At 34.4% G+C, this 144,179-nt stretch overlaps 6 protein-coding genes and 1 long non-coding RNA gene across 16 annotated transcripts; 2 read left to right on the plus strand and 5 right to left on the minus strand.

Moving 5' to 3' along the window:
- Positions 1 to 1,901: 1,901 nt before the first annotated feature.
- On the minus strand, positions 1,902 to 4,290 carry LOC109612895 (uncharacterized). Of its 3 annotated transcripts, XR_009342591.1 has the most exons (4): positions 3,772 to 3,820; positions 3,620 to 3,711; positions 2,159 to 2,401; positions 1,902 to 2,086 (listed from the first exon to the last, which is right to left on the minus strand). It is a non-coding gene; the product is annotated as an uncharacterized LOC109612895 (long non-coding RNA). The 3 variants fall into 3 exon arrangements; XR_009342592.1 differs by lacking the exons at positions 3,620 to 3,711; positions 3,772 to 3,820 and adding an exon at positions 3,872 to 4,290; XR_009342590.1 differs by having other exon boundaries at positions 3,620 to 3,840.
- Positions 4,291 to 25,513: 21,223 nt separating this feature from the next.
- On the plus strand, positions 25,514 to 32,750 carry LOC101895148 (uncharacterized). The gene is made up of 4 exons (XM_005185186.4): positions 25,514 to 25,636; positions 30,518 to 30,596; positions 31,064 to 32,008; positions 32,074 to 32,750. Exons 2-4 carry the CDS (start codon positions 30,550 to 30,552, stop codon positions 32,423 to 32,425), a joined length of 1,344 nt encoding a protein of 447 aa, XP_005185243.1. The 5' UTR covers positions 25,514 to 25,636; positions 30,518 to 30,549; the 3' UTR covers positions 32,426 to 32,750.
- Positions 32,751 to 34,690: 1,940 nt separating this feature from the next.
- On the minus strand, positions 34,691 to 35,780 carry LOC101896711 (large ribosomal subunit protein uL10m). The gene is made up of 2 exons (XM_005185196.4): positions 35,595 to 35,780; positions 34,691 to 35,501 (listed from the first exon to the last, which is right to left on the minus strand). Exons 1-2 carry the CDS (start codon positions 35,614 to 35,616, stop codon positions 34,744 to 34,746), a joined length of 780 nt encoding a protein of 259 aa, XP_005185253.1. The 5' UTR covers positions 35,617 to 35,780; the 3' UTR covers positions 34,691 to 34,743.
- An 821-nt stretch (positions 35,781 to 36,601) lies between these two features.
- On the plus strand, positions 36,602 to 57,617 carry LOC101896885 (uncharacterized). Its single transcript, XM_020037354.2, has 19 exons — positions 36,602 to 36,719; positions 36,781 to 36,908; positions 36,969 to 37,318; positions 37,379 to 37,512; positions 38,856 to 39,395; positions 39,450 to 39,654; positions 40,774 to 41,198; positions 43,647 to 44,218; positions 44,277 to 44,407; positions 46,153 to 46,333; positions 46,398 to 46,547; positions 46,603 to 47,104; positions 50,459 to 50,697; positions 50,779 to 50,958; positions 51,020 to 51,707; positions 51,765 to 51,892; positions 54,356 to 55,329; positions 57,067 to 57,463; positions 57,527 to 57,617. The coding sequence occupies exons 1-19, from the start codon at positions 36,644 to 36,646 to the stop codon at positions 57,590 to 57,592; spliced, it is 6,066 nt and encodes a 2,021-aa protein (XP_019892913.1). The 5' UTR covers positions 36,602 to 36,643; the 3' UTR covers positions 57,593 to 57,617.
- LOC101895320 (peptidyl-prolyl cis-trans isomerase, rhodopsin-specific isozyme) lies at positions 57,587 to 60,434 on the minus strand. The gene is made up of 3 exons (XM_005185187.4): positions 59,829 to 60,434; positions 57,827 to 57,927; positions 57,587 to 57,764 (listed from the first exon to the last, which is right to left on the minus strand). The coding sequence occupies exons 1-3, from the start codon at positions 60,327 to 60,329 to the stop codon at positions 57,662 to 57,664; spliced, it is 705 nt and encodes a 234-aa protein (XP_005185244.1). The 5' UTR covers positions 60,330 to 60,434; the 3' UTR covers positions 57,587 to 57,661.
- A 3,776-nt stretch (positions 60,435 to 64,210) lies between these two features.
- On the minus strand, positions 64,211 to 81,994 carry LOC101895490 (serine/threonine-protein phosphatase 1 regulatory subunit 10). 5 transcript variants are annotated; one of them, XM_020037350.2, is made up of 6 exons: positions 81,945 to 81,994; positions 78,366 to 78,682; positions 78,124 to 78,221; positions 77,629 to 77,903; positions 73,301 to 75,154; positions 64,211 to 66,573 (listed from the first exon to the last, which is right to left on the minus strand). In XM_020037350.2, the coding sequence occupies exons 2-6, from the start codon at positions 78,366 to 78,368 to the stop codon at positions 64,592 to 64,594; spliced, it is 4,212 nt and encodes a 1,403-aa protein (XP_019892909.1). In that variant the 5' UTR covers positions 78,369 to 78,682; positions 81,945 to 81,994; the 3' UTR covers positions 64,211 to 64,591. The 5 variants fall into 5 exon arrangements, with proteins under 5 accessions (XP_019892909.1, XP_019892907.1, XP_019892908.1 ...); XM_020037348.2 differs by lacking the exon at positions 81,945 to 81,994 and adding an exon at positions 81,546 to 81,934; XM_020037349.2 differs by lacking the exon at positions 81,945 to 81,994 and adding an exon at positions 78,930 to 79,172.
- A 2,621-nt stretch (positions 81,995 to 84,615) lies between these two features.
- On the minus strand, positions 84,616 to 100,050 carry LOC101895783 (ring canal kelch protein). 4 transcript variants are annotated; one of them, XM_059124516.1, is made up of 9 exons: positions 99,741 to 100,050; positions 99,020 to 99,285; positions 96,536 to 96,685; positions 92,726 to 93,127; positions 92,197 to 92,661; positions 91,358 to 92,131; positions 90,710 to 91,281; positions 89,935 to 90,645; positions 84,616 to 88,754 (listed from the first exon to the last, which is right to left on the minus strand). In XM_059124516.1, the coding sequence occupies exons 2-9, from the start codon at positions 99,244 to 99,246 to the stop codon at positions 87,358 to 87,360; spliced, it is 4,698 nt and encodes a 1,565-aa protein (XP_058980499.1). In that variant the 5' UTR covers positions 99,247 to 99,285; positions 99,741 to 100,050; the 3' UTR covers positions 84,616 to 87,357. The 4 variants fall into 4 exon arrangements, with proteins under 4 accessions (XP_058980499.1, XP_019892910.1, XP_058980500.1 ...); XM_020037351.2 differs by having other exon boundaries at positions 99,020 to 99,681; XM_059124517.1 differs by having other exon boundaries at positions 99,915 to 100,048.
- Between the last annotated feature and the right edge of the window lie 44,129 nt (positions 100,051 to 144,179).

Here is a 144,179-nt window from a genome sequence, read left to right on the forward strand (position 1 = left end):
CGACGGTTGGTCAGTAAAACAGTGTGTAGTGTAGTGGCTCAATTGACAGTTGGCATGACAACAACAACAACAACGCTACATCCCATGCAACACTTATTCCAGTAAGGCTGGCTATCAAATTACATTGGTGGCTTATTAAATGGAGACACAGTGGTTACAGCAAGAAGACATTTGTGTGCGTGTAGCTTTATAAATGAATATTCGAAATTGATTTATAAGCTTTATCAGACCATATGTTTTTTTTCACATATGTGGTGTCAAATTTACAATATTTAGTATTTGCACACATCGTGTGATACATGGGCGACATTTCAGTTGTAAGATACATGAGTAAAGTACATGTGTACTTTTTCGATCACAGCGAGCCCTATTTTCATCGAAAAAATATAATTTGACAAGAAAAATACAGGTAGATGCATCAACTCTTGGGAGCATTGATATGTCAAAAATTTTTAAATGTATTTTCAAAAGTAAGTAGATTTTTATATGTTTCCTTATACGACGGCATTCGGACTTTGATATAAAACGCCTTTTTCAACAATTTTTTCAAACTTAAAAAAAAAATTCATTCAACATTTTCAATTCCAAAATTGGTTTGACAGTTCATTGTCCCAGCAGCTGCGTCGATGCGTCTACCTATATTCTTCTACCATGGATATATCAAAAAAAATATCACAAATATATCGGTAGACATCCATAAAGTATTATATATTTTTATAGACTCCATCATAGTATGGAGGGTATATTAACTTTGTCATTCCGTTTGTAACACCTCGAAATATACATTTTAGACCCCACAAAGTATATATATTCTTGATCAGCAAATTCTATGTCGATTTAGCGATGTCCGTCCGTCTGTGGAAATCACTCTAGCTTCCGAACGAAATGAAGTAGATTGAAAAAAAAAATTACTCAAATGTATATCATGTCTGCAGGACTTATGGTATTAAAAATGGGCCATGTAGGTCCACGTCTTCGTGTAGCCCCCATATAACGTTACCACCCGATGTTAGGTATTTTGACGATTTTAGGACATTATTTATCGGAATGGTTTCCAATTTGGTATTTGAAGTTCGAAATGTATACTACAGCCTAAGACAGAAAATTGTGTGTGTATGTCCATGTCTTCTTATAGCCCTCATATAACGGTACCCTCCGATATTCGGTATTTTGATGATTTTAGGGACATTATTTACCGGAATGGTTTCAAATTTAGTATTTGAAGTTCGTAATGGATACTACAGCCTAAGACAGAAAATTATGTGTGTAGGTCCACGTCTTCTTATAGCCCTCATGTAACGGTACCTCCCATTATTCGGTATTTTGATGATTTTAGGAACATTATTCACCGGAATGGTTTCAAAGTTAGTATTTCAAGTTCATAATGAATACTACAGCCTAAGACTGAAAATTGTGTGTGTAGGTCCACGTTTTCGTGTAGCCCCCATATAACGGTACCTCCCGGTATTTTGATGATTTAAGCTACAATATTCATTGATTTTTATATAACAGCTACATTTGGTATTTAATTTTTAACGGATTCAATTGTTTTTGAGAATTGCTCATTTTGTTCCAAATGGTAGAGGTTATTAAAAATTCGTCCCGGCCTAACTTACTGCTTTTTTACTTGTTTTAATGTTAAGGCATGGTGTATAATTTTCTTACAGCAATAGTTGTGTTCCAGTACTTTTTTAGTAGTAAAACTAGCAGAAGAGAAAACAGTACGAAATGTCATTCTCATTTAGGTGTGCTCAAAAAAAAAGGAACGGAAAATGAGCAGAAATGCGATAAAATGTCAACATTCAAAATTCCAAAAGAAAACAGTCTAAATCGGACTGGTGAAACCTTACAGAAATGGACGCCAAAATTTAAAAAAAATGAGTATTGAAAATAAGTTTAAATTAATAATTATTTTTGAATGCTGTTTATTTAGAAAGTTTTGTTTTCAGAATGCGTTGAAGAGTATTTAGAGGTGGAGTTTTCTCAAATCCCAACCCCGGAGAAGCTGACATGGTTGGAGGCGCCGGTTAAATTAATGTTAAGTCTGCTAGAAGACTTAATGCTACAAGTTGGGAAGACAGCCAACCTAAAAATAAAAAGAAAATGTTCGCAGTAATAAGCGAACATCTTTGATTTTAAACTTTATTTTTCAATTTACCTTTCACTAATTTTGCACTGTTTTCCAATACGTTTTCTTCGTCTCATTCCTCATTCAGCCAGTCCTCTTCACTCCTGGAATCATTCAAAAGTGAATACATCAGTTGCTCCATATTTTCTCTTTTTGTTTTTTGCACGACAAATATTAGTTTTTCTTTAGTTTTTAAGTTTATCTTTTTTCTTTACATTTGTTGTGACGCGCGAACATTGAAATGTATCAATACATTTTTCAACCTTGTTAGCCCTACCAATTAAATGTCAAATTTACAATTTGCACATTTCTCCTCGGCCAAATTCATGTAGCTAAAACAAGCAGAAATGTGCACCACTCAGCGCCTTTTTTCTCGAGAGAGCGCAAGTTTTGCTAGTTTTTGGAGTACGGGAACGCGTTGTAGCAGAATTAGCACTAATTTGTAGGTTCTGGAACACAACTAATGTTATAATGTTCTTACATTTGAAAATAACTTCCAATGAAATAATGGGATGAAGCCTGACCATTTTGCAACAAGAAAGTGATATGATATTAAAAAATCAGTCTATTTAAAGATCGTAGAAATTAGTTTCTTGTGTATCAATCCCTTGTCACTGATAGGGTGAACAAATATAAAGTAGGCGTCCAAATTGAACTAATGGCGAGAATATAGAAAACACTTTTTTGAATGGCAATCATGTTTCAAAGCGGACAATTTGTTTTACCCTTCAAAAACTATCACTGCCTTTACACGGTGACATTTTTTAACCATGCCTTTTTTTTGATGGTAAAAGGTGTAGAGAAACAAGGATAGAAGAAAAAAATTGGCACGATAAGCCACCGCACAGGGTTACATGCCATTTTCTTTGCATTTCTCTTTTTGCTTCTTCCGAATTTTTTATGATTTTGACATTTCATATCGTTTCTTTATTGTAATATTTGATGCGTTTCTTTAATTGTGATGTGTTTAGTGATTGAATTGTATAGTGAATTATATGAAAATTAATTGGAAGTTTTAAAAAGTAAAAAAAAGGAAATTAAAATAAAAGTTAATAATTTTAATAAATATGTGGACCAGATCGACAATAGAGCTCATGTTGGTGCTGTATGGGCAGCATGCCCCAAATAGCCCCAAAACAATGCCGACATCAAGCTCATTAATGAAATCTGAGCTTTGCACTGCAATATTTAACACCTCAATAACTTTTTCCATCATATCTTCTTTAGATTCACACATTTAATTTGAAATCACTTCTTTATAAATATCCGTTACAAACAATTAGCACAACAATACAGCTCTATACGAAATACTGAATAAAATAAAATGTCAGAAAAAATGCCAAGCACTAATATCGTAAAATGCCACCGTGTAAAGGCGCGAAGATTTACGCAGAAATTTTAAAAGAGAATTGATAAAAATGCCACCGTGTAAAGGCAGTGTATGTCGGAATATTTTGCAAACACTGTTCAGGGCCCGTATATTTGATGTACCATGGAGAAGACATGATTTGCACGTTAGACAACCAACCACCCATTCCATTCATCCGCATCATGATCTGATTGAGTATGACTGGCTGTCTAGGCTAAAAAGTTAACAAAAATCAGTCACTGATTGTTGAGCCCTATTATTTTCAATTACAAACCCCCCCAACTCTTATCATTTTGCTGCTGAACAGAACACAACCACCACCACTGACACTACTGCCAACAACTATCCGTTAAAATTAATCGTATATTTTATACCATCCATCCAGCCATTCATTCCCCCTCAAAGAAAATGACATGGTTTGCTGACTGCTGCTGCTTCTGATTCACATCCAACCAAAATACAACGAACGACTCGACGCCTCACCTCGCTTCACACACAAAATAAACAAAACAGCAGAACACATTGTGACTCGCTCAATAACCAGCCCGTAGCGCTGTAGCACAAGCAAATAAAAACCCCCCTTCGACACAAGTGCTAACAAACCAGTCAGCAGCTGAAGAGGTTCTGTGTACGTGTTTGTTGTTTTTGCCCAGCCATACGTACGAGGAGCCAGCAATCAATAGTGAACTACAAACCGAAGCCGAAAAATGCAACAGCAGACAGCCAATAAGAGCATTCATCCAACTGTAACAATGCGGCCACTGCCAGTGCGTTTTGTGCGCCTGGTATACGAATTGTACCATTCGACCAACACAAAATTTTCGAAATTCATTTCTTTGTTGGGCTACAGAGTCAGCGGCCAAACGACCAATCGACTATAACTGTAGCATATTTTGTTGTTATTTTAGAGGATTGTAGTGTGCTGGCTCTGCAATAACAGCACCCGTACGCTACTCGTCGCCGGCAAGTAATTGACGAGTTATCATCGAGTTGGCTGCTGAGTCGAACGGCGACAGGCATAGAGTTCCACAATCCAATCATGAATACAGCCAACCACAAAAGACCATTGCGAGAACCGGTAACAGGCGTTAAGTTGAGCTACAACAGTTGGGTAGACGGTCGACGAGCCCGCCAAAATGGTGGCAGACAAATGGCATAAAAATGTATATTGGTTGGGGTTTCTTATTTTCAACTGTAGGTCGGAATGGTGGTGTGTTTGTGTGCTCGTGTACGTAATATGAATAGGGTTGACTAGTTCATAAAAATATTGAAATGGAAGTGTGCAATGAAATGAAATAAATAAAATGATTTTCAAGACGGAATTAATTAATTAAAATTACATAATTTTTTGGAAGATGCAAATTGCAGAGAGCGTATTATAGAATTATTTTGCCCTACTTTAAGTGGCAAGATCAGGTCTGTATTACATTTTTTTAGGTTTTCGACAGTAAACGTCGAAAAGGTATAAGACTGTATAAAATGTATTGGGCGCCATAATCTTAAAAAATTGTGTTGCAATTATAATTATTGTCTCAAGTTTTTATTTGTTATTAAGTTTTTGATATTTTTTTACTTCATTAAAAATGTGGGACCGTTATATGGGGCCATACCAAAACGGGAACCTCTATAGAAAATTTTTTCCCTCAAGGATTGCTATGTATCAAATCTTCTAAAATACCAAAAATGAAACAATTATGTGGGTAATAGTGACTAGGATTATTAAAATATCGAATATCGGTGGGTATCGTCATATGTGCGCTATAGGAAAACGTGGAACTAAATATTCAACGTTCTGCCACTGGGCTACAACCCATTATGAACTACAAATACCAATTTTTATAAAAATATCGAATATCAAGCGGTACCAACACGTTGACCTATACAAACAATGTTTTGCCACCGGAGCTAGAACCCATTATGACCAACAAATACCAATTTTTAGATAAATCCGTCGAAAAATGTTTGCGAAAATCATCGAAATACCGAATATTGGGAGGTACCGTTATGTGAGGGGTATACCAAAACGTGGACCTATAAATACAAGGTTTCGCCACACGAGCTAGAACCCATTTTACCCTAAAAATACCAATTTTTAGACAAATCCGTGGAAAAATGTGGCAACAAAATAATGAAAATACCGAATATCGGAGGTACCGTTATATGGGGACTATACCAAAACGTAGACCGATATATCTCATTTTCAATACCAGCCATCCTAGACACAATGCAAATTGTTTTGCTAAATTTTGAACTTTTAATACCCTCCACCATTTGAAAGGAACTTCAAAAAATTTAAAAAAAAAATCTTCCGGAAACTACCACTTAAATGAAAACTTTCATATGGAGACTATATGAAGACGTGGACCTGCATACGAAGTTTTTTTCCATAGGTTGTAGTAACCATTAAGATCTCCCAATACGAAATTTCGATTCCGATGAATAATGTCGCTGATATAATGAAAATACCGAATATCGGGAGGTACCGTTATATGGAGGGCTAGACGAAGGCGTGGACCTGCATACAAACATTTTTGTCTCAGGCTGTAGTACCTATTTCGAACTTTAAATATGAAATTTGAAATAATTTCGGTTTCGGTTTGTCGTAGGCTGTAATACCTATTATGAACTTCAAATAGGAAAATTTAAATAAGGTACCGTTATATGAGGGCTATACGAAAACGTGGACCGACATGGCTCATTTATGAACTTAACCTGCCTACTGGTAAATTAAGCATGTATGCAAAATTTTAGCCTAATCTCAATTAGTTCGAAAGGTAGCGTGATTACAGCAGAAAGACGGACATCGATAAATAGATTTAAAATTTTACGCTGATCCAGAATATATATACTTAATAAACCCTCCATGGTATGGTGGAGGGTATAAGAATAAATAGCATGCAATCCACCAAATATCTCGTATACTAATTGATGGGTGTTTAAGAGATTTTGCGATCATATTTATTTGAGATCTTACTCCTTTTCATACCTGAGGGAAATTTTAGAAAACCTCACTGAAATGGGGAAAAGCTTCAACTGGAGGCTAGTTTGGTTACATGTTCATATCAATTAGAGAAAGAGATTAGACTCAGAACTGGTTTTTAAAATGGTCTATATGGGTCCACTCCAAACTTGACAATTGGTGTTCTCGGTAAGTCTGTTCTTTCCTTAAATAAATTGTGCGATTCAGGTTCAATAATTGGTACAGCACCCAAAAATACAGATTTTCGGTATTTTCAAGGTGTCTGCCAAAATGCCAACCAAATAAGCTGAAACTATACATTTGGAGTTCTTGGTAGGTCAGTTCTCTCCTTGCAAAAATTATACTTCCAAATAGTCGGTATTTAGATGATTTTAGCGACATAATTCGCCCGAATTGTTTCCTATGCCTAAAAATTTCATATGCAGGTCCACGCCTTCGTATAGTTTCCCCAAATTTAAGAAGTCTCTGAAAAATTGTAAAATAAACATAAGAAATTTTTTCTTGTTTTAAAAGTACTTGACACAATTAAGATATCATTTTGTGTATTAAACAATTTTCAAAAATATTGGCAACCCTGCAAGCAGTTTCAATCTGTTACTCTATTAACAAATCTTCCGCCCCGCCCCGTTGCTGTATATTTTATACGGGCGAGTTTCCGAATAAACGAAACTGTATACATCAAGAACAACAACGCCAACAACCCGCTACAGATAAACAATTTCCCTCGCTTTTTTCGGTTACTCAATTTGCTATTGAATAAATTAAAATATCTTAGCTTTAATTGCTGATTGCCTGATAGAAATATCGGTAAGGCTGTGCAGCCAACGTCGTCATGTGTCTTCCGAAACGACTATGATGAACAACGAACGACTCGTCTAAAACAGAACAAAGCAGGAGCGAGCGACTACGCGTTCCGTTGCCGACGGCATCTGGGAGAAGACGGGTGTTTGTCGGACAAACGAACGACTTTGAAGTTTTTGTTGCGTTCTTTCCGTTTGCCATCCATCCAACTTCTTCTCCTCTTCCAGAGTGTAAGCAACATCCTCGAGTGGAAGAAAGGCAATGCCATTTTACGATGACCTCATTCAATGTCATGACCCATTTATCTCAATGCCATTCTCAAATAGAACCTTGAGATGTTCTCTTTTGCCCTTAGGAAATTGGAGCAAAGCCTTGAGAGGTTGTTTGAAGGTTTCGTTTCGTTCGCTTTTCAATGACAATGAAAAACAAAAAGGTCGCGGCCATGAGATATACGGCGACAGTAGGTCAATGTCTAAGGCCACGAACTAGTTGGTACAGTACATTGGCAGTGTACGGTGTCATTGAAAACAAGGTTACATACATCCATATACTTTTATTTACACTTAGAATAAAATGGAATTACGTTCAGTCAAATTGTATACCTATGTGTATTTAAAAACGTCATTAACGTATAAGATTATCGTTTTGTGATTAGAATTTAATGAAGTGATATGTTTTTTTTGTTTTTTGATACTTTATAAATGGTTAAAAATTCATATACAGTGTGGAACAAATGTGTGTATATAGCTTCATGGATGTGTGCTCAGAAATCCAACAAAAGAAAGTTTTAGCGAGTTTAGATACAACATTTTATCCGGATTAAATCATAACCCAGTGGGTTAATTTTAAATAGTTTCAATGCGCTATTAAAATAAATCCGGTCGTGTAAAGCTCTATTTTTGTATGACGATGACCCATTTAACATAGACTAGAATTGTTAAGACTAGATTAAAATGATAAAAAATGTCAGCTGATATACGCACTTTTTTATTTATTCAAGAACATGATCCAAGTATAATGCCATGTTTACGTTAGAACTTTTTGTAGGGTTAACCTACTTTGAGAGGATTTATTTGAAGTAAAAGTAATGGATATGACAATTTAAATCCAAATCCAGTGGGTTAACCCTCATATATATAAACGTACTGTAAGGTCCCCCTTCCAGCTCAGCTGATTACCACACGATCTGTCAATTAAATTTGAATTCGCTGCAACCAAAACTATAGTAGAAGAATACAGGTAGTCGCATCGCATAGCTGCTGGGACAATGAACTGTCAAACCAATTTTTAAATCGAACATTTTAAATGAAAATTCTAATTTCCAAAAATTGTTGAAAAATACATATCAACAACCTACGATTGGTGTCGTATAAGAAAATTTATAAAATGTACTTATTTTTGAAAAAAAAAAAATAAAAATTTTTACATATCTACAATGCAGTAGAGCTTTTATACCATGGTAGAAGAATATAGGTAGATGCATCAACGCTTGGGAACATTGATATGTCAAAATTGTTAAAATGTTTTTTTTTTTTTAATAAGTACATTTTATAAGTTTTCTTATACGACAGCAATCGGAGGTTGTTATGATATGCATTTTTCAAAAATTATTACAAACATCAAAAATTTTTCATTCAGAGCCGCACTAAAATCCAGCCGTCGTTTTCCATTATAATTTGACATTAATATGCCTAGTCATGACTTCAAGCTTCTTATGTACTTAGCCCTTAAGCGTTTTATGTGTTCTCACCTTAATTGTTTGAAAATTAAAAATTGTAAGAATTGATATTTTAATTTAAGTTTTTTTTTTTCAATGTTTTTTTTTATCGACAGGAGAGTCAACAAATGATGCTAAACAATATATAAAATATATTATTAGAAGGATATATTGATTAATATGTTTAGTTTAAGAAAAAAAAGAACAATTTATAATCACGAGTAGTCTGCGAATTTTGGAAGCATTCTGCAACAATATTTGCATAAACTTGGGAATTTTGTCTCGCTCCTCGAAGCTTAGCCATATTCTTTTCCCAAAGTTAAAGTAGAATCTTTTCTCCAGATGGTGACCAGTGTTTATGAGAAACACGTAGACAAATTATTATCAAAATCATTTGCTTTGTTCCAGAACCTGCAATAATCTACTAGTTCTTCATTTTTTACAGTTCTGGAATACTGATCTTTCTTTAGTGCATCCATTCTATTTATTTCTTTTAATTTATTTTTTATATTTGTGTGTTTTTATTTACACTTATTTTAAAGTGAAGTAAACGATACACGAACACTGCTGCCAATTTTGGCACAGACGACAACAGTTGCATTTTTAGGAACAAACACAGTGTTGTATTCCAAAATATTTCGATTTAACATTGGATCAAAAACAAATCCTAGTTTTGAGTTGATTTAATATTTAAATTTGGAAGAATTAAGAACACAAATCGATATAATGCCTTTAATCATAGTATAAGAGTATATTCTATATGGACTTGAAATCTGGCTGAATAAATGCGGATCATGGTAGAAAAATATAGGTAGACGCGTCGACACAGCTGCTGGGACAATGAACTGTCAAACCAATTTTGAAATTCAAAATATTGAATGAAACATTATTTAAATTTGTAAAAAAAAATTGAAAAACGCGAATTATAATAGCCGATTGACGAAGTATAAGAAAACATATAAAAAACTACTTATATTTGAAAAAACATTTAAATTTTTTTGACATATCAATGCTCCCAAGCGTTGATGCATCTACCTGTATTCTTCACAAAGGGATTACATGAATCCGGATTAAGCATTGTAACGAGTTTAGATACACGACAAACGGATGCACATAATTTTGAAACTACTGATTGATAGATATCTCTGAATAGCTAAGAAATATTTTCACATCGTTCGCATGCATCAACATTTTAGTAACATTTAGAAGTACTCGTCAATATGGCATTTAAAAACATAATTTTTTTGCTTTATTTTTAGATATGATAAAATCAATTTGCAGATTCTGTTTGTAAATCCAATGTTCTTAAGCTTTGCAATGTTCGTGATAGTTTATGATTAACTTTATCGAATGCCTTCACTGAAAACTGTATTTCAAATACTCGATTGACTATTGAAAAGAATTGAAGAGGGTTTGCTGTTTTTGAACACTTTTTCTGAAATCAGTGCTGATAGGGAGATACAATAGAACTGAATTAATAGTTAAACAGTGACCTCAATATCAAACTTCAGAATTTCTGCCATCACCCAATACCAAATTTAGTAACATTCAGTACACATATCTACAACAATCTACATCTCTCCAACCTAGGCGCCAAAAGTTAGTACTTTTCGAACAGTAATGGTACGCATTTGCAAATCACCACTAGATCTTAACACTAGATAACAACAAAAACCTCAAAATCAAATTACGGGATTTCAGCTCTATATATTCACTCAATACCAAATTTATTAACATTTTGTACTTTTTGTATAATTTAGGTACTCATTTGCAAAACCGTTACATATCTCAATCCCAGACACCAACATATATTGCAATGTAAATTTCACAATTTAAGCTCTATACCTTCATCCGATACCAGAGAAGCATTTAGTACTTTTCGCAGCTATAGTACATACTCGTATTTCAGAACCACCTCCATATTTCAATCTCAGATATAAACCGAAACCTCAATATCAAATTTCTGGATTCCAGTTCTATCCCTTCTCCTAATACCCAATTTAGTACAACTTAGTACTTTTCAATCAATTACAGTACACATTTCGAAAACCACCTTCATATGTTAACTACATACATTAACATCAAATTTTAGGATTCCATCAAATTTCAGGATTCCAGCTCTCTTCCTTCAAACAATACTAAATTGAGTACTATTTAGAACATTTCGTGCAATTAAAGCACACATTTCGGAAACTACCTCCATTCACATGAACACCGACCCTAATACCAAATTCCAGATTTAAAGCACTATCTGTTCCCCTAATACAAAATTGTACCAAATATATTACTATTTAGTACTTTTCGTGCACCATCTCTTTCTCACATACCTACCACCAACCAGGACCCCAATACAAAATGTTTGCTTCATCCGTTCACCCTAAACGAACTGTTCGAAATGTAGTACCGTTCAGTACAATTCGCACACTTAGTAAACTTACTTTCCAATCTTGATTCTCATACCAAATTTCAAGTTTTTAATTCTATCTGTTATGGTACGATTTTAGAAGTTTAGTAATATTTTAGGACTTTTTCTAATATAAAAGCTGGAATTTCTAAAAACTCTTTGGTACATCTATTCTGCATTCTATCTGTGACTACCATTCCAATATTCAGAAGTCTAGCTCATTCTGTTTGTCCAATACAAAGTATTAAATTGTTATTACATTGTAGTACTTTTCGTACCCTTTTAGCACAAATTTCCACATATTGATTATCAGTCAGTTATTTTTTTCCTATTAGAACCAGCCTGATCGTTCCCTCCTGGCTTAATATTAGTCTTCTCTTGAAGCCGATATAATAGCAACCTTACCTTGCGGCTCATCAGCCATTGGTAGCTAAAGAACACCTCTTTAAACAATTCAATCTTTTACACAGAATATACGATTCTCTCCAACCACATACTTTTCGCTAAAATAAAGGTCATGATATCAGCTTGGTAACATGGCATGGTATATTTGGCGATGTCAAGCCGCATTCAAATTCGGCCGTTGTTTTCCTAATAATTTCACAATAATATGCTATACCATGATACCAAGCTGCTTATGTATTTTTACCTTAATATTTAACAGCTTTTCCATTTTTCCTTTTATTATTACAATGTCTTACCGAACTGGCATCTCTAATCGCCAAGAACTAGTTGTCTCGTTCTAACGCATTGTGAATTTCTTTTTCTCAAATCTCGCTCACTCTAAGCAGAACAATAACAAACAATATCAAACACACTTCTTGTTGTACTGGCAGTTATGGCATCAGAAAATGTATCTACCACCAGCTGAAAGTTCTGCTCTCCTTGTAATGCGGTCAGACATTTGTGTTTCACTTTTCGTAAAGCGGCAAGAAATTATTTGCGCAAATTCACACGTATTTAGCACACACACACGTTGCAAACGTTTGCACAAATTTCATTCGAAGTAAGTACTCAGCGAGTGAAGTCATTCGGAAAAATGTTTGAGAACGCAGCTATTGTCGTCGCTTTGGCACTCGCCATAAAAAAGAAGCGCGAAGAAGAAAACAAAATTAAACGCAAACGCTTGTGGGCAAAAGAGTGGCTAAGGAAACGGCCAATTTTTACTCATGAAAATCTTTTGGATGAATTGAGAAACTCATCCGCAGACGATTTTAGAAATTTTCTTAGGATGGATGAACAATGTTTTGATGATTTGTTGGGACTGGTGACTCCTTTCATAAAAAGAAACAGGACACTATTATGAGGGACGCTATTCCGCCTAGCCAACGTTTATCAATCACCCTCCGTTTTTTGGCAACTGGAAACTCTTTCGAGGACCTAAAATTTGTCAGTGCAATTTCACCGCAAGCCATTGGACACATCGTGATGGAAACATGCGAGACAATTATTAATTGCTTAAAAAATTGGATTGAGGTAAATTTTTGTTTTTTTATTTTTATTTTAAAATTTAAGTTAACATTTTTATAAAACGTAAAAAATTACATACAGTGTAGTAAAAAAAAAATTCTATTTAAGCTTTAAAAATAAATAAAATAAGCTAAATATTAAGAGTTAAATATTAAGACACCGAAAAGTTCATGAAGTATGCCGCAGCTGTTTCTTGGTTGTTGTTTTCTATACCACCCATATGCTGCTCCTGTCTTTTTTGTACCGGCAAATACACGAATCGCTTCCCGGATGATTGTACGGAGTTACCAATCCCTGACCATATTTAAGAATTCTTCGTGGATACGCCCCATTAGACCCTCGTACAGAATGTCGTTAATAAAACGATCAGCAAAGAGTTGCTGCTCTGGGGTCATTTTTCTCAATTTTACCGCGTACACCTCAGCCATTTTTGCTTGGTCATCCGAAGGTGTTTTTCCCAAATTGGCTTTCCCAAATTGGCTTAAGCTCGGAGAAAAGAATTTTTAATTACCGTTTAAGCAGAGCTCGTAGAGTTGTGAAAAATGTGTTTGGGATTCTGGTTTCTCGATTTGGAGTTCTGCAACGAGCGATTCAACTGTCACCAGAAAAGGCGGAAACAGTAGTGTTGGCCTGCTGTTATTTACATAACTTTTTGCGAAGGCAATGCGGGGATAAGTACATTTCTGGGTTACTGGAAACAGAGAACACAGGAACGGGGAGTATAAATCACGGTTCATGAATAAATACTGAAAATTATCGCGAAAATATTCTGAAGGGTGTTTTAAAGCCTTGGGCACGCAAAACATTTTGGCCGCAGACCTTGGACATTCCAACAGGATTCAGCACCATCGCACTCAGCACGCGCCACTCAAGAATGGTTACAAAATGAGGTGCCTCGCTTCATTTCCAGCGCACGATGACCACCAAAATCTCCGGATACCAATCCATTGGACTATTGTGTCTGGAGTATTTTGGAAAGCAAGGTTGGCCCTACAAAAATACTGAAGTGTCGATCGCCTCAAGCGAGCGCTTCGCCGGAAATGGGCCGAAATACCGGCCCAGTGTGTGTGACGGTTTCATTGGCCGTTTGAAGACCGTAATACGTGCCGAAGGTGACCAATTCGAACAAATCTAAGCTTATTATAAAATTTGATGCTATTTCCGACATTTTTTGCATTCATTCAATAAATTTAAAAAAAAAATGTATAAATAATGGCATTTGACTTTGTTGCAGTTTTTTCATCTCACCCTGTATGGGGGCTATACGAAATCGTGGACCTACATGAACCAATTTCAATAACAAAAGTTCTGCAGACATTTAATATATATCATTTCGTTCGGAAGCTAGAGTGATTTCCAAAGACGGATAGACGAACGGACATCGCTATATCGACATAGAATTTTATGCTGATCAAGAATATATACTTTGTGGGGTCTAAAATTTAAATTTCGAGGTGTAACAAACGGAATGACAAACATAATATACCTTTCATACTATGGTGGAGGGTATACAAATTACTGCGATAGGTTATCCCTTTATGATATCGAAAAAATTACGAAACTGGTTTATTCTTCTTAGTTCTGTAACAGAGAAATTGTAAACGAAGGTATAAAAAGGATAGTAAAGACCACTTGTAGGCCATAAAACACTGCCTTCGAACATTTAGGGAAGAGTGTCTATGTTGGATAACTCTAATGGTAACTTTGAAATCAAACTCCTTTTCGATTGGAGACTATTTAGTCACATAGAAATCAGAACTTTCTTTTCTTCAACTTCGCCCAGGACTGTTATTTTGGTATTTCGTGGTGTCCTGTCCACCGACACCGGCAACTTGGCTGCTACCCTCCTCTCCTCTGATATTAAAAAGTGCAACCGTTTTATTATTTTTCGTCTGAATTTTAACAAATGTCTGCAACACCTCGCCGCGACACCAAACAAAAGACGTACAAAAAAACATTTAATTCCAATTAGGCTATAAATTTATGTTTCACCTTTTTGGAAGATCATTATTTTTATTTTTACATTATTTTTTTTAAAAAGCAAATTAAAAATTCAACTTTTCCCAACTTAGTTCCATCACCCTCGTTCCACTCGAAACAGTATTAAAAAGCGAACAGCTGATTGCATCCTCTTGTCTTTGTTGTTGTTTTCCCACTCACAAATAGATGAGTATATAATTTTATGCCAGCGACTTGTTGTTGTCCAACAGCCAACGAATATTTCTGCTCGCCTAATCAATGTAAACTCGGTAGTGCGGTAGAAAACTCGTTCGAGTTGTGTGCGCTCACTTTGTCTAGTGGGAAAAAATGCAACAACAACAGTATACCCCTCCAAACGAAAACAACACACAGCAGCAAACAAGTCCACTCGAACTCAATCTGTATTTGCTAGAGGAGTAAGTACAACCAACCTATTGCACTTAATACGACGACGAAGAAGAAGAAGGAAGCTAGTACTATTGGACTTGTTTTCACTTCCATGTGCTAGGTATTATTTGGGTACGACAAACGAGTCGAGGACATATGAACTTAAAAGTATCCGCGTCTCTTTCACTTTACGCTATTCACTCATGATGAGGATGGGATGACGGGGAAAAAATAACAATCGGTTGGATTTCATTTCGCTACCTCTCGTTCTTTTTTTTTTTTTTTTGTTCATGACAACCAACACACCATCAACGCTTCGCGGCGGACTGTATTATATTTTGCGCGGTATTGTTTGCTCGCTGTGCTGTGCTTCTTTCGTACTGTATTACCATTAGCCCAGTGCCCGAGTATACATGAGTTCATCCGACCCACAAAAGCTGCTCTCCTGGTAGTAATAAGGTTCCTTTTTCTTGAAAATACAGTTTAAAAAACTACTTTTTACGAAATTTGTTTTGTGTGCACTGGCCAGCCAGCCAGGCACAGCCAGTTTCGGACTCGCCGACACCGTTCTTCATTGTTCGGTAGGTACAAACCAAAAAAACACGCTGTGTTTTCTTTACTTTTCGGCCAGTTGGTTGCTGTGTGCGGGTTTCCGTTAAAGATTTGAATTGTGAAAACATATTCCGTTAAATTTGAAAGAAAATTTTTTTCTCTTCTATTGTGTGCTTTGGTGGAAGGCACTAGGTGTGTTTGGCAAATTATTGAGGGTCAAATATTTTTTAAATATTTGGTAAAGTCACGATACATACCTCAAACCGGAATCATTGGAATTTGTTCATTTGTAAAAAAATTATTTTTTGTTAACATTTCTACAAATTGGATCTACTCGAGAGAAATTTTGATAGTTCCTTTCACTGAGAATTTGAAAATTCTTGCTTGTTTATGAATTTAGTCTTGCGATCACTTGCAACACTTCTTTCTCTCCTTCCCGGGTTTCATGTTTGGGCAAGCAGTTAAAAAATAAGTTAAAAAGTATCAGTCGGTTTTGACGACAGATTCATAACCTCAGACTATGTCATTTTATTAAAATATATTTTGACATCTGTTATGATTATTCAAAATGTTGACCCTTTTTGGACGAGATACCGAAGGAGCAGACTAATATTCACTTCTCATCTGAAATAACCCTGATATAAATGTTACAACGTGCCCAATCTGGCCATACTGATAAGAATATTAGTATGTCCAAAATGTAAAGAAAGTGAGGCATCTATTATCAATTTATGGGAATAATTGTCAATAAAAAATTTAAACTTTTGTGGGGGAGGTACGAAAAGGAGAGAGCCGATAAACTCCATATCTCTCGTTGAGAGAAATATTTAGATGCACAAAGTTTAAATAGAATCGCTGATTTTTTCGCAAGTTATTAGAGATATAAGCATTTAAAATTGTGACCCTTTGGGGGGAGGTTCCAGAAGGTCTAGGCAGATATATATCATCTTCTTCATTATAAAATTTATGTATTAATTTTATTTATTTATAATTAAAACGTGTCAGTCAATGTTGCCGCAGATGTATACCATCAGCAATATGGCTAGATAAGGTATATATATACGGCCAAAAGTGCCTCATCGAAATAACGGGTTTAGACCCTAGGTCTCTTTGGACCAAATCCGTTTCAGGACATTTGGAGTCGATTTACCGATCCGTTCGTCCGTCTGCCTGGCAGCCAGCCACGATAACTCTCGAAGAGAGTATCGGATTTAGTTCCAAACTTCGTACATCGTAATATCATTATCAAACTTAGGTCCAGTTCGGAGATGGGCAATATCGGTCCACTCCTTCTGGTACCTCCCCCAAAAAATATCATAATTTTGAAAAAAAAAAATCTGCGTATAAAGAGAGGGAAAAATCCAATTTTGCTCCAACTTTGCAAATCCTAATATTTGCATCAGCGCCAGGTCAGGTGCGAAAATGGACAATATCGAAACACTCCATTATGTACCCCCAACAAAGGGTCAACATTTAAAATAAATATAACTCTTATAAGATGTGAAATAAGAGTCCGACTGTCTCCAAATTACACAGATCACAATATTTTTATTATTCCAAGGTCTGGTGTGAAGATGGAATATATCGTTCCACTCCTTCTTGTACCTGCCCCACAAGGGGTCAACATTTTCAATATCCATGAAGCTCATAAAACGCGAATTTAACATCCGATTCCATTCAGACTTGGCACATCTTAATATTGCTATCAACACAAGATCTCTTATAAATATGGTGGATATTGGGCCATTTCTTCTGATACCTCCCCCACAGTTTTGAAACCAAAACGATCAAGAATCCAGTTCTCTTCATATTTCACATATCCCTTCTGGTACCTTCCCCACAAAGGCTGAAAATTGTGATGGTCCATGAAACTCATAAAAAGCGAATTTTAATATCCGATTCCATTCAGAGTTGGTACATCTCAATATTTCCAACGCAAGATCTGTTATAAAGATGGTACAAATAGGACTTTTTCTTCTAGTACCGTCCCCACATAGGGTTCAAGATTGTGAAAAACAAAACTCTCAAAGAAAGTGAAATAATCATCCAACTCTCTTAAAATTTCACACGATCTTCTGGTACCTCCCCCACAGAGAGATCAAATGTTTAACAACAAAACGCCCTAAAAATGGGGAATAAGCGTAGGATTATTTTCAAAATTCCAACATCTCAATATTTCTTCTGACACAAGATTTGGCGTGAAGATGGAATATATCGGACCACACCTTCTGATACTTCCCCCACAACGGGTCAAAATTTTGAATGATTATATCTCTCATAATTAGATCGGCTCCTTTCGAGCTTTTTTTAATTTTTAATACCTTGGACCACTGTAAAACATGAGTTTTTGAGTATATTCATCCAACTACATATATTAACATGTATACAAACGAATACATGCATATAAGCGCATATATTGTGTATTGAGATCCTCATAAATACTTGTCTAAAAATAAAGACGTCACCTACATTCACATTTTTTAAATGATTTCGTGTTGGTTGGTTTATTTCTGTTTTTGGCTGATCACCCCAAAAGCGTTGAAAACGAAAAAAAAAGAACGACATCATTTGTTGATGATATGTTCTCCGTGTGTCAAATATTTGACATCTACGATAGCCCACATTTAAGTGCCACCAAACATGCCCTTCTCTAAGAAGAAAACGTATTCTATTTGATGTAAATATCGGAAACGAATTAACACTGCAACTGGGAGTGTTGATGTTTCCACCGAAGGTATTTTAAATAAAAAAAAAAAAAACAGAAATGACCAAACTATGGATATATTATTCTGATGAATTATATGGTTAAAAAATCACTCCTTAAGAAGTTAAAAACTTAGAACCAGCTTTCATTGAAATAGTTTATGAAGCTCAATTGGAGATTTAAATCAGCTGATGACGTCGGGCGCCACTTTCGACTATATTTGTGATTTGCCAAATATTGCATTAATATATTTTCAAGAATCTCTCTAGCAATGCTTATGGTCCTGATAATGCAATTTAGGTCGATTTTATATTAAATAAAGCACTTTTAGAAAACTGCTACAGCGACAACTACAGATGTACTTTTAAATACATGTAGCCCATTATATGGTTTATGCACAAATACACACTCATTACAGTTTCTCCTATCCACATTTCGAGGAATTACAAACAAAATTGTCAAATCCAACAAAAACACACTCTTCCATTTCACAGTTAAGAGTAAAAACATCGCCCTCATTCCTGCACACACAGAACTCTATTCTACAATGATTGTGTGCGTCTGATTCTTGTTGAAAATATTCATCACCTCCATTTTCCCACCCACAATGTCACCACCAATCATGTCGTTGCTTTTCTTCCAATTGAGCATTGGACACCTATGAACATTTCTCGGATTCGGTTGTGTTGAAAATCGTTGACGTTAGAAAACAAATTCAAAGTTCGAATGTGTGACCAAAAGAAAAAAAAAACTATTAAACAGTTTTATGTTTTTTTCATTTGTTGTTTTTAAAAATATCACCAAAAGACCACTACTGTTTGTTGTTTTATAAAATGTCATCGTTTTACGATCCAGAAAAAAACATGAATTCTGAAAATTCTTTAGATGAGTATAAGCAGGCACTGTGTCATGTCAATAACGACTTAGTGTCTAGCTACATGACAAAATCAACGTAATTATGAATATCAGAGCGGAATTCTGTTCCCACTGAAAGCATATAGTACATTTCCCGGATTTACTAAACTCAGTAGACTTTGATTGCCAATACCATTTCATATTCGTCAAATAAATCCTCATGAAGTTAACCCGACAAAAAGCTCTAATGTGAATTGATATTAAATAAATAAGTGTAAAAAATTAGGATTAGGATCGGTACATCGTAATATTATTATCAAACTTAGATCGAGTTCGGGGATGGACAGTGTCGGTTCACTCCTTCTGGTACCACACCCAATAAAGGTCAACATTAAAAAAAAAATATTTTACTGCACATAAAGAGAAAGGGTAATCCAATTTTGCTCCAACTTTGCAAAGCCTAATATTCGCATCAGTGCTAGGTCAGGTACGAAAATGGACAATATCGGCCCACCCTATCAAGTACCTCCCCCACAAAGGACCAAAATTTTGAATAATTAAAACTCTTATGAAATGTGATGTAAGAGGCCGATTGTCTTCAAATTATGCATATCACAGTATTTTTTATCAACCCAAGGTCTGGTGTGAAGATAGAATATATGGATCCACTCCTTCTGTTCCTCCCCCACAAAGCGTCAATTTTGAACATTCATGAAGCTCATAAAACGCGAATTGACATCCGATTCCATTCAGACTTGGCACATCTCAATATTTCTATAAGCACAAGATTTGTTAAAGAAGATGATATAGATCGGACCATTCCTTCTGGTACTATTATAAAATCATAAATACGCATCCGATTCTCTTCATATTACACATATCCCATTGCTTCTACTAACTCAAGATCTGCTATGAAGATGGGTGTACTTCTTCTGGTACCTCCCCCTCCCTCCTAAAACGCGAAATTAACATTTGATTCCATTCAGACTTGGTACATCTCAATATTTTCATCAACACAAGATCTATTATAAAGATGGTAGAGATCGATCCACACCTTCTGGTACCTCCCCCACAACGGGTCAAAATTTTGAATAATTATATCTCTCATAAAATGTGAAATAAGCAATAAGCATTCACATATCTCAATATTTCTACTAACATCAGATCTGGTGTGAAGATGGAATATGTCGGTCCACACCTTTTGATACCTCCCCCACAAAGGGTCAATATTGTGAATAATTATATCTCTCATAAAATGTGAAATAAGCATCCGACTCTCTTAAAACTTCACATATCCCAATATTTCTACTAACACAAGATATGATGTGAAGATGATAGATATCGGCCTACTTGTGGTCTAGCACCCACAAACAATCACAATTTTTAAATACTTAAATCTTTAATTACTTACGAAATATGTCAACGATTCCATTAAAATCTTCAACAAGAGATCTATTATTTTTTAAAAAATTCAACTAAGTAGATAACTTAATGGATAACTTATAGCATCCCTAAGTGAAATGTAGGGGATTGGTATTTATGTATCAATAGGTGACGAAAAATAGATATAAGATTCTGCGCACAACATTTTTTTGGTTAACAAGTTTTGGCACGATATTCATGTTTTTTCCTAAATAAAATTAGTATTTTTTATGTTTTATTTCAATTAAGTGCAAAGCCACAAAAGAACGTTTAACGTAGGTGTCATGTAATTGATAAATGTTTTTGAGAAAGATAAAACAATTACACATATATTTATAAAACTAAACAAACCTATAGAATTTCATGAATGACTGTCATCCTCTCTCAAGTGGTTGCCGAGATTAATTGCACGTCTTTACATAATTTTCTTTTTGTTGCTGTTGTCATGTTGTTTTTCATGTTATTCCGTCATACATATGTACACAGTTGGCTTATACCACCACCACCTACCTATCTATCTATACATTTAGATCGTTCTATTTTCTTGTTTTGTTTTCTTTGTTCTGATTGAAATTGTCCTCGTCTTGTTGCTGTTATTGCTATTTCTTCTATTGTAATTTCCTCTGCGAATTTTCTTCTTCATCGAATTTTTTTGATCTATTTTTATTTTCGTGGGGTTAAAGCAACAAGTTTTCACGAAAAACAAATAAATGTATTTTCTTTGCACTTTTTTCAATCTGAAATATGAAAAACGAAATATTTAACTGTACTCTCTCATGCTCGGCAACAGGTAGCACTAGAATAATGCATTGGAAATATTAATTAGGTGTTGGTATATAACATTTAATATACGCTTAAATTCGCAGTAAAATTAAACATTCGATATCTTAAGGCTAGTTTACACATCATATTAGTGTTATGAGTTGTACACATTTATATCAAGCATTTAATAGTACAATTTTTGAAGGTCTTGCTTTTAAAAATAATGCCAGATAAAATAATATTGTGGAATAAAACAATATTTTCCTTCTATCTTGTATTCAATTTTGTGAAAAAAAAGTAAAATAAACAAAACCAAGTATTGCATGTTTAAAAGTCTATGGCCCGTTCTTATATCTTTCCACTTTTGTTATCCCTTACTTTAGGAAATGGAAGTATAAAGTTCACAGTATCGGGTTCTCATTATTACGTCTTTCCTTTAAAATATATGATTTTTTTTGCAGAGATATGGTAAGCTTTTTTAAAAGTAACTGGTATTCACTGCATTTTTTTACAATGACATCTTCATTTTAGTTTAAAAACAATATACATAATCCGAATTTGTAATTAATTTCGTGAAATAAATTTATAATTCAGTTCTTCAATATAAAATAAACGATTGTCATATTATCAATAAAAACCAGTAAATAAGTCGTAAATTATGATACCCTACACCACTTTGCTAATTTAGTAGAGCTGCGCATAACAATTAAAAGTTTTTATGGGAGAATTCAATCATACACGCTATGATTATAATTATAATTTAAAGTTCAACAGCCTAAATATGCCGAAGAATTTGTATCTTTTAAATTCGGACTTGTATTGCCCATTTTGTGCACAATTAATTTGAAATCGGATAAAAATATTAATGGGAGCTATATCCAAATCGGAACCGATCTCGATAAAATTTGGCAAATATATTGCTGAGCTGTATTTGATATATTTCCCTGAATATCATTGTTACGGAGTGCATATTACGGCTGTGGGTAACAAATATGACAAATCGGATGAACATTACTTATGGGAGCTATAGCTATATCTGAACCGATCTTCACCAAATCTGACATACTAGCTTCTAGACTCAATTCGGTCGTAAGTGCCAAATTCCATCCCATTTGGGCAAATATTAGACGTTTGGGGCACAATAAAAGGTAAATCGGACGAAGTTATATATGGGAGCTATATCCAAATCTGAACCGATCTCGATAAAATTTAGCAAATGTATTTCTGAGCTGTATTTGATATATTTCCCCAAATATTGTTGTTACAGAGTGCATATTACGGCTGGACAAAAATAACAAAAATAACAAATCGGATGAACAATATATATGGGAGCTATAGCCATATCTGAACCGATTTCGATCAAATTTGGCATACTTATTTTCAGGTGCAATCTGATGGTACGTGAAAAAATCCATACTATTCGGACTGATATTACACGTTTGGTGCACAATAAAAGGCAAATCGGACGAAGATATATATGGGAGCTATATCTAAATTTTGACCGATTATTTCAATAGGGTTCGTCCTTGGGCCAAACAAATGATTTGTGCAAAATTTCATCTGGATAGGGCAATAAATGCGAACTGTACTTTGTTTACAAAAATACATGGACAGACGGACGGATGTGTGTACTTTGAAGATAATCGGACTCTTACATCACATTTTATAAGAGTTGTAATTATTCAAAATTTTGACCCTTTGTGGAGAGGTACTTGATGGAGTGGACCAATATTGTCTCACCTGACCTAGCACAGATGCAAGTATTGGGATTTGCATAGAGAGTTGGAGGGTTAAAATTTTTAATCAAAATAATTGTTCTAATAATTTACCTCTCCATCATTTCTTCGTTGATTCTACTGTTCGTATTTATTGAGGATTAACTGTTTAGTTACCATTTCTCCAAGTTGTTTTTATTGTTTAAATAGAAGACATAGATTAACACATCTTAGTTTATTTTTGTTGTTTCTGCATGTGATGTTTGTGACAAATACGAAATATACAACAAAAATCACATTTTAAATTATATCATGGTCAAAATCATCAACAAATGTAGTAAATGAGGGTAAGTGTGTGTGTGAGAGAGAGAAAGTGGTCATTACTGAAAGAAAAATTATTTTATCACCCAAAGTTTATATCCTACACTAATACGTGGGGTCTAATGTTAATCATACTTTGTATGAAATTTAAAAAATCGGTTATTGAAAAGTCAAGATTTCATTCCAAACACACACATACAAATGGTAGCACACACACACTTATAATGGAAATCATTACCAAAATTGCAGTTTGGTTCATTATTTCGCTGACCTATTTCAGATTTTTCTTATTGATAATTGTTTAGTTTTCTTTTACGAACAAGATCTTGTAGGTGTGTACATTAGGCGCACACAAAAAAAAATAATACTACAGATTACACACAATGTTAGAGTATTATGTTAAGTGCACTTTTCCACAAATGTCTTAAGCACTTTTATGTCACGATCTAAAAATATTTTATATATTTTCTAGATATTCTTTGAGTAAATGTATAGATCTTCTATGAGAAAATCTACATATCTTTCATAACACAAGTAAAAAAGTAGCTAAGGGAGGTACCATTATATGGGGGCTATACCAAAACGTGGACAGGCACAAACAATTTTCTGTCATAGGCTGTAGCATGGTACAATGAATAGAAGGTAGGCCAACTTTGAAAAAATTGCAAGTATAGAGGTCTACCTGTTTGGCTTGTAATGTCAGAATTAGTATCAAAACAATAAAAAATCAAACAACTTGTTGCATTTATTTTGAATAAATAATTGAAAACCGAGATAACTGAATGAAAGGTCAACAGTTCTTTTCAAAACCATGTTCTATATATCTCTAAAGGATTATTTCGCTACAAAAACTCTAGATTTTGTTGATGCATACGATGAAATAAACATTTTGAAAACACCCGAATTTGAATATTTTCTAAACAATTTTTTTGTTATTGAAAATAAAACACATACATAAACAAATAAAGATGACATATTAAGTCAAGAAAATAAAAAATTAAAATCATATGGTATCATAGCCCTACCTTGATATCATTGTATCATGGGCTGTAGTATCCATTACGAACTTCAAATACGAAATCTGAAACAATTCCAGTGAATAATTTAGCTAAAATAATCAAAATACCGAATATAGGGAGGTACCGCTATATTGCGGCTATACGCAGACATGGTCCTGCACAGAAAATTTTTTGTCATAGGCGTGAAATTGTTTTCCTGTAGTATAAATTACGGACTTCAAATACGAAATCTAAAACAATTCCAGTGAATAATTTAGCTTTAATAATCAAACTACCGAATATTGTGAGGTACCGCGATATTGCGGCTATACGAAGACGTGGACCTGCACAGACAATTATCTGTCATAGGCTTTATTATAAATTATTAAATTATAAATTACTGATCAAGAATATCTATATATACTTTGTGGGGTCTAAATTTATTATTTCGATGAGTTATAAACGGAATGACGAACTTTATATACCCCTGGGAATACCTATAGATATGAGGACCTTCTTATTGCAAGAATTTTGTCCGATTTCTTAGGGATCTCCAAATTTAAATAATTTTCTTCAATTTTAAATTAATCCTCAAAATTGTACACCTAATGTACATGTGCACATACCCACCCACATATGTATGTGTGCATGTGCTTGACTATCTGATTGCTAAATACACGGGAGAAGATCTATCATTAAAAAATCTATTCGAATATCTTTAAAAAAAAAAAGAAAAACTGATATTGAAAAAAAACACAACGTGAAATTGTTTTCCTCTTGATCACCACGGAGAGTGTTTTTCTTTTGTGTGTTTTCATTGTTGTTGTACGAATTTTTGAAAAGAAACCAAAAAAATGGACAAAAGAAAATATTTTGAAAATACAAGAAAATCTTGGTGGCGAGTAGTCTGATTGTGATTGTCGAACCAAACGGTTGCTTTCTTGGGAATTGAAAATTTTCAAAAAAAAAAAAAAAACATAAAAATATAAAAGAAAATAAATTTGTAAGAAAAAAAAACATAATTTATATGACGGGTGAAAAGTTTTAAGTGAAACGATAAAATCCAATAAGGTGTGTGTTACAAAAGATTTTTTATGGAGGAAAAATACTGAAATTTGAATAAAAAATATTAAACAAAAACACCATGACAAGTATGAGTTTTTTATGTACATACATGTCCATTATATAATAAACAGGAAAAAAACATGACTATCCTAAGTGACTGGTCAATGTCATTTTATTGAAAAGAAATTTCAGAATAAAAATCATATTGAAAACCAAAAGAAAGGAAATCAAACAAAAAAAAATCACCTTCGTCTTACTGAAAACACTTCCTCAAATACGAAACGAAATGCAGCTGATTTAATTGAATATATGTATTTTTTATTTCAAAATATATTTTAATAATTGTTTCTTTTGTTTGTTTAAATAAGAATAGTGCAATAAATATGTAACTCATGGGCTATAAACTTTCAGGTGGGAAATGTGAATTCCAGCACACTTTTCATTAGTGTGTGAGTTATTGTTCGAAAAGCAATTTTACACAAAAGATATTTCCAATTTATTTCAAAAAAAAAAAAAAAGTGTGAATATATATAACAAAAATATAATACCATCGAAAAAGCAAAGATGCACGCTCCCGGTAGGCTCAGAGCCCAAAACTCATTAATTAAAAAACATTTGCATTATTAGCAACTATCGTTAAAATATAAAAAAACGTTTAAAAAAAGGATTCGTCTCTGTCGGAAAAAATAAAACATGAATAAACAAAGTATTTGCATTATTTTCATAAATAAAAAAATAGTTGCATTATTTGCCGATATCCTAAAGATATATAAAACAAGTAAAAAAGCTGTAAGATCGGCCGGGTCAAACTTTGAATACCCTCCATCATTTGGAACGAATTTGGCAATTCTCAAAAACAATGAAATCCGATAAAAAAAATCTGTTAAAATCTTAAAAATACCGAATGTAGCTGTTATATGAGGGTCTATACGACAACATGGACGTGCATAGGCAACTTTTGTCATAAGCGATAACAATATTCAAATGCGAAACTTGAAAAAGAAAATTCCGGTGAATAATGTCGCTAAAATCATCAAAATACGGAATACAGGGAGGTACCGTTATATGGGGGCTATACGAAGACGTGGACCTGCACAGACAATTTTCTATCATAGGCTGTAGTATCCATTACGAACTTCAAATACCAAATTTTCTGTCTTAGGCTGTAGTATCCATTAGGAACTTCAAATACCGAATTTGAAACATTCCGGTGAATTGGGGCTATAACAAGATGTGGTCCTGCACAGACAATTTTCTGTCATAGGCTGTAGTACCCATTACGAACTTCAAATACCAAATTTTAAATATTTCCGGTGAATAATGTCGCTTAAATCACCAAAATACCGAAAAAGGGAGGTACCATTATCAATACCAAAAGTCCTGCAGACATAATACACATTTGAGTAAAATTTCATCAACCTACTCCATTTAGTTCGGAAGCTAGAGTGGTTTCCACAGACGGACGGACATTGATAAATCGACATAGAATTTTATGCTGATCAAGAGGTGTTACAAACGGAATGACAAACATAATTTACCTTCCATACTATGGTGGAGGGTATAAAAAGGGTTTTCACAATTTCCCCTAGATATCATTAAAATAACATGTTCCAAATACATATGTATGTATGTATATACGTTTTAGGCCCTGAACTTATCAGCTCATGTATTTTTTTTCTGTTCATCATTATGTCGCTTTTCATTCTGAAAGAAGGCCATCAAACGAATTAATAGAACGATCGTTAAACAAAAACACAACGACGACACTAAAACAAATGTCATCAAAAACGATACGAAACAAAAAAATCAGATCTAAAATAGTTTTTAAAATTATTCTCAGCGTAAGGTGGTTTTCCTCACATTTTCACATTCTCTCATTATCTTTTCATGTTTTTTGTTTCGCTACTCTTTTCTTTTGCCATTTGAATTTAGATCACAAAATACATGTTTTCTTCTTAAACTTTTTTTCTTAAACATTTGTCTTCTTCTTTGTTTATATTGAAAAACATGAAAATCGTTAGTAAACATTTGCCATTCTCTTCTGCTCTTTGTATTGCGGAAAGAGTCTAAATATTTTCGAGATTTGTATTTTTTGTTTAAATTTAACATTCAATATTTGGAATAGAAATTTGTGTTACCACTATAAACACCTCATTCTCAGACACAGTGCTACAAAATGGGGGAGGGAACAAAAGAAAAAAATTAAAAAAGTAAAAGGGCCACTGCTTCATTAACTTGAGGTCTAATGAATCCATGATACATCCTATATTTTCTTCAACATATAAATCAGTTCCTTGAATCCTAAACACACTTTCAAAAATAGTATTTTTTGGGGTTTTATTTATAAACATATTTAAGTTAACAAAAAGTCCAGTAACCGAGCAAACGTTTGGTGAGGATACCATGCGAAATGTTCCTACCACTCTTTTGCAAAAAGAAAGATTACAAGTGCTAACAAGGAAAAAACTCGTCAAGAAAACGGGGGGTCGATTTTTTGTTTTCCTAAACATGAGGGAATGAAACAATTAAAAAAAAAATAAGTAAAAATGCAATAAGTTTGGCCGGGATTTAAATACCCTCCACCATTTAGAAGGAACTTGGAAATTAAAGAAAATAAAAATACCGAGTACAGGGAGGTACCATATGGAGGCTCTATGAAGATGTAGACCTGCGTACGTAGTTTTATGTCACAGGCTGTAGTACCCATTACGAACTTCAAATACGAAATTTGAAATAATGCCGGTGAATAATTTTACTAAAATTATCAAAATATCAAATAGGTATAGAACAGCCCCATGTACGAACACCTAAAAACCTAAATGGACAATTTACCGTAACATGCTGTAGTATCCGTTGCGACCTGCAAATACGAAATTTGTAACAATTCCGGTAATTAATGTCGCTAAAATCATCGAAATACTAAATATAGGGAGGTATTGTTATATAGGGGTTATATACACCTGAATCTGAATAGAACATTTTCCTTCACAGTCTACATTCGAATTTTGAATTCGAAATTTGAAACAATTCCTGTAAATAATGCTATGTATGGGGGCCATACGAAGGCGTGGACCTGCATCCTCAGTTTTCTGTCACAGGCTGTTGGACGAATTTCAAATACGAAATTTGAAACTACTCCGACGAAAAATGCCGTTAAAATCGTATAAATACCGAATTTAGGAAGGTACCATTCATTATATGGGGACTATGCGAAGGCGTGGACTTGAATAGCCAAATTTCTGTTATAGGTTGAAGTACCCATTAGGAACTTTAAATACGACATTTTAAACAACTCCAGTGAATAATATCGCTAAAATCATGAAAATACCGAATATGGGAGGTACAGTTATATGGACATGAGTCTGCATACGCAATATTTTGTTACAAATTCTAAATACAAAATTTGAAACTACTCCGGTGAATAATGTCCTTAAAATCGTCAAAATATCGAATATCGGGGGATACCGCTGTATGTGGGCTATACGATATCATGGACCTATATAGATATTTCTCTTCCATGAAGTATAGTGCTAAGAAAGTACTTCTAGTATGAATTTCAAGTAAATTCCATTGAAAAATATAGCTAAAATTATCAAAATACCGAATATAGCGATTTACCTTAATATGGGGGATAAACGATATCATCGACCTATCTAGACAATATTCTTTCAGGGGGTAAAGTACTCGGATCGAACTCCTTTTGTGAATTTTCAGACAATTTCATCGAAAAATTGGCTACAATCATCAAAATACCAAATATCGGGAGGTACCGTTATATGGGGTCTATACGATATCGTGGACCGACAAAAGACTGATCTGTGCAAAATTTTAGCGTCTTATCTTTATTCGTTTTGACTCTAACGTGATTACAACAGACGGTCTGACGGACGGGCAAAATTGTCTTAGAATGTTACGCTGATCGAGCTTATATATTTTGTTAAGTCTAAAATTCCTATTTCGATGAGTTACAAACGGAATGATGAACTTAATATGTCCTCCATACTATGTGTGGTGGAGGGTATAAAAATCAACGATTGTAGCGTACATGGTGGTGAAAAATATGGTAGCGTTCCAGCAATTATGGAACGAAAAAGGAATTATTCTTTAAACTTCCCGATTTTAGCTCATTTGTTGACACTTGGGTAAATATGCTTACATTTTCACGATTTCAGTTCCTAAGGTTTTCTAAAAGATATTCCTTAAAAGTGAACCATTTGATTTTTTTTGGTTCCTTGTAAAGTATTCTTCTAAAATCTACGAATAAAGCTCTGATGATCCTCAAAGTCCTTAAAAATTCACAATAATGTTTCTGTTCCATGTTCTATTCTATGAAATAAAAAAAGTCCAATGTATCAATCTTGATGGTCCGGATAATCTTAAAGTTGATTAAGAAAGTTTTTAAAAATCCCAATGACTTTTAAAAACACCATAATTTTAAAATTTCACAATATTAGCTGTAGATTTGGTTAAATTTTCCCTGTAGACCAGTGTAGTCTTAATTACAACTGGTGGCTGCCTTATTCACATGACTGTTAGGGGGTGCTGTGGAAGTTTTTTTTCTTTTTCCGTTGTTTGGAGAGCAGCATGAGAGATAAGTGCCCTCATTTGAGCACATACACATAGTCGCATTGATGAAAATCAAAATAAAACCACCTACGCGAAGTTTTGAAATCTTTTTATGGTGATTCCTTTTTTCTTTTATTGTTCAAATATTTTCTAAAGTGTTAAATGTTTTTTTTTTTGGTCTAGAAAGAAAATGAAAAAATGATTCAGTGAAAATTTTATAATTTTTTCTAACACCTAGGGGAAATAGCTTTAATGTTTTTGTCATAAATTATGAAAATTAATAATAAAAAAATAATTGTTTTTTTTTTTAATTTTTTAAAGTTCGCCAAATAAGAAACTTTCCAAAGATTGCAATGATGGAGAAACCAAATCGACCACAACGCAATCGTCGTCACAGTAGGTGGGTCACGAGACATTGATCATATTTTGGATTTTTTTTTTTGTTTATAATAATGTTTTGTTATTGTTGCTGTTGCATTTGAAAATAATTTGTGCTGTTTTTTGCTTTAAAATTAATGCTCTGTTCCAGAACTTACAAGAATCTACTAATTTTTCAATTTTTTCGATATCATTAGGGGAAAATCGGTTATCATACTAAAAAGTTTCACATTCTTGCAGTTCTGGAACAGATCAAAAGTATTGTTATGCTTACTAGAAGGATCTTTTATATTTAAAGTTTCTGTGTCTTAATCCTTGCTAGACATTGCTTTAACAGGATCAACTAATAGACCCTTTCGTTTGAGAAGTTGTATTTCATTCTCCGTGATCGAACTAATATGCCTGAACCATTTTAAGCTTTTTTGTGTTGTTTGTTTCTAAATCTTTCCCTACAACAATTATAATCCTTGGTTTCCTTTTCCATTTCAGACGTGCCTGGCCACCAGAAGATGATCTTCATTATCCACGGGCAGCCAAACGTCTGTTTACCCCAGAAATCAAACGTATGCTCAAAGAATGGTTAGTTCGAAGACGTGAAAATCCCTACCCCAGTAGAGATGAGAAAAAACGCTTGGCCATTGATACTGGCCTGACGTACACACAGATCTGCAATTGGTTTGCCAATTGGCGTCGAAAACTTAAAAATGCCGAAAGAGAAAAATCAAAAAAATCCTGGGGTCATCTGATAAAAAACTACAATACAAATGCCAAAGGTAATGTCGAACAATTTAGTATATCATCTGAGGATAGTATATGGGAGGAGGAAGAACAGCAGTATAGACGTCATCATCATCATCGTAGTGATAATGAGAATGAAGATGATGATTTAGATTCAATGTGTGATATAGATGGATCGAGTGGAGGTTCCACAGACACCACCGAGCGTAATGGTACGGGGAGCAGTACAATAAGTAGTGGTTTTGGAGGCGAGGAAGGAGGCATTCACATGACGGGAGTTAATCATAAAACGAATATCTATAACATAAATAATGCAATGGCTCTACACAAGGATCCCAGTGAATTATTTATAGGACGGGAGGTTGATGTCCTTACAACCAATGCCAGTTGTCAAATAACACAGAGTGCAGCCAATGTGGGAACCAAAACAAAATACAAACAAAAAATGATGGAAAAATATTTAAGAGATACCTATGATACCAATAGTACACCCATTAATTCCACCATGGTCCATATTGGGTTTAATGACCAACAAACATCGACAGACAATCCTCAACATGCCACCGCCACTGTATATTGTAATGGGTCGAATACAACAATTATCAAATCGGGGGCCGAGTTATCCAAGTGGTTGGAAAGTGCAGCGAAATTTACACCAAATAAAAATAACTATTTCATAGAGTGGAATAGTAAAAGGTAAACTAATCTGCTTTCCCTTTTATTAATTAAAAAAATTAATCTTCCATTTGATTTAATTATAGAAATAAAAATGACAAAAAACCTCTATTGGTGACAACGACAACAAAATCATTTCCAGTATCAAATCCAAACAATGGCGACGCGCAACAGACCTCGGTTACAGTTGTTCCAATTTTATATTCCACAACACCAGCCACAGTACAAATAACAAATTCACCAAATACAACAAATTCTCATCTTCAGCAGCAGCAGCTGGAAAACGAACATATTTACAATTCCATACATCACAAAGATGAACTGGATGCTGCTGAGGCATTAGCAAATTTGGCCTTTAATTGTCGACAACGTATGTTGGATGCAAATGTTACGGCGGGTTGTACATTTCAACGACCCCTAAATGCAATAAGTTCCTAAACATGCACACAGACACACACACACACACACTTGTTCAATCAAAAAGTCACCCAAAAAAGCATTTAGATTTAATGGAAATGAAATGGATACAAAACCAAAAGTACTTCTATTGTAACAATTACCAAACAAACTACTTCGATTACAAGACAAAAGCATTCCAGCACTGTGGTTTCTTTTTGAATAAAGTGCGGAAGACATACTTACATACATACTACTTATACAAAATCTCACTCTCTGTATATTTAAAGTGCAGTTTTAAAGAAAACAAAAAAAAAATTCTATTTTAATTGTTGAATAAATTTTTAAGACAAATGTTTAAATCAAATATATATTTAGATGATATTAACAGCAAATTGTAGTGTTAATCCGGAGAGGATATTAAAAACAAGTTAATACCCTACACCATTTGGAACGAATTTGGCAATTTTCAAAAAAATGAAATCCGTTAAAAATTTTGTTAAAATCTTAAAAATACCGAATGTAGCCGTTATATTAGAGTCTATGCGAAGTCGTGGACATGCATAGGTAACCTTTGTCATAAGCTATTAAAATATTCAAATGCGAAACTTGAAAAAAAAAAATTCGGTGAATAATAATAATAATATAGGGAGGTACAATTATATGGGGGCTATACCAAAATGTGGATCTGCTCAGACAATTTTCTGTCATAGGCTAGTATCCATTATGAATTTCAAATACCAAATTTGAAACAATTCCGGTGAATAATGTCGCTAAAATCATCAAAATACCGAGTATCGGGAGGTATCGTTATATGGAGCTATACGAAGGCATGGATTTTGTCATAGTCTATAGTATCCATTACGAACTTCTAATACCAAATTTGAAACATTTCCGGTGAATAATATAGTTTAAATCATGTATAGGGGCTATGCTTAAACGTGCACCTACATGGTCCATTTTTAATACAAAAAGACCTGCAGACATAAATACATTTCAGTAAAATTTTATCAACCTACTTCATTTCGTTCGGAAGATAGAGTGATTTCCACAGACGGACGGACATCGCCAAATTGGCATTGAATTATAAGCTGATCAAGAATATATATACTTTGTGGGGTCTAAAATGTATATTTCGAGGAATGGCAAACTTAATATACCCTCCATACTATGGTGGAGGGTAGAAAAAAAACAGGTAAGGAAAATTGAAAAGAAACAACCAAAATAAAGCTAAGCAAATATTTGGGACATCATGGTCTAGAATTTGAATAGGTTCTGGTTGAGGGCTTTATTGAAGGATTTAAATTTTACCGATCAGTGTTTCAAAACATACAAGAATCCACTAATTTTACCATTCGTACAATATTGTGTTAGATACCTAATAAAACTTAAACAAATATAAAAGAGATAATTTGCGAGGATATGTCCTAAATTTTTTGATTTTGTCTTAGTTCCTAATTCAAAATAAAGCTACTTGTATAGGTTGGGCCCTTAGTGATGCAGGAGTTAGGTGTGTAGGATGCGAATTGATTCGGCTGCACCATCCGGACCTCCATTGTACTAAAACTACTCAGGTTTGTCGAGGCAGCTCTCGTTCTTCAGCTGCGATAGAAGGGGGTTGATTCCCGACTACGGTATTCACTCTTCATTCCTCCATGACTTCTGTGACCGCATTAGAGTGAATACCACTCAGTCCTCCTTGATAGTCCTTTCGATTTAGATGACCTTTTTTAATATCTCTAGATAATGAAGGTCTTACCTTGCATGTCTGGCCGGTGTATTTCTATCTAATAAAAATTGTTGACTTTTTCCACGTAAGAATTTTTACCAGACTATATTGATAAAAATCCTATGGGACGATATTAACAGAATGTTTAAGTCTTCCGAGCAAGCCACAACTATGTGTTACAATTTAAGTTTATGGACTGTGCTCGAATCATTATAACACACCATGCTTATCAAAATGCCTATCAAACAAGTGGTGGTATGAAAAAATCAGTATTTTAATCGGATCTTTAAAAAAGCTATAATATGGGGATACAAACTATGTAAAAAATTATAGCCGGTCTCTTGTCGGTAATAAGCACATTTTTTAAGCTCCGTATATTCATTTATGTTCTCACAAATTTGGGAATTAACCTGCAAATGTTGTCTTGCGAATGCGTCTAAATACCTTTTCTTTGTAATGGATGGCTGTAAAATTTACTTTCTACGGGTCACTTTTCTACATGTTTACATACTCACTATTATCGGATTTCTGGTCCTTGCTGTTATTCACACAATCAGCATATTGAATCCATTTAATCATTTGTAATTTCTTTATGATTTTATTTTGTAACAATTTAACACATTAGAAATAATTAATTTTTACTCTCTTCACTATTTGTTGTCGATGTTGCTGCTGGTTTGCTAGCGGCGTCGCTACTTTCACTATCACTCTTAGCATAAACATCCAAAATATTTACAAAATTCTTTTGATGTGCCTCCAGATTTTGTACCAACGTTGTGCCGGCCATATTTAGTGTCTGTACAAGCTCAGCTTGAGCCGATTGCAGGCCAGGCATTTGAGCATATTGCATAAATTCATTGCGGCTAAGTAATGTATCATCAACAATGCCAGCTAAGAGAAGCATTTGTGGAATTTTTCGGGTAATTTTTAGCAATTGTGATACCCTGGGTTCGGGAGAAAACAACAGACATGTTTGGGCATCGAATAGCGGCAATATAGCCTCGAAACGGTTGCCTTCCACAGCTTTACGTATGATTTTCTGACCATATTGTTTCAATTGCATGTTTTGTTTGTGCAGCAAGACACGAGCATCAAAGTAATCATCCGATTTGATGGAGTTTATGTGGAAGATACCAACCATCTTGGAGTTGTTTAGCCAATTGTAGACCTCACGGGCAATGATGTCATTGTAGGGATTTTCTTGTACCGTTCGTGATTTCTTTTCAAAACAATTCGTGGTTTTTGGTGGTTCTGGATAGCGGGGTGTTGTGACGGCTATTACTCGGGCCCTTTCATAATGAGGTTGGCGGGGTCGTTGGATATTGATTTTTGCCCGAAAACGTTGGAATTGCAAAAGAGGATTACTGCGTTTCAGCTGGTGGAAGAGTTCTGTGTGGTTATGGACCGGCAATAACATAAAAAAGAAACGTTATGGTTATACAACAAATCACTTGGAAATGCAGGAACTTTTAGTTGTCTTACCAGGTTTAATTAGTTGAGACATTTTTATTACTCACTGGTTTTAACAAAGGAACATTTGTTTTGTAAGAATAAAGTTAATATAATTGATTTTTTGGTAAAATTCCTTTGGAATAAACAAAAATAGTGAAGAAAATCCCACAGCTCGTGCTGCTCCAACAGAATTCCAGCAATCGTTTGTAGATTAATCGATTTAATTTCGATAACATACAATGTGCAATACTTCATGGCAACACATCAAACTGATTGGATTGAGAACCGTTTACATATAGTTGATTAATCGCACTTTATGCGATTTGTGTTTTCAATAGTAGATGCATCAACGCTTGGGAGTATTGATATGTCAAAAAATTTTAAATGTTTTTAAAATATAAGTAGATTTTTATATGTTTTCTTATACGACGTCATTCGGAGGTTATTATAATTCGTGTTTTTTTAACAATTTTTAAACATTTAAATAATTTTTCATTTAATATTTCCAATTCAAAATTGGTTTGACAGTGCATTGTCTCAGCAGCTGTGTCGATACGTCTACCTATATTCTTCTGCCATGTTCAATAGTCTTATTTATATCGATTGGTTAGTAGTGATTTTTGGAAACACAATGCTTCTTCTGCAACATATAACTTATTTGTACTATTTTTTGAATATTATAAAGGTAATATCGGTTATCATAATAAACATATATAGTCATTTCAAGTTCTGTAGTGGGAATCTGACTTTTTTGAGTTACCATCGAATATCGGTAACATTAAGACGCAAAATTTTGAATGACAAGTCGAAATTAACGGTAACAGCACCGTTACTATCGGTAGAACTTTTAGACTTCTATGATTTAGTCGCTAACCTGTCGAAAATTTTTCGTTCAAATTATGAGTATTTTAATTTTAAAGATGTTTGTCGGTAACTCAAAAAATGACTTATAGAATCGTACTACTACTGGAACAAAGCAAATGTAATGAAAACGACAATTCACAATAGAAACGAAAAGGAATTTTGATTTTGTTGTCTGTTATCACTGCTATTTTTGAAAACATTTTTTTATTTTAAACATGTCACACATTGAAACAAAAGAAGACGTAGCGCTAACAAAACGCCTTGAAACTTATTGTTGTGCACAGAAACAATGTAAGTTTATGATCCGCTAGCAAAATCAATTAATAATTAACTATTTTTGGCAAACTTTCAGATTACATCAATAGCAAATGTACTCTTGTCAATACATTAAAAATTTTACCAAGGGTTGTAATATACAAAAACTCGCTAAAAATTGGAAGCTGTTATGAAAGTTTGATAACAATTAAAAATGAGGGATTGGTAAGATTGCTAAAAAGGATATACTTCTATTAAACTAACATTTTATTTTTATTTTATTAGCACAACCGTCGTTTGCTATACACCACCGATTCTGAGGATATTTCCATTAGTACTAATCCTGAAAATCTAATGGACAACTTTCTGGAATCTGAACAAACCGTACAATTATCAATATGCCTGAAACCAACGAAAAAGTTAAATATTAATCGTAGACGTCACATTTTCATTGAAGCAGAACATCCGAATTTGAAATTCGAATTGCCCATCATTATATTGGGTGCACATAAAATAGAGGTGCCGAGTATACCAGAACTGCTTGTATTTCCTTCAACCTCTGTGGGTAGTTTTACATTTTATGAACTTGTTTTGTATAATGGAAATTCGGAGAAGACGTCTTTCAATGTGAAAGGGTAAGTTTCGATATTTCAATAGATTTTGGTAATGTTTTCATCAACATTTTTTATTCGCAGAACTAACTCTCATCTGACTCTTTTTGTGCCTAATTTAACTATTCCTAAACGTGATTATTGCACAATATTGTTAAAACTGGCCTGTAAAGCTTTTACTGAAGTTAGCGATGTTATCAAATACAAATTTGGTTCGGGTAAGTTGTGTTTACGGAAATTATTACGCAAGATTCCTGTCCTCAGCTTTCAAATGTATGCTTAAAATTGTAAATTATCTTTGAGTTTAATAGTTTAGCTTTAAATTAAAATTTAAAATATTTTTTTCAAATTTATGTTTGTTACATTTTACAAATTCTTGTAAAGATTTCTATACATCCAGACTAACCTAAATTAAGATCCTTTTTATACCTTGAACCACATAGTGGTAGGGGTATTATGTCTTTGTGCATTTGTTTGTAGCAGGGACAAGGAAGTGAGATAGACCCATAGTTACTTTTGACGATCATAGAAACACTTTCTGAGTCGTAGTATGTCAGTCCGTCCGTCCGCCCATGTATTATTGTGAACAAAATGCAGATCGCATTTATTATCCGATTGAGATGAAATTTTCCAAACATTATTTGTTTGGCCCAAGGGCGAACCCTATTGAAATTGGTGATAATCGGATCAGATTTAGTTATAGCTCCCATATATCTTCAACCGATTTCGGGTTAATTGTGCACCAAATGGCTAATATAAGTCCAAATGACCTGTATTTTGGTACATCCCACCGAATTCAGTCTAGAAGCAAGTAAATAAAATTTAATGAAAATAGGTTCAGATATAGCTATAGCTCCCATATATATGTTTCATCCGATTTGGGGTTTTAAGTTTTTGAGATAGCTCCCATATATATCTTCAACCGATTTCGTGTTAATTGTGCACCAAATGGCCAATACCAGTCCAAATGTCCTAAATTTTGGTACATTCGACCGAATTCAATCTAGAAGCAAGTACATCGAATTTGGAGAAAATCGGTTCAGATATAGCTATAGCTCCCATATATATGTTTCATCTGATTTGGGGTTTTAAGTCCTTCACATGCGTAATATGCAGTCCACAAGAATGATATTTGGTACCAGATATCTTATAGACCTCGGAAATACCTTTGCCAAATTTTATCGACATCGGATAAGATTTGGATACAGCTCCTAAATATCCTTAATCCTTCTCGAAGTCATAATATGCACTCTATAGCAATGTTATTTGGTATAAAAGATAAATATGTCACCGTCAAATTTGTTGAAAATCGATTCCGAATTGAATATGCCTCCCATATATTAGTTCCCTCTAAAACCAAACTATAACTGCTCTAAAGCCAAATGTCGATAGGTGGTATGATATACTTCAAATAAATTATTTTGTTACGGAAGCTCTACTAAATATGCATAGTGGTGTAGGGTAACATGTAGTCGGCCCCGCCCGACTTTTGACTTTTCCTTCGCATGCACTTTCATATTGTCATAATGGAACAGATTCTAATTGTGTTTTTCTATTTCAGAAACATTTGAAGTTGCATTTGTCCACCAGCCTATGCAGTGGAGTCTTTTTCCAGACACCATACATATTCAATTCGATGCCATTAAATTCGATAGAAATACGTCCAAGTCATTTCGCATATGTAATGATTCGAATAAAACCATCAAATTTCAGGCACTTTTTCTCGAAAATACTGAAGACAACTGCTATGAAATTATGTCCAAAGAAAATAATAAAATTATTGATAAATATCCATGGAGACACTTTCAACTTCATCCCAACTGTGGGACTCTCTCGCCGAATTTATCGCAGTTGATTAACATCACCTTTCGTCCCATAATGCATGAAAACTTTTGTTCCCAACTAGAAATCCCTCCATTTTCAGTTGAAACAAATTTGTCCATTAAAGCCCAAGATGGGATGAGAGCTGAATACAAGTCAATAAAAGTGAAAGGTTTTATAAATGGTCCTGATATTGAAATTATTCCGAAATGTATTGATTTTCGCAATGTCTATTTCGGTGAGGAACAATGCGCCAGCATTAAGGTTCTCAATGTTGATGGTGAGTGAGAAAATCCCTCTAGGTAAATAATTGCTCATTTTGCTGATTTCATAGGTCTCTCTGAATGTCATGTAGATTATTATGACTTTATTAGTCATGATGAAGCAAGCGTTGTGATTACACCTGCAGGTGGCTATGATTTGAAACCCTGTCAGAGTGCCATATTCAATTTGCAATTTTTTGCTAAAGTTGTGGGCAAATTTTTGATCACCTTGCAATTTAAAGTGAGAAATGGAAATTTCTTTACCACTTTAATAAGGTAATGTTATAGATGTATTTGTTAACATTTCTTCTTCAGAAAAAAAGTTTCAAGATATGGGCCGCCTCGAATGAAAAAGTAGAAACAAAGCACACATATTCTCTCGAAATTTTCATTAATTTAGCAGGACGAGAGTGTCTCTTACGACTACATTTTATATATTTTGTGTACAAGGCTGGTTTAAACAGGGGTGCTCAAGAAGAAATATCTCTTTTCAGTCTTTGCTTATTTAAATCAAGAACAAAACAGTGTTAAGTCATTATTTATACAAATATTTTTTATCCATTTGCTTTATAAATTATTTTGGCAAACATTCGTGTTTAAAAACAATTAAATAGAACCGTAAAATATAAAGAAAAACAGAATTTTAATTTTCTCTTAAATTATCTCTTTTTTCTCTTCATGTTCTAGAACACGGTTTTGAGCACCGCTGGTTTAAATTACTAAATTACTGTCACTTTGACTGGAAAAAATAACTTAAGTCGATGGTCCATTTAAAAGTTGTCGAATTCTCCATTTCTAGAAGGGCAGCTCTCATGGTAGAAGAATACAGGTAGATACATTAACGCTTGGAAACATTGATATGTCAAAAAAAAATTAATGTTTTTCAAATATAAGTAGATTTGTATTTTTTTTTTAATTTCATTCAACATTTTCAATTCTAAAATTTGTTTGACAGTTCATTGTCCTAGCAGCTGTGTCGACCCGTCTACCTATATTTTTCTACCATGGCAGCCCTTGACCATCTCAACATTTATATTTATTGTGATTGGTCAATTATTGAATTTAACCACTAAACCTAATGGTATATTGGTTAATTATTGGATTTGATCCAATTGAAACAAACGTCAGTTGAACGTAATTGGAACTATCCCAATCCCCAGATCTATTAAACCAAGTGGATTTACCTTATATATATACATACACCATAAGGAGAATACAAATGCCTCTCAGCTGATGTTTGTTTACGTGACCAATCACAATATATATAATTCGATAAAAAAATCTGGGGTTGGTCAGTACTGTAAATGTACTTTATCGTTAAGACGCCAAGCATCAACTTATCAAGTTTTCGGTATTTTCAAAATTACTTGCTTAATCTTTTAACTTTTATTGCAGAGGTGTCTCCCAGCAAGTCCGTGTCAAATGTTTTCCCGACATCATCGATTTGGACATTGTACCAGTTTGTGTGCCACAAAAACGTTTGGTACTTCTAATGAACCCGCTGTCTGTACCAATTACTGTACAATGCTGTGTTCCCAATGATGGTATAGAAACTCCATTGGTTTTAAATATAAACGATACCAACCAACATTTGCCAATAAATGTCAAAGATCCCATCATTCATATGCTGGAATGTCAAGAAAATGAAGAAATAATATCACGTTTAGATGATGACGATTCGAGGGTGGAAGTTAATTGTGGAAATATGATTGTAGAAATGAAAAATTCAGAAATGTCACTACAAACATATCGATCAATGATAAATTATGATAGTTCATCAATTACATCGTATAGCACGGAATTTCAAGAAGAAGCATTGGGTAAGTTTTGAGTGAGACCATTGAAACAGTCCACAATATGCTCTGTTCCAGAACTGCAAGAATATGAAACTTTTCACAAAGATAACTGGTTTTTCCTTTATGATATCGAAAATAAATTGCAAAACTAGTAGATTCTTGCAGGTTCTGAAACAAAGCAATAATAATAATCAAACTATCAGTCAAGGGCCTTGAATAAGGTAGTGTAAGAAAAACGAAAAACTACTATTGTGATCACAGTGTTAGCATTTTTGTTTATGTTTTTAAAAGTTAATTTATCAAATGCATGTATTTTGATAAAATATCTGAAATCAGTTGGTTTTATTAGATGACCTAATAAGCGAGTCATGCTCTCAGTAAATTACAAAATGTGTGGTCGTTTTGTTTACAGTTTCTTTGTCCTTCTCACAGCGATTTTAATCACGATAAGCATTTTCAATCACAATAATGCATTCTGACATTTATAGAACGTTTACACACAGTTTTTTGCAGCATTTAACCATGAGTATACTTTTAGCATGCTGTATTCTGAAGGGTAAAATTTCACGGTTCCTCTTGGTTAAACTTTGTATTTAAACATACTTTTTATATGAAAATCAGCTTACAAAGACCTAAAATGGTAAAGACTAGACAAAATGCATTTTGAGCAAATGGTTTGTGTCTACAATACACGGAGTAACAGCTCATGTCAGAGACATGTTAATATAAAAGCCGCAATTACAGAAACGAATAACAATAAAAATTTGAAAAATTTTACAAAGACATAGAAGTGTAAAGATAGGACAAGACAGAGTCAAAATATGGCAACCCTGTCAAAATACCTCTGTTGTTACGATATCATAACAACATAGCTACTAATGTTAACTGATTTAGACCGCTAAGACAGCGTGCAAATTTTTGGAAAGGTCTATGGAATAAAATTTTAAAACCAAAATTTTCTGTTTTTCAAATTTTTATTGTTATTCGTTTCTGTAATTGCGGCTTTTATATTAACATGTCTCTGACATGAGCTGTTACTCCGTGTATTGTAGACACAAACCATTTGCTCAAAATGCATTTTGTCTAGTCTTTACCATTTTAGGTCTTTGCAGCTTACCTTGGTAGGGACCTAATGATTAGATCATGAACAAATCATAATACTACAGGATCGTTATACGAATGCTGTCATTTCTAATCCACTCGTCTGACAGCTGTTAAAGTTATTCTTATATATTGATTACAAGCGTACAAAAGCATTTTGGTGAGAATTTTCCAGAACAAAAGTTATTCGTGGCGGAATTTAAGGGTGATCGTGTGATTTCTTTATATTTGGCTGGAAAACCACAAGTGGCTATCGTTAGAGCACTCCAGCATTTAAATGTGAATAAATCTTTTGTGTCTCGTACCATCGCTCGTTACCCTAATACTGGTAGCGTAGCCCGACGTCAAGGAAGTGGACGGAAGAAAACAGCAACATCAGCAGAAATGGTTCGGAAAGTAAAGAAGCGACTTGATCGAAACCCGCGTCACAGAGGCCGAAAAATTGCTCGTGAGCTAAACATGTCGCAATATTCCTTTCGGCAAACATTGAAATATGAGCTCGGGGTAAAGCCATTGAAATTCAAAAAAGTGCAAGAACTTACACCGCAACAGAAAGAAAATAGACTCAAAAGAGCTAAAGAGTCGCTTGGCTTGGCCGAAAGTGGTGAACTGCCGAATTTGGTTTTCTCCGATGAGAAAACATTCGTTGTCCACCAGTTTGTAAAAAAAGAAACTGATCGTGTTTACTTGCCAAAGAGGTCAGCTGAAAATGTGCACCTTCGGTTGGCGCCCAGAACTGAAGCGACGACCATGGTGATGGTGTGGGCCGCCATAACAGCTGATGGTCGCTCTCCGCTCGTATAAATCGACCGTGCCATCAGAATAAATGCCGAATATTATCGCGAAAATTTTCTGGAGGGTGTATTAACGTTTTGGGCACGCAAACATTTTGGCCGCAGACCTTGGTCATTCCAACAGGACTCAGTACGCGCCACCAAAGAATGGGGTATCCTCCGGATACCAATCCGTTGGACTATTGTGTCTGGAGTATTTTTGAAAGCTAGGTTGGCACTAAAAAATACTAAAGTGTCGATCACCTGAAGCAAGTGCTTCGCCGGGAATGGACCGTCTGAAGGCCATAATTCGTGTCAAAGGTGACCAATTCGAACAAATCTAAACATATTCTAATATTTGATGCTATTTCCAACATTTTTTGCTCTCATTCAATAAAATTAAAAAAAAAATGTAAAAATTATGGCTTTTGACTTTGTTTCAGTTTTGTTTTATCTCGCCCCTTATTATGATTTAACTCTCTTTAAATTTTAAACCACAATTATATCTTTGACAGCTATCTTAGTTGTCAGATGTGCTTTATATATAGGTCATGAATATGCCTTAAAGTTTGTAAATACCTATATTCCTATATTATAGATTCCATACCCACAATTGCTTCCAATTTAATTTATCATTTGAAAAAACTGAAAATATTCGACAAACCAGATATGGAACAAAAAGTCATCGAAGAGGCATTATCCGCCTTATTACAAACCTCATATTTTTATGATATGGATAAATATAAAAACTATTGTAACATGGATTGGAATTCCCTATCTTCTGATCCAAAAGAAATCTATTGTAATAATGAAATAATCTATCTTAATCCGAATACGGGAAAAGTTATAAGTGTTGTCGTAATACCGAATGTCATTGGTCATCAACAGAAATATATTGAATTGCGGGTTTGTCCAATATTGCCACCTTCCAGTAATCCTGATGATGATAATAATGTTGCTGACAGTATAGAGTCGAATTTGCAACAAATAGTACGTTCCAATAATTTATTGAGTAAACTATGGGTTGAATATAATTGTTCGGTGCCAGAAATTGTATGGGATAATGTTATCAATATGCAAGATCCTCTGTATGCTGGAGAACTATATGAATTTGAAATGATTTTTGAGAATTGCAGTAAAATTGGTGGATTTTTCTATTTCGATGTAATTGTGAGTATATATATTTGGAAATTATAAAACATTTTGCCATAATTGTGTATTTTTGTAGCCTGACAATGAATATGGTACAATGAAATTTTTAAATTACCGTTGGAAATATTTCGTTGAACCAGAATCAATCATCAAAGTTCCATGTGCTGTGGAATATAAGAAACCTGGATTTATTTCGCTTTTGGGACTGTAAGTTAATATAGGGTTATTGGTTTTCTAAATATCTATCGAGCTCAATTAATTATTACAAATGAGGCCTTCCAGAGAAATTCAATCGGAATTTCTAAAATCTCATTCCCGGATTAGATCCGGTACTAAGTATCGACGGCGTAACCGTAATACGACTATTAATGTTTGTCTGGGATTCGGTGTTTATAGGTGGAGGCTGAGTGGTAGTTGGAGGAACTTGATATAGTCAAACTGGCGATAACATCATTCAGGTGCTGCATGGTCGAATGTACCTTTCCCCACCAAAATTTCCGGTGCGGACGGGCAATTTTATATCCTTTTTTTCAGGACCTGCATATGAGACGTTCTCGCGTGGCAAACATTTGCGATTGGGAGTCACTTTTATATGGTTTAACAGAGAGGTTCAAGGATTTCTCGCAATGGCTCGTAGGGTTCCGAGGGTTCGCACAGAAATGTATTTCTTTTGAGACAGAAAGAGAGATAGTTGATTTCGTTCGATATTACGTTTTATTGTTAAATTAACTTATAATATTCTTATTCTATGGTAAGTATACTCGTTTTCAACCCAGAACTGGAAATGGTTCTTCGACTCGAGACCCGGATAAGTACTCGAGACACGTGGCAGGATTTAGTATTTAGGATTGGGGATGGCTTGTTCAAGTCTACGGAATGAATTTTATGCGAGATACCTTGATAAGTCCTCATGCAGGACCTATTAGGGAGTGCTTAATAAGTTCTCAGGCAAACTAAAAGGATATTAAGAGATACGATTGCAAGCGACCTTAATAAGTACTCAAGCTGATTACAAGGATATTAAAAGTTACAGTTGCAAGGCCTTAATAAGTACTCAAGCAGACTACAGGAAATGATACGGTTGCGAGAGATCTTAATAAGTACACAAACAGTCTACAAGGATATTCAAAGCCAAGGTTGGCAGATACCTTAATAAGTACTCAAGCAGACTGCAGGGATATTAAATGATGCGGTTGCGAGAGACCTCAATAATTACTGAAGTAGACTACAAGGATACTAGAAGATACTTTTGGGAGAGTGCTGACTAACCCGATTCTGCCATAATCCACCCTTTTATACCTGATTCCAACACGTGTAACGGGAACTTCTTTACTCAAAATTATCAAGAAAGAGAATAACGAGCAACGAAACTAAGACAATATTAAACGGAGAACCGAATGAGAACAAGTAAAATAGCTGTAAGTTTGGCCCGGCCGAATTCTGTCATAGGCTGTTGTATCTTTTTCATCAAAATACCGAAAATAGGGTGGTACCAATATATGGCAGATGTAGGCAAACGTGGACTTAAATATTAAATATTTAATGTTCTGCCACCGGAGCTAAAAATACCAATTTTTAGATAAATCCGTGAAAAAATGTGGCAAAAATCGTCAAAAATACCAAATATCGGAAGGTGCCGTCGTATGGCGGCAATACCAAAACGTGGACCGATACATTTGATTTTCAATACCAACCATCCTAGACACAATACGATCCAATTGTGCGATTTCACTAGACTAAAGATCCTAGGCCATATGTTGAAGACACTGAGCAAACCCCCGCTGGTTTAGCTAAATCTTCCCCACAGTGCCACATAAGGCGGTATCATAATAAAGGACATAAAAAGTTATTTGGCTTAAAAGAAATTGGCAAATTTGAAATTATTTTTTAAAGTAGTCTTCTACCTAAATTAAGTCTTAAATTTCTTATCTTTCGCGATTTTTCTTCAACAGCATAAAGTTTATTGGCGTCAATACTGGATTTCCATTTCACATCAAATCTGAAGTTCTTCTACCTCAAATTAACATCAATCCCCAACAAATTGTCAAAAGAGTAACGGTATTGGAGAGGACAAACTTCTACATATACATTGACAATATAACACCGACAACTACTTGGTTTAGTATGAAATTGGTAATATAATGACATTTATTAGGGATATTTTACGATAATTTTCATTTAAATTAAATTTCTACAGAAAGACGAAATTCACTTTAGAATTTATCCGGAGGGCGGACAACTGGCGCCAACTGGACAAGGCATGGTTGTCTTAATGGAAATGTATTTTACTGATCCCGGATTATATAGGAATACTTGGAACATCATCATGCAATATGAAACAGTTAAGGTACATAGAAATAAAATTGAGCTTTTCAAATTGAAATAACCTTAAATTTAAATAGAAAATCCCCATTACCATACATGTCGAAGGAATGCCGATATTTTTTGAACCAGATATTCAACTGCAAGATTTTAATATTGGCACGATTTTATGCACAACCGAAAATGAATACTACTCTGAAATCTCAAACTATACAAAACTAATACGAGTTGTAAATCGTGGTAAACATTCATATCGGATTGCGATAACAAAAACGAAAAGTTCGTCCAAACCAATTTGCCATATAACACAAATAAAAGCGAAGCTGCTAATAAAACCCAATAATTTGGTGATGGATCCAATGTCACAAGATCAATTTTTTATAGTGGCCAATGCCTGTGAACCTGTTAGCATTCATAATGAATTTCGCATCGATATTATTGATCTAGCAGAACCGACGAGGAAGCAATCCTCACGTTTTGTTATTAGAGGTCAGTTTTCACAACCGGAGTTAATGTGGAATTGTCGGGAAATTAAAATGGATTATTGTCGCACACACAAGTATAAGGAACATCCACAGTGGGGTAAATAAAATAATATTTTTTAAATATACTGATCTTCACAAAACAGATAATTTAATTCTCTAACATAATTTTACAAAAACTTTTTAAAGGTACCAAATATGGTACCACTTGAATTTGAGGAAACAGTAGAGATAGAATTTTTAAATTTGGAATGAGGGTCATTGATAGATAGATAGATAGATAGATAGATAGATAGATAGATAGATAGATAGATATATAGATAGATAGATAGATAGATAGATAGATAGATAGATAGATAGATAGATAGATAGATAGATAGATAGATAGATAGATAGATAGATAGAGTGTAGGATTGGGATATAAGTGTTCAAAATTTGTACTTATGTGCACGATAAGTACTAAATGGTACTAAGTTTGGTACAATTTCGATTTAGTTGAACCGATAGAGCTGGAATTCGGAACTTTAGAAATAAGATTACTATTGCATTCTTAGACTGAAGAATGTAGGTAGTTTTGGAAATTCGTGCTTATGTCACTAAATTTTGTACAACTGAACATTTGGGCGAACCTGTAGGATTTGAATCCCGAAATTTCAAAATAAGATTTCTATTTGACGGTATGATGTAGGTAGTAATGAAAATTTGTACTTAAGTGTACTCAATGGTTCTAAGTTTGGTACCATTTGGATTTGTGTAAACCAATAGAGCTGGTATACTGAAAATTGGAAATAAGATTACTGTCGGAGTAAAGGATTGGGATATATATGTAGTTTTTTAAATTTGTACTTATATGCATTAAAATGTACTAAATAATGTACAATTTGTATTTGCACGATCCAACAGGGATGGAATACCAGAATTTGTGAGAGTGTATGATTGGGGTGTGTAGGAAGCTTTGGACATTCGTACTTATGTGTACCAAATGATTTTGAATGTTACTAAATTTGTAAGATGGTACATTTTGAAATTTTTTATGAGAATTAAGGTTGGAAAGTAAGCCTGATACATGAAGGTGGTGTCGGAAATGCTTACTAAGTAAGGGAACTGTACTAAATGGTACTAAATTTGGAACAGTTTGGTTTAGTGTGAACAAATAAAGCGGAAATTTGAAAATTTTGTATTGGGGTATTGTTGATAGGTTCGTATTAAAGAGGTGATTTTATAAATGTGTACTGCAAGTGCAGGAAAAGTACTAAATAGTTCCACATTTCGTACAATTAGGCTTTGGGTGAACAGTGGTGCTTGAAATCTGAAATTTTGCATTAGTGTCTATGTTCCTGTGTAGCCTGGGAATATGGAAGTAATTGCGGAATTGTGAACTGAATGTTTTTACATTTGGTATTGGGTGAAGTGATAGAGATAAAATTCTGAAGTTTGATATTTAGATTACTGATGGTGTCTGTATCTGAGTATCCACCGTCAAGGTGGTTTTGAAAATGTATATAAATAATTGTACGAAAAGTACTAAATGGCACTATATTTGATATATGATACATAGCTTACTGGTGGCATTGTCTTTGAAATTTTGCGGTGGCTTAGAAATTCCTACTAAATTCGTACGAAAAATACTAAATAGTATAAAATTTTGCATTCGGTGAAGGGGCAGGGCTGAAATTTCGAAATTTGATATTTAGGTCTGTGTTGGTATCTGGGAGTGGTATATGATCTTGATTTTGGAAATGTGTAGTGTAATTGTACGAAAAGTTCTAAGTTTGGTACTGGGTGAAGGAATAGAGCTGAAATCCGAAAATTAGAAAAGGGTGTACTAAATGGTACTAAATTTTGTATTAAATGTATTGTTTCCTATTCAAGCGGCATCAAAAAATGAGTTTATTCGATTTATTTCCCAGGAGCGCTCCAACTCGAATTCATGGGAGTTTCACTCTTTCAATAAACTCGAAAGAGTTTTTCGTATGTCTGAGGGATATGAAAATATCCGCCACGAAATCGACGGCCCCACTTTTCACCACATGGACAGCCGATGTCAGGATATCAGTGAATGTGCAGGTCGATGCTGTTTTAATTGGAACCACCAAAAAGTCGTCCGAGCATACCAAAGGTATCTGCGACAAGATTAGAAGTAGGAACACGGTTCTCAAGTCCATGGAGAACTGACATAGAAACCTTGTTGTACAAAACGATATTCCGGTCTATGGTAGACTATGCGGCTCCGTTGTGAAATGAAAACACATTCAATCCTGACAGAATGGCGCCCCAAAAACCGCAACAGGATGCCTCCTTATGACCTCCGTTAACCCTCTACATGAGCAAGCAAAGGTCTTACCGATGCTGCAACATAATAAAATTCAATACTTGCTTGGGTGTTATAAACACAACCATCCCAATAACCATCTGGTGGATAGGCAACCTCCATCCAGGCAAGTAAGGAAAGTTCTGCATTCTATATGTATAAAGAGAGAGAGGTACAGATGTGTAAGAGGGAGTCTCTAGATCCACAGGCTATAAGGTACTTAAATTGAATCTACTGTTTTTTTTTGTCAAACGGATAGAGACGGTCTTCTGGAATTTGGAATAAAGTCGCTGATGGGATATAGGATAGATGTGCTAAAGTTTTTTTTTTGGAATTCGATCTAAAAGTACTAAAAACACTATATTGGGTACTATGTAAACGGATAGAGCTTAAATGAACACATTTTATACAAGAATTAAACCGGGGAACTAGGTTTGATATAAGGTGGTGGTTTTTAAAATGTGAACTCTGACTGTACTTCATGGTGCCGAAATAGGTACATTTTGAATTTGGGTCAATGTGTGGAGCTGGAAATTTGAAATCTTGATATGGGGATAGAGTTGGAAATCTGAAATTTCGTATTAGGGTAATTTTTTGTGAGGTAGGATTGATATATGGAGTTGGATTTTTAAAAAAGTACCAAAAAGTACGAAAAGTATTAAATGATACTAAATTTGGTATTTTAGCAAGAAATTAGTCTGGAAACCGGATAGTTGGAATTATGGACTTTGATGTTGTGTGGGATTGACGAATCAAATGCTCTATGGGAAATCGAATAATAAGAGTAGCAAAAGTACTAAAATACACTAAATGAGTGTAAGCACTGTACTGTATTAAATGCATGAACCGTACAATTTGATTTTGATGGAATTTTTGTTTAGGAGGAATGTTAATTAAAGTTTAGTATAGAAAAGGACTTTCTAGAAAGTGTACGAAAAGTACAGAATGGTACTAAATGGTTTAGGAGGAATGTTAATTAAAGTTTAGTATAGAAAAGGACTTTCTAGAAAGTGTACGAAAAGTACTGAATGGTACTAAATTAATTTGAAAAAATCTACGATAATTGTTGTGATTATCCCCGAGAAAATTATATAAAAATCAACGATTATAGCTCTGATAACTGTTCATAATGTTCCCTTTCAGAACTATTAAAGCTTACCAACACCACAAATAATTTCATTGAAATGGTCTGTTTGAAGGTCTTCAGTCCATTTATGCTTAAAGAACACTTCGAATGTCCTTCGCTTAAGGAACTGGAATTTGCAATGTGTCCAGCAGAAACTAAGGAGATTTTCTTAATTTTGGATAAGAAATCAGTGAAAGAACACAACAATTCTACTGTTGATGGTCGTATAAACTGTTCGGCGAATTCACATAAACAGGTAAATTAGTTGATTAGGGACATTTAGACGATAAAATAGTACTTTTATTGACTGTTTTTCTATTTCTTATTTTTGGTTAAGAAATCTGTCAACATCAAACTCAACATATTTACTCCTTCGTTAAATATCCAACATAACAATGTTACACTCTTTGTAAAAAATGCAGAAGGTGGAACCTTTATACCAGTTAGGAATTCGGGAAATGTGCCAGCCATGTACAAATGGTCTAAACTTCAAGAGAACTGGCATTATATCAGTGAAGTAAGTCTTCAAAATAAATATTTGTTTTTATCTAATATTAAAAACTATTTTTGGCTTTTAGGAGGATGATAGTCAACAAGTAGCCGATATAATTATATCGGATATCATTGCATCCCTTAATTTGGAAACTATTATTTTTGAAAATGATCCCGAGCCTAATATGACAAAACGTTATCAGAAATTACGTTGTGTTCTGCCCAAATTGGAAGATCCCATTGGCGTACGAAAAATATTGGATGATATTATAAATGAGCTTGATTTAACCCACAAACGTTATAAATTGGAGTTATTGGAACCATTGCCACCTGCTGAGCCCAGACTATCTTCTTCTAAAATGGAAATATTGGAAAAGCAATTGTGTTTACATGAATTATCGCCAGATATTTTGGAAAATATTATTAACGAACCCGAAAAATCTGGCATAGCTCATCACGACCAGGAACATATTGCCGAACCAATTTCGAATAAGAAAAATGACACGAATTCAAAAACATTATATTATAATAAGAATTTTTGTAAAGTGCCCTCATCTTCAAATCTGCTAGAGCAAACATCATCCACGGCATATGTCTACCACACGTTGGATGAAATTTTGCAACATATTAAAATTGAAGATAGCTATACAATCTCCGAACCCAGTTCTGAAACCTGCGACGTCAAAGGCAGAGTATACTTTTTTGAAAAAAGTGGCATCGTGCAAGGACGCGAAACAATAATGTGTGCTTTACACATTCCTCCAATAAGAAGAGGTGAAGCTATTTCTTATTTTTCATGAAAGAAATTAAATGCATTTAAATATTTTTAAGGTTTTGAGGTTTGTGCAACATTCCAACTGCAGATTATTGGTGGAGAAAGCCAAGAATTCCGAATTAATTTAGTAAATCTGGATCGAACATTAAAACTCAGCAAGGATAGTGTTTATTTGGGGGTAAAGGTAAGTATGTGTGTAAACAAAGCAAAGTAACCTAAATTGAGTTTGCAACTTTCGAATTAAGATTCCTTAGAAACCTTTGATGTTAGGTATATAGTGTCTTCGTCAATATTGCAGATAAAAACACGAATATCATTTTGTAATCCCCAAGGGAGTCAACATGTGGGTCTATTTTTGAAAATATGGTAAAAAATCTTTTTAAACGGGAATATTCCCCAAATACAAAATTATTTCTCATAAAATAGGTCCTAGAAGGCGTCAAAATTCTACCTAAAAGTCAGCATTTCATATATATGTAAAAAAACATTCTACAGTATATCGAAAAAATATTTGCACCAAAGTTCCCACAAAAATTCGAGAATATTTCCTAATTGTTTTATCTATTTATTCTCGGTATTTTTTCGAATTGACGCCTGAACTAAAGTGTACTCCTACAATCATTTACAAAGGGACGTTTATAGTTTAAGATTAGCAAGTGCCGCGCATTCATCAAGGAAAAGTCAACCTTTAAAATTTCAGACTTACTTATACCCTACACAAAGGGTATTTTTTTTTGTGCAATTGTTTGTAAAATGGAGAGGGAAAAGAGATAGACCCATAGTTACTTTTGAGGATCTTCATAGAGTCGTTCACTTTCTGAGTCGATTTATGCATGTCAGTCCGGCTGTCCGTCCGTCTGTACATGTATTTTTGTGAACATAATGCAGGTCGCATTTATTATACGATCGCATTTATTATAGGTCGCATTTATTATCCGAATTTTTCAAACAATACCTGTTTGGCATAAGGACGAACCATGTTGAAATTGGTGAGAATCGGTTCAAATTTAGGTATAGCTCCCATATACAGAGTGAGATGAAAAAACTGCAACCAACTTCAGACTGCTGTCATTTCTAAGCCACTCGTCCGACAGCTGTTAAAATTATTCCAGTGACAGCTCATTATATTGTTTACAGGCGTGAGAGATTTTGTGAGATTTTTCCAGAAATCAAGTTATTCGTGATGGAATTCAAGCGTGAAAGTGTGATTTGTTTATATTTGACTGAAAAAACACAAGTGGCTATCGTTAGAGCACTCCAGCATTTAAATGTGAATAAATATTTTGTGTGTCTTACCATCGCTCGTTACCATAATACTGGTAGCGTAGCCTGATGTCAAGAAAGTTGACGGAAGAAAACAGCAACATTAGCAGAAATGGTTCGAAAAGTAAAGAAACGACTTGATCGAAACCCACGTCGCAGTGGCTCGTACGCTGAAAAAGGAGCTCGGGATAAAGCCATTGAAATTCCAAAAAGTGCAAGAACTTACACCGCAACAGAAAGAAAATAGACTCAAAAAAACTAAAGAGTTACTCCGCTTGGCCGAAAGTGGTGAACTGCCGAATTTTGATTTCTCCGATGAGAAAACATTCGTTGTCCAGCAGTTTGTAAACAAACAAAATGATCGTGTTTACTTGCCAAAGAGGTCAGTTGAAAATGTGCACCTTCGGTTGGCCACCAGAACTCAAGCGCCGGCCCTGGTGATGGTGTGGGCCGCCATAACAGCCGAAGGTCACTCTCCGCTCGTATTAATCCACCGTGGCATCAGAATAAATGTAGGGTGTATTAAAGTCTTGGGCACGCAAACATTTTGGCCGCAGACCTTGGACATTCCAACAGGACTCAGCACGCGCCACCCAAGAATGGTTACAAAATGAGGTTCCTCGCTTCATTTCCAGCGCACAATGGCCACCAAAATCTCCGGATGCTAATACGTTGGACTATTATGTCTGGAGTATTTTGGAAACCAAGGTTGGCACTAAAAAAATACCAAAGTGTCGATCACCTCAAGCACGCGCTTCGCCGGGAATGGGCCAAAATACCGCAGAGCAACATTCGGGAAGCATGTGACGAATTCATTGGCCGTTTGAAGGCCATAATTCGAGCCAAAGGTGACCAATTCGAACAAATCTAAACTTATTCTAAAATTTGATGCTAATTCCTACATTTTTTGCTTTCATTCAATAAAATTTAAAAAAAAAATAATGTAAAAATTATGGCATTTGACTTTCTATGCACAGGGTGAGATAAAGTACCCTGGGCATAGTATTACTTTTTTAGTACTTTCGTACCCTTTTTTAGTGCGAATTTCCAAAAACCCAGATTCTACCTTCAGATGTTTCATTTGGGGGTTGATTCTCACTCAATATATAAAAGTTTTAAATTTTTAATAAGAAATCGCAAACAAAATTTAAACATTAAAAAAATTCTGAATTAAAAAAAATGAAATTTTTGAAAAAGTTCTCGATTTTTTTTTAATTTTTAAAAATTTCAAAAATTTAGAGATTGTCATTTGTTTCCCAGAAACTGTATAAGATTATCCAAATTCAAATATCAGCATACAAGGTTTCTTTCCCTTATGTCGATCAAAAGTTTGGAAATTGCTTTTGTACTCACAAAGTATTCTTTATTTCCCTCTCCCATTTAGCCATGGTATGAACAATTCATGGCACAAGTGCTTGCAGAGAATATAACAAATTACGAAATAAACCTAAATACACAAATAATATCCAAAACATCAAGAAATCTACCATCCTCAATCATCGGCTACATAAAAATGCTAGACGACAAGGAATTGACACTACCACCCTTCGATAAAATCTTCTTAAAATTTGAAGGTTCAATGGGTTTAAGTGAGGAAGGATTTAAACGTGAACTATGTATAACCATAAATAATGGCGAAGTGAAAACAGTAAAATTCCTCGGTCAGGGTATTATGCCAATCTTTATAGCCGAAAAACGAAATTTGTCACAAGAACTACAAACGACAGAGGAAATTATCAATGAATATCGTTTTTTACAAAAGATCTATTATTTTGAAATGTTCACTGAAATTACGGAATATGATAATGAGTTGTTCAATATGCAAGCAGAAGAACGCGATGTGAATAAGTCTATATGTTCCTTAATGGAATTATCGCAAGAATCTTCAGGATCAATATTGGATGAAAGTCATTCCACAACGGCAAGATCGACGACACGGCGGAATCAAGAACTCAACTTCTTTCGTTGTGTTCTCAAAAGTTATGTTTTAATAAACAATAACGAAGAGTTACCAAACGCCACGGTTTTGGAACATTTATTGGAAACTGAAAGATTTCTCCAACAACTTCAGGTGAACGCTGAAACTCGTAAACTCTTTAAGATCCTCCATCAAGAATATCAACGTTCATGTAGGAATTCAAATGTTAACAAGTTTGCCTCAAATTTTAAATATTTTACCATTCAACCTCTGCTCTTCCAAATGAGAGGCGTTGTTTTGGAGTTAGGTAATTTGGTATTTAATCAATACCACAATTACTCTGTGTCGTTGGAGTTTTTAGGTCCCGGAAAACTTATAGCAGCCGCAAGAAGTGTCATAGAAATTCCAGGCGTCTTTGTTGATATTGAAGCTGAAGACAAGTAAGTTTTTAAAATGTTTTCTAATAATCCCATTTTTTAATATGAAATTAAATTTTTCATTTTGATTGTGCGAGATGTGAGGAAAATGGAGACTCTCACCTCTTTAGAACATCTCTCACTCACAAGCAGAAAATTGCGGCAATGTTAATTGGGATATAATATCTCAAATATACTATGGCGATTGAAATTACAGTACGAAAGATTAACATACTTTAGATAAAAACAAATTCAGGAATTTAATCTGATTTTAAACACAGAACGTGTAAAAATCTAAATACAGGGTGAGATAAAAAAAACTGCAACAAAGCCATACGCCATAATTTTTACATTTTTTTTTTAATTTTTATTGAATGAAAGCAAAAAAGGTCGGAAATAGTATTAAATTTTAGAATAAAATTAGATTTGTTCGATTTGGTCACCTTTGGCACGAATTATGGCCTTCAAACCACCAATGAAATCGTCACACGCTGCCCGAATGTGGCACTGCGGTATTTTAGCCCATTCCCGGTGAAGCGCTTGCTTAAAGTGATCGACACTTTGGTATTTTTTAGTGCCAACCTTGTTTTCCAAAATACTCCAGGCACAATAGTCCAACGGATTGGTATCTAGAGATTTTGGTGGCCATTGTGTGCTGGAAATGAAGCGAGGAACCTCATTTTGCAACCATTTTTGGGTAGCGCGTGGTGAGTGCGATGGTGCTAAGTCTTGTAGGAATGTCCAAGGTCTGCGGCCAAAATGTTTGCGTGCCCAAGGCTTTAATACACCCTCCAGAATATTTTCGCGATAATATTCGGCATTTATTCTTATGCCACGGTCGATTAATACGAGCGGAGAGCGACCATCGGCTGTTATGGCGGCCCAGACCATCGCTTGAGTTCTGGTGGCCAACCGAAGGTGCACATTTTCAGTAAACACGATAATTTTGTTTGTTAAGAAGCTGCTGGACAATGAATGTTTTCTAATCGGAGAACCCCAAATTCGCAGTTCACCACTTTCGGCCAAGCGAAGCTCTTTTGAGTATATTTTTTCTGTTGCGGTGTAAGTTCTTGCACTTTTTGGAATTTCAATGGCTTTACCCCGAGCATGATATATTCAGCTCACGAGCCATTTTTCGGCGACGGGTTTCGATCAAGTTTCTGCTTATGTTGCTGTTTTCTTCCGCCCACTTCCTTGAAGTCGGGCTACGCTACCAGTATCACGGTAACAAGCGATGGTACCAGACACAAAAGATTTATTCACATTTAAATGCCGGAGTGCTAAAACGATAGCCACTTCTAGTTATCCACCCAATTATAAAGAAATCACACTATCACCCTTGAATTCCATCACGAATAACTTTTTTTCTGGAAAACTCTCACCAAAATGTTTTTGTACGCTTGTAAACAATATAATAAACTGTTACTGGAATAATTTTAAGAGCTGTCGGACCCGTGGCTTAGAAATGACAGCAGTCTGAATTTGGTTCCAGTTTCTCACCCTGTATCTGGTACCTCAAGCATATTTCCACATTTTTCAAAAATGTTGACATATCTCATATAAAGTATAGGAAGTAGACGATGTAGTCTAAATATGGCAAATTAAAAATATGAATTTTATGGAGTGTTATAGATATTATACTGTATGTAGTAGAAGTCTTCTTAAATTATCCTACTTTATCTGGTTCCCAAAAAAATACTTTATATATAATGTAAAACAAGTTACAATTAGGTTAATTAAAAAATGTTTGTGTAATTTTAGAGCTGGCGATTTACAATTCATTTGTCATCGCCCTAATCAAAATCAATGTAAAACGAAACAATTGAAACGCTATCGCAACATGTACGAACGTATAATGGATGTTGAAGTTGATCCTAAAATCAGGCATGCCCATTCATTTGATATAGACAAAAGGTCACAACACCAACGTAGTCTTCGTCGCAGTCGTTGCACTCGTAAGTGGTTAGTGAATCATTACGGCAGCTTGAATAAATCAATTTATGCCGAACTCAAACACCATCATACGCATTGTAAGATTTTTACGAAATGCAAAAATGAGACTATTTCCGGAGCAAAACTTAATGTAGTAATACTAATACGACCCGAAAGATTGCATTATGCGGCAAATCAACAAATTGAAGATTATTTGTTTATCGATGTAAGTTTTAGAAAAATTTTGAATTTCAATAAAATAATTATATCTTTAATATTTACATTGCAGTTGCATATGGGACCAACTCTGCCGATTTTGTTGCGTGGCACCATTAAAGATTCGCAAAAATTATGAATATGAAATATATTTTTTATATAATCTTCTGATTAATAAATATAATTGTTTATTTTTTCATTCATAAATTTAACAATACATATTTAATTGCCGGAAGAAATAATGAAATACGATGAGAATGACAAACGAACTAGCCACTGGTATTCCAGCCGATTTTATCCAACCCCAAACACTGAAAGTATAAAGAAATATATTTATTTAAGACCTAATTAAAATTGTATGCATTTGGCTTACCTAAAATCATCAGGATAAAATTCATAGGGTTCAGTTGGTATTTCACCACAATTCGTTATAATAACCGGATGTATGGGATGATCATCTCTATCCGTTTTCACCTAGAAACATTGAAATAACGTAAATAAGACAAAAAATGTATAAAAATCAATAATCAATATCAATCAAATCAATACAGGGTGAAATGAAAAAAACTGCAACCAACTTCAGACTGCTGTCATTTCATTATATTGTTTACAAACGTACAAAATCAATTTGATGAGAATTTTTAAGAAAAACAGTCAATCGTGATGGTATTTAAGCTTGATAGTGTGATTTATTTATATTTGACTGGAAAACCACAAGTGGCTATCGTTAGAGAACTCCAGCATTTAAATGTGAATAAATATTTTGTGTCTCGTAAAATCGCTCGTTACCATGATACTGGTAGCGTAGCCCGACGTCAAGGAAATGGACGGAAGAAAACAGCAACATCAGCAGACATGGTTCCAAAAGTAAAGAAGCGATTTGATCGAAACCCGCGTCGCAGTGACCGGAAATGGCTCGTGAGCTGAACATATCGCAATATTCTATTCCGCAAATATTGAAAAATTTTGTTGTCCAGCTGTTTGTAAACAAACAAAATGATAGTGTTTACTTGCCAAAGAGGTCAGCTGAAAATGTGCACCTTCGGTTGGCCACCAGAACTCAAGCGCCGGCCATTGTGATGGTGTGGGCCGCCATAACAACCGATGGTCGCTCTCCGCTCGTATTAATCGACCGTGGCATCAGAATAATTGCCGAATATTATCGCGAAAATATTCTGGAGGGTGCATTAAAGCCTTGGCACGCAAATATTTTCGCCGCAGACCTTAGACATTCCAACAGAACTCAGGATTATCGCACTCAGCACGCGCCACCCAAGAGTGGTTATAAAATGAGGTTCCTCGTTTCATTTCAAGCATTGAACTATTGTGTCTGTAGTATTTTGGAAACCAAGGCTTTAAAAAATACCAAAATGTCGATCAAGCATGCACTTCGCCGGGAATGCGCCAAAATACCGCAGAGCAACATTCTGGCAGCGAGTGACGGTTTCATTGGTCGTTTGAAGGCCATAATTCATGCCAAAGGTGACTAATTCGAACAAATCTAAACTTATTGTAAAGTTTGATTCTATTTCCGACATTTTTTGCTTTCATTCAATAAAATTTAAAAAAAAAAGTAAAAATTATGGCGTTTGACTTTGTTGCAGTTTTTTTATCTCACCCTGTATATAATTTATAGGGCGAATATATTACAAACGGAAGATGAACTTTATATACCCTCCTTTCCAATGTGGAAGGTATAAAAATGAGCAAAAAACAAAAAGAATTTCGAATTCGTCTGTTCCAGAACTGCAAGAAGTTTTTACTACGATAACCGATTTCCCTTTATCATATCGGAAAAGAATGCAAATCTAGTAGATTCTTGCAGGTTTTAAAACACAGCATTAATAATTAGGCTAGTAATTTCCAAAGTGAAAGCATTTTCCCAAGCCTGCAAGAATCTGCTAGTTAGTTCTCTCTTCCAGAAGCTGCAAGAATCTATTAGTTTTGCATTTCTTTCGTTATCATAATGGGTAAATCGGTTATCATAGTAAAAACTTTCACATTCTTAAAGTTCTGGAACAGACCAAAAGTTTCTTGATCAAGAGATGTATTTTACTAGCATACGCTTTGTTCCAGAATCTTAAAGCATCTACTAGCTTTGCAATTTTTCCCGAATGAGATATATCCTAGTATCCTCTCTTTTGTAAACGAAGGACAAATATATGGTATTTTCCAGAACTTCAAGAATGTAAAAGTTTTTACTATGATAACCGGTTTTGCCTTTATGATATCGAAAAAATTGCAAAACGAATAGATTCTTGCAGGTTTTGGAACAGACCAATAGCCAACCAAACATTGAATTTTGGGTCCTCTCCAATCTATTAAAAAAATGTACGTCTATAGCTTCTTCCTAAATGCTTACTCATTAAACTTACATCATCGATGGCGTGTACCACATCCATGCCCTCCAAAACTTTGCCAAACACCGTATGTTTACCATCCAACCAACGGGCCGCCACCGTTGTTATATAGAATTGACAGCCATTTGTGTCGGGACCACGATTTGCCATACCCAAGTAACCGGGTCTTAAATGCTCAATATCCAGTGCCTCATCTTCGAAATAATCACCGTAAATACTTGTCGAACCTGTTCCATCATGATTTACAATATCACCACCTTGAATGATGAAACGATTGATGACCCGATGAAATTCCGATCCAACATAGGTGGTGCCATTAATTCCTCTTGTGCAAATGTGACGGAAATTTGTTGTGGCCTTCGGTGCCCTCTTGCCGAATAAACCGAAAATTATGCGACCCAAAGGTTTCTTTTGATGCTTCACATCCATATAGATTTTCGAAGTTACAATAAAACTAAGGGCCGATGCCGTTGTCAGGAAGGCGCTGACGATTAATAATATACGAACTAAATTCATTTTATATGTATTGTGGATGAATTAAATTTTATTTATTTATTTATTTATTTATTTATTTTTTTTTTTTGAACACTTGTTACGTTTTATGTGGTTGAGTCAACTCTCAGTACTAAAATGTGAATAACATTTGAAATATTTACCTGTGTTTTTTTGCTGTGTCCCTCTGAAACCTTACAAATTTCGTAATATTTCGTTTTATGTCGAGTCTTAACAAAACCCTTGAAATTTTGCTGTACATTGACATTCTTTCTTATTGATTTTTTTCTGTTGAAATTCTATTTTACTTTTAATGGACCCAAAATCACCCCCCAAAGACGGCGAATGAACTATGGACATGAAATTATGTCATAGTCAATGTAGATAAGGGAGGGTAATATAGACGCGTTTGTTTTCTATTTGTAATATATCTAATTTATATGTCGAATACATGATCCCGTGTTGCCTTTATATTTTAATGTCCACTGAAATCTTCATCAAAATTCTCTATATTTCAAGATTTGCAAAGAAAGCTCAATTAAACTCTACAAAATTACGGGATATAGCGAGGTAATAGTTGGAATATATGGTGGAGATTTGTCTAAAATGTTGCCGCCTTTACTTATGCTTGAAGGTGTGTAACAATGTGCAGAATAATTTAAGTGAAAGAACCAACATAACATAAATCTGTAGATTTCTAACGACTATGGAAGGACTCTTTCGGGAATCAAGTTTTAATTTTGAATTAACAATGAAAATGTCGGGTGTTTACGTTTTGTTATAATTTGTTTGAAATACAGGGTGATATCTCTGAAGGTTTGTTTGCACACCCGAATTACAAGAAAATCGAACATTTACTAAAGTTAATTTAATTCAAAATCATAAATTCCGATAAGTTCCATATTCATCACAGGTTTCTGGTTGAGAGAAATATTTAGATATAGCAAATTGTAAAGAAACGCTGAATTGTTTCGCAAGTTGTCACAAATAAAATTGTGACCCTTTGTGGGTGAGGTACCAGAAGGGGTTCGCAGATATATATTCTTCACAACAGATCTTGTGTGTATGTGCGGGATTAGAAGAAAGTTGAATAACCATTTCACTTTCTTTGAGCGTTCCGTTTCTTAACATCTTGAAACCAATGTGGAGGAGAAACCAGAGAAATGGTCCGATCCTTCCCATCTGTATAACAGATCTTGAGTTGATAGAAATATTGAGATGTACCGAGTCTGAATGGAAATGGATGTTAATTTCGCGTTTCATTAGCTTCATAGATATTCAAAATTTTGACTCTATGTGGGGGAGATACAAGAAGGAGTGGACCGATATATTCCATGTTCCCAGCATATCTTTTTTTAGTAGAAGTATTGAGATGTGTGAAATTTGAAGAGAATCAGATGCTTATTTCTCGTTTAACGAGCTTCATAATTATTCCAAATTCTGACACTTTCCCATCTCCGAACTCGATCTTTGATTATAATATTACGATGTACCAAGTTTGAACCAAATCGGATACTCCCTTCAAGAGTTATCGTGTACACCAGCCAGCCAGCCAGGCAGACGAACGGACATCGTTAGATCGACTCCAAATGACCAGAAACGGGTTTGGTCCAAAAAGAGAGTCTAAAACAGTTGTTTCGTTTTAGTCTTATTAAATGATATATACTCTCCAGCCATGTGGCTGAGGGTATAAAAATACCTGATAGCTGTGTGTTTTGAGGTTTTACTACTCCTGGTTGTAGAAGAGGATCAGTCAAAAACTTAGATTCAGAAAAGCACAGAGCAAATTAATTCTGCTAGACTATATACGCTATTCGTGGCATAATTGCAGCTTTGAACTTTCCTATTTAAATGTTATTCTGCAAAGCTCCAAAAACCAACAGACTACACTTTGATGTCTGTGGCGATGTTAAGTGTTTTTGTATAAGAAAATTACATGAAAATATTAATTCTTAAAAAAATAAAAATATTATGTTTTCCAAAGCGTCAAATTCAACAGGTAATCTCTTGAGGTGGTATGAGTTTTTGTTGTCGTTGTTAATTCAAATACATAAAGGTATGTGAAAGAAAAATATTGCACATATCCACTTATGTATGTTTAATATTGCTGGACTATTTTCGCTGTTCGTTGCATAAATACAGCTTTGAACTTTCCTATTTAAATGTTATTCTACAAAGCTCCTAAAACCAGCAGAGTACACTTTAATGGGAAGAGAATGCTTTTTTCTTAATTTAATTTTATTATAAGAATAATAATAATTTTTTAATAAGAAAAATAATTTTATTAATAAGAAAAATGCATAAAATTGCTTTCTAAAAAAGTTTATTCTTAAAAAAATTAAAAATCTTATTTTTTCAAAGCCTCAAATTTAACAGGTTATCTCTTGAGGCGGTATGAGTTTTTGTTGTATTTGTAAAATCAAAACATAAAGGTGAAAGATTTTCATTGCTCGCTGAAAGCTTTTGAAAGTTCATTGATGACATTTGAAAGCTGTTCTGAACTGAAAACTGCCAATGGTGGGATCTTCCTAACCGAAATGTATTTGAAATGTGGAACCGCACGTTCAAGAACATATCTAAATATATGATGTCTCTAGCCCGACATTACAAATTTGCCAACACAGAATGATGTGAGAATTAGAACATAAACCCATACGAAGGATTACAATCGCTACTGCCCGGACATTGTGGAATTCATACCTAACTGTCAAACTCAGCAGCACCGAAAGCCCTGCATCCAGAAGCCGTCCTTTATGTTATTACATCCACCAACGACAGCAAACTAAGGATTTTACTGCCAAGGGTTACACTGGCTCATTTGAGATGGGTATAGTCAAAACTACTCTTAGTGCCAGAAGACTTATGTCCGGAATGTCGACATGATATAATGCATTTTTTTAGTTGTGATTTTCGGCCCAGAAATATCACGCAGAACACATTCGACCTTGGCCTAAATTGCACAACTCACATAAGATTATTTTTTATTTCAGGGACAATTCAAAGGCTTAAAATTCAGAAATGCCACAATATATATTTAAATGAATATTTAAAATTTGCCCTTCATAGAACAGTGTTGGATTTTTTTGTTAAATAATTAAAAAATAATAGCTTTCTATTTTTCTTTTTTAGTTCAACATTGATTGATTTTATTTATTACTTTTATACTTTTAATAAAATAGGTACTATTTTAGATTGTACAAAACCTACATAATTCTTATTTAAATTAAGTAAATTGATGTTGTGTTTTAATGTATATTTAAAATAAAACAACTTAAATTTAAGTTTTAATCTTTACTAGGTACACTAAGCCATATATATATTATGTTTGTATTGGCGGCCAGTATAATATATAACAAAAAAGGGGAAACGAAAACAAGTTCAGTTTGTACAAAATTGAAATATTTCTTTTTATATTGATTACATTTCTATTATAATTACTACAATTTTATGTGGGTATATAGTATATAGTATGCCATGTTGGTTTGATGATTAAAACGACATTTTCATTTGAAATTAAATAAATTACAACACAAAGTTAAGAAAAAAATTAGCGAGATTTCAATTTTACAGAAAAATATAAATGAAATGCGAATGTCTTTACATGACCCGATCTGTGCATGGTTAATGCAAGATTGGAACGAATGCATATCAGAGATGTATGCCTAATAGCTAAGCGCAAAACAAGATACAATTTCTTTTCATAAGGAAGTATTTGTTTTGTTTTATAAAACAACAATTTGGGGAAATGCAAAATGGTACGTTCATTGATTGTAAAAAATATATAGAGTTATGAATATATTGAACGACATGTTTCTTTAATGTAGATGCTACCTCTATTTGCTTATTAACATTATATATTGGGATACTCAATTTCTTAAGAGATAGTTTAATTTTAATAGATATCTTTTATTTTATACGATTTGTTTTTAGTTTACATATTTTACTTCACTTCTAATATAGAAATAATTCATAGTTCAACATAATATTTATGAGCTTTTCATTAAAAAAATTATATTTTAATAAACATGGTTATGTGGCATTGGATACAGCAATAACAAAACAGTCTTTGAGATCTCTCTCTTCCGATCTGGATAACTTCCAGCAGTTCATTGTTTCTTTCTTGCTCTAGATAGAGGCTTTTATGGTCTAACTTGAAGCGTCGGCCGGATTCCAGCAACAACACATTAAGTAAGATTATCACAGTCATTTTTTGATTTGAGGTCAAGCGCAGGGGAATGTATCGACGTTGTCTCATCTTCATTGGGCGAAGAAGAGTCAGCCCATTCCTATATGCGTTTACTCTTGGAAGGATGTATAAACTTACATGACTTGCCTAGGCGGCAATGACCACGCATAAAAGCCTTACAGACGCCGTTATTGTTATTGCCATTTCCGCCACCACCATTTCCACGATTATTTGGACCAGGGCCAGCTGGTCGCCAATTGCCACCGCCACCATTGTTGTCTTGGAAGTTGTTTCTCCAATTACCACCATTGTTACGGTTATTGGGTCCATTCATCATATTTGGACCGTTCATCATATTGGGACCATTCATCATATTGGGACCGTTCATCATATTGGGTCCATTCATCATATTGGGGCCATTCATCATATTTGGACCGTTCATCATGTTAGGTCCATTCATCATGTTAGGACCATTCATCATGTTGGGGCCATTCATCATATTGGGACCGCCAAAGTTATTACCAGGTCCCGAGAAAGGATTCATTGGACCTGGACCACCAAATGGATTGTTGTTATTACCGGGACCGAACTGATTGTTGAAATTCGGTGAGGGGCCATTATTCATCATATGACCAGCCCCACCCATGGAACGGGGTGGGCCACCCATATCCATTATGGGACTTCCATGACTGTTATTGAATGGATTGCCATTACCACCGCTTCCCATCATGGGTACATTGCCACCTACCATGCCATTGGGTGATCTTTGCCAATGACCTTGTGGACTATTTTGCATGGCATTAATTGGTGGACCATTGGGTGTATTAACACCGAAGGGATTAACATTATTATTGAAGGGAGCTGCTTTGGCGGCAGCTGCCACATATGCAGCACCCAAACCAACAGCATTATTAGGAGGTAAAGCACTACCCATTAATGTCTTGGGACCACCAAACATATCAACAGGACTGCCCAAACCACCGGTGCCGGCCATAATGGCAATATCACCATCCTTTGGTGAGCCCCTTGGTTCTGGCCAAGGCATGCTTGTAAAGTCATTAACAGCATCTGGATTTCCTGTCAAATCGTCCAAGGGTATCAGTGGTATATCATGATTGAAAACTGGTTCAATCTCAGCTTCAGCCGGCGAGTCGGGTATGAGAGCATGAGTAAAGTACAATGCCCGCAATGTAGTCATTTCACGTTCCGCTTGGATTTTTCTTTGCTTCGACTGGCTGCCGTCGGGATGTGGTGGTACATCGTCCACTTCAATTAAGGGCCGCCAGCTTGTTTGTGGTTCCATGTTATCTTCCTGATTGAATCCACGTCGAGCCATTACAATGGCATCACGTTCATTGAAACGTTCCAAATTTTTCATATCCATAAATGAGGTCTTGGTAACATTGACACGTTCGTTTTCATCAAGTTCAAAGAAGCGTATCTGTTCCAGGGATTCCTGGGGACGCCATGTCAACTTCTTCTTGGGTCCCTTGCGACGATGTAACATAAGAACACCGGGTGGACCATTGGGACCACAACCAGGACCGGGTTTCCTAACGACCACAACATCACTTGTATTATCGGAAGATGCATCATCATTGGCTGTATCTTCTTTGGCCTTCACCCCCTCCTCGCCTTCTTTGGTAATGTCAATTACTCCTGCACTGCCACTGACATCCTCCAAATCCTTCTTCTTTTCCTGGGCTACCTTCTGTTCTATATCTTCCTTGACTTTCTTCAATGGAATGTCATCGTCATCATCTTCATTTTCCTTGTCAGTATTTTGATCATCGTCGGTGGATTTCTTACTAGCTGATGTTGTCTGATCTTGTTCTTCGTTTTCTTTGTCCGATTTTGAATCTTCTGTCTTCGATTCATCCAAGGTATCTTGATAGAATTTCAATGGTGCAACCTTAGGCATATCTGGACTAGTTGGAGGTGATGGACCCTCCTTGCCGGTCGCTGGACTGGATGCTGTAGCAGGTAAGGGGGTATTGGCACGTTTGCGTTTTGCCACTTTTTTGGGTCCTGTTGCTGCCGACAGAGCATCTGAGAAGAGATTCGTCTCAACCAGGGTTTGTACTGCAAGCAAAAACAGAGAAAGGTAGAAAATTAGTATTTCGTTTTTGTGATATGGATTGAGATATATATTCAAAATTATAATAAAGAGAAAACTGGGCATTTCATTGAGTTGAGCTTTTGCAATCATTTATTGAGGATGCTGAAAAGAGATGTAAGCACAAAAATAGCAAAATCTTTTCTTAGTGTAGGTAAGGAGTTCATATGAAATTATAAAATAAATTCAATAATTAGGGTATAATAATTAGGGTATTAATAGTAACCATAGTAAGCATAACAAAAATACTTATAATATTATTACCACTAACAATAATAATAAAAACTGAATGAAATTGGCAAATGAAAGAATACGAGTGACAGTGAGGACTGCTTCCAGCAATATTAACTACAATTCATTGAAGGAAATTGAAGACTAAGGCGCGTCGTAGAAAAGAAAAAGGGAAACAAATCCAGAAACACTTTATATCAAAGCAAAGCTGGCAGAATTAGAAACTAACTACCGTCTAAGAAGGCAAGAAAGAAATCCACATCGGTTGAATGTTATAAATAAGAAGTCTTATAAGCCTTGAAAGAAAGATTTGCCCTATGTAAGATCATGGATCAGAAAGCAATTAAATAATATTAATATTTCATTGTCGGAATGAGCAGAATTGTATAGACATACAAAAAGGGGAAAAACATAGACGTTGATTGACAAAATGGAAATATAAAGGGCAATTATCTTCCACAAGTAACGAAATTAGGAGGAAATTTTAAGAAATCAGTTCGCAATTATTTGCTATAAAGATGCTTAGAAGAACCCTTACGCAATTTGTATCGCAAATATTATAACATTTTCACTTAAAATATAAAATCCTATAACATCCGATCTAAATAAGCTATATACAAATATTTTAAACCCAGTAAATAAACGCTTTCGATAGTTCCTTTGAGCTTGGTAGTAAAATATCGCTGTTTTAATGTTTCAATTATTTTGTATTGTATGAACCCAATGTCAGAATTGTAATTGCGGGCTGTACTTTGTTAAATAGATCTTAAAACAGATCTTAATATTTAACATAATGCACCGCGATTTCTCCAAGTATGAAGTTGGGCAGCTGAGGCAAATTTAACCTATTCTATTATGATCTTGATGCAAAAACTAGTCTTAAAAGTAATTGGAAAAGAAGCGATGGGGACAACATTGTTCCTCTTTTTAATATAAATCTATCGGAATGTTAATATAGAATATGAGGGACAGGCTTTTACAAAGGGTTCAACTTAGCTTGCCTTTAATTAAGCAGCTCATTACGAACCAGCTTCGTTAAATGTTATTATGTCAACTGTTCATTTCTGTGCTATAGAAAACTATTAAAATCCTAATAACTAATCGTCTTAGGATGACTGGAGCTAGTTACTCACGTTGAAAACCGAAAAACTATTATATTAGGCCAAATGAAATCGTATCCTTAAACATGCAAAACCTTCGAACTATAGGTGCACAAAATGTTAAATAGGAAGAGAATGTAATAACATTTTTGTTAAATTGTCTATCGGGCATGTTTAAAGTCTTATATAATATAGGGATAGCGACGCAATGTGAAAGAGTTCAGATGAAGTTGTTTTATAAACTATATACTGGACTTTGTATTCCTTCTTTAATTACAATGATATATATCCTTGTATATATACAATATTATCAAGTATTTCAACCAGTCGGTTCCGGAAGCTGAATGGTAATTGTCTTAAGAATGCAATTTGAAATTTAAATGTTGAAATCCAATCATTTGGAAATCACAGTTGAGGTTTTTACACTATATGTAAGAGTTTGACCAAGAAACTAAAATTCTAACTACTCTCGGGAATTTGCAAACCATTTGAATGACACAATTTAAGTACATTAAAATAACATAATGTTACATAGAAAATGTTACATTTCCAATTCTGACATCATATTATGCCATCTTATTTGAATATGGGTAAGCCTATATCGGTTTAGTATTTTGAAGAATCGACATCTATCTATTCTGCTAGTTCGGAAATTTGAAAGATATTGTTAATACATCGAACTGGCATACCAAATACCAGCATATTTAAACGATGATCTGGTCTATGCATCTGTCACTTTATCTACAATCAAATATCATGTTCCGATATAAATTTTTGTCAAAATCATGGAGACACATTGCGACACATTTTGGGCTCATGATCTGTACATTAAAAAGGAGCTCATGGATTTCAATTTCCAATAGAAACAACATACAGAAATTAACAAACAATGTTAATGAGGAAGGGTATTTAAATCGGAATTGCCGAAATGGTTCTTAAGTTAAAACAGGTATAAACATTCAATATTCTTCAATGGAAATGTACAACAAATAGTATATTGAATACGTATCAGTCTATATATCTGTATTGAACCAATGTTTTATAAGATTTGTAAGACAACCAATATTGGATAAGTAGGAGGGGCATAGAATGAAGTTTATGTTTATGTCAATAGCTCCAGTACTATAAGCATCTGATCCAAAGCAAGAGAACAGTAATTATAACAGCAGAGTTAAGAAGAAACTTAAGATTGAAAATAGAAATTTATAGACAAATTCTTTATAATTAAATCAGGTAAAAATATGAATGAGCTCAACACGAACTCAATAAAGCTTATGTAAAGCAAAAGTCCTGTAGATCTAATGGTCTTACATAAAACGATCCACAATTCCTCCCCTTTTCTCTTTGAAAAGTATATCCACTAACGTGTTGTGAAAACAATATAGACTATGGAGCTGTCGAAAACCTTAAATAGCTTCTTTCAAATCTAATCTAAATGCTAAAGGAACGCCTCTTTCACTCAAAGCCATTATTCAGCAAGAATATTAAAAATTGTGTCAAAAAAAAACTTAAGTGTAATTGGGGTTTATTTCTCCATCGAATTTCAGTTGTCATATCGAAATGAAAACGGAAGGAGAAAGGCTTCAAATCCTATCTCATTTTCACTAACTTAACTCATTCCAAAAGAACAGGAAGATTCCTCCCTGTTTATTTTTAATAGGACAAGTAAGCAAGCCATCCCCAAAAGTGAACTGTTAATGCTGGATAGCAATCCATGTGTGTTTTCGACAAAATGTCATTATTTGACAGGTCTAACACGATCATTTGAGTGGTATTTTTTACCAATATTAAATTTGCGGTTCTTTTACTTGGAGCAGTCAAAAACGACATTCATAATAAAACGAATTGAACCTTTAAGATTGACAAGAAAATCTGAAGAGTGGAAATATGAAAATAAAAATCAATGCATTTGGCAGATAAGCTCAATTCAAATACTTCCTCATACTACTCATCAGTAATTAGATTAAAAAGAAATTGAAATCCTTTCAGGGGACATACATTTTAATCATTCATCGTATGTCTTCAAAAATAGGCATTCTATTATGAAAATGCAGGTCAAAATGTTTCCTGGATTCAACTTAGAAATATATTAACCAAGATATTTCCATCACCTAGTTTCTCACTCTACTACATCATCATCATCATCATCTAAAACATATCACAATTGTCGCCTCTAGCTCTCATGCCCTTGAACGTACAAGTCAAGTGAAGCAGTCAGTGTGTGTGTAACAAATCAATCTTATAGCCAGAAATTGCTCATTACTACATCGACTACTACCAAACTTCAAGGACTATTCATTGGTTGATTTTTGTATTTTTTTTTGTTTGTATGTATTTTATTGATTGCAATAAGTAAATTTTTTATTATTGCAGTTTCTTTTTTTCAATTATAGTAAGTTTAAATCTAGGTGTAAATAAAAATAAAATATATCATATTGTATACTTATCACATATAGTTTGCATTGCCATACATCACCCGTTAAGTAACCCCTTTTTTTGGGGGTTAAACAAGTTCACCGCGATCACCATTATTGTTTACGCACGCGTTGCTCATTTTTTGTGACGTTTTATAAGTTCTTTTTTAAGAACGGAAGTGGTGGATTTGGATGGTAATGTTGGAAATGTCGTTGCCATTTACATATTTTTTTTTCATCTCACGGAGTAGGAGAGGAAGATATGTTTTTTTTTTTTTTTTTTTTTTTTTGTTAAAAATTATTAATCTTGTATCTAACCTCGTTGATGTCATAGGAAGAGCTGCTGACGTTTTTCGCAGGTTGTCGAAATCAATACAAACACGAGATATTTCCGATTTTCTCCTGCAATGCGATTATCTAACTAGCCAACAACAATATTTACATATGTTTTGGTCCGTTTTTTATTTAATAACAATAAAACGAAGATTTATTTCATTTTCCTCCCGACATTTTGTTGGAGTTTTTCACCTTTATCAAGAGTGTATGTTACTGAGGAATTTTGGTAGCAAAAATATGTTTTTAAAATTAATAACAAATTGCTTTTAATGTTGTCAACTCACAAAATTTTTCGGTAAATTAAAGGTATCACTTGTATGAAACCGATTTTTGCCATAAGGGTAAATAAATAGAGATATTCACTACTGAACCCACAAATATTTCTGATCCCTTAATTCATTACCTCCGTGCCTAAAAATGACAATTTCTTTCTTATGGTAGAAGTCATGTCAATTTGATTTTCCAATGTAAATGTTTAAACGGATTGTGCATTATTTCGGAGAAAGAAATGAGTTCGAGAGAAACTCGTTAAAACACAGTTCTAGTGTCTTACTGCAATTTCCGTTTCTCCAGAATAATAGTCAAATTAAAGGTCGTCACCAATCCTTTAAATTTGAGGTTTCTTCTTTCATAGACTAGATGAACTTGCGAATTTCGCTTTCTTAGAATCTTTTGTTTCCTCAGAATAATACTCAAATTTTTTGAAAACCAGAAGAACTTTCCAAAAAGAAACGGTTCTATAGGTGTCAAGATGGAACACAATCATCGAAAAAAAAATAAGCAAACGCGATATCTTACAGCATTTAATAAACAGCGTATTTTAGTACTCAACATGTCGAATATATTGATCATCGGATCGCCATTGGAAGTCCTTTTAGCACGCAATGGGTATTATGTTTATCTAGTGCAACCACTGGGTACATTCCCTAATGGAAAAGTGCACTGGAAAAGTGGGATGGACGTATAGAAATGGGTATTGCTTCAAATCAATGAATGAATGACTACATTACTTAAGAAAGGTCGATACTATTCCTTTAAGTTTGGGTTGGTTGTATTCTTTCAGAAACTAGAAGTCTAAGAATAATACGCAAAAGAAAAGTCGTCACTATTCCATCAAGTTTGGCTTGGTTGTCTTCTTTCAGATACTAGAAGAAATGTTTTGTTTCCTATTTAGAAAGAGTTTAGTTGTCATATGGCCACCGTACAAGGCCTGGAGTAGAAGACAACCATCGAAAAGAAAATTGAGAAAAAGCGATGTCTCACACAACATCAGGCTGTTTTAGTACTAAACGTCTCGTCTTGGTAATTCGCCATTAGGCTTTTTTGGGACGCAATGGGACGTATGAAAATTCATATTGATTCAAATAGGAAAAACAAATGTTAGCTCTTGAACGTTCCCAACCTCAATGAAAATGATTGGTTCATATCAATGAATGAACGAAAGATTACTTAGCCAATAGGGCAGTTTTTATTACAAATGACAAGTTCATTCTTTTGAGTGTATAGAAAAATAATGCCCTCTAGTAGAAATTTATAATGGAAGCCGCAAAGATTTCGATTGAAATAAGTTATAATTCAGGGCCTTTACATATGTATCCTAAAATCAACATCTTGGTGTTTGTATGAATCATTCCAAATGAAAATTACTTTGTAAGAAGGTACTTTTTTTAAAGACTTCAGTTATAGATTTCTAAAGTGAAAGGGAACCCCCTTCTTTAAGTCGATAGACAACCGATAATAAGTTTTCGGCATAAAAAAACATCGATTCAGTATCACTAAATAATATCCGATCCTAAAAAGTGCATAAAACCCTCCTACAGAAACCATTCCTGCCTTGACATAACCTCAACATATTTGCCAAATAAAATTGTTTTACTCATGCAAACAGCAACGTTTTCCAACACTACACTTTTCATTATAAACGTTGTTCTCTTTCGAGAATATTCTCTCTCAAAAATTTTCTCTTTCTTTCGAATTTCCGCATACACGGTGTGTAATAAAGCCATTAATGTTTTGAAAAAAAAAGAGCGAGATCAAAATCACATTCACCACACTAGAATATAACGTAAAATAACCGAAACGTTGCTGTTCAAAAAAAAAAATCATAGTAAACATCATCATCATCAACAACAACAACATAAAAAGTGAGGCCAATGATGATTTGCTTTCCTCCCTCTTTCTCTCTGTTAACACAGCTCTTCTCATCCATTGTTCAGCCAGCCAGCCAGCCAGTCAGTCAGCCAGCCATCTTCACAGGCAGCCAACAACAAACGGTATGAGTCATCAAACATTGGTGTGGAGTGGTTGCATGTTGACGTATGACACTGGGAGGAGTATAGCTATCACATGTTTTATATTACCAGCAACGCAACGGCAGCAGCATACACTTTTGTTTAAATTTTCGTATAACCACACACAATTTCTTTTTCTCAAAATGTAGAGGGTTAAAAATACGTTCGTTTGGGAGTAAACAATTAAATAAAAAAACCAAATAAAAAACAAAAAAGTTATACTTAATTGCAAAAGCCCCACACAATGAATTGCCATTGTTTTCTCTGAAAATAGATGAGAAAAACCAAAATTAGTAGGGGTTCTACAAGTCAAATACTTACTCTTCTTAGGGGGTATAAGTTTAATGGCTCCAGGCTTTTCGCTGGCAGAGGGTACACTGTTCATATCTATTTTAGGTTTCTTCTCTGTGGGTGAGTCACGCGGTGGAGGCGAGGATCTTTTCAGGGAAGAGGGCAGAGATGTGGGTAATATGGAGCCGCCCAAAACCGGTGTCACAGCACTAGAGGAGGGTTTCTTAAGGCCTTTGCGCGACGGTGGTGGTGGAGCTTCTTCAGTCAAACCATGGGAACGGAATTGAGATTTGTAGGTTTTTACGGTCTTAGACTTTTCGGCATCTTTACGAATTTCAATTGACATCGATGCCTTTTTGGAGGGGATTGTTATTGATGTGGGCTTGTTGGAGTCATCATTGTTAGCAGCAGTGGATGAAGATGTTGTGTCATCCTTGGATTTTTTACTTAGTTTCGCTAATTTATCTCCAGATGAAGATGAAGAAGACGATGACGAAAAATTGTTTTTGTCCTTTTCATAATCACGATCCTTATCTTTGTTCTTTGATGAAGATGATGACGAGGACGATGATGATGACTTTTCCTTATCACGGTATTTATCTTTGGAACTAGAAGATGAACTGGACTTTGATGACGAGGATCTGTGTTTGCTAGAACTGGAACTAGAACTGCTACGTTCTTTGTCTTTGCTGGAACTAGAGCGTTCCTTATCGCTTTTATGTTTATCACTTGAACTGCGATGTGATGAGGATGAGGACGACGATGATGATTTGGATTTGCTGGATGATGAAGAACTACTTTTCGATGAAGATTTGTGGCTGGAAGACGACGAAGATCTGTGGCTGGAAGAGGAGCTTTTTGAGGATTTGCTGCTTTCCTTGTCCTTTTCTCTTTCATTGCTGCTGCTACTACGTCTATCTTTGTCCTTGGAACTTTTACCTTCTTTACTCATAGATTTATCGGATTCATCAGATTTTTTGTCCTCGGATTTCTTTATGTCCTCGGATTTGTTTTTCACCTTTGCATCATCCTCATTACCACTGTTGCTGTCATTCTCTTTTTCTGGTTTATCCAAAGAGGAGCTGTTGTCATCAGTTTCCTCAATTTCATTGGGTTTAGTGTCATCCACAGCCGCATCAGTGGTATCTTCCACAGACTCTTCATCCTCTGCTTCATTCTCTTCTGGCACCTCATCATTGATGTCATCTTCTTCGTCTATTTCCTCTTCTTCTTCTTCTTTGTCACTTGATGGTGTTTCTGTCTTGACTACTGTTTCGTCATTACTGTTTTTGGGAACTTTGGCCAAGAATTGATTGCCATTTTTCACAACAATCTTATAGACCAAACCAGATTCTGTGGCTTTTTTCTGGGCAGGAGTTAGACTATAGGATGTGTTTGATATGGGTTCTGCAACATCACCCAAGGGATCTTTTTCTTCATCTTCCTCCTCATGGCATTCATCTTCTTCTTCGGCATCTTCGTCGTGTTCCTCTTCTTCTTCCTCCTCCTCCTCATCTTCATTTTGAGGTTCCTGTTTTGGAATTATTTTAGATTTTGTTTTGGCAGCATTTTGTGGCTGTCTTGCTGTAATTCCTGCCTTCATATTTTGTTGTTGTTGTGCTGCATTAAAGCTGTTTGCCTGGACTATTGTCGATGCCACTGTTTGTTGTGTTATGTTAACAGGAGTTACCATGGGTGCAACAACTGCAACAGGTGGTGATTTAACAACTGCTGCTGCTGTTGCTTGTGGTGTCATATTGTTAACTGTTGGCGTTGATGTTACAGCTGGTGGTGTTGTGATCGTATTGGGTAATGTAGCTTCGGGATTTTCTGTGACAACTTTAAGCCACTGTTCCACTAAACGTTTAGCTAGTATGCGTACGCCTAGAATAATGAAATAAACAGCTTAAATTAGTAAGGATTCTGGGTAGACAATATTATATGTTTCGTATAAATTATTGAAAAAAATCGCAATGACAACAATCATTTACGTTTCAAACAGTATTATACTTAGTCTTTACTATAGTGTTATATTGAGAAAATAATAAATTTTATATTGAATATATATTAAAAATTTCCTTGAAAGGAGTAAAAACTCGTTGAAAGGGAGTCATATTTAGGTATGTTGACACATTGAAAGGGCTAGCGCATTTGCCTAAATATAAATTGCGCATCCGAGTGATTATCATATATAGATGTATTGTTTTGGAATAGTTTGTAAATCATAAATACATTTGATTTAGAGGATCATAATTTAAACTTCATTTTCACAGATGTACACAGAAATGCTTTCGTAAATCCATTTTGAAGATCCACATGAAATGACTTGTAGCTTTTTTTATAACTTGAGAGCTTGAGTCAACAAAATAAGCGGGGGAGATACTCGACACTATTTTTATGTTACATAATAAAAATATTAATAAATAATAAAAAAAATTCTATGTACGTGTGTTAATTATCAAATTTGAAATGGGGAAAATCGAAACCGACCTTCTTCTATTGTAAACTATTACACCTTCACACTTTTTGTATTCTTATCAAGTTTTTATATTATGTTTTTATTTGCACTTAAAATGTATGGCGCACACAAAACAAGTTAGTATAGAAATATTTTATTTAAAAGCACTTCTCTCAATGACACAACGAGAGACAATAAAATGTGAATGGTTGTGAATGGGTACTAACACACCAAAGTCAAAATGTTGAATATTCACATTGAGTCATGTGTTTATTACTATATATGGGAAGAGAACAACAAACGGCTATCTATTTCTCTTTTGAAGAGCCGTAAATACCCAGAAAAAAACTACCTGCCCAATATATTTGTAAAAAGCAGCAGCAGCTGTTTTCAATCTCAACACCTTTATAAGGTAGTACCTATATTCTGCCCAACCGAGGGGTGCTAGGTAAGGAATTATTTGTGTTTCTTTCAATATGGTCAGGATGGTGTAGGTATCACAAATCACCTAGATCAGCAGCAGTTGGAAACGTATAACGATTGGTTAAATATCAGATGTTGGCTAATTCATTTGTCAATATACCACCTTAATAATGTAATGTCGAGCATGTTTGAGATATTTCATTAAAGAGACACTAATAACAAACACATGTAGTGCTGATAAGGCCACAAACATGGAAAGGAGATTAGTGGCACCTAGTCAAAACTACGGTTGTTGTTAGTACAGTCTCCACAGACACGCATACTTTCAAACATAGATAATCAGGGTTGTTTAGGTACGCATTGACATTTTTTGGGAATTCCCAATAAAATGCGTTTTAAATTGTGGATCACGTGACAAATTACAGGCATGAATTCTTTGAAGTGCATTTTTTCCAAGAAATGTTTTTAACATTAAAAAGAGGATATGTTTTCAAAAAGTTAAATATGGCCAACATATTTTAAATATTCTTGGGATATGAATTAGCTTTCTTGGTTTTAAAACATATTTCATGTGGTCTGGATCTGGTATTATGATATTTGTTAACCTTAGACATATGAGGACAGACTATATGCTTAAAATCTCTTTCTAGCGATGTAACATGGCTGATAAAATGAAGAATTAATAGGAATTTTATGTAAAATTCACAGTGCATTTCTCAAAATGCAAAAGATAGGATAAAATGTTACTTTAATTATGTGGATTTTTTATGTTAAAATTATATATAAAAGCCGAGATTGTATGCTATGAAATACTGACAACAGGGGCCCTCAAATATTGAGCATGAAACGAAACCATATAAGACAAAAGTATGCAATAAAACAAAGTTTTTCAACATCAGTCATCATCCTCAATAAAATTCCTTACAATAAGAAACATATACACCCATTACAAGGTAGGTATTATCAAGTCGAGACTCGGACGATCTTGCCTAATCCATTTTTATCTGAACAAAACCTATGTTTAATCTTAAAAATCTAGAGTCATTTTCAGCCCAAAAGTATGCTCATTAATTAATATTTCTAACAGAGCTTTTCCTTTGCCCAATATCAATAGATGGAATGCTATACAAAATTTCGAAACATTCTGAAATGCAATTTCTATACATTCTTGCATATATCGCCCCTCGTAACAAAGCATTTCAAATCTCTGTCTCAGCATTCAGTCAGCCTCTTCTTTATATATAAATGTAAATAAATCTCCATTTGTTTTTCGGGGTCTTTTCAGTACTTCCCAGTAGTTTTTAACCATGGACAATTCCAACAGAAGTTATCTAACCCATTCCCTCGATTTTTCTAAGTGGTATGGAATGTATAATTATTAAAGTGGTCTCAATTAAATTAATCGTTGCAGTGTGTTCTGAATATTTAAAAATGTAAAACATTGCAATTTCTTTTTTACGATATTCATGCTTCTTACCTTCATTACCGCCATCCTTGCAAAGACCCTTTACAAGTTTTGGGGCCGAGTTAATCTTGAGGCGATTGACATCCACAGGACACAGTAACAGCAATTCCAATATCTCTTGGACCAGCGGCCAATTCATGGCACGAATGGCGTCATTTAACCAGGTATATACCAAAGACCAGCCACCGGCGCCCATAAACTCTCCCAGCAATTCGGTTTTGGTACATTTTAGAATTTGCACATAAATGCATTTGGAAACCAATTTTTTGGAATATTTGGTCATCAAACTGTAAGTGAAAAAAATGTAGAGGAAATAGGAAAACATTCAATCAGTCAAAAAATACAACACTGTTATTGTAATAGATTAAAAGTGTAATAATGGCCGGCTGCACACACTAACAAAACAGAGATAACAATACACGAGGTGGTAATCTAAATAAAATACGTGCGAAGCCAACCAGTAAAACACTTGGTGGGGGGAATAAAACATTTTTTATTTATGCCTACCTAGCTAATCTTTTGACTTCTCCGGCGCTCAATATGCCGCCATTATCATCTAATAATACCTTAAGGCATTTCAATAACTGTATTGGCACTATACGTGGCTAAAAAAAACAATAACAAAAAAGCATTGAAAAAATTAAATGTCAATTAAACATCATAATTGGAAAGAATAAAACACATTTTCTATTCAATAATTATTTATTGGCATTTTGTTAGTCAATTATTTTTTTTAACCAAAAACTCACCATTTTCTTGATATTTTCTGGTAATTCTCCCTCAACAATTAACTGCAAAACTGGTATTTGTGTGTATCCGCAATCGGGGTATACAAATGGGTTTCTTTTGCTTTGCTTGCCTCTCTGGGGGGTTTATTACGTTTTACGTCATTTGTTTTCTCTCTTGTTTTCAATTAGACTTAACACAATTCTTTTGCGTAGTTACCGTTTGTTTTTTCTTTCCTTTTTTTGTGAAAATATATCTTCGTGATTACGTAATTGTCTTTTTATTTATTCCACTAATCCATTGATTTGTAATTTTCTTGTTTCTCTTTTCTATTAATAATCTACAATAAAAACAATTTTACAATTAATAATTTGCAAAACTAGCAAAAAATTCTCTGTACACATTTTTAACTTCATCAGTGCAGAGAAAAGAAAAACACACTTCAAACAAAAGGAAAGAAAGAAATGAAATCTTTCCCCTTTGCTGTTATTCAATTTTTTGCTTTATTTACGAAAAACAACAACAAATGTATTACCTAGCTTTATTTAAAATTTACAACAAAGATAATAAAACTAAATTCTGCTGACTTGATTTAAATGCGGGAAGGAATAAATATTGAAGCACGCTACGTGCAGTCTCCCTCGAATTCTCTTAATAACTAAACGCGTTGGTGCTGTACGGCAAATGTAAACACATGTCTACATTTGTAGTAGATTATGCTGGCTAACAGGGTGTTACATATCAATGTAATGTTAGAAGTGCATCGAGTCCCTATCCCAGCAAACGAAGTATATCGAAAATTGATTATAACATTTTTCGATAAGTTGTCAGTTGTGTTAGCATGGTAATCGGACAATATTGTTTGATCGATTTGTAAATGTAATTTATACATGCGACACTGCGAAACTAAATTTATCTTAAACGTCAAAAAAAAAACATTGCCTTTTTCTGAAAAGTTTCAAAAACAAAATTTCGATAACATAGTGTTTAAATTATTTTAATTTGTGATTAAAAATATATATGTATATAAATATTGAAAAATTGAGTTGTGGCTTTGAAAGTAAATTTTAAACACTTGCATGTAAAATTAAATGTGGCACATACTATAATTTGATATATTTCTTTTGTTTTTAGAAACGCATTCTCTAAAACATTTTCAATGTATCCACTAATAAAGCAGTAGTTGCAAAAACTACCGGCCAAATTTTCCAGACCGGCAAGAATCTACTAAATTTGCAATTTTCTTCGATATCGTATAGGAAAAATATTTTTTCATAGTAAAAAGTTTTACATAAAGCAGAAGTGTTGAAGTAGTTTATATGACCGTGGAAGACTCTATCGCGTATTTTTGCATTCCCTTGATTTACTGTTCATGTTATAGTAGGGGTTTATTACAGTTTAACCTCTTTTCTTTATTTGACAGATAAATTGACAGGTGCAGATATTCATGAATAGGGTAATTAAGACAATTTTCCTGTCCTAAAAAAAGCAACTGATTGCCACTTAATATAAAATGTTATCGATAAAACCGGAAGAAGACTGATTTATCGATATTGACCCTCTCGGTGTAGTTATTATCGGTATTATTTAACGCGTAAAATGGCTTAACACGCGCTTTAAACTTTGGCCATTATTATTTATTATATATAGAATGCATTTATGAATATGCATTTTGACAAGGATACGTCAAAGATTTAATTTTTTAAAGATATACTTCGCATTTGTTTTGTTTCGGAATCTGCAAGAATCTACTATTTTTCAAATTTTTCCAATATCACAAAGGGAAAATCGCTTATCGTAGTCAACATTTTTACAGTTACTCTGTTCCAATTTTTTCGATATCATAGATTTGTGTTCTATGAAATTTTGGAATAAAAAGATTTTCTTTATATTTTTCATTTGACCTATAAAGGGAGTCCGCCAAGTTAGAAATCTTGGAATCTCTGGCAACATTTATAAAACGAATATAATCATAAAATATATATTGAACATTGGCACTTCCGTGAGGAAACACCGAAGTTGAACATTTGCTCTGTTCTAAATCCCACAAGAACTTACAAGTTTTCTGATTTTGTACGATATATAAAATATATATCATAAAAGAAAGATCTGTTATTGTTATAAAACGTTTAATATCTTTTACTCGGTCCCACTACCTGTACGAATCTACTAGTTTTGGAGTTTTTTTCGATATCATGAAGGAAAAATAGGTTATTGTTTTAAAAACGTTTATATTCTTACAGTTCTGGAAAAACAACAAATTTAAACTATTCTTAAATAGTCAAAAGAAAAAAATCTTGATTACAAAATTAAAACTAGAGAATTTCTTGACGAATGATAAATAATAAAAATGTAAAGAAGAGAGCACATAACACTTTTTGACTGCCTTAAGTCATCGGCAGGCTTCTTCGGAAAAGAATAAGGAACTGTAGGGCCAAAATCGAACAAAGTCAACTTAAAACTCCTTTCTTCCCTTACGAAGAAGCCAGCCAAGTCATCGAAAAGTCAAAAAAGCGTTTTATATATTCTCACCTTCAGAATATAGTTTCCATTTAAACGTACTATAACTTCGTTATCAATAATACAATTAGATTTCGACTGCTTTTTTGGCGAAAGATAAATAATACAAAATGTAGAGAATACATTACAAGCTTTTTTTGACTGGCTGAAAAAAAAAAACAAAAGAGCCTAGGGTCAAAATTGAACTGAGTCAACCTAAAACTTCTTTGTTCCTCTACGAAGTAGCCAGCATATGACTTAAGCCAGTCAAAAAAGCGTTTATTTATTCTGACCTTAGGAATATAATTCAAATTAAACTTAATAATTATCGATAATAGTCGATTTCTATGACATTTGGATTTTGACAGATATGTAATCATTAAATAAGACAGCCATGGCTGAAGATGTTTGTTTTAAATGTGTTTACAAACATTTTCCCTCACAATTGAACAAACGATTAATTGATGTGAAGACCCCTTGTGTGTGCTATTGAAACAGAGCATAAATCGATAACAACACATACCGATACCAAACACAACTCAGCAATAAGGTTTTTAGCTTAGCTAAGAACCATACCAATACATTAAAACGGAATCTATTACAATTTTTATACACCTTTTTGTCAACGCCCCGTTGTACCGACGCCATTTTATTTTTATGTATACCAGGAAAAAATTATATACAACGCAATTTCACCATATTACCATAAAAGTACAGCAGCACACTAATCCAACGATGAAATCAATAACTCGTAATTAATTTTTCTTTTCGATTTGAGTGAAATATTTCACAATATGACTTATTTGTTTTTCTCAGGGACAGTCATTTCAAAATGGCCTAAATTAGTCAGCTTTTTTCTTAATTCTTTATCCATATTTTTTCTTTTCAACTTAGTGCTATTCTTTCTAAGCACACTCAAAATCTAACAATAAAAAGACTTGCATTTCGATATTTTGTTATGTATTATGTTACAACAAACAAAATTAACAGTTCAGTATTTATATTTTTCTTTCCAGTTTTCCATATATATAAGCAAAATGTATATTAGCTTATTTTTCTTTTCTTTGTTCCGAGTTTACCAAAAAATTCCACGTCCAACTCACCCGTATTCACAAAATTATCTGAACTGAAAACTTCATTTGCCTGTTTGGCAGAGTATCGATTCTACTATCGATTAATTGGTAGTTTATACAATCGAATATCGTATCTAATGACATACTCTTAAGCGGGGTACACAATATCGGTTTTAAATGGCAGTTTCATCAAAATCGTTTGATTCAAATTTGTCGGATTATTTACAGCGGCTATATTATCATTCATGTTGGATGTGCGTTTGTAAAATAAGCGTGATGTTCCAGGACATCGAAAAATAGTAAACACCGACCACGAATAGTTCGATATCAAAACAGACTGAATTAAAATATGCTCTTTGTACAATTTCACTTTTTGTAGAGTTTATTTGAGTTAAAATGACACCGAAAAACATGCATGTATAATTGACTTTACAGCTTTTATTTATTATTAATGCTTGAAATTCCATTTTATAAATTAAAATTCCATTTTATAGATACATTAAAATCACATATTTGATTGGATTTCGTATTGTTTTGATGTGCAAAACAATGGTGTTGCCTCTTCAAAAATAAACACAAAATGAAATTTTATGCGTCAGGCCCACAAACGTTACAATCGGTTGGTACAACATGCTAAATATAAAAAAAAAATGAATTTTTGTACAACCGAAGCACAACTTCTCCAAGTTGTACAACCAGTTGTATCATGTGTGGCTTACATATGATTACACTCCTTCTTGGGCCCCAAATATCGTTCATAAAGAAAAGAAATGCTAATTGCAAAATTTTATAAAATACACTTAATTTCGTATGTTAATAGAACAAGAATGGTTCTTCTTAGGAAAACACCAATGACGAAACTGGTAATGTGTACTTCCCTTTAAGTGACATAAAACCAAAAAAACTAACATATATGTTATCAGTTCTCTGTGAATTGGTGTAGATAAAAAATAAGGTTCAGAAAAGCGTTTTATTAATTTTTCAAATTTACCATAAAATTAAAATATAATCTTTAAGCGGATGAAGCACAATAGTATTTGCTATGGTCAAAAGTAGACCCATAAAAGCAGTAGCAATAAAAGTGTAGAATGGCGATTGGTATATGGAATATATGGAAGGTACAGGTAAGAGCAATACACATTTTTAAATATTTCCCCAAATAACCTTAATTTTAAGAATCTTGGGGGTAAAGAATCTGCAGCTACGACAAATTTTTCCAAATTGGTAATATACGGCTGAGGAAATCCTAAAACCCGAAGGACTTATGTATTCTGAATATCGTAGCAGATAAGTCATGTTACCAAAATGGAGCTTAAACATTTCATTGAATTCCATTAGATGTAATAGGAGAATATTTTTAAGTCATTCGTAAGACTTTCCACAATTTCTTGCTTTATATTTTATGTAACAAAAATAAGACGTGTAAACGTTTTGATTTCAGGTTTTAAATAGAAAATATGACAAAAACATAAAAAATGCTTCAAATCGAGGGAGCCCTACTAAATATGCATATTGGCATGGGTTATCATATAGTTGACCCACCCGATTTTTGACTTTTCTTTACTTTAAAATAAAACTTCTCACTTGGTGTTAAATTTTCATACGTTGAGTTTTACCGAAGAAAAGTCTCCACATGTAAAGCCTAGAAATCAACAGTGACCTCACTATCAAATTTCAGAATTTCTGCTCTACTCTTTACCCAATACAAAATTTAGTACCGAATATCAAATTGTGGGCATATTTTTCCACAAAATTGTTTGAAATTCGATATTTGAATCTCGGAATAGTTAAAAACTTCTTAGAAGGAAGTTTCCAATGTAGTTTCTCGTTTTGGTTCAGCCCCCATATTACGGTACCTTACGGTACTTTGTTATTTTGAAGACTTTTATTCTAATCTCGAACTCGATCGATTATTAAATCCCCATACTTTTATTTTTAAAGGGTTTATTTACTTCATGGCGGAGAGAAAAATGTGGAAGGGGATAGATCTTGTCTCCGTAAAAAGGTTATTTGTGATGTAACCCATAAAAACACTGATATATGTGTCTTCCATTATTAATACTACTTTCATCCTTTACTATTTTTTTGTTTCATGGGGTAATAAGGATATTTTTCGTCCGACTTAACAAACATTTAGAATTTTGCGTTTTAATGCTGTTGGTATTTCCCTTCCCTTGACATTTTTTGTGAACACTTACCGAAATTGTGAAAAAAATTGGAGATCGCCTACTACTTTATTTAAAGACCAATGGGGAATTAGAAATCAAACCATGGTACAATGATATGATATGATACCATATGATTTCAATTTTTTTATTTTCTTGGCTTAATATGTCATCTTTATTTGTTTATGTATGTGTTTTCTTTTCAATAACAAATAAATTGTTCAGAAAACATTCAAATTCGGGTGTTTTCAAAATGTTTATTTCAACGTATGCATCGACAAAATCTAGAGTTTTTGTAGCGAAATAATCGTTTAGAGATATATAGAACCTGGTTTTGAAAAGAAGTGTTGACCTTTCATTCAGTTTTCGCGGTTTTCAATTATTTATTCAAAATAAATGCAACAAGTTGTTTGATTTTGTTATTGTTTTGATACTATTTCTGACATTACAAGCCAAACAGGTAGACCTCTATACTTGCAATTTTTTCAAAGTTGACCTACCTTCTCTTCATTGTACCATGAATCAAACACAGTATATTCTATGTGATATATATTTTTTATTCGATTAAATACTTTTTTTCATCTAATGAATATGTGTAATTTTACCAATTATATTCGAAGAGCACGCTCTTCACTTAGATACGTTTGTGATATTAACAAAATATATATGTTACAAAATGACAATGAGAGAAAAAAATGTCTTTTTTTGAAAATGATAGTACATACAAAAAGTAAAGAATGAAAAGTATATAGAAATCTGCAAATAACTTGGCAATAATTAGCTAATGATAAATACTTTCTAGATCTCGATAATGGTATGTTTTTTAAAAAAAGTCTACATGATTTTGAATTTTTGACTTAACACTTAGAAACAAAGAGTACTAAACAAAACAAATTCATATGTGTGTGTTGGTTGGTTGAATGAACATATAAAACGTTTGGTAAATATTTGTAAAAAACGAAATACGGCGATAATTGTAAATCTATTCGAAAAAAGTACAGTACACAATACATAATTGTTGTTGGTTAAATATATAGTAAATATATATAGGAAATAAATATATATAGGAAATAAATTCAGCTTTTTTGTATTAGAAACAAATTAAATGTACATTTTATAAAATTTCGTTTCGTTTTTTTTTTCGTTAAGAGGGGAGAGATGTCCAATCTTATTTAAATGTCTTTAAAATACTTTTATTTTAATCGTTTTTCTTGATACATTTTCAGTAAGGTTTGTTATATTTTTATTATTTTTACATTACCAGGATAAAAATCTAGTCCAAGGTGTGTTCCTTTGTAGTTCATTTTGAGAGACATTTCAATTTTGCTTCGAGAAGACTTCGATACAATTTAACATGTAATAAGTGAGCTTTGTGTTATTATCCTTGTTTCTCGTGTTTTTTTAGGATCTGGTTAGTCGTTGTGTAAATTATTACAATGTTTAAAGGAAAAAAATAATCCATAAATTTGGTCAGTTGTTTTTTCTTTATTAATACAATAGAATTTGTTTTATTCAAAATAAAATTGTGCTTTTGCGAAAGTACTGGGAGTTGTTGTAGCTAATTTAGGAAATTACATTACTCGATTTAAAAAAAATAAAATAATATTTATGTTTGGTTTTGTGCCACATGATAACCATTGTTTCAAGTCCAAAAATGTTTTTTTTTTTTTTTCAGATTAATTTTGGCAAAAATTTAAAAAACAAAAATGAGATGTGAGATTTAGAATTACTTTGTGAAATGACGAAATTTAAAATTATTCCAAGTGTGTTTTTTTCATACGTTCGAAAAATCGGTCTCTTATTTAACGTTTTATGAGTTATGGGAGAGGTGCAGTGGACCGATATTGTCTATTTTCACACCTAACCTGGAACTGATAAAAATATTAGGAATTGCAAAGATTGCACAAAATTGGATGATTTTTCGCCTTTTGTGGGGGAGCTACCAGAAGGAGTGAAGGACCGATATTTTCCATCTCTGAACTCGATCTAAGTTCGATAAGAATATTACAATGTAATAATTTTGGACCAAATCGGATACTTCTTTCGGGAGTTATTGAACGCATCATCCAGCCAGACAGACGGACGGACACACCTAGATCGACTTCAAATGCCTGAAACGGATTTGGTCCCAGGATCCGATGTGGCACGTTTTTGTCTTATCAGATAATATAAACCATATATAGCCTGTATAAAAATAGTCCTAGAATTAGTGTTTTTTAATCGAGTTCATTTTTATATCGTCATGGAGAAACAGACCCTAGAACTGCAGCAATGAAGGTATAATACGGGGACTTAAATTGCCTTTATATTTTCCATATTTCACCTCATAGACTCCTTATACACTTCTCGAAATAGAAAGTCGAATATTGATTGTTAAAAACTGTTCAAATCACGAGATTCCGATTCTCGATGTTCCAATTTATTTAGATTTGGCATTATAGAGTCGAAATTTCGAAAAAAAAAAGTCGAAAGCTGTTCAAATCTCGAGATTTTTTAAAAAAATGTTCCAATTTATTTAGCTTAGATTTGACAATTTAGATTTTCTGCTGCAAAACAAAAGCGATTGCCCGGCATGGGTTAAGAATTTTTCCAATAAATATGTCTGATGCAGTTTTGGGTTATGAATTATTGCAAAAAATTTGTAACCCATATAGAACCAGAGATCGAAATTTGATTATTGAAAATAGGTCAAATCTCGTGATCTAAAAAAAAGAGGTTTTAAAAAATTTTCAATTGATTTAGTCCAGTTTTGGAATTATAAATTATCGGCTGATTGATATCCTCCTTCCAAAAACTGTCGTTTGTCTTGCAGTCTCCCTGCTACAGTTTCCAATAAATATGCCTGTAATTTGAGGTTTTAGTTTTGGTATACCTCCCAATTCATTTAAGGTATAGCGCGCAATAGTGGATACCCCCAAAGTATTTGGAATTATTACCCATTAACAAGGGATTCAATATATTTATATTGAGCTGGAATAATGCGCTGGAATAAGGCACAGCTCAGTTTTATTAAATTTGAATATTCTGTTTGATGCCTCTAACCGATTTGGTGGAAAGTCCAAATTAAATTAATATTTAATCTATCCAAAATATTTCCTAAAATTTGTTTCGAACATTCCTTTTTGCAATTCACATTCTCTAAATCATTAATTCAAAAAAACACCATTGGACATTGATTTTTGTTAAACAAAACACCCAATTATTGCAGTGGCAGCTATACGGATTTAATCACTATCACAATATGAAGAAGAAGAAATAAATTCTAATACGAAAAATATCTAATCCTTTTGTTCACTATTTGTTGCAGTATTTGGCGAGTTTATTTTATTGTTGGCCATTGATAATGGCATATTGTCGTTATCACTTGTACCAACAGCAGCGGCAATCTCAATAACGTTGTTGACTTCAATATTGGGAAGATTTGGACATTCAATGCCCCCAACTGCCCCTTCCATATCTTCAATGGCTGCTGAGACGGGTGCAATTGAGGCTGTGCCATCTGTCGGTGGTGGTGGCAGCTGTTGTGCGTTTGAACTAACTGTTGCTGGACTTGGCTTTATGGCTGAAGTTGAGGTGCTTGGTTGATTATCGCCGGCAGCACCAACTACATCAAGTGTTTCAGCTTTGGCCAATTTGGGTTTAAATGTATTATTTTCCGAATTCAGTTCATAGTTGCGAAATGGATCCTTGAATTTTTCTCTGCTGGCGGTTTTATGTGTGGCTGTATTAGATCGTAAACGACGTGTTTGAGTATTATTACGTTGACCGCTTAATGTGGGACTTTCGGATCTGGCCCTTTGCAGAGGGGCACGATTTGTAACTGGTGACTGATATGGTTGTGCGGCCAATGAATGATCATAGTCTCTAGATCGGCCAAATTCAAAACCATTTTGCCATTGAACATGGACATTTTCATAGGAGGGATCTTCATAACGCCTTGCGGTGGCATTTGTACCATAATTATCAGCTTCTCGTAGACGATTTAAAGTACTGTGCAGAGGGCGACCATCTTGAAGTCTCCTATAGGGGGCATTCATGCCGGCCGTTGAAGAAGAGTGCATTTCTGCCCTGGCATTGAAACGTACAATATCCTGTGGCAATCCCGATAAACGTGGTGTTCCATAGGCAGACATTTGCGCAGCAGCCGAGGCTGCATCACAATCGACACAGTCTCGGGAGAACATAAAATTAAAATCAATCACCTTACAATCGGCCGCTCCTTGACCCATCCACAGCGGTAACCATTTGTTGACCAAAAGCCATTGTAAGCTGGATTTTGAAATACGATTTAATGAGCCATTTTGCTCCGTCATCGTAGGATTGGTAGATGATGTCGAGTTCGTCGTTGTCGAGAGCGAGGACGATTGTTGTGCGGAAGTTTTTTGTGCAGAATTTGATGATGAAGACGATTTTTTCGTTAGAGCATTTTTCAGGGAAGACACAGTTTTTTCTGTTGCAGTTGTTGCATTGGAATTCTTTTCACCGCTATTGGAGCTTCTACCTCCTGTATTTGAACTGTTGAGATTTTTTATTTTTGGTATTGCTCCGGTGGCGCGTAATGTCAAGGTTGATGAGGAGCTTGTTGCATCGTTACTGTTATTGTTGGCATTTGGATTAATTAGTGGACCGGCAGATGCGGCTCGGCTTTCACGATCTTTCGAACTGCTGGCACTGGCTGTTATGTAGAGGAGGAGATGTTTTAAATGTTTATTTGATTGATGTAATTTAATTTATTAATGCGGATAATGAATCACTAGAACTAGAATTTATTATATAGACTTTGTGGTAACTATGACATAGAAGCTCTGACATCATTACTGAAGAATCCAGAATCCAGTAAAAAGGCTGCGGAAAAAAGGAGAAATTGAAGCCTACTAAACCCTCAAAACCGGCTCAGCCGTTGAAAAGGTGGTGAAACAACAGGACGACAGGACAGAGTCAACTGCAAAGAAGGCTAAAGCGAGCGGACGTACGAGTACCTTGTCTGCCGAGTTGACAATCTCGCCGAAGGGAGCAGCTACAAAGGCGACCAATTCCCCCTCTCAGCCAGTGGCTTTGAAGAGGATTCGCAGAAACCCAAGGTGACGATGCAACAGTTCGTCTCAAATGCTTCGGCTGCAGAAAAGAAGGTTAGATAGAACCATACTCCAGTATCGGACAGAAAGAGGTAGAAATGATTGGACGCCTATTATCAAACAGGACACATAGGCTATTTGGTAGGTTGGAGATAGAACCTTTAACGCTTCTAACCTGCTCCCTTTTATCCAGTTGGGGGTCTGATCTAAGAATCGCGGTAGGCATATTGATTATCCACTGCAGTATCAGATATCTGACCCCAAAATGGGATAACAGTGGTCCTAACTTCTCTAGACTATGTGACGGTGAAGAAGAGGCAGAGAGATGATTGAACGCCTACTACACAGATGTCCCATGATATCAAACAGGAGACTTACGGTATTTGATAGGTGGAAGTTAAAGCCTCTAACGTTTTTCTTACACGTAGATTCCATTATCATCTTTAAGTTTGCTCAAAGCATCTCCTGGCTAGGTAAACTACTATACTATCAATACATCTCTACCATCTGTTGCTACTTTTTCTATTCTATGTCTTCCGTTTCTGTCCACCACTACTTTATTCTTCCTAACATGAATACAATAGACCAAAATATGCCCGAATCAAGCAGCTATCGACTTATGTGTAACAATGAATATTTTAAAGGTTCCAAATGGAGCTAAAATTTTTAATTGATTGCCATTCACTTCAATAAAACTAATCTTCCAATCTGCTATCTAAAACTTGAGAAATCAATGATTTTTCTTTGATAAGAACGTACTCCCCAAATTCCTACACTTACCACTTGCACACATTCCAGAATTTCCCGTTAGCAAATTTGCATTCGCATTACTTCCTCCAGCTACAGAATTAGCGGCCACTCCCGAGTTACTGGGATTACCAGAAGCTTTATAGATGTTACTCATGCTTTGGGTATTCTCACCGCCATGCAAGCAGCTGAAAAACGATGAAGCACTGTTCTTCACATTATTAGCATCCCTCTGGGCAGCTGCAGCAGCCGATGATGATGCAGTGGTACCACAACTATTGCCATTACAGCTAGCTGTCGATGTAATACTAGAACTATTAGTCGTTGTTGTTGATCCGGTATTTAAGCGAATGTGGCCAACAGTACCAAAATGTGAATGACCCAAAACGGCATAATGCCCTCCCAGATTATAATGGTCAATGTTGCCGCAAGAAGAGCTGAGATGACGTTCTATACGTCCTATGCCATGTCCAATGACATTCAGACGACCATAAACTCGGGCAGCCGATGCTCCACCGCCGCCAGGGTTATTTGTATTACGATATATGGGTTCATCGTGTATCTGCTCGTAAATATTTTCATAACGTACCGACGGCTGATAATTGAGATTGTAATAGTTTTGTGATTCGGTATCATCGAAACTTCTTTGACGATGGCATGATGATGAAGACGATGTAGTGTTACTGGCATTGTAGTGACTACAAGTGGCACCATTGCAACGAAAAGCATTAAAACGGGGATTTGCTGTAGGGAAATAACAAAAGTTATCAAAATGGAATTTTTCATCACACATTTTCGTAAAACAAACCTGCATGTAAATCTAATTGAAAGTTGCGTCTAAATCCTAGACCAGATCTCACAGATCTTGGTATGTCATAATTTGTCGATCCAGCTCCTACTCCTATTCCATTTGTCGTTGCCGATCCATTTATGCCATTGGCACGGTCATATAAATCGTTACGGTAGTTAATGTTACTCGTTGTCAGGCGTGATTTGCTTTGAGTATTATTGTTGTCAGGGTTTCCAGTGGCGGAAGCTTGGGTTGTGGCCGGAGGATGGGGTTGCTGTGGCGTTGGTGGGGGCACTATTAACTCTTCAGCAGGGGCATTGGCGTTGTTGTTTGGATTAATTGGTGCAATAAGGGCTTCTGCACCAAGACCACGAGCGGCTGCGTTATAGTGTTCAATGGATTCGTAGATGTTTTCATAATGAGGATGTACATTTTGTTGTTGTTGTTGTTGCTGATTAGGATTGTTAGCTTGTTGCTGTTGTTGTTGTTGCTGGTCAGGGCGTACAACACCCACTGCACCCTCGATCGTACCTTCAGCTTGACTATTCTCATCATCCACGAGTCCATTAATGGCAATTACAGTCGCTTGTCTAAAAACAGAGAGGAGGAATTGGACATCAATTTAGAAACAAGTTTTAATAATTTCCCCATTTTTATATTACTCACCTCACCAATGCACCCTGCTCTTCTATTCACATGGGTTTATCTATCATACACACACCAGCATAACTGCGTCCAATGGTCATGGCAGCAGGCAAGATCCTCCAAGTATCAGTTTCTGGACTATAAACCTCAACCGATGACAGATTCGAATCCCCATCATCACCACCAACAACATAGAGGAGGCCATCATGGGCCACAACACCAGCATTGCGGCGACAAAATGACATGTCAGCAACGGAATGCCATTGATTTGTTTCCGGATCATATGCCTCAACAGATTTCCTAACCATTGGACCATCATGACCACCGACTGCATATAAAATATTCTTGAGGACACCAACACCGGCACCACTACGTCTGGCAGACATATCGGCAACAGGATACCAGGTGTCATTTTCAGGATTATAACGTTCAACTGATGATAGGCATTGTCGGGTGAAACCATCATAACCGCCAACGGCATACAGTAGGCCATTTACTACGCCCACTCCTACGGAACTACGTCTAGTTGACATCGAGGCAATGAAACGCCACACCTCCGTTTTGGGGTCGTAAACTTCTGCACTGCACAGACCGGTGGTGCCATCAAAACCACCCACAGCATAAATGCAACCATTTAGAACAGCAACACCAAGAGTGGAACGTCTGGCCTCCATGCTGCTACTATTGGACCATTGATCGGTGGTTGGATCATAAACATCGACAGTTCGTACACGTAGCGAGCCATTGAAGCCGCCTACGGCATATACCTTATCGCCCAATACAGCCAGACCAGCACTGGAAGAAAAAATAACATTTTTGAATATTTACGATACTTTTATTTTTGTAAATAGTTTACTTACCGACATCTACGATTTGGCATTTCAGCAGCTTGATACCATTTTTCTTCTCTCAGGTCATAACATTCTACAGAACGTATGGCTTTTGGTGCCTGACCACCAATGACCAAGAGAATTTTTGGAAATCCTACCGGTTTTCTTGGCATTGTACGTTGGGTTTTTATCTCATTTGGCAACAAGTGATAAGTCAGAGCTTCAATGATCAGATTCTTACAGACAATATTTCCCTCCAGCAAGGGTTCTTTGTCAACATTTTGTGTTATATATTCCTTGGACAAGAGGGGCAAACGAACGTGTTCCATTAAATCGGCAGTGTATTGTTCTCGTAATGTTGGGTCATAACGTATCCAATTTATGACACACTCGTAAACCTTCTCTTCACTGGCTACGGAAATGCGATCGTTGCGTATGAGCAAAATAACTTGTTCTGAAGTTAAGTTTAGAAATTCATCGAATTGGATTACTTCACTGAAAAAGATGATTTTGATATCAAATAAAAGAAGCAAATAAGCACATCTCCCGTTATACTTACTTAAAATGCTGTTCAATATACTGTTCGGCATAATTCACTAGATCCACACATCCATGCATATCGGCAAAATCACGTATACCCAAACAATTGCTGGCATCCAATTGGGTTTGCAAATAGTCACAACAGGCATCTCGGACATCCGTTAATTGCAGTAGATTGGCAGCCGTAAGTAAAACTTGTACATTATCCTCATTGACCTCCACCGTCGATGTGTAAACATATTCGATGAGCAATTCAAGAGCATGATGATCAACACCCTGTAGAGTAATGCGTCCTTGTCGTGATTCCTCGAAGCCCGTAAACATTGCATAGAAATATGGACTGCATGATGCCAAAACCATTTTATGTGCAGGTATTTCAATATCTTCAGCAATGAGGGTAACATCGCAGAGGAGATTTTGCCTGAAGTAGAATGGAAGGATATATAATATATTGGTGGCTATGATAATGGAAGAATTTTAAGTTTTTTTAAGACATTTATGTGAAAATATTTTTAAAATTGTGTGTTTATAAGAAACAATGCCGGGCTACACATTAGATAAGGAAAAAAAAAACAAAAAATCAAAAAGGAAAAAATCAAGAATTTCGTAACGGGCCCTTTCCTCAGTCAAAATGTAGAAAATCACCGTAACAACTATATGCGGGAATCCTATAGACAAAGGCTGTGGGCTTAGAAAACAATTCTTACATTGGATGTATGCCACAGTGGTCTTGCCAGTTGTGGTGGCATTCGATTGAGTCCCTCTTTGCAAATTAACAACAACTCTCAAGAGTGTTCCTAAATCTGCATTGAACGTCATGCTAGTTTCAGTTTTTAGAAGTGCTCTAAGAATACGTTAAGCGGTAGGATGACACTTTTTGGGTATTGGTATCGCACGAATCCTAGACATACCTACAAGTCGAAAGGTGATGAAATTATTGATATGTTAACCTTTTCCGGTTTTAGTTACATTGATGCACCGTACCTAAAAGGGCCGCTAGGCAGATGGTGAACTTCCTCTGGATGGTCTGGCCATATTCACAGAAGGTTCCAAGATGTTGAAGGCATCGGTATCGGCGTACTCAGGCCAAATCCAATCATTAATTCCTCATATAGACCTAATGTCAATTGTAGTGTTTTTTCAGATGGAGACTCTTGTATTTAAAAATGCGATAAAAATGTAATATCAGGGCCAGTGACTATATCTCGAGTAGAAAAACCAGTAAGGAAAGGTCAAAATTCGATATATAAAAATCTGAACCGATCTTGACAACATTTTAGGTACCTGATATCGGATAAAGATACATATGGGAGCTATATCCAAATCTGAGCCGATCTTGACAAAATTTTAGCCACTTATTTCGGAGCTGTATCTGATTTATGGTACCAAATATTATTGTTTTGGAGGGCATATTACGAATGTGAGCGAATTAAACATCAAATCGGACAAACATATATATGGAAGCAATGCCTATATCTGAACTGATTTTCAGCAAACTTGAAGTACTTATTTCGAGGATGAATTCGGTCGGAATTACCAAGAATCGGATCACTTGAGCTGATATTAGCGATTTGATGCACAATAAACCTGATATCGGATTAAGATACATATGGGAGCTATATCCAAATCTGATCCGATCTCGATAAAATTTGACATTTCTATTGGACGGATATTACTATACTATAAACTTGATATCGAATAAATGTACATATGGAAGCTATATCCAAATCTGAACCGATCTTGACAACATTTTAGGCACTTACTTCTGAGCTGTATCTGATTTATGGTACCAAATATCATTATTCTGGAGTGCACATGAGAGGGACTTAAAACCCCGACTGAAACATATACATGGGAGTTTTCTTTCATAAAATTTGATGTCGGCTGTGCAAAAACTCAGGTCATTTGGACTGATATTGGCCATTTGGTGCACAATTAATCCGAAAAGGGTTGAAGATGTATATGGAAGCTATATGTAGATTTGAATCGATTCTCACCAATTTCAATAAGGTTCGTCATTGGGTCAAACAAAAATTGTTTGGAAAATTTCATCTCAATCGGATAATATATGCGAACCGCATTTGTTCACAAAAATACATGGATGGACTGACTGACATGCATAAATCGACTCAGCAAGTGATTCTATGAAAATCCTCAAAAGTATCTAAGGGTCTATTTCGCTTCCTTCTCCATGTTACAAACAAATGCACAAAGATATAATACCCTTACCTCTATGTGGTGTAGGGTATAACAAGCTACCTACTATCACTTAGTAGGTCGTTTGATTTAAGAGTAATGGTGGGCATACTGACTGGTCACTGCAGTATCAGATATGAAGAAGGGATAGAGGCGGTTCAACATCTGCTTGGCACATGTCCGAGAAGACACATAGGCTATTTTGGAAGTGGAGATAGAAACTCTAATGTTCTTCTCAGATATAGATCCCATCATCATTTACAAATTTGCCCAAGCCAAACCATGGCTAGGCATGCCATCCTCCTAACTACACTTCTCCCTATAAATCTTTTCATTCCTTAAACCAAAACAAACGTCAGCTCACTATGTAGCAGTAGTAGAAATATTACAAAAAAACTCACTTTACCTCTCCTCTAGCTTAACATATTTCTTTAAGATCTTCCCACTAGAATCAAACCATCAACGAAAAACTTATTTATTTCAGCTTATCTTGGATATTTTGCAAACCGAATATTCTGTTATGAAGAATACAACAAACAGTACTTCCACAACAGCTATTTAAAGTGTGTGTAACTTTGTTATCCACGCGATAACGGGTTAACAATCTTTAGTTATTTTATCAGTTGGGTATGTGACAAATCTTAGTACATGATAATTAATATAATTATTATCAATAACTTAAAACAAAAGACAAAGTTTTTCGAAAAAAATCTGCTTTAAGCTTCTTATTTACAGCTTTTGAATAAACAATGCCCATGAGTTTATTTCTCTATTTGCTTTTTTGCTTAAAGTAGAAAATAAATATTGAAATAAAAGCGAACAAATACCTACGTATTTGTTCTTTGTATATATACGAATGTTTTATTGTAGATTATTAATTTGCTAAGGTGAAGGAATTTACTTTAAACGTTTAATAATTTGTACAAAAAAAAAAAAAAAAAAAAAACAGCATTGATGACTTGGAAAAAATAAATAGCCTGTATATATATAAATTAAAACATGAAATTTTTCCATAATTACTTAGGCTGAACAAATTACAAGAATATATTAGAAATATTCCACAAGAGATTAAAATCTTTTCCGAAACAAAAACGAAAGACATTGTCATTGATATATGACAGCTAACGGCGCTGACTGCCATCAACAAGCTACCAAGTTCAGGGTTAAATAAATATTCATGATGATTTTTAACAAATCATAACAACATTTGTTTGTTTGTGTTTGTGATAAACAAAAAAAGAAAACAAAACAAGAATTAGCAATAAATATAAAAAACAACAACAAAATATTTGCATAACAAAAGAAAAAAGACCCATGCAGAACAAGGGGACCTTACAAATATTTAAATACGAAAAAATTAATATTTATAGAAAAAATGCATAAGAATAATTTTGTGTACAACGATGAAAAGTATCAAACAAGTTTGCACTGCTGTGTACACTGATGGGTCTGCCGGCCAACAACACACATCAATAAACAAACCCCTCGTCATTCTGTACAATGTGCGTAGATGTTCGAATTATTTTTTTGTTGAACAAAAAATCAGAATAAAAGAATGCACTACATTCATTGGTTCTTAAAATAAATTATCTATCTGTCAATTTGAAATGGCATATTTTTAAATGTAGCTTACTTGCGCATCTCGTTCATGGCTTCGAAGGAACGTGTAGTATGTAGTTCATTGTGATATTGGCCCACACAACGATCTTTACTGTTGGGCCTTTGTATGTGCTTCTGAGAACTTTCATCCAATGAATTTTGGCTCGCATAACGTAATAAACAGCTGCAAAGATATAAAGACAAGAAAAATATTATTATTATTGCTATATGAGTTTACGTACTCATAACTAATTAATTTATGTATTATTTTGCAATGTGCAATGGCGAATGATGACATAAAAGAAATTAACAATTGCTTGAATTAATACCCTATATGGTTTCGAAAAAAATCTATAGGGGAAACCACAGTCATGTAACGAAACGAACTCCTACTGCATATAAAAAGAACAAGAAAAAAAGCTGTAAGTTCGGCCGGACCGAACTTTGAGCACCCTGCAACATTTGGTGCGAATTTGGCAATTTTGAAAAAAAAATTCGTTAAAAATACTGTTAAAATCTTAAAAATAGCGAATGTAGCCGTCATATTAGTTTCTGTACGACGACGTGGATCTGCATAGGCAACTTTCGTAATAAGCCATTACAATATTCAAATGCGAAACTTGAAAAAAAAAAAAATCGGTGAATAATGTAGCTAAAATCATCAAAATACCGAATATAGGGAGGTATCATTATATGGGGGCTATACCAAAACGTGGACCTGCACAGACAATTTTCTGTCATAGGCTATAGTATCCCTTACGAACTTCAAATACCAAATTTAAAACAATTCCGGCGAATATTGTCACTAAAATCATCAAAATGCCGAATATCGGGAGATACCGTTATATGGGGGCTATATGAAGACGTGGACCTGCAGAGATAATTTCCTGTCATAGGCTGTAGTATCCATTACGAACTTCAAATACCAAATTTAAAACATTTAAAGTGAATAATGTATCTTAAACCGATTTCGGGTTAATTGTGCACCAAATGGCTAATATCGGATTTACAATATATATGGGAGCTATAGCTATATCTGAACCGATTTTCACCAAATATGACATACATGTATCTAGGCTCATTTTGGTCGTAAGTGCCAAAATCCATCACATTTGGGTTAATATTACACGTTTGGTACACAATAAATGCAAATCGGACGAAGATGTATATGGCACAATAAAGGCAAATCGGACGAAGATGTATATGGCACCTATATCCAAATCTGAATCGATCTCGATAAAATTTGGGAAAGACATTGCTGTGCTGTATTCGATATATTTCCTCAAATATTGTTTTACAGAGTGCATATAACGGCTGCGGAGGACAAAAATATTAATGCATAATTCCATAGTATTTGGGCTGATATTACACTTTTGGTGAACAATAAAAGGCAAATATATACATGGAAGCTCAATCTAAATTTTTACGGATTTTCTCCAATTTCAATAGGGTTCGACCTTGGGTCAAACAAAAGACTTGTGCAAAATTCACCTGGATCAGGCAATAAATGCGATCTTTACATTTTTATAAAAATACATGGATAGACGGACTGATGGACAAACATAAATCGACTCAGAATGTGATTAAAAGCAGATCATCAAAAGGAACTATGGGTCTTTCTCGTTTCCTTTTGCCTGTTACAAACAAATGCACAAAGACATAATACCCTGACCACCATCGACATAACTTATATCGATGGATAATCACTGGTTGCCAAATTAACGCAATTTGCAGTGGATTTAAAAATGTTTTTATATAAAATATATCATAAACTGCTTACTGACAATTAAAATACATGAATTAAGTGAAAACAGTCACGAAAGCACCTATAGCTGTCTGTATTCCGCATCATGAAATTTGGAAGTCGCAGTCCAAATTCCAATCTAAACTTATCTAAGAACTGGTATCTCCTCAATTTAGTGGTGTGAAAAAATCCAATATGAAAAAGAAGAAACATATGTCTGGATCTAAGCCAGAAGTCACAAAGTCAATTAATTTTTGGATATTCAACACAGCAAACATGTCCCTTGAAAAGAATCTACAGCTGTCTGTATTCCGCATCACGAAATTGCAAGCATACAAAAATTGGTTTATAGCGACTGAATTTGGAAGTCGCAGACTCAATGATACTCAGGAAGTTTTGAACACCTACTATGCAACTGTCCTACTTTTGTCCGCCAAAGCCGGTGTATCAATGAACCCCTGTCAAGGTAAATCGCATCGTCAAGTGCTTAAAATGGCTACCTATCCTCTAATACCATGAAAGATGTTCGGGAGTTACATTAGCATTATCAATTTTTGGAATTCCCGAAAATGTTAAATAAAGCCCATTATGGGGAATCATGAAATAAGTACCAGATTATAGCTGACCAACCTCCTCGAAATGTTACAATATCTGTCATTACCATTCCCGGTTCCACAGAAATCCTATATTTTATACTGGTGTTAAGCCTAAACAAATATTCGCCACCAATTAATTTCTTGTCATCATAAGACGTATATAAATTCAAATACTGACCTGCCTCTCTCCATGCTTCCCTCGGCAGCAGAGTTCTGATGATTGTTGCCAGCAGCTGCAGCTAACTGGCCGCCCCCAGCCGCAGCACCGCCAGCATTCTGTTGGGGCTGGTTTTGTTGCTGATTGGCACCTGCCGGCTGCTGTTGTTGTTGATTTACGTTTTGATTTTGTTGACCACTCATAACTCCCAATGATGTCAATAACGCACTTGATATCAACGATATCATACAGTGGTTGCAGTGCAAATATGCACTGGGCTACAGACACTTTTGAATACAGAAGTAAATAACCGAGACAAAACAGCAAAAGCTTAACAAACACCACACAAGTAGTCACGAAAAAAGTGCAATGCTATGCTATTGTCTTTGTTGCTGTTATTGTCCACTTCAGACGCCGTAAACGTGTATTTTTCGTCTGACTTGACTGCTTGCAGCAAGTAATTCAAATAAGCAGGCAATCAGACAACGGCCAGACACGACAGGCCGCAAAAAAGACACAAACAAAATGTGCACGGGGGCCACACACCAACACAGCTGTGCCTGTTGTTGATGTCTGTTGTAAGAGATTTGAAAATCTTATCTCCTTCCCTCCTAAGCGTTTGGCCCTTTGTTCCGCATGTGTGTCATGGGGTGGAAGAACTTCTTATAATTCCATACACTTAGCTATTTTTAAAGAATAAATTACAATTATGCTTATTAGCTGCCAAGCTATTTTAACGTACGTAGGCTTTCAAACGGGTTTAGGTTTAGATTTTTGTATACAACAAACACAACATTTGCACTTGTTCGTCGTTCTTGGTATACATTTTTCACTTCACTTTCGATTCTCTTTATTGTTGTCTGTTTGTTGATGCACAACCGCCAAGTTCAATGGATTTTTTCATTTTCACTTTTACTTGAAAATCTAATAGCAATAAATAACACTTTTAATGGCTATAAATTATATTTATGTGTAAACTTGTTTTATTTTCTATTCGAAAAACAACAGCGATCGACTGACTTGACACTTCCCCACTCAACAACAAACAAACAGAAATACAAGGGTAGGGTTCCTAAAGTCGATGTTGAACTTATCGATTACTGCGATATGGTATAAAAGTCGATTTGTAGTTCCCTATATTTAATAGATTAGTTCCTTTGGTTGTTGATTTTTTTCAACATTTAAAAATATATATAAAACCAGTAAATTCTAATAATCGGTCGAGGTCGACTTTATAATACCATTTGCATATTTAGTAGAGCTTCACATAATAAATAAAAGTTTTTATTGGGAATTAAATCATACCAACCATGGCACAATAAGAAAGGTTGTTCAACTGAAAATTATGTATGGGATGGTTGAACACTATATATGGGATGGATGAACATTATATATGGGAGCTATAGCTATATCTGAACCGATTTTCACTAAATTTGACATACTTGTTTCTAAACTCAGTGCCAAATTCCATCCCATTTGGGCTAATATTACTCGTTTGGTGCACAATAGAAGGCAAATCGGACGAAGATATATCTGGGAGCTATATCCAAATCTGAACCGATCTCGATAAAATCGGACAAAGGTTTTTATAAGCTGTATTTGATATATTTTTCCTGGAATATCGTTGTTACGGAGGGGATATTATGGCCGTGGAGGACAACAAAAAAAAAAATCGGATGAACAATATACATATATGCGAACTATAGCTATATCTGAACCGATTTTCATCCAATTTGACATACTTGTTTCTAAACTCAATTTGGTCGTAAGAGCCAAATTCCATCCCATTTGGGTTAAGATTGCATGTTTAGTGTATAATAAAAAGCAAATTGGACGAAGATATGCAAGGGAGCTGTATCCAAAATTGAACCGATCTCAATAAAATCGGGTAAAGGTATTTATATTTGACATATTTGTATATGTATTTGACATATTTCTCCCAAAATCTTTGTTATAGAGTACATATTACGTCTGCGGAGGACAAAAATAACATGTATGGGAGCTATAGCTATATCTGAACTGATTTCGATCAAATTTGACATACCTATTTTCATGGTTAATTCTTTGTACGTGACAAATTTTATCTCATTTGGTCTAATATTAAACGTTTGGTGCACAATAAAAGGCAAATCGGACAAAAATATATATGCGAGCTATATCGTTCGTCCTTGGGTCAAACAAATGACTTGTGCAAAATTTCATCTGGATCGGACCATAAATGCGACCTGTATTTTGTTTACAAAAATACATAGACAGATGGATATGCATAAATCGACTCAGAATGTGATTCTATGCAGATCATCAAAAGGAACTATGGGTCTATCTCGTTTCCTTTTGCCTGTTACAAACAAATGCACAAATACATAATACCTTACCACCTTGTGGAGTGGGTATAAAAACAGAGGTGAAAACCTTTTTTTTAATTCAATTAAAATTAATTGATAAAATAAGCATATCCATCTCTGCATATTCTGTATTGACATAAAAAGGTCACCATAAGAAAAATTTGTATTCGGATGGTTTCTTTGGCCTTCCTTGAAAATTTTGGTGCCATGTCCTTACTAGGTAACGAATCTTAAATATGCATCTCCCCAAACTTTTACGCATTTGAAGACCTTAAATATGCTCATTCCCCTCATCAATCCCATCTTCACTAACTAATTTCAAATGAGAAAAAAACTTAGTGACATCCTATTGTTTCCTTTAGCGGTAGTCGCAAAAAAGCTCCCCTAAATACCCGCAAAGCTCCATGGGAGATAAGAAGAAAACAAAACGAAGTACGCAAAAGCTTTTTGTGCCCATCGTAACTTCGCAGTCTCTTCAGTACTTTGTGTAAGTTTCAAGCGAACAGTCGTATTTTCTCGAACGTTGAAAAACTTCTCGGATATAAACGAAACAAAGAAAATACAACAACAAAAATAATCTTCGATTTGAATGGTCATAAAAATCAAAGCAGCTGTTTAAGTTGTTTGGTAAAAACAATGAAGTGTTGACTGCAAGGATAACGTGTCAAACATTTGTTATAAATGAATGTATTTTTTAAAGAAAATTAAAACTGTTAATCATATGTTGCATGTTAGACGGTGAAATTATGCGATATTTGCAATGAGAAACAACAAAAAGAACATTAGAGTTAAAAGTACGTCAAATGGACCGGTTCAAGAGTAACATAACGTGGCGTTTACATGCAACAAGAGATTTGAACATTTAACAGTGTTGCCTTAATGATATGAATCTTTTACTAGTACTTTTTGGAACCCGACCAAAAAACTTATTCTATAGATAAAACACGTTTGATTTTGCTTCCCCCCAAAAAAAATTGTAAATATAACAAATTTTTGTTTATAAATTCAAAATCCAATGTAGATAGGAGACTCTAATGACTAATTACGTTCTTATAAAGAAGTCGTCTTCTAAGGGACAGTTTCTGTTAATAGAATTCCTTTTAAAGGTCTTCTAAAAAAGTATAGATCCATTACAGTTTTAACGTCGTGGCTACATAAACTTTTAAGGGTATTCCATATAAAAAACTCCCCGAAAATGGCAACACTGTGAGCAACATCCCCCATAAGCAAAATATATCCATTCATCCCTCTCTCTCTCTTTAATATCCGCCAAGTCTAACACATATTTGGTGTGATTGCTTGGTAGTTTTTGTTGACATTTATTATTTGTTTGTTCACAACCGGCATTTTTTGGCGTTTAACACAGATTTAATGAAAGAAGAAGAGTTAAAATCTAATTGAATTTGTTTTTGTACAGTGGTTTATTTAATGACAATATTAAATGTTTGCATTGTGCCACAGTGGGTCGAGAAATAAAAAAGGTGAATAAAAATATAAGATAACATTGAATTGTTTTTTAATATTTGTCATTATTAACATTCCGTCTGGGAATAAATATTACAATATTCTTCCTGCAATACTAAGTTCACAAACAAAAAATTGTGCGTTCAAAATTTGAACAAAACAATTATTAAAGAACATCAGCTTTGTATAGCAGTTTGTTTTAAAGGAGTCATTTATTCGGTAAGTAGATACTTTGTATTGACCTAAAAAAATTTTGGACTGGTTTTTAAATTAATTTTTACATGAAGGAACGTAATTTATTTGTCGTATAATCAAAGAATTTGACAATGATAGAATAAATACAGGTAGTCGAATCCACACAATGAACTGTCAAACCAATTCTAGAATTGAAAATTACAATGAAAAATTATTGAAATTTGTAAAAATTGTTGAAAAAACAACCCCCTATTTGTGTCGTATAAAAACATATGGAAATCTACTTACTTCTGTCAAAACATTGACATATCAATGTTCCCAAGCGTTGATGCACCTACCCATGGTAGAAGAATATAGGTAGATGCATCAACGCTTGGGAATATTAATATGTCAAAAATTTTAAAGTGTTTTGTCAAAAATAAGTAGCTTTTTATATGTTTTCTTATACGACGCAAGTTGGATGTTGTAATGAAATGTATTTTTCAACAATTTTTACAAATTTCAATAATTTTTCATTCAAGATTTTTAATTCCAAAATCGGTTTGACAGTTCATTGTCCCAGTAGCTGTGTCGATGCGACTACCTGCATTCTTCTACCACGAATTTGACATTCTAAATGACGCGTTTTATTAAATCAAATTCGATGTAAACAAGTCTTTAGGCTTATTTTATAAAAAATCCAGTTGGTTTCAACTGTCATTGCAATGCGAACACGTCAAAACATAAATTGATTGGATTTCATAGACGTATACGCAATGAAACTGACAGTAGAGATACATTCGATTTTTTAATCCACTATTCTACGTATCTTAGAGAACGTATACGTCACGTAATTCTCATTCAGAAATCCAGTAGAATTTATTTGGCGTATTTGACTCTATGGAATTGGCATTTGAGATCGAGTTGATTTCGTAAATCTAAACGTAAAAAATCAACAATTACTATTTTGGCAATCCTTACACAAATGTTCTCAAAAATTAAAAACCCTTTAAAATATGTATTCGAAAATTAAACCTAATGCTTTTCCCTGTCTTGGCTAAAATGATGATAGAATTAAGAAGGTAACGTCATGCAATCATATGTTTGGTATATTAAGTTCGTCATTCCGGTTGTAACTCATCGAAAGATATGTGCAATTTTTTGGAAAATATAGCGTACCGAATTATTCCATTTCCATACTTGTGCAAAATTTGAAGGAAATCGAACATTTATAGCTAATTTTATGCGAAATCATAAATTTAGATAAATTACATATTCCCATCAGATTTCTATTAAGAGAAATATTTAAGTGTAACACCGACTTTTTTCGCGAGTTATGACAGATATAAGTATTGGAAATTGTGACCCTTTGTGGGTGAGGTACCAGAATGGGCTTGGCAGATATATATCATCTTTACAGCAGATCCTGCGTTAGCAAAAATATTTCTATGTCTGAAATTTGAAGAGAGTTGGATGCTTATTTCGCTTTCTTTGAGGGGCTTGATTCTTAAAATGTTGAACCTTATGTGGGGAAGGTACCAGAAGAAATGTTCCGATCTCTACCATCTTAAAAACTGATCTTGTATTGATGGAAATATTGAGATGTACCAAGTCTGAATGGAATCGGATTTTAATTTCGCGTTTTATAAGCTTTGTGGGGCAGGTACGAGAAGGAGTGGACCGATATATCCCATCTTGACAGCAGATCTTATGTTAGTAGAAATAATTGGATGTTTGAAATATGAAGAGAACTGGAAGATTTTTTCGGATTTTATCACCGTTTGGGTTATTTAAGACTTTGACCCTTTGTAGGGTAGTAGGTACCAGAAGGAGGGGACTGATACATCCCATCCTCACATCAGATTTTGTGTTAGTAGAAATAATAGGATTTGTGAAATATGAGTAGAACAGGATGCTCATTTCGGATTTTATAATCGTTTTGGTAATACAAAACTTTGACCCTTTGTGGAGGATGTACCAGAAGGAATGGTCCGATTTCTACCATCTTTATAACACATCTTGTGCTGATAGAAATATTGAGATGTGCCAAGTCTGAACGGAAGCTTCATGGATATTGAAAATGTTGACCCTTTTGTGGAGGAGGTACTAGAAGGAGTGGACCGATATATTCCATCTTCATAACAGACTTTGACTTAAAAAAATATTGTGATGTGTGTAATTTCAAGACAATCGCACTCTTACACCACATTTTATAAGAATTATAATTGTTCAAAATTTTGACACTTTGTGGGAGAGGTACTTGATGGAGTGGACCTATTGCACCTGAAGAGGCACTGATGCAAATATTAGGAATTTTAATGTTGGAGCAAAAATGGATCATCCATTCTCTTTTTGTGCTAAAAAATATTTTTTTTTAAGAATTTCGAGAATTCTCGTGGGGGAGTTACCAGAAGGAGTGGGCCTATATTGTCCATGTCCGAGCTCGATCTAAGTTTGATAATAATATTACGATGTACTAAGTTTGGATCTAATTGGAGCATCCGAGTGTTATCGTGCGAACCAGCCAGACAGACAGACAGGCGGACGGACATCGCTAGATCGACTCCAAATGTCCTGAAACGGATTTGGTCCAAAGAGACCTAGGGCCGAAAATCGTAATTTCGATAATGCACGTTTTGGCCGTATCAAATGATATATACCCTCTTTAGCCATATGGCTGAGGGTATATAAAAACCTTTTATTTACGGACACTTTGTAATTTACACATGGTATAAGTACAGCGTTTACTTAAAATTCATAAATTGTTGGGTTTTTAAAAGTAATCTACTTCCAGTACTGTAAGATGGCGGCAGTCAAATACCCTTTCCATTTAGTTTTCGGGATATTCTTTTGTTACGTGATGCGTATATTACGCTTGTGTATATTTCTCATACAATCCAATTTATTTAATGTTTCTATGTTTCATTCCAACAAAGTAATCCAATAAATAAAAATTTATCTATTAAAAGAGTTCGGGAGAGAGAGAGAGCAAAAAACTACTACCATTATTTGATTGTTTCCAAATCTGAACGAAACCCTTGGCACAAAAAATTATCACCCAGTATTTATTTGAGCCTTATTTAAGCCTTAATGTCTTCCCTATGCCATGGTAATTTCATTTTTATCCCAGCCTTTTTCTGTTTTCTCTTTCGTTTTTTTTTCTCTCCTTTCCTTACAATCAAAATAATTGCTTTTTGTGCCGGCTTAGTGTGGTTGGGAGGCTTTGTATTTGCCTAAGATATTGTCCTTTTTGGTGTTTTGCGTTGTCGATTACTTTGTTTGCTGGTGTTGTTGTTGTTGTCCTCATTGTTAAAGTATGGACCCATTACATTACTTACTTCCAAGCCGAGGAGCCTGGGATAAAGTGGGATTTTTGTTTTTTTTTGTTTTCTTTAGTTTTCGTATTTTTTTGTGGGTTCGGTAAATTTTTGCGTACGCCGGCTTGCATGCAGATGTTGTGGGACCGGAGGTGGATGACAACGATGTTGTTGGCGAAAATGTCTCATGTTGTTCATTATTTTGAGAGGGAGAGAGTATTGTCGTAGGACCTTTGGGGCATTTTACGCCTTAGGAAATTCGCGTGCTTTTAAGAAAATATATAGAAGCAGACAAACGTTCGACTGGCCTTTTACAAACAGAAAAAAGGACAATAACCAACAACAGACATAATAATATTACATTACAAAACGCAATAATTGAATGGAAATGTACAGGCGAAAATAGAGCAAAGGCAGACGTTTAAGATCCGATTGGACTCAATATTTTTTTAAAAGCAAAATACTTGCCTAACTTATTTATAGACAGACACGTTTTTTTTCTGGAGATTTAATAAACAAAATGCGTTATTGTGAATGGAAAGGAGGTCAAATGTCTATATTAAAATTTATGGCGACAAAAAAGAGTGGAGGTCAACTGTCGTGGTAAGGAAATTTTGGTGATACTGAATTTTTAAGAATTTGACACAGGCAGAACAAGTGAATTTATGTTTTCGCATTTATTATCCGATTGGGATGAAATTTTTCAAACAATATTAGTTTGGCCCAAGGACATACCCTACTGAAATTGGACAAAATCGGTTCAAATTTAGATATAGCTCCCATACAGGGTAAGATAAAAAATAAACTGCAACAAAGTCAAACGCCATAATTTTTTCATTTTTTATTTAAATTTTATTGAATGAAAGCAAAAAATATCGGAAATATCATCAAATTTTAGAATAAATTTAGATTTGTTGGAATTCGTCACCTTTGGCACGAATAATGGCCCCAAACGGCTAATGAAACGGCCACACGCTGCCCGAATGTTTCTCTGCGGTATTTTGACGCATTCCCGGCAAAAGCGCTTGAGGTAATTGACTCTTTGGTATTTTTTAGTGCCAACCTTGCTTTCCAAAATACTCCCGACACAATAGTCCTACGGATTGGTATCCGATGATTTTGGTAGCCATTTTGGTAGCCATTGGTATCCGATGATTTTGGTAGCCATTGGTTTTCATTGTGGAAATGAAGAGAGGAACCGCGTGCTGAGTGCGATGGTGCTGATTCCTTTTAGAATGTCCAAGGTCTGCAGCCAAAATGTTTGCGTGCCCAAGGCTTTAATACACCCTCCAGAATAGTTTCGCGATAATATTCGGCATTTATTCTGATGCCACGATCGATTAATACGAGCGAAGAGCGACCATCGGCTGTTATGGCGGCCACAGCATCACCAGGGCCGGCGCTTGAGTTCTGGCGGCCAACCGAAGGTGCACATTTTCAGCTGACCTCTTTGGCAAGTAAACACGATCATTCTGTTTGTTTACAAACTGCTGCGCATCGAATGTTTTCTCATCGGAGAAAACAAAATTCGGCAGTTCACCACTTTCGGCCAAGCGGAGCAACTCTTTAGCTTTTTATACCCTACACCACAAGGTGGTCAGGGTATTATGTCTTTGTGCATTTGTTTGTAACAGGCAAAAGAAAACGAGATAGACCCATAGTTCCTTTTGATGATCTGCATAGAATCACATTCTGAGTCGATTTATGCATGTCCGTCCGTCTGTCTATGTATTTTTGTAAACAAAGTACAGTTCGCATTTATGACCCTATCCAGATGAAATTTTGCACAAATAATTTGTTTGGCCCAAGGACGAACCCTATTGAAATTGGAGATAATCGGTAAAAATTTAGATATAGCTCCCATATATATCTTCGTCCGATTTGCCTTTTATGTAATATCAGTCCGAATAGTATGGAATTTTGCATGTACGATCAGATTGGACCTGAAAATAAGTATGCCAAATTTGATCGAAATCGGTTCAGATATAGCTATAGCTCCCATATATATTGTTCATCCGATTTGTTATTTTTGTCCTCCGCAGCCGTAATATGCACTCTGTAATAACAATATTTGGGGAAATATATCAAATACAGCTCAAAACTACATTTGCTTAATTTTATCGAGATCGGTTCAGATTTGGATATAGCTCCCCTATATAACTTCGTCCGATTTACCTTTGATTGTGTACCAAACGTCTAATATTTTCCCAAATTGGATGAAATTTGGCACTTACGACCGAATTGAGTCTAGAAGCTAGTATGTGAAGATCGGTGAAGATCGGTTCAGATATAGCTATAGCTCCCATATATACTGTTCATCCGATTTGTAATATTTTTTACCCACAGCCGTATTTTTACCCACAGCCGTAATACAGCTCAGAAATATCTTTGCCAAATTGTATCGAGATCGGTTCCGATTTGTATATAGCTCCCACATATATTTTTATCCGATTTCAAATTAATTGTGCACCAAATGGGCAATACAAGTCCGAATTTAAAAGATACAAATGCTTCGGCATATTTAGTCCTTTGAACTTTAAATTATAATTATAATCATAGCGTGTATGATTGAATTCTCCCATAAAAACTTTTAATTTTTATGCGCAGCTCTACTAAATTAGCAAAGTGGTGTAGGGTAACATAAAGTCGGCCCCGCCCGACTTTAAGGCTTTCTTTACTGGTTTGAGTCTATGGAAATGACAGCAGTCTGAAGTTGGTTGCAGTTTTTTCATCTCACCCTGTATATATACTTTTTGGGGTCTACGACGAATATTTAAAGATGTTACAAACAGAATGACAAAGTTAATATACCCTCGATTTCTAGGTGGTGGGTATAAAAATAGGAAGTTATTGAATAACATCGGTGCCAACAATTATGGTCCTGCAAAATTAATTTTTGAGATGGCACATCCTGTTGAATATCTTGGGTTCAGCACATGGTAAGAAGGAAAATTATCATAATGCGCCCTCATGTTATCTGCCTTTCACATTCCACTCCTATTCACAAACTAAACATAAAGTATATGCAAAAATAATAGCCTACATCGATTAGATGCTAACGCAGGCAAGAACATTGTTTCCTTCTTGAATTTGAGATAAAATGCACAGATGGCCGGCACATAAACATTTATGCTCATTCATCCTGAAGAACTTACCAGTCAAGGTTATGATGCTCTGCTTGGACGATATTTTCCTTGAAGCGAAAGTGGCTCCTAAAACCCATAAAATATTTTCTTTTTCATCACTTCTGGCATCATAGCCGTCATCATCATCGTCATCACAATCTTCGACCACAAAAAGAGAAAATCGTGACCTCTTATAACTGTAAATACCCAGTAGAAGATTATGGCAATTTGTTGCGAAAAGTCATTAGGTCAGATTTATGGTAGAAAGGAAAATAACCATTCCGATGGGTTGGTACAAACACTTGTGTTACGCATTAATATTCTGGTCAGAATTGAAAGGTTAAATAGGCGTCGCATACATTAGCAAATATATAATTCATATAAGAAAAACGTTTAGATGTGTACGATACAAACACACACGTGAGCGGATGCATGTAGGCTATGTGGGGAATGTTGTAATATCAAACATGTCATTCCCGTAAGACCTGTAAACAATAATAGCAGACTGCTTTCTTTTTATACCCTACACCACATAGTGGTGAGGGTATTATGTCTTTGTGCATTTGTTTGTAACATAGAGAAGGAAGCGGGTCTATTTCGCTTAGTTACTTTTGAGGATCTTCATAAAATCCGTCCGTCCGTCTGTTCATGTATTTTTGTGAACAAATTGCAGGTCGCACATATTATCCGATTAAGATGAAATTTTCCTAACCCTATTGAAATTGTTGAGAATCAGTTCAAATATTCTATATATGATATATCACCCATACATACAGGGTGAGATGAAAAACTGCAACCAATTTCAGACTGCTGTTATTTCTAAGCGACAGCGGTTAAAATTATTCCAGTTATATTGTTTGCAAGCATACAAAAGCATTTTGGTGAGAATTTTCCAGAAAACAAGTTATTCGAAATGGAATTAAAGCGTGATAGTGTGATTTCTTTATATTTGGCTGGAAAACCTCTAGTGGCTATCGTTAGAACACTCCATCATTTAAATGTTAATAAATCTTTTGTGTCTCATACCATCGGTCGTTACCGTGATATTGGTAGCGTAGCCCGACGTCAAGGAAGTGGACGGAAGAAAACAGCAACATCAGCAGAAATGGTTCGAAAAGTAAAGAAGCGACTCGATCTAAATAAGCGTCGCAGAGGCCGAAAGATGACTCGTGAGCTGAACATATTCCATTCGGCAAATATTGAAAAATGAGCTGGGGGTAAGGCCATTGAAATTCCAAAAAGTGCAAGAACTTACACCACAACAGAAAGAAAATAGACTCAAAAGAGCTAAAGAATTGCTTCGCTTGGCCGAAAGTGGTGAACTGACGAACTTGGTTTTCTCCGATGAGAAAACATGATCGTGTTTACTTGCCAAAGAGGTCAGCTGAAAATGTGCACCTTCTGTTGGTCACCAAAACTCAAGCGCCGGCCATGGTGATGCTGTGGGCCGCCATAACAGCCGATGGTTTATCTCCGCTCGTATTAATCGACCGTGGCATCAGAATAAATGTCGAATAATATCGCGAAAATATTCTGGAGGGTGTATTTAAGCCTTGGACACGCAAATATTTTGGCCGCACACCTTGGACATTCCAACAGGACTTAGCACCTTCGTTGAGTGCGAAGGTGCACCACCCAATAATGGTTACAAAATAAGCTTCCTCGCTTCATTTTCAGCACACAATGGCCACCAAAATCTCCGGATACCCATCCGTTGGACCATTATGTCTGGAGTATTTTGGAAAGCGAGGTTGGCACTAAAAAATACCAAAGTTTCGATCACCTCAATCAAGCGCTTCGCCGGAAATGGGACATAATACCACAGAGCAACATTCGGGCAGCGTGTGACGGTTTCATTGGCCGTTTGAAGGGCATAATTCGTGCCAAGGTGACCAATTCGAAACAAATCAGAACTTATTCTAAAATTTGATGCTATTTCCGACATTTTTTGCTTTCATTCAATAAAATTTAAAAAAAATGTAAAAATTATGGCGTTTGACTTTGTTGCAGTTTTTTATCTCTCCGTGTATACCGGTACCTCCCGATATTCGGAATTTTGATGATTTGTGCTCCATTTTTCTGCGGATTTGTCTAAAAATTGGTATTTGTTTTTCGCAATGGGTTCTTGTTCCGTTGGCGGAATATATAGGTCCATGGTTTGGTGTAGCCCCCATATAACAGTTCCTCCTGTTATTCGGTATTTTGATGATTCTTGCCACATTTTTTCATGGATTTGTCTAAAAGTTGGTATTTGTAGTTCGTAATGGCTTCTAGCTCTTGTAGTGGAACATAGTATATATAGGTACACGTTTTCGTATAGCCCCTATATACCGGTACCTCCCGATATTCGGTTTTTTGATGATTTTTTCTTTATTTTTTCACGGGTTTGTCTAAAAATTGGTATTTGTAGTTCATAATGGGTTCTAGCTCCGGCTGAAAAACATTGAATATTTAGGTCCATGTTTTCCTACAGCGCACATATAACAATACCCACCGATATTTGGTATTTTGATAATCTTAGTCACATTTACCCACGAAATTATTTCAGATTTGGTAGATGAAAATCCTTGAAGTTTAAGATTGTCCATGGAGGTTTCCGTTTTGGCCTCTCCCTCCTTATATAACGGCTCGACCTACTTTATGGTTTTTTGAAAAGTTTAAGAGCATTATCAAAACGGTCCTTCTGGTATATGTTGTTTAAAGTGGAACACGTTTGAATTCAGATACTTTTATATAAAAATGCTTTCTTTATCCAAAGGTGGAGGGTATTAAAAGTTCGACCCGGCAGAACTTGTTCATATTAACAAATATAAAAAAAACTGCACCAAACTTTCAGAGGTAAATAGAACACCTCTCGAAATATGAGGATATTTTAGGTAGACATGACGACAGTCAAATTGATGGTTCAGACTGCTGAACCGGCGAGTATCTAACTACAAGAACCGGTGAGTAACTAACTACATTAGCTCTAAAAAATATGGAGTTAACCAAAATTAAATTTTCCATTCGGAAAATTTATTGGAAATGAAAACCCCTGCGTATATCCCCATCTCAGAATAACAAATATTTTGCGCATCAACAAATGCAGGATATAACACACACACACCGACACACGTGTTGATTTATGGCAATTATATTAGGTTAACTCCAGGACATCCTCCCGATATATTTATCAATGTCTAGTCGAATAGACATGGACATTGTTTTTTGTTTTTCTTGTTGTTTCTGCAAAATACAACTACATATCTTTAATGTGCCAGAAATTTTCCAACTGAAAACAAATAATAATAAATAACAGAATTGTTGGAAGTGTTCGCAATATCTGCCATCGATGTAATATCGTCTTTAAGCCTGCTATCAATAGACTCAGGGCATAATAACTGTGTTATGTCTTGTAATTTTTGGCAATAATTTATTGTTATTGGTTCTGGTATCGTCTTTTTTCTTGACAAGAGATAATAAAAATTGAGTGGCAGACAAGTGTGAGACGATATATAACACATTTTATGTGCGCAGCTTTAATGTGGTATTATTTTTTATTGACAGCAGTAACGAAATTTAGATAGTAGCAATATTTCGAAGTAAATTGATGTTGAGGGATACGGGGTTTTTGGCACGAGGAAGGGTGACACCTTCCTCATCATACCGAGGCAAAGTTGTCTTCAATAAGAAGACATAGTGGTATTATATAAGAAGTCCTGCTGGTCTTCTATAAAAATACATAGTTGCCTTCCATTAGAAGACGTTTATAGATCTGATGGTCTTTCAAGAAATATTCTTTAAAAATCCACGTTTATAGCTCTGATGGTCCTTTGAAAAATATTCTTTAAAAATCCACGTTTATAGCTCTGATGGTCCTTTGAAAAATATTCTTTAAAAATCCACGTTTATAGCTCTGATGGTCCTTTGAAAAATATTCTTTAAAAATCCACGTTTATAGCTCTGATGGTCCTTTGAAAAATATTCTTTAAAAATCCAAGTTTATAGCTCTGATGGTCCTTTGAAAAATATTCTTTAAAAATCCACGTTTATAGCTCTGATGGTCCTTTGAAAAATATTCTTTAAAAATCCACGTTTATAGCTCTGATGGTCCTTTGAAAAATATTCTTTAAAAATCCAAGTTTATAGCTCTGATGGTCCTTTGAAAAATATTCTTTAAAAATCCACGTTTATAGCTCTGATGGTCCTTTGAAAAATATTCTTTAAAAATCCACGTTTATAGCTCTGATGGTCCTTTGAAAAATATTCTTTAATAACCCACATTTATAGCTCCGATGGTCCTTTGAAAAATATTCTTTAATAACCCACCTTTATAGCTCCGATGGTCCTTTGAAAAATATTCTTTAATAACCCACATTTATAGCTCCGATGGTCCTTTGAAAAATATTATTTAATATCCACGTTTATAGATCTGATGGTCTTTCAAGAAATATTCTTTAAAAATCCACGTTTATAGCTCTGATGGTCTTTCAAGAAATATTCTTTAAAAATCCACGTTTATAGCTCTGATGGTCTTTCAAGAAATATTTTTTAAAAATCCACGTTTATAGCTCTGATGGTCTTTCAAGAAATATTCTTTAAAAATCCACGTTTATAGCTCTGATGGTCTTTCAAGAAATATTTTTTAAAAATCCACGTTTATAGCTCTGATGGTCTTTCAAGAAATATTCTTTAAAAATCCACGTTTATAGCTCTGATGGTCTTTCAAGAAATATTTTTTAAAAATCCACGTCTATAGCTCTGATGGTCTTTCAAGAAATATTCTTTAAAAATCCACGTTTATAGCTCTGATGGTCTTTCAAGAAATATTTTTTAAAAATCCACGTTTATAGCTCTGATGGTCTTTCAAGAAATATTCTTTAAAAATCCACGTTTATAGCTCTGATGGTCTTTCAAGAAATATTTTTTAAAAATCCACGTTTATAGCTCTGATGGTCTTTCAAGAAATATTCTTTAAAAATCCACGTTTATAGCTCTGATGGTCTTTCAAGAAATATTTTTTAAAAATCCACGTTTATAGCTCTGATGGTCTTTCAAGAAATATTCTTTAAAAATCCACGTTTATAGCTCTGATGGTCTTTCAAGAAATATTTTTTAAAAATCCACGTTTATAGCTCTGATGGTCTTTCAAGAAATATTCTTTAAAAATCCACGTTTATAGCTCTGATGGTCTTTCAAGAAATATTTTTTAAAAATCCACGTTTATAGCTCTGATGGTCTTTCAAGAAATATTCTTTAAAAATCCACGTTTATAGCTCTGATGGTCTTTTAAGAAATATTCTTTAAAAATCCACGTTTATGGCTCCGATGGTCCTTCAAGAAATATTCTTTAAAAATCCACGTTTATTGCTCTGATGGTCCTTTGAAAAACATTCTTTAAAAATCCACGTTTATTGCTCTGATGGTCCTTTGAAAAATATTCTTTAAAAATCCACGTTTATTGCTCTGATGGTCCTTTGAAAAATATTCTTTAAAAATCCACGTTTATTGCTCTGATGGTCCTTTGAAAAATATTCTTTAAAAATCCACGTTTATTGCTCTGATGGTCCTTTGAAAAATATTCTTTAAAAATCCACGTTTATTGCTCTGATGGTCCTTTGAAAAATATTCTTTAAAAATCCACGTTTATTGCTCTGATGGTCCTTTGAAAAATATTCTTTAAAAATCCACGTTTATTGCTCTGATGGTCCTTTGAAAAATATTCTTTAAAAATCCACGTTTATTGCTCTGATGGTCCTTTGAAAAATATTCTTTAAAAATCCACGTTTATTGCTCTGATGGTCCTTTGAAAAATATTCTTTAAAAATCCACGTTTATTGCTCTGATGGTCCTTTGAAAAATATTCTTTAAAAATCCACGTTTATTGCTCTGATGGTCCTTTGAAAAATATTCTTTAAAAATCCACGTTTATTGCTCTGATGGTCCTTTGAAAAATATTCTTTAAAAATCCACGTTTATAGCTCTGATGGTCCTTTGAAAAATATTCTTTAATAACCCACATTTATAGCTCCGATGGTCCTTTGAAAAATATTCTTTAATAACCCACCTTTATAGCTCCGATGGTCCTTTGAAAAATATTCTTTAATAACCCACATTTATAGCTCCGATGGTCCTTTGAAAAATATTATTTAATATCCACGTTTATAGATCTGATGGTCTTTCAAGAAATATTCTTTAAAAATCCACGTTTATAGCTCTGATGGTCTTTCAAGAAATATTCTTTAAAAATCCACGTTTATAGCTCTGATGGTCTTTCAAGAAATATTTTTTAAAAATCCACGTTTATAGCTCTGATGGTCTTTCAAGAAATATTCTTTAAAAATCCACGTTTATAGCTCTGATGGTCTTTCAAGAAATATTTTTTAAAAATCCACGTCTATAGCTCTGATGGTCTTTCAAGAAATATTCTTTAAAAATCCACGTTTATAGCTCTGATGGTCTTTCAAGAAATATTTTTTAAAAATCCACGTTTATAGCTCTGATGGTCTTTCAAGAAATATTCTTTAAAAATCCACGTTTATAGCTCTGATGGTCTTTCAAGAAATATTTTTTAAAAATCCACGTTTATAGCTCTGATGGTCTTTCAAGAAATATTCTTTAAAAATCCACGTTTATAGCTCTGATGGTCTTTCAAGAAATATTTTTTAAAAATCCACGTTTATAGCTCTGATGGTCTTTCAAGAAATATTCTTTAAAAATCCACGTTTATAGCTCTGATGGTCTTTCAAGAAATATTTTTTAAAAATCCACGTTTATAGCTCTGATGGTCTTTCAAGAAATATTCTTTAAAAATCCACGTTTATAGCTCTGATGGTCTTTCAAGAAATATTTTTTAAAAATCCACGTTTATAGCTCTGATGGTCTTTCAAGAAATATTCTTTAAAAATCCACGTTTATAGCTCTGATGGTCTTTCAAGAAATATTTTTTAAAAATCCACGTTTATAGCTCTGATGGTCTTTCAAGAAATATTCTTTAAAAATCCACGTTTATAGCTCTGATGGTCTTTTAAGAAATATTCTTTAAAAATCCACGTTTATGGCTCCGATGGTCCTTCAAGAAATATTCTTTAAAAATCCACGTTTATTGCTCTGATGGTCCTTTGAAAAACATTCTTTAAAAATCCACGTTTATTGCTCTGATGGTCCTTTGAAAAATATTCTTTAAAAATCCACGTTTATTGCTCTGATGGTCCTTTGAAAAATATTCTTTAAAAATCCACGTTTATTGCTCTGATGGTCCTTTGAAAAATATTCTTTAAAAATCCACGTTTATTGCTCTGATGGTCCTTTGAAAAATATTCTTTAAAAATCCACGTTTATTGCTCTGATGGTCCTTTGAAAAATATTCTTTAAAAATCCACGTTTATTGCTCTGATGGTCCTTTGAAAAATATTCTTTAAAAATCCACGTTTATTGCTCTGATGGTCCTTTGAAAAATATTCTTTAAAAATCCACGTTTATTGCTCTGATGGTCCTTTGAAAAATATTCTTTAAAAATCCACGTTTATTGCTCTGATGGTCCTTTGAAAAATATTCTTTAAAAATCCACGTTTATTGCTCTGATGGTCCTTTGAAAAATATTCTTTAAAAATCCACGTTTATTGCTCTGATGGTCCTTTGAAAAATATTCTTTAAAAATCCACGTTTATTGCTCTGATGGTCCTTTGAAAAATATTCTTTAAAAATCCACGTTTATTGCTCTGATGGTCCTTTGAAAAATATTCTTTAAAAATCCACGTTTATTGCTCTGATGGTCCTTTGAAAATATTCTTTAAAAATCCACGTTTATTGCTCTGATGGTCCTTTGAAAAATATTCTTTAAAAATCCACGTTTATTGCTCTGATGGTCCTTTGAAAAATATTCTTTAAAAATCCACGTTTATTGCTCTGATGGTCCTTTGAAAAATATTCTTTAAAAATCCACGTTTATTGCTCTGATGGTCCTTTGAAAAATATTCTTTAAAAATCCACGTTTATTGCTCTGATGGTCCTTTGAAAAATATTCTTTAAAAATCCACGTTTATTGCTCTGATGGTCCTTTGAAAAATATTCTTTAAAAATCCACGTTTATTGCTCTGATGGTCCTTTGAAAAATATTCTTTAAAAATCCACGTTTATTGCTCTGATGGTCCTTTGAAAAATATTCTTTAAAAATCCACGTTTATTGCTCTGATGGTCCTTTGAAAAATATTCTTTAAAAATCCACGTTTATTGCTCTGATGGTCCTTTGAAAAATATTCTTTAAAAATCCACGTTTATTGCTCTGATGGTCCTTTGAAAAATATTCTTTAAAAATCCACGTTTATTGCTCTGATGGTCCTTTGAAAAATATTCTTTAAAAATCCACGTTTATTGCTCTGATGGTCCTTTGAAAAATATTCTTTAAAAATCCACGTTTATTGCTCTGATGGTCCTTTGAAAAATATTCTTTAAAAATCCACGTTTATTGCTCTGATGGTCCTTTGAAAAATATTCTTTAAAAATCCACGTTTATTGCTCTGATGGTCCTTTGAAAAATATTCTTTAAAAATCCACGTTTATTGCTCTGATGGTCCTTTGAAAAATATTCTTTAAAAATCCACGTTTATTGCTCTGATGGTCCTTTGAAAAATATTCTTTAAAAATCCACGTTTATTGCTCTGATGGTCCTTTGAAAAATATTCTTTAAAAATCCACGTTTATTGCTCTGATGGTCCTTTGAAAAATATTCTTTAAAAATCCACGTTTATTGCTCTGATGGTCCTTTGAAAAATATTCTTTAAAAATCCACGTTTATTGCTCTGATGGTCCTTTGAAAAATATTCTTTAAAAATCCACGTTTATTGCTCTGATGGTCCTTTGAAAAATATTCTTTAAAAATCCACGTTTATTGCTCTGATGGTCCTTTGAAAAATATTCTTTAAAAATCCACGTTTATTGCTCTGATGGTCCTTTGAAAAATATTCTTTAAAAATCCACGTTTATTGCTCTGATGGTCCTTTGAAAAATATTCTTTAAAAATCCACGTTTATTGCTCTGATGGTCCTTTGAAAAATATTCTTTAAAAATCCACGTTTATTGCTCTGATGGTCCTTTGAAAAATATTCTTTAAAAATCCACGTTTATTGCTCTGATGGTCCTTTGAAAAATATTCTTTAAAAATCCACGTTTATTGCTCTGATGGTCCTTTGAAAAATATTCTTTAAAAATCCACGTTTATTGCTCTGATGGTCCTTTGAAAAATATTCTTTAAAAATCCACGTTTATTGCTCTGATGGTCCTTTGAAAAATATTCTTTAAAAATCCACGTTTATTGCTCTGATGGTCCTTTGAAAAATATTCTTTAAAAATCCACGTTTATTGCTCTGATGGTCCTTTGAAAAATATTCTTTAAAAATCCACGTTTATTGCTCTGATGGTCCTTTGAAAAATATTCTTTAAAAATCCACGTTTATTGCTCTGATGGTCCTTTGAAAAATATTCTTTAAAAATCCACGTTTATTGCTCTGATGGTCCTTTGAAAAATATTCTTTAAAAATCCACGTTTATTGCTCTGATGGTCCTTTGAAAAATATTCTTTAAAAATCCACGTTTATTGCTCTGATGGTCCTTTGAAAAATATTCTTTAAAAATCCACGTTTATTGCTCTGATGGTCCTTTGAAAAATATTCTTTAAAAATCCACGTTTATTGCTCTGATGGTCCTTTGAAAAATATTCTTTAAAAATCCACGTTTATTGCTCTGATGGTCCTTTGAAAAATATTCTTTAAAAATCCACGTTTATTGCTCTGATGGTCCTTTGAAAAATATTCTTTAATAATCCACGTTTATTGCTCTGATGGTCCTTTGAAAAATATTCTTTAAAAATCCACGTTTATTGCTCTGATGGTCCTTTGAAAAATATTCTTTAAAAATCCACGTTTATTGCTCTGATGGTCCTTTGAAAAATATTCTTTAAAAATCCACGTTTATTGCTCTGATGGTCCTTTGAAAAATATTCTTTAAAAATCCACGTTTATTGCTCTGATGGTCCTTTGAAAAATATTCTTTAAAAATCCACGTTTATAGCACTGATGGTCCTTCAAGAAATATTCTTAAAAAATCCACGTTTATAGCTCTGATGGTCCTTCAAGAAATATTCTTTAAAAATCCACGTTTATAGATCTGATGGTCCTTCAAGATATATCCTTTTAAAATCCACGTTTGTAGCTCTGGTGGTCCTTCAAGAAATATTCTTTAAGAAACTCTGATCGACCTGCAAACATATTCTTTAAAAAATCTACGGTTTTAGCGCTAGAAGTCCTTCAAAAATATTTTTTAAAAATTCGCGGTCATAGCTCTGATGGTCCTACATAGACATCTTGAGAAGTCACAGTTCTTGCCTTTCTTGTTGTTCTTAAAGACATTCTTTCACGTTTCCATGCCTCATCCTTAATATCCACTTTAACCAAATTCCTTGCCTATTTTCAATGCCAAAGAATGCAATAAATCAAATGTTATTGTTTGTACAAACATGTGTAGGATTTGTCCGTATGAATATATGGGAAAAATATTTTCATATCTACGATATTGCTGATTCTTAACACACCATTGAATTGGACTTAAGAATGCGAATAGCAAAATGTCAGAAGCAAAGTAAAAAAAAAACAAGAAAAATCCTTCTTTGATTGCCTGCTATCAACACAGATTTCTTTTTAGCGTTTTTCTTTTGATTAAAATCTCCTTGATGTTTGAGACAGCAGGATGGGCGGGAGCGAAAATTTTCATAGCTGCTACCACTTGAATGTGAAAAGTTTATATCTTGTTTCATGTTAATAGCATTTGTTAAAATGTTATTGAGTGAAAGTCGGAGGTTTATTTTTTTAGAATAGATATTTTGAAAAGAAAACGCAGATGTAGAAAATTAAAGTCCTTTAAGAATTATCAGAGTCATGGATTCTTTGGAACCTTATTAGGTGGACTGTCAGAGCAAGACTCATGAATTTCTAAATAATAATTTTTGAGCTATAAACGTGCATTTTTAAAGAGTATTTGTTCAAGGACTATAAATATATTTATATAAGTGTGAATTTTAAAGGAGAGTTTTTGAAGGACTATTAGAGCAGGAATCGATTTTTAAGAACATTTTTTGAAGGACTTTAAGACCTATAAACGTGGATTTGTAAAGAATATTTTTGAAGGATTTTCAGAGCTATAAATGTAGATCTTAAAATATTTTTAAAGGGCTTTTAGTGCTATAATTGTGTATTTGTTAGAATATTTTTTAACGGTCATCAGACCTATTTTTGAAAGGATACATGCTTGAATTTTTAAAGAATACTTTTTCAAGGAAGAATCGTGGATTTTTAAATAAATATTTTTGAAGGACTCTCAGATCAGACATGTGGATTTTGCGGAAATATTTTTTCAAGGACTCTCAGACCAATTTGAATTTTTAAAGAAGTTTTTTTAAGGGCTACAAGGACAAGAATCGTGGATTTTTAAAGAATTTTTTTGAAGGGCTACAAAGAGAAGAATCGTAGATTTTTAAAGACTATTTTTTGAAGGACTATCACAGCTATAAACTTGGATTTAAGAGAATAAAGAATATTTTTGAACGATTACCATACTTATTACTGTGGATTTTTAAAGAATATTTTTTGAAGGACTCTCAGACCAAGAATCGTCGATTTTTTAAGAATATTTTTTGAAGGACTCTCAGACCAAGAACTGTGGATTTTTAAAGAATTTTTTTTTTGAAGGACCATCGAAGGATCATCAGAGCAAGTATAGTGGGTTTTTAAAGAGTATATTTTGAAGGTTTATCAGAACAAGAATTTTGGATTTTTTAAGAATATTTTCTGAAGGACTCTCAGTACAAGAATCTTGTGTTTTTTAAGAATATTTTTAAGGACTGTCATAGCGTAAATCTTGGATTTTTAAAGAACATTTTGATGGACTATCAGAGCAAGAATCGTGGATTTTTTTAAGAAAACTTTTCGAAGGGCTTTCCAAGCTATAAACGTGAATTTTTAGAGAATATTACTATTAGAACTATAAACGTGAGAATATTTTTTCAAGGACTATTAAAGATATATGTGTGGATTTTTAAGAATATTTTTTCAAGGACTATCGGAACTATAAACGAGCATCTTTGAAAAGTATTTTTAGAGGGACTATTAGACAAAAAATAGTGGATCTTTATAGAATATTTTTTCGAGGACTATCAGACCAAGAGTCGTTGATTTTTTAAGAATATTTTTTTGAAGGACAAAGATTCGTGGATTTTTTAAGAAAGTTCTTTGAAGGACTATCTGATTAAGAATCTTGGACTTTTGAATATTATTTTTTGAAGGACTCTCAAAAATCGTGGATTTTTAAAGGAGCGGTTTTGAAGGACTACAAGAATAAGGATCGTGGATGTTTAAAGAATGTTTTTTAAGGACTACAAGAACCAGAATCGCCGATGTTTAAAGACTGTTTTTTAAGGACTTTCAGACAAAGAATCTTAGATTTTTAGAATAATTCTTTTTGAAGGACTATCAGAGCTATAAAATTGGATTTTTAAAGAATATTTTTGAACGATTATCAGACTTATTATCGCGGAATTTTAAAGATTATTTTTGAAGTATTATCAGAGATATAAACGTGGATTTTTAAAGGATATTTTTGAAGGACTTTTGGAGCTATAAACGTGGATTTAACAAAGAAATGTTTTGAAGCACTTTTAGAGCTAGAAACGTGGATTTTTAAATAATATTTTTTGCGACTATCAGACCAAAAATCTTGGATTTATAAAGAGTACTTTTTTGAAGGACTGTTAGAGATTTCTAAAGAATATTTTTTAGGACTCTTAGGCAAAGAATCGCGAATTTTTAAAGAATATTTTTTCAAGGTTTATTAGGGGTATAAACGTGGATTTTTAAGGACTTTTAAAATAGTGGTTTCCAAATTCCACTGATTTTTTGTTAATAAAATGTTGTTCCAAAAAAGATACCCCATTTTACTTCAGAGATTCTATCAACTTCTTCTTGATAATAAATTTGTCGTTGACTATTCTCTCGGACTACCAAATATTTATTCATTTCATTAACCCAAAACACTCGCAATTTCATAAAACTTTTCCAAACAATTTATGGAAATTTAAAATTGAGTCATGTCATTTTCATTGATTCCAGGAAATGTAAGTAACTTACTTTTGTTCGGCCAAGACCTTTGAAGTAAACTTTAGCAATTTTTCATTTCTACATTTCATTCCAGCCTCATCATCAGCATTTTAGCCACAATAATCCATGTTACTTGGTCGACAGTTACAGGTGCTGTTTGTTCGTTTCGTTCGTTCGTTTGTTTTTTTTTTCGCCGTGCCACAAATAAATTGTCTTCATTCATTTCAATTCCAAGAGTTTAGCGAAGCGTGTCGTCGACATTCAACGGCGCAATTTTCATCAACTATTCTGACTTCTTGAGTTTTGCCTCTACGAAATCTATTCATTACGAATTTCAGTTGTGGTAAATAGACAGCCAGGTGTCTTCGTGGCCACTGGCAGTCTCAGGGAGGCAGTAACTATTACTTCATTCATTGATGAATGGGATGAGTTTGAGGAGAAGTTTATTCCAATGTTTGAACACTAGGGTAACTTGTTAAAATATGTTAAAATTTAAAAAAAATTTATAAAGGGAATGTATTTCATATTGTCATTAAAAATCATCTGCTGAATCTCGAATTCCCAAACTAGTAGTCTGTATTGTGTTTTTAATTTAAATCCATTAAAAAATTTTTATCATGTTTGTCATGTTTAAATACTTAAAAACAAAAGAACATTTTAAAGAAAATCACCATCACGTTCGTATGGCGTATTGCTGTGGCGCCATAAAAAAAACATAAAAACACAGAATATTTGCAAAAGTTATTATCACACATCAAACTCTCGGAGAATATTTCCACAAAGTAAACAAATAAATAACTTCATACTCCTACAACGAACTTCATCCAATGACACTTACGAAAATGTAGTCGAAGACAGGGGAAAGAAGGGAAGAAAAAAAAAAAAACACGTGCGAAATGTTCAAACGTACTCGTATGAAAGTTAAGAAGCTTAACGTTTTCAGATATACCCCAAAGACATTCTAAATAAATATTTAGCTTTTATGGGTTTACCCTTCCTTCGACTAGAGAAAACACCGAAAAACACATTGAATATGTAAGGAGGTGAGAGTTTAAATTTTTGTAAGACCTCTACATCAATCGATCTATAAACGTGGGATTTTTAAAAAACAAATTGATTGGAAAGAATATTGAGTGTTTTAAGAATATTGTCGAGGGACTCTTAGATTCATAACTGTGAATTTTTAATAAAATGTTTCGAATCGTGAATAGAGGATTTTTAAGAATATTTTCGAAGGACTACTAGAGAAAGAATCTTTGATTTTGTAAGAATATTTTTCGAAGGACTATAAGATCAGGAATCGTAGATTTTTAGAATAAATTATGAAGGATTATCAGAGCAAGCATCGTGAATATTTTGAAGAAAACTTTTGAAGTAATTTCGAATTAAGGGTCGTTGACTTTTTAAGAAAAGTTTTGAAGGATTATCAGCATAGGAATTTTTTGATTTGTTCCAAATTATTTCGTAAGGACTATCAGAACTAGAGTCCTGGATTTTTAAAGACTATTTTTAGAAGGGCTATAAGAGGTATAAAAGTAGTTTTTATAAAAATATGTGATTTTTTTAACTGTATTTTTTAATGAATATCAGGGCTATAGACTATGTTTTGTAAGGTAGTATCAGAGCGAAAATCATTAATTTTTTGTTAATTCCTTTTAAGACTGTCGAAGCTATGAACGCAGAATTTTTAAGCATGTTTGATAAAGAACTACCAGATCAAGAATCTTATTATACCCTCAGCCATATGGCTAAAGAGGGTATATATCATTTGATATGGTCAAAACGTGCCTAGTAGAAATAACGGTTGTAGACCGTAGGTCTCTTTGGACCAAATCCGTTTCAGGACATTTGGAATCGATCTAGCGATATCCTCCGTCCGTCTGTCTGTCTGGCTGGCTGGTGCACTCTTATTAAATGGGATTAAGAGTCCGATTGTCTTCAAATTTCACACATCACAATATTTTTTTTAACCCATGGTCTAGTGTGAAGATGGAATATATATATAGGTCTATTCTTCTGGTGCCTCCCCCACAAAGGGTCAATATTTTGAGCATCCATGACGATAATAAAATGCGAAATTAACATCCGATTCTATTCAGACTTGGTACATCCCAATATTTCCATGAACACAAGATCTGTTTTAAACAGATCGGAATATTGTTTCTGGTACCTCCCCCACAAAGGGTTCAAGATTTTTGAAAAACAAAATGCTCAAAGCAATCGAAATATGCATCCAACTCTCTTCAAATTTCACACATCCATTTTTGCTAATGCAAGATCTGTTGTAAAGATGATATATATCTGTCAACCCCTTCTGATACCTCACCCTCAAAAGGGTCATAATTTCCAATGCTTATATCTGTCATAACTTACGGAACAAGTCGGCGATTCTTTACAACTTGCTATATTTAAATATTTCTCTTAACCAGAAATCTGATATGAATATGTAATCATTCGAAATTTATGATTTCATATAAAATTGGATTTATGTTCGATTTCCTTCAAATTTTGCACATACCAATATTTTTATCTATACTAGATGAAGTATATTTCGGTACGCTATATTTTCACATTTTCCTAAAATTTGCACATATCTCATATAAAGTATAGCAAGTAATCAATATAGTCCAAATCTGGCACGTTGCAATATTTTTATCAGGTTTTGGTCAGATACGAATTGGTCAATATTGTCCAACTGCTTCGGAACCTCCCCCATAAAAGGTCAACAGTTTGAATAATCATAACTCAAGGTTGGAGGTATACATCTGTCGGCAAAACCAACTGATACTATTTTACTTGTTTAATAATAATATCAATGCCAATTTTTTCCTTCAGATATTTCAAATTTCTTACATATTTTCCCATAAATTAAACACTCATTTCCCCTCTGTAAAATATCATTGTGAAAAAAATTATAATCCGTATACAAATAATAGGGCTATTATTTTGTAGACACAAAGAATGAAAATCCCAAGGATTAACAGATGACAATGCCCATTCCCCCTTAATTTAACGCACCCTTCAAAACTTAATGAAAAACTGAAATCCTAAACTGACAGGCTATCTAACACTTCTACATTGATCAAAAGTGTTTTTATTTACAAGAAAACAAACAATAATAATATGCCCACTGGTGCATGGATCTAAAGTCCTTTAAAGCAAGTCGGAGTTTATGTATGTCGTCAACTTTTTGCAATGATTTGCCGCTCACTTAAGCTCGCTCTGTATAAATTACGAAATTTCATACACATGCTATTTTCTAATAGCCCACTAACTAATAGAACTACATAGTAACACGCTCGTCATCACCACTTTCCCAACAAATGGCGGGGAGAAGAGTTGGTAGACTTTATCTCAACAAATCTCTCGCAACGAAATTGCCAATCTAAACCCTATAACGTTGTCAACTCGATGATGGCATGCCATTCATTTAGATGCGTGAAAATTACTGTGATCTATTGTCCTAACCCCCTTACCCTGCTATCATTATTCTCATTCCGATGATGCGATAAATTGTTGGGGAAATTGCTATTATAAACGGCTTTTCTGATGACTAGGATGATGATAATGTTGATGGATATTCGTTTCTAATTGAACTTGTATTAGTGAGTGATTGTTTGATTTAATGTTGGGCATAGTAATCCTGGCGAAATGTTGCTTCGATTGGCAATTGTCAAGACTAAACATTTTGGTCATGTCACCACTTCACTTCGATAAAATGTAATTTGTACAGACAAAGAAAGTTTCGTTAGAACAGCGGCAATTAAAATTTTTGAAAACGATTCAAATATCCGAAGTTAAAATTTTAATAGTCCTTTAAAATTTATGTAAACTGTGATAACACCACAGAGAATCCAAAATAACATAATACAAGTAGGTGTGGTTTGTCTGTTAGCAAAATTCCTTTATATAATAATTCCTGATGTTTGGGTCTTTACATCCTAATTTTTATACCCTCCACCATAGTATGGAGGGTATATTAAGTTTGTCATTCCGTTTGTAACACCTCGAAATATACATTTTAGACCCCACAAAGTATATATATTCTTGATCAGCATACAATTCCATGTCGATTTATAAATGTCCGTCCGTCTGTGGAAATCACTCTAGCTTCCGAACGAAATGAAGTAGGTTGATAAAATTTTATTCAAATCTGTATTACGGCTGCAGGACTTTTGGTATTGAAAATGGGCCATGTAGGTCCACGTTTTGGTACAGCCCCCATATAACGGTACCTCCCGATATGTGGTATTTTGATGATTTTAGCGACATTATTTACCGGAATTGTTTCAAAATTAATATTTAAAGTTCGTAATAGATACTTCGGCTTAAGACAGAAAATGGGCCATGTAGGTCCTCGTCTTCGTATAGCCCCCATATAAAGGTACCCCCCACAATATTCGGTATTTTGATGATTTTGGCGACATTATTATTATTATTATATTCAATTTTGGTATTCGAAATTCGTAATGGATACTACAGCCTATGACAGAAAATTGTCTGTGCAGGTCCACGTCTTCGTATAGCCCCCATATAACGGAACCCCCGATATTCGGTGTTTTGATGATTTTAGCGACATTATTTACCGGAAATGTTTCAAATTTCGCATTTGAAGTTCGTAATGGATACTACAGGCTATGACGGAAAATTGTTTGTGCAGGCCCACGTTTTATAACCCCCATGGTACCTCCCTATATTCGATATTTTGATGATTTTAGCTACATTAACAACATATTTTTTTTCAAGTTTCGCATTTGAATATTGTAATAGCTTGTGACAAAAGTTGCCTATGCAGGTCCATGTCGTCGTATAGACCCTAATATACGGCTACATTCGGTATTTTTAAGATTTTAACTGAATTTTTAACGGATTTTATTTTTTTGAAAAATTTTAAATTTGTACCAAATGGTGGAGGGTATTCAAAGTTCGGCCTGGCCGAACTTACAGCCTTTTTACTTGTTTTAAATCATTTTTAAACGATATTTATAATAAAAATCTTAATTAAATACATTTTTTTAATGGATTTTAATTTTTTAAAAGGACCTTCGTACAAAATTTATGATTTTTAAAGATCTTTTTCAAAGGACATTAGAATATAAATGCTTAGGCTTTTAAAGATTTTATTCCAAAGGACCTTTCTGCTTTGTACTGAGATTTTTAAAGAAATTAGATATCATTTTAACGACTTTGTTTATTAACGACCTTCGCGGTTTTTGGTATGTTTTTCTTAAAGGACCTACATACTCATTATACATGGTTTTTCAGGATATTTTTTGTCTATTAAACATGTTTACCTATTAAACATGTTTTAAATATGTTTTTCAAAGGACCTTTGGATCTATGAAACGTAAATTTTTAAAGGTTTTTTCCCAAGGATTTTTAGATCTACTGAACTTTTTTTCTTAAAGACTTTCGACCTATTAATATTATTTTTTGTATATTTTTTAATTGTGTTTTTTAAGGATTTTTTTCGAAGTAACTGTAAACCTGCCAAAAGTGGGTTTTACAATTTTTTAAGATCTTCCGAACCGTATTTTTTTAGAATTTTTTCTAAAGGCCTTTAGACTTACAAAAATTAAGGTTTTATAAATTTTATCGAAGCACTTTTAGGCAATAAAGACAGGTTTTTTGGAGCGACTTTTAAAGCTATTGATCATGTTTTTTTAAAATATTTTTTCGAAGGACTTTTACACAATCTACATTTTTTTTCGAAAGTTTTTTGTCAAAGAACATTCAGACCTTTTAATGATTTTTGAAAAAAAATTGGAAGAACACCATGACTTTTAACCCCGATTTTTCGGAGATTTTTTGAAAAGATCAATCTGATTTTTATAAAAAGTGTTTTTTTTTTCGAAGGACCTTCAAAGTTGCAACATGCCTATTTTTAAACGAATGTGTTTTCGATGGACTCTCCGATTTATTACATCTGATTCAGATCCATTGTTGATGGTTTTTCTATATATTCCTTTCGATAGCCCTTTAAACATATTTAATCTATTAAACGTGGATTTTTAAATATTTCTTTTTCTAAAGACCTTCAGATGTACTAAATTTTTAAATTTTTATTAAGTCCTTTAGATCTATTATATATAGATTTTAAAAAAATATTTCGAATGATGTTCTGAGCCATTTTTTATTTGTATACCCTCCACTATACCTAGAATGGAGGGTATATTAAGTTCGTCAATCCCTCAGCGAAATAATAATTTTGGACATAACAGAGTATATTTATTCTTGATCAGCGTAAAATCCAAAGACGATTTAGTCCTGTCCGTCCGTCTGTTGTAATTACGCTATAGTCAAAACGAATAAAGATAGGAAGCTACAATTTTGCACAGATCAGTCTTTTGTCTGCAAGCAGGTCAGGTTCGAAGATGGGCTATATCGGTCCACGATATCGTATAGCCCCCACATAACGGTACCCCCCGCTATTCGGTATTTTGATGATTGTAGCCAACTTTTTCAATGAAACTGTCTGAAAATCCGTACTTTAAGTACTTTACCTCATGGAAGAGAAATGTCTATATAGGTCCACGATATCGTATATACCCCGGTATGGTACCTCCCTATATTCGGTATTTTGATGATTTTAGTTACATCTTCCAATGAAAGTATCTAAAAATCCATACTAGAAGTTCTTTATAAGCACTTTACTCCCTGGAAGAAAAATGTTTATATAGGGCCACGATATCGTACAGCCCACATACAACGGTACCCTCCGATATTCCATATTTTGACGATTTTAGGGACTTTATTCATCGGAGTTGTTTCAAATTTCGTATTAAGAATTCGTAATGGGTACTAAAGCCCATGACAAAAAATTGCGTATGCATACGCATGCCTCCCAATATTCGGCATTTTGATGATTTTAGCGATATTATTCACCGGAGTTGTTTCAAATTTCGTATTTAGAGTTCGTAATAGGAACTACAGTCTATTCGCTATATTCTACATTTGGACGGTTTTAGGTACGCGGAAATTTATGAAATTTCGTTTTTGAACTTCCTCAATAGGCCTGTGACAGAAAGTTGTCTATGCAGGTCCAGGTCTTCGATATTCTGTATTTGATGATCCCTATATTCAGTATTTTGATGATTTTAGCTACATTATTCACCGGATTTTTTTCAAGTTTCGTATTTGAATATTGTAATGGATTATTACAATAGTTGTCTATGCAGGTTCACGTCTTTGTATAGAATATAATGGCTATATTCGGTATTTTTATACCCCCCACCTTCGAAAGGAGGGTATATTAACTTTGTCATTCCGTTTGTAACATCCTTAAAAATTCATTGTAGACCCCATAAAGTATATATATTCATAATCAGCATAAAATTCTAAGTCGATTTAACGAAGTCCGTACGCCGGTCTTCCTGTCCGTCTCTCTGTTGAAATCACAATAAAGCCCACATTATTTGACGTAGAGCGCCAAAATTTAGCAGAGCAATTTGTATTGTGTCTAGGATGGTTGGTATTGAAAATATCGGGCCACGTTTTGGTATAGTCCCCATATAAAGGTACCTTCCGATATTCGGTATTTTCCTGATTTATGCCACATTTTTTCACGGATTTGTCTAAAAATTGGTATTTGTTGGTCATAATGGGTTCCAGCTCCGGTGGCGAAGCATTGTATGTATGTATAGGTCCACGTTTTGGTTTAGTCCCCATATAACGGTACCTCCCGATATTCGGTATTTTGATTATTTTTGCCATATTTTTTCACGGATTAGTCTGAAAATTGGTATTTGAAGGTCATAACGGATCCCAGTTCGTGTGGCGAGACATTGCATGTATAGGTCCACGCTTTGGTATAGCCATCATATAAAGGTACCTCCCGATATTCGACATTTTGATTATTTTTGCCACATTTTTTCACGGCTTTGTCTAAAAATTGGTATTAATAGGTTCCAGCTCCGGTGGCGAAACAAAGCATGTATGGGTCCACAATTGGGTATAGCCCCCACATAACGGTACCTCCCGATATTCGGTATTTTGATGGTTATTGCCACATTTTTTCACAGATTTGTCCAAAAATTGGTATTTGTTGATCATAATGGGTCCTAGTTAGTGTGGCGAAACATTGCATGTTTAGGTCCATGATTTGGTATAGCCCCCATTTAACGGTACCTCCCGATATTCGGTATTTTTATGATTTTTGGCACATTTTCCAAGAATATGTCTAAAAATTGGTATATGTGGGTCATAATGTTTCCTTTACCCTAAGGTGGAGGGTATTAAAAGTTTGGCCCGGCCGAACTTAATGTTTTTTTACTTGTTAAGATTTTAACAGAATTTTCCAATGGGTGGAGGGTATTCACAGTTTAGCCCTTGTTTTTCTTTTTGTTTTCTTTTTGATTAAACATATTTTTTGGATTCAAATAATTTTTTTGCGTTTTTTTTCAAAAGCCTTGGAAATTCTTAAATGTGATTTTCAAGGATCTCCAGTTTTATTAACAGCTGTTATTTTTTCTAAGAAATAGGCTTAGATACTCTTGAATTGCCATGGTATTCTCTAAGAAAAATATGTTCAAATGATATATTTCAACACTGCCACTACCAGCACCATCATCAACCAACATTATCACCCACTTCTCCACAAAAACAAACAGGAGTGGAGCAAATGTTTTAATAACGTAATTTATATAGAAGTTTGGCTTCTATTTCTTGCATCTCTTGCTTTTTTTCAACGAGAGCTTAGTTGAACCACAAAAACCATAATCCAATGAAAAAAGTTTGCATTATAGCCGAAAAGATGTTTTTTGCTTCTTTTAGTCCTTTAAAGATATTTTTAATAAAATCCCCCATTAGTGCCCTGATAGCCCTTCAGAAATGTTTTTAAAAATCCACTACATATCTAATCTATCTATATAATTGTCTTTAAGAAGAAAATCTTTAAAAAATTTACGTTTGTATCTCTGCTGGTCTTTCAAAATACATTCTTTACAGTTCCGCGTCTATTGCTCTGATAGTATTTTAAAAAGTATCCTTTTATCGAATACAGATCTATGGTTTATCAAAAAATATTTTTCGAATTGGAAATCGTTCTGAATGTTGCCTTAAATTTAGTGGCGTTGTTTTGAACTTTAAATACAAATCCATTTCACGAACAAATACACATGAGCTCTCCTTTGTATGCGCGATGAAGTACCCAACACATGCGTGTGTATTTATTTTCCGGGTATAGTTCAATTCACATGACTTCCATTTGGATGACAACAGTAGCAACAACAACAACAACATTGGCTATATGAAAACTTCCACGGTCGCCGTTATTGCCATTGCCACTGTCGGAGCCATGAAATCTTTTCCCATTTCCCTGAACATACGGAAGTGTCCTGTCGCTTATCAACAGCTTTCCATTTGCATGAGTGGGACCGTCAACGAGTTTGTCGTCTCGAAATATTGTTGTTGGTTGTATTTTTCTTCTCGTGGCATTGTTTTTGTTTCACTTTTGCCATGCGTTTAGTCCTCGCTGACAGCCAGTCTGAAGCGCGTTGATGCTTTTAAGTTTTATCCATTAAAATGATTAATGTTACCATTGTGAGGAAGAGAACAACAACAACAACAAAAGTTGAGCAAAACTTTTTCCAGCTTTTCTTGTTGTTGCTGCTGGTTGTGTCATCGAGTAAGGATTTATATTTTGTTTTGGTTAATTTTTGTGATTGGATTGTTCAAAGCTTTTCAGATTTGATTGTTGTGACTTTAAGTCGTGGCATGTAACTTTTAAGGGGATTATGGGAATCTGTTACCCGGTTTTTGTTAACGAGTTTTATATCAAGAAATTTTTTGGTATTGAAAAAGAATTAATTGAATTTGTGTTCGAAAATTGATTTTTTCGCTCAGTTTTAAAAGGAGAACTATGCCCTAGATTTAGAAGATAATTTCATTGGAATTCAAAGACATTTTTTTCGGACCTTCTTTCGAGAGAATCACTAGTATAGGTCTTTTGGCTATAGAAGACTTTGTATAATTCTTCTGCTTATTGATGATTTCGTAGATACCTCCTTTCGATAAAAAAAAACCTTCTGCAGGCCTTCTGTCGAATGGGAGAACTTCTATGGGTGTTCTATCGATGAGAAACCTACTGTGTGTCGTCTATCAATGGGAAGTCTACTGTGGGTCTTCTTTCGAGGGAAAACCCTTTGCCGATTCTTTATGTCCATTTTACATGACCCTTTGTCAATGGAGGACCTCTATAGGTCTTTTTGTCGATAAAACTTCTTCTATAGGCTTTCAAAGAAGTTATTTTCTGTGCCTTAATCGAGAGAAGAACTTCTATAGGTCTTTTGACGATAGAAGACATTGTATAATTATTCTGCATATTGTTGATCTTGTAGAGATATTCAATCGATAGCAAACCTTCTGTAGGCCTTCTGTCAAGGGAAAACTTCTATGGGTCTTCTATAGATGAGAAACCTACTGTGGATCTTCTATCAATGGGAAGTCTACTGTGTGTCTTTTGTCGATGGTTTGCTGATTTTTTATGTCCTTTTTAGAGGTCCTTTGTCGATGGAGGGCCTCTTTAAGGTATTTTGTCGATAAAACTCTTCTGTAGGCCTTTTGTTGATAGAAGACCTTCTATATGATTTCCATGGGTATACCTTCAACTGAACTACTTTTGTAGTCCCTTTTATCGATAAAAAAAACCTTCTGTAGGTCTTCTGTCCAGCAAAAACTTCCACGGGTCGAAGGGAAACCATGTTTGGGTCTTCTTTCGATTGAATATCCTTAGCATTTTTGTTGCCGATTGACATCTCTTTTAGGCCTTTTGTCGATGAAACCTGTTTTATAGGCCTTTTTCCGATAACAGAACCCCTCTTGTAGGCCCTTCTATCATAAAAAACCTTCTGAAGGGCTTCGAGCGAAAACTTCTATTGGTCTTCTATCGATGGAAAACCTACTTTGGGTCCTCTCTCGATGGAATGCCCTTTACCATTACCGATTGACATCTCTTTAGGCCTTTATCGATAGGCTTTCCTTGGGTGTAGTTTTAACAGAACATTTCCTGTTAGCCCCTTGTAAATGGAAGAGCTTCTATAGATCTGCCGTTGTTAGGAGACTTTCGGTGTGTGTGTGTTAGGACACCTTCATTGTCGATGGAGGACCTCCATAATTCCTTATGTCGATAAAACCATTTAAATAGGCGTTTTGTAGGGTCCACTTAAGATGGAGTTCATTCTATTGACCTTTTGTAAATAGGAAACCTTCTGTGGGTTTTCTTTACATAGATGACTACTTACAGGTCCTTTATCGATGGAGGACCTCCTTCTGTCGATCCTTAGGGCCATCTATCCTATATAAGTCTTTTTAGATAGAATTCCTTTTAGAGGTCTTCCATTGGTGTACTGACAACAGAACCCCTTCTGTAAGCCCCTTGTAGATGGAAGAGCTTCTATAGACGTGCTGTCGATAGGAGACCTACTGTGGGCTTCTGCCGATAGAAGACTTCTTACATATCCTTTGTCCACGGAGGACCTCCATGGGGGCTTCTTTATAGATGGAAGGATGGAGACCATCTGTGGGTCTTCTCTAGATTTAAGACCTCTTACATATCTTCAATCGACGGAGGACCTTCCAGGGACTACTGTAGATAGTACCCCTCCCTACATCAGTATTTTGTTTCGACAATACCAAAAATCTTAATTCACCCTCCTTCTTACAGGTATTTTGTCAATGGAGGACTTTCTTAAGGCCTTCTGTCGATAGAGCCTCCTATATAAGCCTCTTGTATATAGAATACCTTTTAGAGGCCTTACATTAGTCTACTAACAACAGAACAACTTCTGTAGATCCTTTATAGATAAACGGCCTTCTGTAGATCCTTTATAGATGGAAGTATGGAGACCAGCTGTAGGTTTTGTCTTTTGATAAAAGACCTTTTACAGATCTCCTATCGAAGCAGGACCTCCTTAGGACTTCTGACGATAGTACCAGTGAATCGAAAATGGCAGGAATTTAACCTATCCTCCTTCTAACAAGTCCTTGGACAATGGAAGGCCTTTTTAAGGTCTTCTGTTGATAGAGCCTCATATATAAGCATTTTGTAGATAGAATACCTCTGAGAGGCCTTCCATGAGTCTACCTTCAACAGGACCTCAGCTATAGGTCCTTTATAGATGGAGGGTCTTCTATGGGTTTTCTCCATATTAAGGACCTTTTACAGATCTTCTGTTGAAGGAGGACCTCCCTTCTGTCGATATATCAGTATTTGGACTATGGAGGCCTCCCTAAGATTTTCTGAAGAGAATCCCTTCTTCAGATCTTTTATACATAGGAGATTTTCTGTGGGTCTTCTGTCGATAAAACCCTTTTACAGATCTTCTGTCGAACGAGGATCTCTGTCGATAGTAGACCTTCCTCTATCAGTATTTGGATTCGAAATTGACAGGACAATCTTAACCTAACCTCCATTTTGTTCTAGAGGACAACAAAGCCACTTAGCTTTCCCATGTTGCCATCACCCCCAAAATGTTCACAACTTATCTCACCCAGTCATCAGTATCACAGCAATCCTACTGCTGTGTAATCCGAAACCTAAGTGAAAATGAATGGAAAAGTTCAACAACTTGTTGTCCCTGAGCGTACGTGGTCGGTTGGCCGTTGGAAAACCACAAATTTAACGAAAAATATAAAATAACAAAATTTGCAAAAAAATAATGCTGATACTTTTCCTCCGACTTCTTCAGCCATGACATCAAATTCCAACGGAAAAAATAACACATAAACCAAAAATTGGAAACTTGTTCGAATGACACATTTCAACACTGCCATCACCACCAGCACCGTCGTCATCATCAACCGACATTATCACCCACTTCTCCACAAAAACAAAAAAGAGGACGAAGCAAAAGTTATCATAACGTAATTTTTATAGTAGTTCTGCTTCCATTTCTTGCATCCCTCGAACTTTTTGGTCAGCGAGAGCTTAGTTGAACCACAAAAACCATAATTCAATGAAAAAAGTTACTCTTTCAGTCGGATAGAAGTTTGGTGTTTTAACGACTGCACAATTTTTCGAAAATAATGATATTCTCTGGTTGTGAAACTGTTTACTTGCATAATCCTTATTTGTAGGGAGAGGGGTCGTTTGGTTAGGGGATCATGTGGTGGGGCTTTGTTGCTGTGAAGTGGAAGAGTTGCACATGTAACGGATCATTGTGGGTGGTACGATTGTAGCTTTTGCTAAAAATACATACATATGAATCTCAGGGTCCTTCAACGATTATAACACCAAAAGTCCTGCTGAAAAAAAATTACTTCAGATATCAATTTAAACTCGGAATACCGATAAACATTTTTTCTTTCAATTCTAAAATTATTGATCTAAAGGTTTTTTTTAGAAATTATTTTTAAAATTCAAGAAATTTATTTTTAAAATCAACGATTATAAGTCAGAAGGCCCTTCTGGAAACTTTACAAATATTGTGCTAAGGTCCTTAAAAATCAAACAATTTTCATTATTACTCTAAAGGTCTTTTAAGAAATTATTCTTAAAATTCAAGAAATTTATTTTTAAAATCAACGATTATAAGTCGGAAGGCTCTTCTGGAAACTTTACAAATATTATTCTAAAGGTCCTTAAAAATCAAACAATTAACTGTAGGTCCCTTATAGATGGAACGACTTCCGTAAATCCTTTATAGATGTAATTGGGAAGATCATCCTTGCCTATTCTCTTTATAAAGGGTCTTTTACAGATCTACTGTTGAAGAAGGACCTTCTTAGGACTTCTGATGATTGTACCCCTAAAAGTTATCACATATCTCATAATAAGTGAAGAAAGTAACCAATATTGTCCAAACCTGGCACGTCGCAATATTTGTATCATATTTATTAAGGTCCGCTACGAAATGAACCTACAGAACCTACTCCATAGGTCTCTAGGTCAATTTGAATAATCATAACAGAAGTCAAAATATATTTAAATCATCGAACATTGGCTGACGGTATACATCTGTCGGCAAAACCGACTGATACTTTTTAACTTGTTTTTTTTTAGAACAGTGTGGCTGTTTGTTCGGGATACCGTAGTATTTTGTTTTTTTTTTAAACCGAAATTAAAATTCGTATAGTCCTTCATAACATTTCCCTAAAATCCACGAGTACAGCTCTAATAGTCTAGAAGGAAATTTGCTAAAAATGTCACGATTAAAGCACTATCTTTTAAAATTCTTTTCTTTCTATTAATAATCCACGAACTTTTTTTTCGTCGAAAAATAGCATTTATATGAAAACCTTTTTATGGGGGCTTACGAAGACCTCATTTTTTTTGTCACAGGCTGCAGTACCCATGAGGACTTTCAAATATGAAATTTTACAGCAATTCCGTTCAATAATATCGGTGATATCATCAAAATCCCGAAAAAAGGGAGGTACCGTTATATGTGGGGTATATCCCACATACAACGGTACCTCCCTAAGTCGTGGACCTGCATATACAATTTTCTGTCATAGGTTGTAGTATCCATTACGAACGTTTAATACGAAAATTAGAAAAATTCCGTTAAAAAATTGGTAAAATCGTCCAAATAGCGAACATTGGGGGGAACCTTGTGGGTGGCTATTCGATATCGGGGACCTATGCGGGCAATTCTCTTCCAAGGGGTAAAGTACTAAGAAGTAGCTCCCTGCGTGGATTTTCAGACAATTCCATTGAAAATTTTTGCAACATTCGTCAAAATACCGAATATCGGGAGGTATCTTTATATGGGGGATACACGATATCGTACACCTATATAGACAATTTTCGTTCAGGGTGTAAAGTACTCACAAAGAACTCATACTATTTAAGACAATTCCATTTCAAAAATTTAGCTAAAATCATCAAAATATCGAATATCGGGGTATATCGTTGTACAGGGTATACCAGACACAATAGTCCAACGGATTGGTATCCGGAGATTTTGGTGGCCATTGTGCGCTGGAAATGAAGCGAGGAACCTCATTTTGTAACCGTTCTTGGGTGGCGCGTGTTGAGTGCGATGGTGCTGAGTCCTTTTGGAATGTCCAAGGTCTGCGGCAAGAATGTTTGCGTGCCCAAGGCTTTAATACACCCTCCAGAATATTTTCATGATAATATTCGGCATTTATTTTGATGCCAGAGTCGATTAATACAAGCGGAGAGCCACCATCAGCTGATATGGCGGCCCACACCATCACCATGGCCGGCGTTTGAGTTCTGGTGGCCAACCGAAGGTACACATTTTCACCTGACCTCTTTGGCAAGTAAACACGATCATTTAGTTTGTTTACAAACTGCTGGACAACGAATGTTTTCTCATCGGAGAAAACCAAATTCGGCTGTTCACCACTTTCGGCCAAGCGAAGCAATTCTTTAGCTCTTTTGAGTCTATTTTCTTTCTGTTGCGGTGTAAGTTGTTGCACTTTCTCGAATTTCAATGGCTTTACCCTGAGCTCATTTTTCAATATTTGCCGAATTGAATATTGCGATATGTTCGGCCACTGCATCGCGGGTTTCGATCAAGTCGCTTCTTTACTTTTCGAACCATTTCTGCTGATGTTGCTGTTTTCTTCCGTCCACTTCCTTGACGTCGGGCTACGCTACCAGTATCACAGTAACGAGCGATGGTACGAGACACAAAAGATTTATTAACATTTAAATGATGGAGTGTTCTAACGATAGCCACTTGTGTTTTTCCATCCAAGTATAAAGAAATCACACTTTCTCCCTTGAATTCCGTTACTAATAACTCCTTTTCTGGAAAATTCTCACGAAAATACTTTTTTACGTTTGTATACAATATAATGAGCTGTCATTGGAATAATTTTAACAGCTGTCGGACTAGTGGCTTGGAAATGACAGCAGTCTGAAGTTGGTTGCAGTTTTTTCGTCTCACCCTGTAATGTTTATTTCAAATTTCAGAATTTCAGCTCCATCCGTTCCTCCAAATTTTAATTATGCTAAATTAAGTACCTTTTAGTACTTTTCATATACCTGAATACACACTTCCAAAGCTACCTCTTTACACCGACTCTATTCCTCAACCTTAATTTTCATTTCAAATTTCAAGTTTTTAGCTTTAACAGTTCACATGATACAAAATGGTACCAAATGAATTAAATTTTAGAACTTTTCGTACACTTATAGTATGAAGTCCAAAAACCCTCCGATTAGTCTATAATACACTAAATCAGTGATCCTTATTCCAAATTTAAGAGTTCCAGCTCTTCTGCTTCCTCAAATGCAAAGGGTACCATATTTTGTACCTTTTAATATTTTTCGTACCGTTCTAGTGTGAATTTCCAAACACCCAGCCTTTTTTCTTCCCTTCGGACCTAGGTGATCCTAACCCAAAATTTCAGGATCTAGCTTCAACCGTTTCGTCTGGGCGTTGATGAATCGTTAAGCCAATCAGTTAAAATATCAATCGGTCAGTCAGACAGTCAATCAATTACTTTACTATTTTATTAATATAGATTTCTTTATTGTTATTTATATGTGGAAAATCCCCCATAGATAAAAGACCTTTGAAGATGTTCCATTGAACCTTAAGAGATTCTCTATATACCCCTTAGGGTTCGCATTCATTTTTCATATCTGCTGTCTGTTTAATAACATTCACTTGTATACAACGATATGTTGATTTATTAACACTTCATTTAAAACTATAACTATGTCCTTATGTGGGGCGGGGGAGGGTGACATAGTTGTCTCACCTTTTCCTGGGTGTGACACGTTTTTCCAACTTTGTTTTGCCTGTTGGCATCAACACTTCCCAACACTGTCATTAAAGTCACATCGATGCGAATAAACTGGAGCATCAGTGTCAACAACATTATCCGTTAGTTTCGTCCTTGCACTCACGCTTCTATCTCTCTCTCTCTCTTTTTCGCTTGCTATTCCTTACGGGTGTCATTCCATGGCGTAGTGGCATCGTAAAAATGTTAATGGTCATTGGCTGATGCAAGAAAAATGGTTTTTGAATTCTAACGCTGATGATGCACTCTGGAATGTGAACTCATAGATAAAATTAATTGACAATGAGTGCAATGGGGTGTTCCGAAGGATTGGGAAATGAATTTTCATTTATGTGGTAGGGAAGAAAATATATATAGAAGGAGAATGCTAATTCCATTACACCTAGAGTTGCATATGCATGCGGCAATTTGCGACGGAACTCATTAAGTTCAAAATAATGATTTCCGATCTCTGTTAATTCCTGCCACATATGTTTAAGGGTTATATCTCCGAATCTTTTCATTCTCTTTTATTTGTGACACATCACATACAGCCCTTATATATGCGGCTGCTTTTACAATCACGGCCGAGTCCTTTGGTCCAGGACCCACATGTGCGAATCCTAATAGATGACCAATTAATTTAAATAATCATATCCCCTAATATAATTAAATAATAAATAAAAATCCATGCTTATTTATTTATTGAAAATTATTATATAAAAATTTACCCTTGAAAATATTTTAATTAAATTATTAAAATTTAAAATTAATTTATAATAATGTAAAAATATAATATATATATAGTATTATATAAAATAATTTTATTTATTTAAATTTAAAATCAAAAAATAAATTTTAATTATTATATAATCATTTATGATAATAATTAAATATACTTAATAAAATTAAAATTTAGTTAGACAATACATTTAAAAAGAAATTTTGGAAAAAAACTTATTTACAAAAAATGTATTTAAATTTTGAAAAAAATTCGTTTTTTTCACAGATATATGGCTAGAGAGGTTATATATTATATGATAAGGCCAAATTTACCAAATCGTTTCAGACCCTTGGCCTTTTTGGACCAAATCCCTTTCAAGACATTTGGAGTCGATCTAGCGATGTGCGTTCGTTCGTCTGTCTGTCCCTTTTGCTGGTGCACACGATAACTCTCGGAGTATCCGATTTGGTCCAAATTTGGTACATAGTAATATTATTGTCAAACTTAGATCGAGTTCGGAGATGGGCAATATCGGTCCACTCCTTTTTGGTACCTCCCCCACAAAATGTCAACATTTTCAAAGAAAAGAATTTACTACGCAGAAAGTGAAAGCATAGTCCGATTTTGCTTCAACTTTGCAAATACTAATATTTGCATCAGTTCTAGGTTAGGTGTGGAAATTGACAATATCGGCCCACCTCACTCCCCAACAAAGGGTGAATGTTTTGAATAATTAATTTTATAAAATGTGATGTAAGAGTCCGATTGTCTTGAAATTACACACATCACAATACACAAGGTCTGGTGTGAAGATGGGTCCGGTCCTTCTGGTTCTTCCCCCACAAAAGGGTCAAAATTTTGAATATCAATGAAGCTCATAAAACGCGAAATTAACATTCGATTTCATTCAGAATTGGTACATCTTAATATTTCAAGATCTGTTATAAAGATGATAGAGATCGAACAATTACTTCTGGTACCTCACCCACATAGGGTTCAAGTTTTTGAAAAAGAAATCATTCAAAAAAAGCGAAATACGCATCCACGTATTTTCATATTTCATACATACAAACATTTTTGCTAAAACAAGATCTGTTGTGAAGATGATATATATTTATCAATACTTTTATCTGTCATACCTTGCGAAACAAGTCAGCGATTCTTTACAACTTGCTATATCTACACGTTTATTTCAACCAGAAATCTGAGATGAAAGCGGAATTCGTGATTTCGCATAAAATTGGATATAAATATAATAAATCACTTTCTGAGTCTATTTATGCTTGCCATTCCATCTGTCTGTCCATGTATTTTTATGAACATAATGCAGGTCGCATTTATTATCCGATTAGGATGAAATTTTCTAAACAATATTTGTTTGGCCCAAGGACGAACCCTATCGAAATTGCTGAGATTCAGTTCAAATTATGAAATTGCTCCCATACACATCTTTAACTGATTTCAGATTAATTGTGCACCAAATGACCAATATCTGTCCGACTTCAGTCTAGAAGCATTTACATCAAATTTGGTTCAGATATAGCTATTGCCCCCATATATATGTTTCTTTCTATATTGGGATTTGAGTCCTTACATGCGTCATATGCACCCCATAAGAATGATTTGCTCGAAAATACCTCTGCCAAATTTAATCGAGATCGGTTTAGATTAAGATATATCTCCCATATATATTTTTATCCAATATCAGGTTTATTGTGCACAAAATGGCTAACATCAGTCCAAATGGACTGAATTTTGGCAATTGCTAATGAATTTATCCTAGAAATTAGTACTTCAAATTTGGTGTAAATCAGTTCAGGTATAGCTATATATTTGTTTTATCCGATTTCGTGTTTAAAGTCCTTCACAAGCGTAATATACATTCCACAATAATGATTTTTGGTACCATATATCAGATACAGCTAAGAAATAAGTGTATCAAAATTTGTCAAGATCAGTTGAGATTTGGATGTAGCTCCCATATATATCTTCAACCGATTTTGTGCTAATTGTGCACCAAATAGCCAATATCAGTCCAAATGACCTGAATTTTGGCACATCCGACCGAATGCGGTCTAGAAGCAAGTACATTAAGTTTGGTCAGATATAGCTTTGGTTCGGATATAGCTATAGCTATATCCGATTTGGTGTTCAAGTCCCTCACATTCGTAATATGCATTCGACAACAATGATATTTGGTACCAGATATCTCATAGAGCTCGAAAACACCTTTGCCAAATTTTATGGAGATCGGCTCAGGTTGGGATATAGCTCCTTATTGCGATTTCAGGCTTATTGTGCAAATAATGGCTAATATCAGCCCAAATAGGGTGAATTTCGGACGACTATATATAGTATCTAACTCATATTTTAAAATTTTCTAAAACTAATATAGTCCAAACCTGACACGTCGCAATATTTATATTTATATATTTATTTAGGTCCGATATGAAACGGACAATATTGATCCATTCCTTCGGAACCAACTCCATAGAGAATCAACAATTTGAATAATCATAATAGAAGTCAAAATATATTTAAATAATTCAACACTGGCTGAGGGTACACATCTGTCGCCAAAACTGACTGATTCTTTTTTCTTTTAATTTTAAACAAGTGAGCAAATGCTATAGTCGTGCGGGGCCGACAATGTGATACCATACAACACTGTAAAATGTTAAAAACCCCCTTAGGTCCAAATTCATTTTGTCAGATTTCGTTTTCGAAATAATACCATTAAGCACCCACAAATTTTATGTTTGTTTTTTGACCGAGGGAACTTTCCCTATATATACGTGTGAAAGGTGTGGTCCATTTTACCGCTAAATATAATATATAATAGTTTTTCAAAATTCTGGACCTCTGCCCTGTCCTTAACTTTCTCTTCATGAAAAATTCAAATTTGTGACCTATAGAGTGACTGCAAGATCAGGAAAAATTAATTTTTTGGCCCATTTGAACCCTTAAATGTACAATTCAAAATTGAAAGTCAAATTGAAAAAATCGCATGCGATAAAAAAACATGATAAAAATTGAAAAAAAAAAAAAATAACAAAAAATATTGATATTTTTATTGACATGTTGTTCCTCGATTTTCTTAAATTGTGTCTTTTTTTGGCCAGAGGCCATTTCGAATTAGTGAGAATTGCCAAAATTAGCCCAACGGTTCTTGACTTATAAGATCATTTTTGACATATATATTGTACCTAAAATTTATCAGAAGTAACCGCTTCGTGTGTTTCTGGTTTCGCCAGGATTAAATATTCGCGGTTAATTACAAAATTTCGTATTTTCTTACATAAAATTTAGGACGTAATTTTTTTGTTTTTGGTTCATTTAAACTAAATATTTTTCGATTATCTCCAAAAACAATAGGCTTCTATTCAGACCCTAGTCCCACACCCATTTTCAATTTCGTGAGGATCGGGCCATAATTGCGACCTGCAGCTTGATAATAAATTAACATGGAGAGACATACTTTCCTATGTGGGAAACCAATATTCCGAGGTATTACATAATTTTTGGCCCAACCAAACTCATATTACCCCCAACACATAGTGTTGTAGGGTATAAAAACTTCAATAAAGTTACAACTTTATTGTTATGTTAACTTCTTTATAATGTTTAAATAACATAGATTTTATACTATAACGGGTCTCTATTTTTAACAATTTGCTCACATTGCTCAATGGTGCTTAAGTTTCGACCACTTTTTACATCACCCTTCCTTTCTCTGTTATACTAAACATTGTTTAATGAAGAAAATCTCAATGTTGTTTTTTTTTGTTATTTCATAGATTGTTTTCATCGTCTATTTCTCATAAAATATGCGTAATAATATTTTCCAAGTAAAAGTGGGAAATATGAGAGAGTTTACTTGTTTTCTTCCCTCGTTGTTTTTCTCACAAATTGGTTTCATTTTTTTTTTTCGCTTTTTTTTGTTTTTTCGCTAGAATGTCATAAATAATAAATGCTGGAAGGATGTGTGGGTTGCCTCCTCTACTCTCGGTGATGATGAATGAATGTGCCACAGATTGTTGTATAACGCTCGGTTTTTTTATTCCATTCGCATGGAATCCATAATGCAACACGTGTTGTGTTATTTTGTTTGCGAAAAAAATATGACGGGGCAAATGAGTGTTATAATTATATTAAATGGAATTATTGAATTTAATAAATTTTGATATTTGATATTAAAATATAAATCAAA

Source organism: Musca domestica, unplaced genomic scaffold (assembly GCF_030504385.1).
Source record: "Musca domestica strain aabys unplaced genomic scaffold, Musca_domestica.polishedcontigs.V.1.1 3, whole genome shotgun sequence".
Lineage (NCBI taxonomy): Eukaryota > Metazoa > Arthropoda > Insecta > Diptera > Muscidae > Musca > Musca domestica.

Coding starts and splice junctions, on each gene's coding strand:
- LOC101895148 (XM_005185186.4), top strand. CDS start 30,550: ATGATGGAGAAACCAAATCGACCACAACGCAATCGTCGTCACAGTAG. Junction 30,597..31,063: donor CGCAATCGTCGTCACAGTAG/GTGGGTCACGAG, acceptor TTTCCATTTCAG/ACGTGCCTGGCCACCAGAAG. Junction 32,009..32,073: donor ATAGAGTGGAATAGTAAAAG/GTAAACTAATCT, acceptor ATTTAATTATAG/AAATAAAAATGACAAAAAAC.
- LOC101896711 (XM_005185196.4), bottom strand. CDS start 35,616: ATGTCTCAACTAATTAAACCTG. Junction 35,502..35,594: donor GTCTCAACTAATTAAACCTG/GTAAGACAACTA, acceptor ATAACCACACAG/AACTCTTCCACCAGCTGAAA.
- LOC101896885 (XM_020037354.2), top strand. CDS start 36,644: ATGTCACACATTGAAACAAAAGAAGACGTAGCGCTAACAAAACGCCTT. Junction 50,698..50,778: donor CGGCGAATTCACATAAACAG/GTAAATTAGTTG, acceptor TTTTTGGTTAAG/AAATCTGTCAACATCAAACT. Junction 57,464..57,526: donor AAGATTATTTGTTTATCGAT/GTAAGTTTTAGA, acceptor TTTACATTGCAG/TTGCATATGGGACCAACTCT.
- LOC101895320 (XM_005185187.4), bottom strand. CDS start 60,329: ATGAATTTAGTTCGTATATTATTAATCGTCAGCGCCTTCCTGACAACG. Junction 57,928..59,828: donor TGGTACACGCCATCGATGAT/GTAAGTTTAATG, acceptor CAATGTTTCTAG/GTGAAAACGGATAGAGATGA. Junction 57,765..57,826: donor TTTTATCCTGATGATTTTAG/GTAAGCCAAATG, acceptor TTATACTTTCAG/TGTTTGGGGTTGGATAAAAT.
- LOC101895490 (XM_020037350.2), bottom strand. Junction 77,904..78,123: donor GAAGTCAAAAGATTAGCTAG/GTAGGCATAAAT, acceptor TTTCACTTACAG/TTTGATGACCAAATATTCCA. Junction 75,155..77,628: donor CAAGGATGGCGGTAATGAAG/GTAAGAAGCATG, acceptor TCATTATTCTAG/GCGTACGCATACTAGCTAAA.
- LOC101895783 (XM_020037352.2), bottom strand. CDS start 99,246: ATGATATCGTTGATATCAAGTGCGTTATTGACATCATTGGGAGTTATG. Junction 96,686..99,019: donor GGAAGCATGGAGAGAGGCAG/GTCAGTATTTGA, acceptor ATATCTTTGCAG/CTGTTTATTACGTTATGCGA. Junction 92,132..92,196: donor ATGCCAAATCGTAGATGTCG/GTAAGTAAACTA, acceptor TTTTTCTTCCAG/TGCTGGTCTGGCTGTATTGG.